Source organism: Myotis myotis, unplaced genomic scaffold (assembly GCF_014108235.1).
Source record: "Myotis myotis isolate mMyoMyo1 unplaced genomic scaffold, mMyoMyo1.p scaffold_m19_p_16, whole genome shotgun sequence".
NCBI lineage: Eukaryota > Metazoa > Chordata > Mammalia > Chiroptera > Vespertilionidae > Myotis > Myotis myotis.
Window position 1 is genome coordinate 29,539,243 of NW_023416320.1, and position 138,332 is coordinate 29,677,574.

At 40.1% G+C, this 138,332-nt stretch overlaps 3 protein-coding genes across 15 annotated transcripts; 1 reads left to right on the forward strand and 2 right to left on the reverse strand.

Moving 5' to 3' along the window:
- Positions 1 to 19,053: 19,053 nt before the first annotated feature.
- Positions 19,054 to 28,540, reverse strand: LOC118670864 (cytochrome P450 7A1). The gene is made up of 6 exons (XM_036338301.1): positions 28,364 to 28,540; positions 26,394 to 26,634; positions 24,264 to 24,841; positions 22,885 to 23,015; positions 21,347 to 21,522; positions 19,054 to 20,482 (listed from the first exon to the last, which is right to left on the reverse strand). The coding sequence occupies exons 1-6, from the start codon at positions 28,441 to 28,443 to the stop codon at positions 20,183 to 20,185; spliced, it is 1,506 nt and encodes a 501-aa protein (XP_036194194.1). The 5' UTR covers positions 28,444 to 28,540; the 3' UTR covers positions 19,054 to 20,182.
- A 20,166-nt stretch (positions 28,541 to 48,706) lies between these two features.
- Positions 48,707 to 77,055, forward strand: LOC118670866 (syndecan binding protein). Of its 7 annotated transcripts, none has more exons than XM_036338310.1 (9): positions 48,707 to 48,823; positions 62,546 to 62,611; positions 66,521 to 66,599; positions 67,851 to 67,960; positions 70,206 to 70,367; positions 72,526 to 72,701; positions 74,154 to 74,325; positions 74,878 to 74,969; positions 76,864 to 77,055. In XM_036338310.1, exons 2-9 carry the CDS (start codon positions 62,561 to 62,563, stop codon positions 76,943 to 76,945), a joined length of 924 nt encoding a protein of 307 aa, XP_036194203.1. In that variant the 5' UTR covers positions 48,707 to 48,823; positions 62,546 to 62,560; the 3' UTR covers positions 76,946 to 77,055. The 7 variants fall into 7 exon arrangements, with proteins under 7 accessions (XP_036194203.1, XP_036194205.1, XP_036194207.1 ...); XM_036338312.1 differs by having other exon boundaries at positions 70,209 to 70,367; XM_036338314.1 differs by having other exon boundaries at positions 75,912 to 77,051.
- A 616-nt stretch (positions 77,056 to 77,671) lies between these two features.
- NSMAF (neutral sphingomyelinase activation associated factor) lies at positions 77,672 to 121,672 on the reverse strand. Of its 7 annotated transcripts, none has more exons than XM_036338304.1 (31): positions 121,315 to 121,671; positions 110,049 to 110,138; positions 107,862 to 107,940; positions 107,703 to 107,770; positions 107,586 to 107,622; positions 103,464 to 103,514; positions 100,808 to 100,879; positions 100,449 to 100,496; positions 100,292 to 100,344; positions 98,138 to 98,267; positions 95,779 to 95,850; positions 93,740 to 93,848; positions 92,665 to 92,841; positions 91,397 to 91,476; positions 90,784 to 90,844; positions 90,597 to 90,660; positions 89,419 to 89,470; positions 89,195 to 89,315; positions 88,667 to 88,798; positions 87,880 to 87,922; positions 87,415 to 87,578; positions 85,879 to 85,978; positions 84,549 to 84,607; positions 84,144 to 84,211; positions 83,314 to 83,381; positions 82,781 to 82,904; positions 81,846 to 81,929; positions 80,481 to 80,631; positions 79,884 to 79,986; positions 79,469 to 79,578; positions 77,672 to 78,359 (listed from the first exon to the last, which is right to left on the reverse strand). In XM_036338304.1, exons 1-31 carry the CDS (start codon positions 121,371 to 121,373, stop codon positions 78,265 to 78,267), a joined length of 2,724 nt encoding a protein of 907 aa, XP_036194197.1. In that variant the 5' UTR covers positions 121,374 to 121,671; the 3' UTR covers positions 77,672 to 78,264. The 7 variants fall into 7 exon arrangements, with proteins under 7 accessions (XP_036194197.1, XP_036194195.1, XP_036194200.1 ...); XM_036338302.1 differs by having other exon boundaries at positions 90,754 to 90,844; positions 121,315 to 121,670; XM_036338307.1 differs by lacking the exon at positions 88,667 to 88,798 and having other exon boundaries at positions 90,754 to 90,844; positions 121,315 to 121,672.
- Between the last annotated feature and the right edge of the window lie 16,660 nt (positions 121,673 to 138,332).

The following is a 138,332-nucleotide window of genomic DNA, read 5'->3' on the forward strand; positions in this document are numbered from 1 at the left end:
TTATAATATATGTCAAAATTTTCTTCCTTTTAAAGGCTGAATAATATTTCATTGCATGTATCTACCACATTTTGTTTAACTCATTGATGTTTTGCGGATGTTTTTATTATTGATACAAACTTACTTGACCATCTGGAGTAAGATCAGGGTATGCAAAAGCCACTATATTATGATTCATTTTTATTTACTAGCCCTCTTAAGTAAATGCATCCATTCATAAGTCAGCCACAATATTTGATTTATCTGCCTTGGCAATGTGTAATGGATGTCATATACTGAAAAGGGGCAAAAATTATTAGAACTCTAGTCCGGACCAAAGCACTTGAGTGCCTGTGAATGAAATACCTCTGATGGTTGGATTCAGTACAGGATTAAATTAGTGAAGGCTCTAAGTTGCCAAGGATTCAATTGGTATCTTATAGCATCTAAAGAGAATCTAAGGAGTAGGAGGGAGGATTTATTAGAACCACATGAATAGCTGGACCTGTGAGCTCAAATGTCATCAGGATTTTCTCTCTCATATCTATCTGTCTCTTCTCTGTCAGCCTCAGCCTTCTCTCTCTGTGTGTAGTACCTGCTCTATGTGATTCCATCTTCACTGTGGAGCAGTGGCTGCTGGGCTTCCTCTTTTCTAAATGGGAGTTTTTATTGCAATCATCCCCAAGCCTTGTTTCACCATGTCCTCAGCAGGAAGTTAGCACAAGCGGAACCTCTGCATGGTCTCAGCTTCTTACGTGTCTTTAATCATGCAGCTCTACACAAGATGCTCCTCGGCTTAAATTGGGACACTTACAATGTGTCCCAATAAACCAGTGGTTCTCAACCTTCCTAATGCCCCAACCCTTTCATACAGTTCCTCATGTTGTGGTGATCCCCAATTTTGTTGTTACAAATTGAACATAATTAAAGCATAGTGATTAATCACAAAAACAATATGTAATTATATATGTGTTTTCCAATGGTCTTAGGTGACCCCTGTGAAGGGTCGTTCGACCCCCAAAGGGGTCGCGACCCACAGGTTGAGAACCGCTGCAATAAACACATCGTAAGTTTAAGATATCGTAAGTTGAATATGCATTTAATTAACCTACCAAACAGCATGGCTTAGCCTAGCCTACCTTAATCATGCTCAGAGCACACATTAGCGTACAGTTGGGCAAAACCATCCAACATAACAGATACACTGTAGCAGGGGTGGGAACCTTTTTTCGGCCAAGGGCCACTTGGATATTTATAACATCATTCATGGGTCATACAAAATTATCAACTTTAAAAATTTGCCTTCTATATTCGGTCAAACAATTAACTCACCCCTAATGCCTTGGCAGAAAATAGGGCCAGACCAAATGATTTTGAGAGCCTTAAAGGGCCCACAGGCCAGAGGCTGTTCCCTACTCCTGCTAGAGTGTGGGTTGGTTACTGTGTAGTCACTTGGCTGACTGGGAGCTGCAGCAACTGCCGATGTCCAACATCAGCAGAGCATACCTTACCGAATATCGACTATCGCTATCTGAGGTGAAAATCAAAATTCAAAATTTAAAGTAAGGTTTACAGACTGCATATTACTTTCCCACCATCCTAAAGTCATACAGTGAACCATTGTAAGTGGGGGACCATCTGCATTGACTCCTTTGTCCCAATCTCCCTCCCCTGTCCTTCTTCCCCAGTTGTTTTCATGGATGGCTTAGGACAGGAACAAAAGACAGCATTCCCCCCTTTCTTCCTGTATGTTTTGTCAAGCCAGCTGGTGTACACCTCAGATCTTTCCTCAGAAAGAATTCCTTCATTTAATCAATGGCTAGTGACTTGAGCTGTAGCCTTTGGCTTTCCAACATCTTTAGCATATTAATGCTGGTCTTTAGGCATCTGGTCCTACTGAGACTCCACACATTCCAAAATTAATAGTATGTCTTCAGCACAGGCCCTGCCTCGGAGAGAAAACTGCTCCCATCCCACAACCAACTGTTACTAAACAGCTTCTGCTCTTCCTTTCAAACCAACAGCAATAGAAGGTGTTTAGGGCTTAGCATTGGGGCCTGCAGGGTTCAGGTCATTACTTGGCCATGAGTTACTTAACTTCTCTAAGTCTCAGTTTCCTCATCTGTAAAAAGAAAGAATAATACAAATGTTATAAGGTGGTTATGAGGATGAAATGAGACAAAACATGAAAACCCTCAACACAGTGTCTAACACACAACAAGCATGCAGTCAGTTTACTACTATTGGTAGTCACAGTTCAAAATATTAAATGGGATTAGACACCTGAGGCTTCCATCTGATTTAATCAATCAAGAGGTCTAATCTATGAAAATCAGCAGAATTCCTGTGTCACTTGCCATCACAAAACTTCATTAATTACAATAACTTCTAGGTGATTTATATATCCACTAGAGGCCTGGTGCATGAAATTCATGCACAGGTGCAGTCCCTATGCCTGGACGGGGATCGAACATGAGCATCTGGCCTGGAAGGACAGGTCCCAGCTGACCTTTGGGCTCTGGCAGCACCTGGGCACCCCTCTCCACCTGAGCCACTGGGACCCGACCCAGCTCCCTCAGTGCCTGAGAGCCAGGCAACGGCCCCATCCCCTGCCACCACTGCTGGTCGCTGTCTGCGGGGCAGTCGGTGGGGTGCTCGTGCCTGCCTTGACCTGGTGCCACCTGCTCACCTGCTCCACCATTCCACTGCAGTCCCACTCTCATAAGGGCCCATTGGGGCCGGGAGCGCCTCCACTGCTGCCCGCTGCCAGTGCCGCGTGGCCAATGCCCACCATGTTCCGCACCGCCCCCTGGTGGTCAGCGCACATCATAGTGAGCTGTCAAACTCCCAGTCAAGGGGACAATTTGCATATTAAGCTTTTATTATATAGGATTCTCCAGAACACATGGATTGATGGATGAAGTGAAGGTCTTAAAGTCTTTAACATTCTCATACTGCAATGATTTGAAGAAGTCGTATTTTGGGAACTGTACCTCTGTGCCTTCTGTGATGATTGTCTTTAAGAAGCTGGAGGTGGGTCTCTGGCTTCTTCTCTTCCTACACTGTCCAGCCTCACAGGTAAATCATGAGGGCGCTCTCCATGTTTTCTTTGCTGGCAATTGCATGGTTTTCTGGCTGGAGGGAGGCATAGCCGTACCCTAAAGTCAATAATGACTTGCAAAGATATATTTACTTTGGCTTCAGTTCTAGCAGAATTCTGTAACCTTGGGCTAAAATGGACAGTTCTCAAATATATTTTTTCTGAAGGGCAAAGTCAAGAGGTTCCCCACCCCCTATTTTCTCCTTAGGAAGAGAGACAGGGAACCATCAGAAACAGGACAAAGCTTCTGCTTCTCAGTTTCTGAGAAGTTAAACCTGAAGGACTTTGCACAGTGAGATTGTTGGTTCATCCAGTCCAGTGTTTCCTTCATCTGAGGCCTCTGCCATAAGAGGAACTCTGACTGCGCTCTGCTTGGGCAGCGATTTAGAGTTCTGCCGATCTTTCCTTATTTTTTTTATTTTTTTTGAGGAAAGCTATTTCAATCATTTTTATTTTTTAATGTTTTTATTGGTTTGAGAGAGAGAGAAAGAGAGAGAGATCAATTGGTTGCCTCCCACATACACCCCAATCAGGGATCAATTTGAAATCTGGGTTTGTGTCCTAACCAGGAATCAAACTGGTGACCTTTTTTTTTTTTTTTTTTTTTTTTTTTTTTTTTTTTTTTAAATATATTTTATTGATTTTATACAGAGAGGAAGGGAGAGAGATAGAGAGTTAGAAACATCGATGGGAGAGAAACATCGATCAGCCGCCTCCTGCACATCTCCTACTGGGGATGTGCCTGCAACCCAGGTACATGCCCTTGACCGGAATCGATCCTGGGACCTTTCAGTCCGCAGGCCGACACTCTATCCACTGAGCCAAACCGGTTTCGGCCAAACTGGTGACCTTTTGGTGTACTGGATGATGCTCATCCAACTGAGTCATACTGGCTAGGGCAGTGTCGGCAAACTGCAGCTCGGCAAACCACGGCTCACGAGCCACATGCAGCTCTTTGGCCCCTTGAATGTGGCTCTTCCACAAAATACCGACTTCTGCGCATGGGCCACGAAGTTTCGATCGCACTGTACGTGCGCGCCCGCATGTGGTATTTTGTGGAAGAGCCACACTCAAGGGGCCAAAGAGCCGCATGTGGCTCGCGAGCCGCAGTTTGCCGACCACGGGGCTAAGGCAGTTCTGTCACTCTTGATGTTGAACCATTTCCTTTTTCCTTCAGCCCTAACTCTCCATGGATAATGTATTTAACAAACATATTGCCAACTATGTAAACTAGAACTGAAAGTTCTCATCTTTATCCCCATAACATTCTGAAATCTAAAGCATAAAGTAAACACTTGTAATCATAACTAAAACTTCTATAAAGATAACTTAATATTATGCAACATTTTAAACACTCATTTACTCCTAACAGCTCCATGAGGTCAGTGCTTTAATATTATGCCGGGAGCCGGTCCATCCTTGCTGTTTCAAAGGACCTGGCATATATGGCATACTGTTCTTAATATGTTTTCTCACCTTCTTGGCACTATGTGTTTTAACCAAGGTCTCTGAGAAAGGTTGTTTCCCCAGGTAGGGATTTTCCCCTGAAGTTAGGGAGGGAATGAAACCTCTTAACTAAGTGCCAGGCGGGTAATTAATCACTTTAACTACGAACAATCATGCTTAAGCTACATAATCTTTACTCCCTGGAATGGAGATAAGAAACGCCCTAACCTTTGGAATAGAGATTGATAGGATTGGAGTCAACTGGTATAAATACAGATGTAACAAGACAACAGGAGACAGAACCTACACACAGAACTTAGAAGACAGAACCTACACAGAACCTACAGACAGAAGAACTTCGCTGGAGAGAACATGGCAAAAGATCCTGGACTGAACCTGACTATAGAAATTGGCAAAAGAACCTGACTAGAACCTGGTGACTGAACCTGGCTGGAGAACCTGGACAGAACCTGGCTGGAGAACCTAGCGAGGGAACATGGCTACAGAACCTGGCTGGAGAACCTGGAGAACCTAGCAAGAGAACATGGACTCAGAACTTGGCTGGAGATCCTGACTAGAGATCCTGGCTAGGCTGCTGATCAACTGAACGCTGTCTCCGTGTCATTCCTTCTTCGCCGACTCCGTCTACACCTTTGGGGACCCCTGGACCTGCTGGGGTTGGACCCCAGCAATATTACCTTTTTAAAGGTAAGGAAATCAAGGCACAGAGAAATCAAGATCATGAGGCTCATATGTGGGCGTGCAGAGAAGTGAGTGCTAGCGTTTCAGTTCCAGAATCCAGACTCCTAGCCAGTGTGTTAGGCAGCCTCAAAGATGACCCCCTATGGTCCCTGCCTTCTGGTGCTCATGGCCTCGTGCAGGAGCTGAAACTGTTGACTTGCTTCTAACAACTCGAATACAGCAGGAGTGATGGGATAGTACTTCTGAGGTTAGATTATAAAAAGACTGCAGGGTCCATTTTGGAAACTCCCTCTTGCTGTGTCCAGGATGACTCACCTGGGGGTAGCTGGTGGCCATGGTGTGAAGCAGCCCGGAGCAGATGCCCACCCAGCTGATCTTGCAGATTTCTAAGGTCTGCCAACAACTGCAGAGTGAGCCTGGAAGCAGAGTCCTCAGCCCCAATCTGGCCTTGAGATGACTGCAGCCCCAGGAGAGACCTGGGGCCACAGGAACCCAGCTCAGTATGTCCGGACGCCTGGCCCACAGAAACCACAAGTTAATGTTTTTCCTTTTAAGCCACTAAGTTTTCGGGTATTTTCTTATAAAGCAACAGTACAACCACTAAACTATACCGCTAGGTTTCTGTTTATTTGTTTTAAAGTATGCATTATATTACAGTGAAAAGTTGCATTTCTTAAGAAGGCCTATAGTTTGTGAGGGTACTTCGCTGTTCGTGGTACGTGTGCTGATTGCTTACTTCAAGCAAGTTCTTTCTTTATGTTCAAGCAGAATTATTTCTGTAACAATTTCCTGATGGTTAATTTTTTTAAACTTATCAAAGACTTTCTGAAATTCTGAATCTCTTTACTGCTCTTGTTATCTGTTTCCTCTCCAAAAGAAATCCATGTGTCATGCATTCCTTACTGGAATTATGTGGACAACTTGTGTTTAATGGGGAGCAATCATGCCCTATAGCATAGGCTCCCACTACACCCCAGCGTGGACAGTATGGAAGTATTAGCCATAGTTACCCTTTCCTACCTTCCCTAATTGGTCCTTTCACTATCTTTATTTCACTCTCTTTTTACTTTAACTTCTTCTTTATCTGTGTGTGAGTGTGTAAGTGCATGAGTATTTCTGTGTGTGTCTTGTATAGGAAATCCTTTTGTAGTCTTCTCATCTGGCACAAATGAACATGTTCTGACCATGATTATTTTTTCCCCTAGATTTCTATAAAAATATAAAATTCTTTTCATCTGGGTTCAGTCATTTTTCTCAAATACTTTTCAGTTTAGCTTAGAAATACTGAACTGCTAGCATATGATCTTGTCCATCTAATTTGTACATTTTATGAATAAATTTGAGCATAAGAACCTCTTTAACATCTTCTTCAATAAAAATAGAGGTCAAGGGTGTATTTATTCTGAGTCATCACCCTTTCTTCCTCAAGTCTTTGCCCCATAATCATGAGAGGACCCGTAGAATCCTTTAAGGATTTGCCAGCACAATTTTGGACATTTAGAAAGGTCTCCCCACCATGCATAACACTTAGTACTCTGTGGATTTGCCAGCTGACATTTGTGTACAGGAGCATGGCATTTACCTAGTGAGTTAACACCAGGCCATCAGCCCAACATCAACATCTTAATTATTTGTGGCAAGTGTATTTTGTAGAGGAATTATATGTTACGGTTGTATTTATCTCTAAGTGCCCAGGGCTACTTAATCTTTTGCTGTTATTGCCCTCTTGTTACTTCTTCTCAGAGTCCTTTGACTTGCATCATTTTTTAGTTTGCCAACTAGTCTGAAGATTTTTCATTATTTGAAAATACTTTTTCCCTCTTATTTTATGCTAGAGGCCCAATGCACGAAATTGGTGCAAGGGGCTCGGCCCCCCGCCACGGCCCCCACCCACCACTGCCACCTTTGCCTTGGCCCCTGCCCGCCTCTGCTGCCTTTGCCTCAGCCCCGACCCGCCTCTGCCTCGGCCCCTGCCGCTGTGACTTCATCCAGAAGTTTGTCCAGAAGTGCATCTGGACTAATTAGCATATTACACTTTTATTATTATAGATGAATGCAAAGTATTGTGTGTGTGTGTGTGTGTGTGTGTGTGTGTGTGTGTGTGTGTGTTAAACATGCCACATTTGGGCAACCACATCAGGGTGTGTGGGTTTTTTTACATTCTTACTGATTAGCCTTACCACTGCCCTTAAGTGACTTTAGATTCAAAGACTACCTGTCTTATAGAGACACACTGATGGGTACACCATTTCACCAGAGGTAACCAAGGTACCAAGGTGAATGCTTTGCAAACAACTATTGACTCTAGTTCTCCTGCCAAAATTTCAAACACCGTGAGACAGCATTGGAAGACATCCAATGAGAGTTTATAGCTTGGAGCACTGAGCACTAGGGTTGTTTTGCAGGATTCATATGGCACACAAGGGTTGAAGAGGGCAAGAGTTTTGAAAATAAGGCAAACAGTTTCAGAAAAACAATCCTTGGTGTTTTGTAGGTGAGCAGTCAGGTAGAAGGGGCAGCCTCTAAAGTGCATTTGTCCTCAGACCTGACTGCAGGGTCTTAGGAAGACATCCTCACCCTCTATCACCACTTGCCACTTGAAATCCTCTAATACAGGATGACGTCTGTTTATTCTGCACTTAGAGTTTACATTTTGAATACCCACCCCACCCCATAAAAAGGTATCATGTTATTTAGATCTGCCCTTCGGTATGTGAGGTATTGGAATTAGATCTTTCCGGGATTTCAAATTGTTGAACTTGAATCTGAACTTTTGTCTATATAAATCACCATGTACCATGGCTAGTGCAGCCTGAGCACTCAGCAGCCCTTAACTCCATTGTGAATGAAAGATGGACACTGTGCCCTAGCCTGTTTCACTCAGTGGGTATTGTTGGCCTGTGGACTGAAGGGTTGCAGGTTAGATTCCAATCAAGGGCACATACCTTGGTTGCAGGCTCAGTCCTGGCCATGGTCGGGGTGTGTGCAGGATGTGTGCAGAAGGCAGCCATTCAATGTGTCTTTCTCGCATTGATGTGTCTCTCTGTGTGCCTCTCCCCCTCCTTTCCACTCTCTAAAAATCAATGGAAAAATATCCTTCTCGGGTAAGAATTAAAAAAAGAAAAAGAAAGAAAGATGGACACTATGAGATGAGGAAGAGGCCACCAAAAATAAGCCTCACTTCATGATTGTGCCTTGCCTTGCTCTGGAGTCAGACTAAAATGATGTTGGGTTAGTCCTACAGTTCAGTGGGGGTCGTACTGGATGCGTGAACGCTTTAGGATCTGGGGAGTTATAGCATTTACCTGTTAGGTTCTAAGGGACCCACTGCTACATGTAAATACAAAGTACTAAAGGAGGCTGAGATTTGCTCTGTGGTCCCTATAGTCCTGCACTCACCTGCTTACTCGGTGGAAAACAGGAGTGGGGTAGATATGTATAGATATTTACGCTATCTTATTCTGGGATTAGAGTGAACAAATGAGTAAGTTGACCACAAAGCAACAAGGGTCAGGATCAGACCAAACCAAGTTGTTGCCTATATTCTCAGAGGAGAGCTGAGCACTGAGTGGGAGAAAGGGCTCTTAGCCTCTCCTTCCTAGTTCTGAGCGGACACCAGCCATTCCCGGAATGTGCCCCTGAGGGTCTCACTCCCACCTCCACCACAAACAATTGACCCAAGAATGCCGGAGATGGATTTTGGTAAATGCACTTGTCCTCACGTTGTTGCATTTCAGTGTTTGGGGTGACTCTCCTGGACTGGCTACCAGTTTGACTTTGATTTTTATTCCAATGGAGCTGGACTACAACACGGAGAAGGAGGCTGAGAACTGGGAAGCAAACCTTAGGTAATCCTCTTGTGAAGTTGCTCCAAAGTTTTGGAGAACGAGCTATGTAGTGGACTATTGGGGTTGAGTTAGCACATGGAACCTGCTAGGATGTAAAAAAAAAAAATCTTTATAAAAGTAAATGTCAAGGACAATCAGAAAAGAAATAGAGAAGGAAAGAATCATTTAAAAAGTGAGGCAGTTTCAATATTAGAAAAAGGCTGGGGTATGCTAACATTTCAGTGACAACATAGTGCAGATTAATGTCTCATTGATGCAACATCTGGTGCGAGTCAGAAGGCCCTTCTGCTTGTCTCCAATATATGATCTGAGGTGATCATGGCAAGGGAAAAGAGAACTGGCGGATCTAGAAGGAGGTTTTTAAAGGCAAGCTGGGAGCCTCGCCGGTGTGGCTAGGCTGATTGAGCATCATCCCCAGCACCAGGAGGTCACCAGTTTGATTGCCAGTTTGGGCACATGACCAGGTTGCAGGCTCTGTCACTGGTAGCGGGTGTGCGGGAGGCAGTCCATCGATGTTTCTATCTCTCTCTCCCTCTCCCTTTCTCTCTCTGAAATCAATAAAAACATATTAAAATAAATAAATAAAGGCCCACTGGGAGTGGCTTCTAGCACTTATGACCTCATCCTGTTAGGCAGAACCCAGTCATTTGGCTGCAACCTAACTGCACAATAAGCCAGGACCGTAGTTTTCCCAGGCTTCTAGAAAGAGGATGTAGAGATGGAATTCAATGAACCCACAGCATTGTCTCTACAACAATCCACTCTCTCATTGCCTCACAATGATTCCTTTCTTCTCAATGACAGAACACAACCCTTTCCAAGGGACACCCCTAGGGGCCATGAGTCCCATATCCTGCAGAAAGTATGGGGGCTCCCTGGCATAGACTCCATCAAGTCAGAGGCACCTGCTCTTGATCTGGAGATAAAGGAACACACTCAGCTGATGAACCAGGGTGGAGTAGGGGTAGGGTAAGGCAAGAAAATACTCCCGTTTAGAACACGAAAGACTGGGAGACACACAGTGATCACTGCCCTGCCGCCATTCTGAAATTCTCTGTGAGACACAGGGAAGACCTTCTGTAGGTTGGGGAAGCTCTTTGACTGGTCCTGGGTCACACTGTCTGGGAGGGAATCCCTTGACCATTGCTCTCTGCTTGCCATGTCTGAAATGGGCACTAGGAAGTGTGCCCTCACTGGGGGCTGCACAGCCATCTCAGCCAGCTTCCTGTTTAATGCTTGTGAAAAAATAGGATAAAAGTGCGCTTCACGGAGCCTGTGTGTGATGGCATTGGGATTTAGGGCCCTCAGCCCTAGAAAAAGTAAAATTCATGGCAATGAAAATTGAGCCTCTTTAGTCACCCCCCACCGACACACACACAGAAGGCCAAGTTCCATACCCCACTCCACCATCTACCCCATGCATAAGCTCCCAGTTCTCTTCTTCCCAACCATCGCTCTGTGCACTCTGCCCTGTTTGCTTGGCTCATTGGCAGGACTGCAGCCTCCTTAACGTTCTTCTTGTTTCCTTTCACTTGTATGGACCAAATTGTGTTAAAACCCCAACTCCTGTGTTGAAACCCTAACCCCCAGCACCTCAGAATGTGGTTATATTTGAGATAGGGACTTTAGAGAGGTAATTAAGCTTAAATGAAGTCATATGGTTGGGCCATGATCCTATTTGACTGATTCATTATAAGAAGAGGGAGAGACATCAGGGACATACATGCACAGGGGAGGACCATGTGAGGACTCATTGTGAAGATGGCTATCAGCAAGCTGAGGGAGGCCTGAGGAAACACCAGGTCTGCCCACACCTTGATCTTGGACAGTAAATTTCTATGGTTGAAGTCACCCAGTCTGTGGTATTTAGCCCTAAAAAACTAATACTCGGATCTGTCCCATTTTCTCAAATTCTTCTCTACATGCCATTAGCCTTCTCCCTGGCAGCATCTCACCTTTAGTGAGTGACACAGCTGTGAGAAAAGTAAATAAAATGAATAAGCTTTAAGGTACAATTAGAAATAACCTGCTGCTTGTTTTTTCTCAGCTGCAAAATAAGTAAGTAAGTATTCATAACTTGGAGACTCTAGGATTCTAAGCCATCTCCTTTGAAAGTACCTAGATAACCCCAGAATCTTTATGTTCCATCTTCCATCTCTTTTGAGACATCTGTTTTCAAGGTGAATTATTTCTTAGTTGATTTAAAATATTCATATTCCACCATGTGATCTTATAGATTAAATTAGCTTTGGTTTGTTTCTCTGGACATTTAAATCCCACTTATAAAATGTAGTTTCTTAAGTAAAATATGTTCTGAGTTCTAAATATTTTATTCACAAGAGAATCTTTGGAACATCTATATATATAAAAGCCTAATATGCTAAGTGTCTGACCATTCGGTTGACGGTTCTACCAGTCACTATGATGCACACTGACCACCAGGAGGCAGACGCTCCAACTGGTATGTTAGCTTGCTGCTGGGGTCTGGCCGATTGGGACTGGGCGAGACAATCCGGACTGGGCAAGATGGTCTGGACACTCCCTGGAGCCAATCTCCTGTGGTCCCTCCCTGGCCTCTAAAGTATTTCTTCTAATTAATTTCTTTTTAATGTGCAGGAATTCGTGCATCGGGCCTCTAGTATTACTTTTAAATTGGGACTTTCTAAACATAGTATAATTGAAAGAAGTCATAAATCTTGATGCTATTTGGCAATCAGCTTTAGTTATTATGAGACAAGTAGCTTGATCGAATTATAATAGGAGCAGAAATCTAAGAGGTGGCTGACATCACAGCTCCATCCTCTAGCCCTAGAAAACTGTACTATGAATCGGTGGCTTCATGCCACAAGCCAAGGCTTGATTATAACCAAAAATAGGCCTAGACCCTCAGCAGGCTGAACATTTCTGGAATTTACTTCATAACCAAATAGAGTGTAAATATAGGGTATTCAGTAAATTAACGACTGAACAAAAGGACAAAGAGTTCTGTCTGAAGCTTGCTTAGCCTCAGCTCCATTTCCTGTGTCTGACACTGCCCACCTCACTGGTCTCTCTGAGATCTGTCAGCAGTTTGCTCAGCTGTGCTCCGAGCTGAGACCCTCTGCACCTCCACTTTATTTTAGCAAATAGTAAACTGCCCTATCACGCAATGTGGGCCTGGGCTCCGGCTAGCTGTGTTCTCAATTCTGAGTGTAACTCTTTCTCAATATTTTAATAGCGTGGGAGATCAATAGAGAGAAGCAAAAAAGGTTTGCTAGCAAAGCAGCCAAATAAAACATGGACAACTTTTTGGAGCTTGGACTAAGAAAAACAGAGACCCCAGAGTACAAAACGCCTCCACACAGATCATTGATTTACTTCATTGTTGTCTTCAGGCGTCTGAGCTCCTACTATGTGTAAGACACCGATTAGGAGCTTTGGTGGGCCATAGCATTTTGGTGGGCCACTAACAATCTGCTTTTGGAGCTGCCATTCCCTGGAATCGCTCCAGGAAAGTGATGAAGTAAAAGCACTTCCAGCCAAATTTCTGAGAAACTGACTGCTGACTCTGCTTGATTGTCATGTTTTCGTGGCCAAAGCACACCCAGGGACACCTGCTCTCACGCCTCAAATTACTCAGGTATCTCCAGGACAGCCAGCTTGGCAGACACACTGTGTTACTTGGAGTGCTGAGTGCCTCGGTGCGTGTTTTCACCAGGTTCCCTGGAACTTCTCTGTAACCACACTCTCACCAGCACTCTCTCTCTCACATGCACCAGGCCCTCCTGGGACTCCTGTTGCAGGGGATGCGCTCTCCAGTGCCCACATGGCTCACGGTCCTGTGGAGCTCCACATATGAACTAATGGAGTTGCATTAGCTTGGATGTTGAACTACTCCTGGCTGCAACATGAGACAGAAACTCTGGACACTGACCTTGCTTTTGACTTTGCTAAACTCCCAGCTGCCCCTCTTTCAGGATTGGCTTGGGGTAAAGGGGACTTGGGAACACAAAAATGTAACTTCATGCAAAGAAAGCCTTTTTCTACATCCCACCCTCCCGTGGGGGCTTCTAAAAATGTCTATTTCTGTGGTAATGCAAGAACCACATTCCTACTTCCTAATGGCAAATCTGGCCCATTAATTCCTCCTGCAACATAACCTTATAGATAAAGATATGGACTTCCTGGAATCTGTGAAACCTAATGCCCTGGCTTGGAAGATGAAGCTCTTAATGTTAAATGTACCCCAGTTCATTCAGTGGTTATAGTATTTGCCATGCAAATAGGAAGTTTCTAGAGCCAGGCCTGTCCTGGAACTTGCTGTGCAACCTTTCTAACACAATCATTTCTCTTTCACCAAATGTCAGTTTGTAATTCAAATGATGGCTTAGACTAGATGACTTTGAGTGACCTATGATCCTCCATGAAGCCTCAGTGCTGTGGGGTAACTTGATGTCACTCTCTACATCCAAGTGTCTGAATTGGTATCAGCCAAGGTGGTGTGGGGAAGGGGCTGGTGAGGATGGTATTGGTGTTCTGTTATCTGTTAATGAGACCAATCCAATGAGCCATAATCCCAACTATCTCAAACACATCCAACACTGCCCTAACTGGTTTGGCTCAGTGGATAGAGCATTCGACTGTGGACTGAAGGGTCCCAGGTTCAATTCCAGTCAAGGGCACATGCCGGGCTTGTAGACTAGATCCCCAGTTGGAGGCATGCAGGAGACAGCTGATCAAGGATTCTCTCTCATCATTCATGTTTCTATCTCTCCCTCTCCCTTCCTCTCTGAAATAAATAAAAATATATTTCAAAACAAAACAAAACAAAACAAAACATCAAACACTGATCCTAGAAGGACAAGACTTATTAATTCCACAGTTACAAGTCCAAATTATTGGTGAGTTAGAGGAGTATCTTCCTGTGTGTGTGTGCAGGGGTGGATTATAGTTTAACATTGCAATATTGTATTTGATTATGCGTTCGTTCCTCACCGCTCACAGTCATTGCAAGGCAGGAGTCCTCAGCTTCGTGGCAACTGGGAGCAGCTGAGTGTGGCAGCTATGGTGTCCTCGCCCTCTGGCCAGATGACGCTCCCAAGCAGTGGAGACTATAGGACAGAAATGACATCATGGATTTTTATCTCATTGACGGGAGTCAAGATAGTGTGTCACTTGGACTTTCTACAGAGTGAAGAATGCTGGCTCTGGAATCAGTACAGCCTGGATCCCAATACTCCCAGCTCTGCCACTTGCCAACACTGTAACCTTAGGTCAGTGACTGACTTAACCTTTCTGGCGTTCCCTCTCTCCCCTCAGTAATACGTGATAATAGTGACAGGCGCCACCAAGGACTCATAAGGAGCAAATGAGATGACACATGCAAAACGTTTACTAGTAAGCCTGGGCCTGGATCACAGTAACCCTGAGTAAATTTATTTATATATATATATGATCTTTGAGGCCTAGTTGATCCTACAACAGGTTATTACGATTTTTTCTTAATTTTAGGACCTGGTTTCAAATGGAGATCTCTTGCATAAATAAAAGGTTCAGCCTTCAGTAAAAGTTCTAAGTTGTTTACAAGAAAATCATGTGTTGTACTTTTTTAATGTCATTTTCTCACATGTGTTTTTAAAAGGTGGAAAAGAGATCTCACGCACTAATGCATTTTTTTAAGTTGATAAAATTATAGCATCAAATAGGCTTTGAGATTGCTATACCATGGGGGTTGGCAAACATTTCCTGTAAAGGACCAGATAGTAAATATTTTAAAAGGCTTTGCAACCTCATGGTCTCCACTGTGATTGCATTGCAAGAACAGCCCTAGACAAGAGCACAAACAAATGGGTGAGCTTGTGAGAACCGAGATGGTGGCATAAGGTACAAACCTGTACGTGCTGCCCCCCACAACAACATTAAAACCACAACTATAAGACAAAACAGCTATCATCCAGAACCACGGGAAAGCTGATCGAGTGGAAGTTCTACAACTAGAAGGAAAGAAAACAGCCCATTGAGACCGAGTAGGAGGGGAGAGGCTCCAAGAACAGAGGTACGGGGAGCGCGCGAGGCTGCCGCACCTGGGTGCGCGGTTTTTTTCAATCAGAAGGGGACAAGCTCTGAACTCATATACGGCGAGACACTGGGGTCCAGGCTCCTACGGGGAGAAATGGGACTGTCTTGCAGCGGGTCGGAAAGCGAAGGTGACTTTCTCACAGAGCTGCTCGCAGGGATCATTGTTGCTGTAGGGGAGCGCAGCACTCGGGGAGTGGCGGAGTCGGAGTTGGGGGGGGTCTCTGACAACACCATTGCTGTTTGCCCCGCCCTGGGAACTCGCTGAGACCCCGCCCCACTACATCCCCTCCCAAGCTGTGCTCAGCGGCACAAAGGAGGCACCTGTGCTTTTGCAGCCTAACAAACTGCAGTGAATCAGAGAGCTCCAAGACTTCCAAACTCCAAACAAAGAGGAGAAATCTGTTGATATTGCTGTAGTCCCTGCTGGGTGGACCCACACAGTGGTTGACTTGGAGATCCAGGAGCCAGGATACTCCGGTTAAGATACTAGATTTTAACTCCTCACACCTATAAGGGACAAACTCAAGAAGCAGACTCAGTGAGCACCAAAGCCCCACTGAAGCAAGTCCTACCGTGTAAGGGTGTCTCCAGCACAGCAGTTCTTCTTATAGACACAGTGGCTCCTCGCAGCCAGCCAAAAATGCGAAGACAAAGAAACATGTCACAAATGAAAGAAATGGAGGAAAGCAAACTAATGGAGGACATAGAGTTCAGAACCACGGTTATAAGGTTACTCAAGAATCTTCTACAAACCTCCATGGAACTTAGTGAGACCTTAAAGGATCTTAATGAGAATGCCAAAAAAATGGAAAAGGATCATCAGAAATTAAACATACACTGACTGAAATAAAGAATAATATACAGAGATCCAACAGCAGACGAGAGGATCCCAAGAATCAAGTCAAAGATCTGAAATACAAAGAAGCAAAAGACACCTATCCGGAAAAGCAAAACAAAAAAAGAATCCAAAAATATGAAGATAGTGTAAGGAGCCTCTGGGACAACTTCAAACATACCAACATCCGAATTATCGGGGTGCCAGAAGAGAGAGAGCAAGATACTGAAAGCCTATTTGAAGAAATAATGACAGTAAACTTCCCCTACCTGGTGAAAGAAATAGACTTACAAGTCCAGGAAGCGCAGAGAACCCCAAACAAAAGGAATCCAAAGAGGACCACACCAAGACCCATCATAATTAAAATGCCAAGGACTAAAGACAAAGAAAGAATCTTAAAAGCAGCAAGAGAAAAACAGTTAGTTACCTACAAGGGAGTACCCATACGACTGTCAGCTGATTTCTCAACAGAAACTATGCAGGCCAGAAGGGAGTGGCAAGAAATATTCAAAGTGATGAATGCCAAGAACCTACAACCAAGATTACTTTATCCAGCAAAGCTATCATTCAGAATTAAAGATCAGATAAAGAGCTTCACAGATAAGGAAAAGCTAAAGGAGTTCATCACCACCAAACCAGGATTATATAAAATGCTGAAGGATATTCTTTAAGGGATAAATACCACATGATCTCACTCATTTGTGGAATATAATGAACAACATAAACTGATGAACAAGGACTCATCCAGAGATGGAGAGGCATTGATTGGACTCTCGGGCCCTGGAGGGAAGGTAGGAGAGGGTGGGGGTAAGGGGGAGAGATCAACCAAAGGACTTATATGCAAGCATTTAGGCCTAACCAGTGGACATGGACAACGGGGGCGGGGTGGGGGGTTGGTGGTGGTGGTGGTAAGGGATAATGTGGGGATAAGGACACAGATGTAATATCTTAATCAATAAAAAATATATTTAAAAAAAATGGGTGAGCTTGTGTCCCCACAAAACTTTACTTCTGGACGTGGAAATCTGAATTTCATAGAATTTGCATACGTCAGGACATATTCTTCTTTTGATTCCCCTCCCCGCCCCCTCCCCCCCCCAATAATTTAAAAATGTGAAAACTATAGTTGGCTTTCCATCTACACAAAAACAGGTGGGAGGGGCACCTTTGGCCCATAGTTCTATCACTGGCCAACCCCTAGTCCACAAGAATAAATATATGCAAAGATGGCCGTGGCCAGTGTGGCTCAGTTAGTTCGGAGTTGTCCTATGCACTGAAAGGTTGCCTGTTTTATTCCCAATTGGGGCACATGCCTGGATTTCAAACTCAATCCCCGGTAGGGCGTGTAGGGGAGGCAGCTGATCCATGCTTTGCTCTCACGGTGATCTCTCTCTCTCTCTCTTCCTCTCACTCTAAAAATCAAAAAATCTTTTTTAAAAAAGATACGTATGGGTGCCTCCAGCAAGTTATGAAATAGACTAGAAAACCACATCAGAAATTTAGTTCCAAACCATCCTATATAATAAAAGCATAATGTGCAAATCGACCGAACTGCAGAATGACCAGTAGGCAGGGGGCGGGACCAGCAAGCAGGCAGGGCCAGGCCAGCCAAGGCACATGCCAGTGGGCAAAGGGAGGGAATGGCGATGGGTGGGTGTGGGGGGCCAATGACCAACAGCGGTGGAGGGGCAATTGGGTGGGCTGGCACCATCCCCTGATTGGTCCGTCTGGTTGCCTCCCAGGGGAAGCGGGCCTAAGCCATCAGTAGAACATCCCCTGAGGACTTCCAGACTGTGAGATGGTGCAGGCCGGGCTGAGAGACCCCCCTCAGTACACGAATTTTTGTGCACCAGGCCTCTATTTTACTATAAAACAGAATTTTGTTACTCTTAAACCACATCTAAATGAGTTTAATTTTCTTGATGTAAAAACCTATGTAAGCGATAATTCCATGGTAATATGAAATAGCAAGGTTACAAACCTTTAATGAATTTTATGAGGTCCGATGGGGATTTTTGAGTGAGTGATTATTTTGCTTTTTCTAAGAGATGAATAATGAACCAAATTGTTGCAGTTTATTGGAGGTGAATGTTTTAAACATTCTGAATATTTAACCACTTAAGAGCAAGGCCAGTCCTTTCCTCAGTGGCAATCAGCTATTGCAGGCCTTTCACGCCTGCAGCTCCTCCTCTACCACAGCCTGTAGCGTCCCAATCCTCCTGTGCTGCAGTGAGGGGGTAGGTGGGGGTAGGGAAGGCTGCTCAAGCCCAGACAGAGCTTTGGGTACTGGACCGAGTGACCAGGACCCACCCTGCTCCACCAACCATCACATGACTTCACCCAACGGTCCTCCACCCCAAGACTCCTTCTGAGGCTTGGAGTCCTGTGCCCTCACTCAAGTACCCTCCCCAAGAAAAGATGGTCAGTGCAGGGCTGAGTGTCATGACTCAGAGAAATATACTGAAATCCAGGGACCTGAGGCAGGCACGTGGGTGTGGGGGTGATGGGACACTAAACAGAGGCAGAGAGACAAGAGCGAGAAGAGCCATGATGTGCTGGCTCCAAGGACTGGAGACTCCAGAGCCATCTTCACCCTTTGCACAGGTGAAGACAGACTGGGCTCTTCTCTGCATGGCCCACAGGCCAGATCTTGTCTCCACAGGGGGAAGAAACGAGGAGGTAGGTCCAGTACAATGAGGATTTTCTGCAAGCCATTATAGGAGAGAAACTTTCTCAAATGCATCATCTCCTTTTTTGCCACTGAGAGTAGGCACTCCAAGAGAAGACACTAAAAGGCCCTACTGCAATGAGAAGACACTAAAGAGCAAAGGAGAGAGATATCAATCAGTTGCCTCCCATATGCGCCCCAACCAGGGATCACACACACAACCTAGGTATGTGCCCTGATGGGGAATCCACCTTCTGGTGTATGGAATGACACTACAACCAACTAACCCACCTGGCCAGCGTCCGACTGGGCCTTTTTTAGTTCTTATACATACTTTTAATAAAGTCCCCCCCCTACCGTCCCTTACTGCTGTAATTCTGACTGGAACAAACTTTGGTTACTCCAAAAAAATGTTTAAGCATGCACATTCACACTTTTATTTCTGAGTGATGAATCATTTCAAAATTACCAAATGTTACAATATTTTCTTAATGTTTGTAGTATAAGAGAAAGGTAAATATAATTGATATATAAATACATACAGGAATATCAATAAAAATATTACAGCTGATAATTCCCATACTTAAACTATTTTACCAAAGCATTGTTGTACACAGTAGTTAAACACTATCATATGGACTTAAATTATTTTTCTTTCAATTAAAAGTCATTTAAAGATTAAAAAAAAGTAATTTATTTAAATAGAATACAGTGTGAAGTCACAAACTCTTCTGATGTTTCATATCCAAAGCTTTTAAATGGTCATTTTCATCCAGTTTTAATTTTAAAAACATCACATGAGAGCTTCACTCTTTTCACTGATGCATGTTTAGTAATACCAGAAAACCTCCCTTCTCTGGAAAATAAAATCTTCTCATTAACATGGAATCAAATGAAAGTATAAATAAAATAATTGAAACCTGACATAGACATTAGATTTTCTAGAAAGAGTAGCTGAAATAAAAAGGGAAAACATTAAAGCCATTTTAATGTTATCAGGACAACAGATCATTATTTTAAAATTCCTGAATACTGGATCTAAGGAAACTTAAAAACATGTTCTTTTCATTAAAAAACATAATCCTTTAAAATATCCTTTATAATACACATCTACACCCGAAGAGTTCCACATCTAGTCAAAAAATGATGCAGTTTCACTAAAACGTGAATTTATAACTTTTTCACAATTGTTGGATGGTTTTTATAAAAGCACTTTCCTTAGGAAAAAAATTCTGCCAATTGGAAAACCTTCATTTGGGAAAACAAAAGACTTTTTCCTCTGAAAATAATGAAGTTTAGTCCTTGGCTACATGAGCTTTCATTAACTTATTCAAATGAAAACATCAGTGTGCTTCTGGAAACTAGATTCTTTCATTAACACAGTCTGAGATAGCTTCTGGAAACCATCACCAAAATGTTAGGATTCACAAGCAAGCACCGATGACCAGCACGACACCACTACATGCATCTGTCCAAGTGGACGGGGAAGTGGTGGCATTGCACACGCTGTCACATCAGCTTATTTCCTCTTGCTCCCAGCCGTGTATTCACAAATGTTTGAATTTATATTTAAACTCTACGTCATTTAATGGTGGTAAAACGCCCAAGCCTGCACGGGATTGGTCCAAAGGAGGACATTTAACATTGCTGTCCACAAACTCTAATTCAAAATAGGAAAGCATCAGAATCAAAAATTGCTTGATTTCCTGGACAGCAAATAATCTTCCAGGACATATCGTCGCTCCTGACCCAAAAGGCATGTAGTAATATTTTAATTTGAGTCCATTGCTGTAGAAGGTGGTCTTTGTTTTCCCATTTTCATCAAGATAGCGATCATACTTAAATGTCTGCAATGAGAATACAAAGAAAACAAACCGATAAGCTAGTTTTAAATAAATGTATCTCTTTCTTGATCTGGAAACTCCAAAGGATAATTTTCTTTTTTAAATCCAATTTATTAGTAATTTAAGAAAAACCCCACCATGAATCAGAAAGCCATAAAGAACCGGAGCTTAACAAGAACTGATGGGAATAAGAAAGCTTTATGATGCCTCCTGCCCTGCCTAGGTGACTAGTTCCTCAGTGAGGCAGAACTAGAAAGGAGAGTTCAGCTCAAAAACTAGAAGAGTCTGTATATTTATTATTAGTCTCTAAGCCTCTAATTTCCTCAATTTGGGAGCAGGCATTTTTCAAGGAAAAGCAGAGTGTGTGTGTGTGTGTGTGTGTGTGTGTGTGTGTGTGTGTGTGTGTATAGATAGATAGATAGATATTCATACATATTCATATATATTTTAATTGATTTCAGAGAGGAAAGAAGAGAGAGAGAGAGAGACAGAAACATCAATGATGAATCATTGATTGGCTGCCTCCTGCACACCCTCTACTGGGGATCATGTGCCCTGACCTGGAATTGAACCATGACCTCCTGTTTCATAGGTCAACGCTCAACCACTGAGCCACACCAGCCTTGTGGCAGCAGCTTTATTATCATGGCTACATATGTAATCTAGCAGAGATTATGTGATGACAAATATCAGAAAAAATGAAGAATTCAGGCCATTGTCTAGGCTTTTCAAAATATATGAATATTTGACATAATAAAGGAGACCTAGGGTTTCCATAATTAAATCAATTCTGTAATGGTAATTTCCTCTTTATTTCCATCTGGGAGATATCACCTGGCTATTGTACTTTGATGAGCAGGCACTTACCAAAGGGTCTGGGTAGATTTCTGGATCTAAATGCATTAACTGAGGATACAGAGCTATGATGTCATCTTTGCGGATATTATAGGAACCGTCCTGGAGGTGCAAAGTGAAATCCTCTTTAGCAGTCCGGATGTTCAGGGAGGCACTGGAAAGCCTCAGCGACTCCTTGATGATACTATCTAAATAGTTTTAAAGGAAGAAAGGAGGCGAGGAAAAGTTGGGGGAGGAAGGAGGGAGAGAGGGAAGAAGAAAGAACAAATTAAGTATTTAAAGGCCACATAATATAGAGTCTGAAATACTTCTAGCAGCTAAACAGACTGTGGGAACCTGGCCAGACACAAATTTCCCACTTTCTTCTGTTACCACTATGCTGTGATCAACGACTCAGTTTTGTCTGCATGTATCTTTTAATCTGATAATCTGCGTTAATAATCTTTTGAGAAGATATCTTGATGAATAGAAACTAGACTTTCATAATTTTATAGAAAAAATATTCTTATTTATACATGTCACTAGACATTTAATACAATTGGGAAAATCGACAAATCACTTTTCTGTGAATTATTCAAAGTTCATCACTTTGGGGATTTAATCTACTGATAATACTTTAATATAGAAATGTTTTTCCATATGGTTAATGCAGCTTCAATTCAATGTTTACAAGAACCCATTTTTAGCTTCACACTAGTTGATGATGTGTGACAATGCCCTGCTCCCTGGTAAAGACGTCAGGGACAAACAGGACCACCCTGACAGCAGCTGAAACATACCAAACCGACTGAGAAGGTCCAACCTGGCCTTCCAGCCTCTGTCCTTTTAATTGACATGTTTTGGGTGCTTCTCACAGGATTGTGTGTAAAATAATAGCTTATTAGCCATTTCTTTTACAAATGAGGAAAGTGAGGGCCCCAGAAGGGAAGTGACGTGTCTGAGGTCTCCCCTGGGGAGCCCACTGTGAACCTGTGCTTCTTGCCCCCCCACCCCTTCCACTAACACACACGGCCCCTAAAAGATAGCTTGGTTTCTTTCCTTAGACAAAAAGAACACAAAGAAAAGTCTTTCTTACTATAAAAGCATATTCTTTGTGTTTCAATAAAATATGGAAGCAAAAATAAGAAAAATAAACTTCAGTCCCATTACTTAACCCATGCATCTATTTGTAGTTTCTTGATGGTGCTTTTTTCCTCTTGATTTCATGAAAATGAGTGATGTGCTCCCAATTAACTGTAAAATTAGTGTAAAAGCAATTACAAAAGAGCGAGTATAGAAGTGCAGAGAAATGGTTGCGAGTGTGGGGTCAAGAGTCCCACCCACAATAATGTTGTAATTGGTCCCACCATTCCATCCTAGACAGCAGCTTAGCCTCTAAGTGTCGGTCTCCTTATTTGTTATATGGAAGTAGTAACAGTCCCTAATCCTAGGATCAAAAGAGACAACACATGGGAACTACTTAGCACAATGCCTTGAACAGGCAAGTGCATAACCTATACTGACTATTGCTGTTAGTAGGAGGCAGTAAGTGAATGTAACAGTAAGCGTACCTAGTACCGGCATGTCATTCAGTTGCATCTGATTCAAACAAATAGGTTGGTCTTCTAAGCTGATTTTTTGACCAGCACTCTCTAGTGTTTTATTCACTTCTTCAGTAGCTGCTTTCATTGCTTCAGGGCTCCTATTAAAAGTTAAGAGAAAAGAAATGTACATAAAATAAATTTTTTCTAGACCAAAAACTCTGCTTTTCCCCTATCTTTTAAATGGGTGAAACTACCAGAGAAGGTGGGAAATGGATATTTCCTTAAAAGGACCTTGCTATGTAGAAGTAAAACTTTGGCCAGATTTTTATGAATAAATGATTTTAGTAAAGATTAAATGATCAAATTAGTCACTGACATAGCAACTGAGTAGACAGATTGCATCTAGCATAGCAATTTAAAGTACTGGCTAAATTGTAAATGCAAATTTAAATTTACTCCTAAAATCTGTACTACAGCTTCAGGCAGAACAACAGCTTTTCCATTTATAACTATTCTAGCACTTTGACTTGTGAAATGAATGCTGCTTCATTTTCATGCACGGAAATTGACCGGCTCCTCAGAGCCCCGGTAAGGAATTTACATGACATGATTGCAGCAAATGACTCTCAGAAATGCTTGACTGATAAGTATTTGTGAGGTTGCCATACAATGGCTGCCATTACCCACATGACATATTGATGTTGTGTCCTTATTTACAGTAAGGACAGAGCCCTCTCAAGTAAAAACTCTGGAAGACATTTAGCACTTGAGACAGATTGGTAATGGGTTTTTAAATCTGAAATTGTTTTGAGAATATTTTTTATATTGCACACATAAAAACATCAGCCATCAATGGAATTTGGCATTTCCGATCCTAGGGAGTAGTAATTTTGTATCTACGTGATACTAAACATCCAATTTAACTGAAATAATTCAATAAACCATTTGAATGCCAAAATTCCAAAACAAAGACTTTGGAGGGAAATCATCTTTGTGTAAAATAAAGTGTTACATACAGTTGTTTTTCTTTTTTTGCTACCTACAGTTTTAAAAGGCAAAAATCTAGCTAAATCCCATCAAGAATAATTGATCCACAGCTATTTTAGTTGGTCAAATAAATAGTAAGACGGAAATGACTGAGTGAAAAAAAACACTGGCCTTTTGTCCGGAAGTCAGTAATCACTTAAATATACTTTTATGATTATGAAGAAGGAACAGCTTAGGGTTAAGAGCAAGGGCTCTGGGCCCAGGTGGCCTCAGTGGACCCTGCACCAGCCCATTCCTTTCCCTGGGAGACTCTGCTTCTAAAAGGCACGTTTACCAGTCACAGCTGCTTATGTCTTTTTAATAGTTGACCTTCTGCCTCCTACGGAAAGAAATAAAGAACAGGAGAAGTTGCTAGTTACCTCATCATTTGAAATAAGCTCCAGAAAGTGGCCGGAATGGTGTTTGCTTGTGATGCCCACAGGACAGCGAGTTGCGTCTTGGCCTTTTCCATGTCGTCTAAGGTGGAGAGCATGTCATTCAGAAACCTGACCAGTTCTGACATGTGGTCTCTCTTTCCCAGGTTCTCGTGCCTTAAGCCCTCAGCCAGTTTTTCCCGGGCGTGGTGTGCGGTCTTGAACACATGAATGGGGAGGCCTGCTACCAGGGCCGGGAAGATTTTGTCAAATTCCTTGAAGTTGTCGAGTTTTTTTAGAATGAGTGCCTTTTGTGCGTCTTGTCCCATAAGATCTCTGCCGAAGAGCGTTAAGTACCCAGCTTCGAACATCACTCGGTAGCAGAAGGCATACATCCCTTCTGTCACCCAGGGAGGCATCTTTGACTCAGGTGCAGCCGGAGTTCTCATGATAAGTTGCAGGTTTTCCATCATGGCTTCCGTGAGGGAATTCAAGGCGTCGCCCTGCAGAGTTCTGATGAAAGCTTTGTTTATGTTATCAGTAGTATTTCCATCACTTGGGTCAATGCTTTTGTGCCCAAATGCCTGGCGATAAACAAAACGTGTGGGGAAAAAAGAAATTAAACCTGACCTAGTGCTAGTAAATGGCTGAAAAGCAAATTAGGTACTTTCATAATTGGGAAAGTTTCATTTTTTAAAAAGGGGGCATGGAAATTGGCCTCTCCACATACCAAGTTTCATAACATTTGACCAGTAAATGGCCAAATCGTACCCTTTCTTTATGGCCAAGTTTAAACCCCAGCTCCTCAGTGAAACTTCCCTCCACCGCTCTATTTCTTGTTTTTATTGTCTAGCCCAGTGGTCGGCAAACTCATCAGTCAACAGAGCCAAATATCAGCAGTACAACGACTGAGATTTCTTTTGAGAGCCAATTTTTTTAAACTTAAACTATATATATAGGTAGGTACATTGTTATTAACCTAATTAGGGTACGCCTAAGCTGGCCTTTGCTAAAAACGTTCTCAATCTGATTGAGGTACGTTCGCCGAGGTCAACCCCTTCCAACTCTCCCGTCCACACTCATCTTGTATACTTGTTTCGTCTATCTCCTTTCGTTCATCCTCTCTATATGTCCACCCCACCACTTCTTCCACCGCCACTTCTTCAAAATAGACTCGCCCAGGCCGAAAACCGACTTCTGTGCATGGGCCACGAAGTTTCAATCAAACTGTACATTTGCGCCCGCACGTGGTATTTTGTGGAAGAGCCACACTCAAGGGGCCAAAGAGCCACATGTGTCTCGCGAGCTGCGGTTTGCCGACCACTGATCTAGGGCAGGGGTCCTCAAACTACGGCCCGAGGGCCACATGCAAATACAAATATTGTATTTGTTCCCGTTTTGTTTTTTTACTTCAAAATAAGATATGTACAGTGTGCATAGGAATTTGTTCATAGTTTTTTTTAAAGTATAGTCCGGCCCTCCAACGGTCTGAGGGACAGTGAACTGACCCCCTGTTTAAAAAGCTTGAGGACCCCTGATAGGGCATTTATTTGCATGTTAATTTGGTACTAATCAATAATGGTTTTTAATCATTAGTTCTCTTTTATAGTCTTTGTAGATGAGTTTTAACCAGACTTCAAGTTACTTAGAGGCAGACACCATGTCTAATATTTCTTTGCAGGGACTCAGTTAATGTTCGTAAATTGTTTTCTCTATAAAAAAAAGCCTCTTACATTACATCTAAGTGATGCCAATATATCTGGTCAATTCCTTAATAAGATTAAACAAAGGTATGGCATGAGTGTGGCAAAACTATTGTTCCATGTTCAGTTCTCACCACATGCATTCTGGGAGTTGTATAGACATGGTTGACATGAGTGAGTTTGTGATGTCTTACTTATACAGTGTCATCTGTCTCAGTAAAATATTTAATGTTTATTTCACTCTCAGTAGCTGGTTAAGAAATTACAAATCTATACCTATTTCAACTTTTAAATTATTAGCACCAAGAGGTCCTATCTAACTTAATTATAAGACTCTCCTTGTTCCTCAAAATGACTAAGTAGAGTGACATATTAAAGAGTAGAAAATAAACAGAATGTTGTATAAATGCGGTATAAATGCAAAAGTGGTTACCTTTGCAGAAGTAGTGAAATGAAATTTTTTCCAATCAAAGTATTTCCCATGGCACAGCACTTTCTGGTATGACAGGGGGTTTGTGATGAAGTGGACATAGTTTCCCATCAGTTTGCAGGTGAAAACAGGACCATGTTTCCTTTGGTTTGCTCTGAGGAACTCAAGAGGGTTGGCACCAAATTGCAGAGCACACCCCAGGTAAGGGATCAGCCCATTCTCCAGAGGAGGTTCACCCATTTTTCTGTAAGGCACAACAGTGTGATGGTTATGGAAAAGTACACAGCTTTATGTTTATACCAGGTTTTTAAAATTTATACTACTGACTTCAAACTTCAAAACTACAGTTTATAGCTATGTTTTAGTGTTGATGGGGGCCCTGCTCTTCCTCTAAAATAATGAGTTTATATTAACCTAGTAAGATGACATGTTGGTGAAAATGGTTACCAAATCCACCCATCCATCCATGCTTACATTCCACAACACTTACTGAATACCCACTCCATGCTAGTCACTTTCCCAGTACTGAGGATCAAAGGCTAAACAAGGCCAACAAGATGATTGCTCTCAGTACAGAGATCAACCTACATTCTAGCATTTATATTTTTTCTAATTGTCATTTGACCAAGTATTGGATTGTTTTCCTTAAAGATATAGAATATTGAATAACAGAAAAGATTACAGAATTAGAGTTTTCACAATCTTCATCATTTAAAGCTATTATACCATGGTGATCATTAAAGATAAGGAGAATCTCATTTGAGAAATTAGCTTATTATAAAATTAAGTAAGATTTGTATTAACAGAATCATCAATTGTAATTCAATAGTCTTTCATGCTACTCTAAGTGTTTTTATTAAGGATATAAACATCCCTGAAACTAATATAATCATGTCAACTGTAATTGAAAATAAAAAATGGCCCTAGCTGGTTTTGCTCAGTGGATAGAGCGTCAGTAAGCAGACTGAAGAGTCCCTGGTTTGATTCCAGACAAGGGCTTATGCTTGCGTTGTGGGCTCGACCCCCAGTGGGGGGCATGCAGGAGGCAGCTGATCAATGATTCACTCTCATCATTGATGTTTCTATCTCTTTACCTCATCCTTCCTCTCTGAAATCAATAAAAATATATTTTAACAAAACAAAAAAGAAAAAAACCTAGAAACTATCAGGCCTGAATTAAAGCATTTTAAGGAACAAAAAAATACTTGCTAAAGGTATACAACACATAACACACTACATAGCTGAAGATATGCTGTGGGCAATTCTATCTTTTGGAGATTGACATAGAGAATATTTACATACTCTCCCCTATATCCCCAAAAATACTCCTTGAGCCCATCAGAAGTTAAACTACGGCTATGCATCTGACTCTATTCGTATTTCTTGCATTCTTGGACCCATTATAAAAATAATCACAAAAATAAAAGCGATGTCACATACATTTAGCAGTTTCTTAATCCATCATGGTCAAATATCTTTACTAAGAAAAATATAGTAGAATGATCAATGCAGACTCTGTGCTCTTGTCTAAACTTAGGCTGAGTCTATACCATGCACAAGAACTAGCTGAAAAGAGAATATTTATTTAGTCAGAGCATCTTATTTGAAGCACGTGATAGAAGTCCTTTTCATGGCAGATCCCACTTACCATTGTATCCTCACTAATCCAGATTTCCTCTTTATATACACATATAAAATACAGAAATCTCATACATTGCTGTCAGTTATGTTTAACAAGTTAGTACATTTTTGCATTGCCATTGGTATGCCAAAACTAAAAGGAAAACTATCATTTTATCTTGTTAGATATAATTAAAAAGATACCACTAAAAATTTAAAGTAAAATGTTTTAATTTGAGAAGAAAATGTTAGTGTATGTAAGTACAGGAAGTCAAATTTATTGTATAACAATGAAAGTAAAAGAACATTAACTGAATGAATTTAGATGCAATTTAAAGATAAAACTTTTTTACCTTCTCCTCATTCCAAGAATAAGCCACAAACAACAGCAGATTGCTACCACAATCCCCCAGATCAAAGATATGCTCATCATTTTGCAAATCTAATGCAAAACCTCCAGGAGGAGAATCTGAATAGAAAAGTAAGGATGTAACTGAGCAGAAGCTGCAGCTAGACTTTTATACATGGTAAAATCTTGCACTTGAGTGACCAAAGCAAACAATTAACCATTTGTTCATCCTATTAGAAAAAAAAACTGGCCTTGAACTAAGTCCACAGGTATCAGAAGACGTTCCAAAACAATCAGAGACCTGCAATACTTGATAAGTTGAAGGTCTCTCAAACACATGTTGACTAAATGTTCAGACCTGGGAATGACAGCTAATATTACAAGGTTTGTATGCTTATAAAAAAAACAAATAAACCTTTTCAGGATGAACATATTAAATAGAGATATAAAACATAATAATTGAATGACAAATGAAGATAAGTTATTATCAAGCCAATGATTTGATCTGTTACCTTTTGAAAAATAAATCAATTTAAATGATTTACAAGAGATACAGTGGTCAAGTTCAAAGAAAGAGAACTGGGTGAAATGTTTCTGGGGCTTCATGTTTCAGTGCTTTTACAAAATTATAGCTATTTTACTAGATATAGTAACATGTTACTTACCTAACATCATGAAGAAAGTATCCCATGTAAATGGTTTCAATTAAACCATTTATGTAAGCATCAAAACTTTATCAAACATTGGCGGGGGGAGCTAGAGGAGGGTATGGGGGGGGTGTAAAATGGTGATAGAAAAAATAAATAGCTATTTTAAAAACATTATCAATCATATATTTCTAATTGAAAATGTGTTTATTAATTTTTATAATTGTTAACACAATTTTATATCAAATAACTTAAAACTATCTGAAACATATCTGGGTAGAAAGTGAAAGTCAATTCATAATTTACGCTCCTTACTATCCCTCACTCAAAGGTAACCACTGTTAACTGTTTGGTGTATATCCTTTCAAACTTTATTTCTATGCACACATATGTATTGACTGAGCACCTATTCTGTGTCAAGAACTCTTCAAAGGTATTCTGGTTACAGGTGTCCATAAGATGGACAAATTCTTGCCGAAACCGGTTTGGCTCAGTGGATAGAGCGTCGGCCTGCGGACTGAAAGGTCCCAGGTTCGATTCCGGTCAAGGGCATGTACCTGGGTTGCGGGCATATCCCCAGTAGGAGATGTGCAGGAGGCAGCTGATCGATGTTTCTCTCTCATCGATGTTTCTAACTCTCTATCTCTCTCCCTTCCTCTCTGTAAAAAATCAATAAAATATATATTTTAAAAAAAAAAGATGGACAAATTCTTGAATAGAGACTCTATTTCAGTAGAAACAGATAATGAAACATAAGTGTTATGAACAAAATAAAACTAGGTGTGGAGAGCTATTGGTAGATCAGATCAACTTTAGATATGGTGATCAGGAGGCTCTGCAAGGAAGTGATGATTAAGATCTGTATGAAGCCTAGCCGGTTTGGCTCAGTGGCTAGAGCGTCGGCCTGGGGACTGAGGGGTCCCAGGTTCGATTCCGGTCAAGGGCATGTACCTTGGTTGCGGGCACGACCCCAGTGGGGCATGTGCAGGAGGCAGCTGATCGATGTTTCTAACTCTCTATCCCTCTCCCTTCCTCTCTGTAAAAAATCAATAAAAATATATATATATATATATTTTAAAATATTGTATTGATTTTTTACAGAGAGGAAGGGAGAGGGATAGAGAGTTAGAAACATCAATGAGAGAGAAACATCGATCAGCTGCCTCCTGCACACCCCCTATTGGGGACGTGCCCACAACCGAGGTACATGCCCTTGACCGGAATCGAACCTGGCACCTTTCAGTCCGCAGGCTGACGCTCTATCCACTGAGCCAAACCGGTTAGGGCCATAAAAATATATTTTTAAAAAAAGATCTGTATGAAAATGAAAATCAGAAGGAAGAGAATTTCAGGAAGAGGGAGCACCAAATGCAAAGGTTCTGATCAAACTTGGTATATCTAAGAACCAGGAAAAGATAGATTAAAGCAGACTGAATAAGAGGAAATGTGGATAAGATATAAAGACAAAAGGTAGTCAAGACCTAGTTCATACACAGGGATGCATTAGAGTAGGGAGAGACAGATTTTGGAAGGCAACCAGTCAAAATACTATTTTGGACCTTTTAAATTTGAGAGACCTATTAGATATCCAAGGATCAATGTCAAATTGACAGTGAGCTCAAGAGTCTGAAGCTAGGGAGGAAAGCCAGGGTTGGAAATAAAAATGTCAAGTCATCAGCATTTGGGTGGTATTTAAAGCCAGAAGACACTATAAGATCACCTAGGGAGACGATAAATCCTGAGAAAAGAATAGAGCCCAACACCAGGCCACAGAGTATTCCATTAATTGAAGTCAGGCAAAGAGCAGAAGGGTAGTTGGATAGGAAAGAACCAGCAGGAAAACAAGAAAATATGGTGTCTCAGAAAGAAAGAGGAGAATGCATTTGAAGAAAGATGAGTGATTATATCATATGCTACTCTGAGGTAGATAGAGTAAGAGGACAAAGAAATGGATTTGACAACATGTAGATAGCTGGTGAGTCACACAGAAACACACACAGATGGGGTATATGAAATACCTTTTTATGTCATGTAGAACAATGAATACATATTGTGGACATTTCCTGTGCAACACATATCTATGTATAATAGATATAAACCTTCATTTTTAATGTGTGTATAATCTGCCATTGACTAAATGTACTATAGTTTACTGATTCCCTACTGATGGGTATTTAGTTTGTGCCCAATTTTTGGCCATAAAACCCATAGATTTATTTCATGCTTTTTTTTTTTTGCCCCCTTAAACAGAGAACACAAATCACTTTTGTGTAATTTATGGTGATAATCATTAATATCAATCACTGTTTTCTTAATTTTATTTACAGATTTCTCATTGTTAGTGTATAGAAATAAACTGATTTTTGGATGTTGACTTTTGCATTCTATAACTTTGCTCAACTTTTTTATTAGCTCTAAGAGGGTTTTTGTGTACATGTGTATTCTTTAAAAATTTCAACATAAGCAAGATTATATCTCCTGAAAATAGAAATAGTTTTCCTTTCAAATATGTATATTTTTTTATTTCCTTTTCTTGCCCAACTGCCCTGGATATAACTTCCAATACAATGTTGAGTAGAAGTGGCAAGAGCAGATGTCCTTGTCTTGTCCCTGATCTTTGGGGTGGCAGGGAGGGAGATTTAGTCTTTCACCAGTAAGTATGATGTTAGCTGTGGTTTTTTTTTTATAGATACCCGTATCATGTTGAGGCAGTGTCCTTTTATTTCTAGGGTTTTTGTTGTTTTTTGTTTGTTGGTATTGTGTGTTGTGTGTGTGTGTGTGTTTATCATGAAAAGGTATTAGGCTTTTGCTAAATAGTTTTTCTGCATCTACGAGGTAATCATGTGGTTTTTGTCCTTATTGTATTATATGGCATATTTCATTGCTTGATTTTTGGATATTGAACCATATTTGGTAATGGTGTAAAGTGCTTTTTTGTGTCTTGCTATATTCAATTTGCTAGTATTTGTTGAGAATTTTTGCATCTGTATTCATAAAAATATTGGTCTGTAGTTTATTTACTTGTAATATCTTTATCTGATTTTGGTAACAGATAACAGTGGGTGCATAGTGAGTTGGAAGTGATCCCTCCTTTTCTAATATTTGGAGAAATGGTGAAGTATTGTTATTTCTTGGTAGTCGAATTAACCAGTGAAGCTATCTGGTTCTGAGCTTTTCTTCGTAGAAATTTTTTAAAATTTCAACTTCAGTATTTTTTCTTGTTATAGGTCTGTTCAGATATATTATTTCTTCCCGAGTAAGTTTTGATAGTTTGTGTCTTTCTGACATGTGTCCATTTCATCTGAGTTATCTGATTTGTTTGCATACAGTTGCTCTTAGCATTCACTTATTTATTTTCCCCTTTTTATTTATTTAATGTAGTAGTAATGTCCCCTCTTTTATTGTTTATTTTAGTAATTGAATTTTCTCTCTCTGTATTTCTCTCTCTCTTCTCTCTTTTGGTCAGTCTATCTAAAGCCTTGTCAATTTTGTTGATCTTTTCAAGGAACCAACTTTTGGTTTTGTTGATTGTATCTTTTTGTTTTGTTTTTTAAATATATTTTTATTAATTTCAAAGAGGGAGAGAGAGAGAGAGAGAGAGAGAGAGAGAGAGAGAGAGAGAGAGAGAGAGAGAGAAACATTGATCGGCTGCCTCCTGCATATCCCACAATGGGGATGGAACGCGCAACCCAGTCATGTGCCCTGACCGGGACTCAAACCCTGACTGACCTCCTGGTTCATAGGTTGATGCTCAAACACTGAGCCATGCTAGCTGGGCTCTGTTTGTTTCTCTATTCTCTATTTCATTTATTTCTCCTCTGGTTTTTATTATTTCCTTCCTATTGCTTGCTTTGGGTTTATCTTGCTCTTATATATTTTTTTCTAACATTTTAAGGTGAAAGATGAGGTTATTAATTTGAGATCTTTCTTTTTTAATATAGGTAGTTATAAGTTTCCTTCTAAGCATTGATTTTACAGCATTAATTTTTGGCATGTTTTTTATTTCATTCATCTCAAAATATTTTCTATTTTACTCTGTGTTTTTTTCTTTGATCCATTGCTTATTTAAAAGTGTATTTAACCTCCTAGCCAGTTTGGCTCAGTGGATAGAGCATCGGCCTGTGGACTGAAGGGTCCCAGGTTGCAGGCTTGATCCCCAGTAGGGAGCGTTCAGGAGGCAGCCAATCAATGATTTTCTCTCATCACTGATGTTTCTATCTCTCCCTCTCTCTCCCTTCCTCTCTGAAATCAATAAAAATATTTAAAAAAAATAAATTTTAAGTGTGTTATTTAATTTCCACATATTTGTAAATTTCCAAAAAATTTTTTGTTCTTGAACTCATTCCATCATGATTAGAGAACATACTTTGTATAATTTCGTTTTTTTAAATGTATTGAGACTTGTTTTATGGCCTAACATATACCTGTCCTAGAGAATACTCCACGTGTACTTGAGACTTTGTATTCTGCTGCTTTGTATGGAGCGTGCTATATATGTCTATTAAGTCTAGGTTGCTTATAATGTTGTTTAAGTCTTCTAGTTTCCTGTTGGCCTTTTATCTAGTTATTCTGTATGTTATTGAAAGTCAGATATTGAATCTCCTAAAATTGTTGTTGAATTGCTTATTTCTCCTTTAAATTCTGTAAGTTTTGCTTCATGTATTTTAGGACTCTTCTGTTAGGTGCCTATATATTTATAATTGTTATAATTTCTTGATGGATTGATTCTTTTATCATTCTAGAATATCTAGCAATAATGCTTATTTTTTTCTATTAATATGCATTTTTAGGAATATGTTCCAACCATAGCACAAACCAAAAGGAAATATAAAAATTAGTTAAATTTTGGTTGTTTGGGAGTTTTTTCATTTTTGTCTCTAATGTACTAATACATTTGTGCGAGAATCTGTTTTGGTCTCATGTTTTAAGAAGTTAGGCTCATATCACCCTCTAGTGGACAACCGTGTGCACTGACACTTCCTCTGTAGTTAAATTGGGGGAAGCAGCCAACTCTGAGGGAGCTGTAAACCAAAATTAATTTTAGACTTTTAAAGAATAAAAGGCATTTGTCTGAGCAAAATGAGCTGCAGCCTTGGAGACACAGATTTAGGTCGCAAACTAAATTATTTTCCACCGAGACTTTCTCTTTTTATAGAGAAAGTTCCCACCAAAACTCCGAATTTTATACAGATGAGGTTTCCAACTTGTGCAATCCAAATTATGCAGTACTGATTGAGGCAAATGAGGATACAATTTGTGAAGTTCTGTTTGGACAGGCAGGTCTCAGTCTATTGGCAGAAGGAGGAAACCAAGGTCTCCGGCAGTGATTCACTCAAATGCTTAAGTGGGTTACGGTGCAGGAACCTTAAACACATTACGCACCGCATAGAAATCTCTAAGACATACTCTAGGGACCGGACGTTTTTGGGCAAACTGCACGTTATTTAAATCGTCATAACTACAGATCATAATGCACTTTAAGTGTTGTTTTTCAAAAATTATAACATTTTTATTTACAAAAACAATTAAACAATTAAAGTTCCTAGTACTCTTTTAATGTATGGTATTGCGTAAAACATTTTCCTCTACGAAGGGGGACCAAACAAAATTTACGTAAGTATCTAGATTCGCTCCTTTTTCCATGGGCGGCACAAACTCTGCAGGCTCTAGTAGGAAATTTTTTCTTTTCAATCGCTGGAATACACGTAGGTTCATGCTGCTTCATATCACCTGACAACCTTTTGGGTGGATCTTTACGAGGTGCTCTCCTTGCACCCCCAGGGGAAGGGCTGGACAGATTTGTCTCTGGTTCTGGAGTTCCTTCATTATTGTCATCCGTTATTCAGTCTCTCGCCATGGATAGCAGAAACTGTTTATATTTCATTTTTGCTTGTGTATTGAGGACGTTGTACACTCTAAATGAATTGAAAAGTCCACAGTTTATAAGGTACAGCACTACTTTTTTTTGTCCATTTCATCGTTTTCCTTAGAATGGAACAACACGAAAGGAATTGATCCGCACGGCCAACGCCTTTCATGTGGGCATTGTATTCCTTGATGCAGGTAGGTTTTACAAGATTCTCTCCCGTTTTTCTATTTTTTTTCCTGTTGTCGAGACAGAAGTGTCATGGATCATTGATATCATTCAGACAACCCGCTTGTCTTTCCATGCTAGGAGAAGAATATCGCCTTTTCTGGAAAATATGATGTCACCTTTCTTCATTCTTGATGTTTTCATTTTCAAATTTGGCGGTAAACCTCTACTCTCCCTAATAGTCCCACAGACTCTAGTTTTGTTCTGTAGCAGCAATTCAGCAGTAGATGTAGCATTGTAATAATTATCCTGGTAAATACGGTGCCATGTGCCAAGAGAAGGTCCAAGGACTTAAAGAATAGTTTCTTGCAATTTCCTTCCTTCAGCAGTGTATATCTCCATAGTGCAGATATAGCCGGTGTCACTCTCACACACCATCCGAACAAGTAAACCGTATTTTGTTATTTTCGCTGGGTTGTACGTGCAAAATTTTAAACGTCCTCTCCATGGAATCATTCCCTCGTCCAAAGACAACTATTGCTTTGGTTTGTATATTGTTCGAAATTTATGCAGGAAATAATCCGGCACAGGTTGGATCTTGAAAAGTCTCCCCGAGCGACTGTCCATTTTGGCGTTATGATTGAAATGCCAGAATGTCCATATTTGCTCAAATCTATGGTGACTCATTGTCTGTGGAAATATAGGGGTACATATCAAAGGATCTGTTGACCAATAGTCTTTCCAGCTATCTTTTCTTGTTTGACCCATCAGAATAATTAGGCCAAGGAATTTCTTGATGTCCTTCTGTGTAACCGGAGACCACGTTAGTGTTCTAGGTGGTGTTTTGCGTTTCATTGCGGTTTGATCGTGATAGTTGGACAGCTCTTTGCACAACATCTCAAACAATTCCTCACCAAAAAAGAGATTGGTCACAGAGGGTACAGAGTCACACTGAGACGGAAATGTAGTGACCCCAGCATGACCTTCAAGCATTTGTAAGCATGGTGGTGTGCCAATTTCAGACCAACAATTATCAGTGGCTTCGTCAGTGTCGGAATCACTTGAAAGCACCGCCACCTTGCGCTTCCTTACAGGTCTAATAATTTCACTGTCAGTAGAATCGTCTCCGGAATTATCAAAACAGTCATCCGCATCTTCGATCTCATTTGGAATATCTGATAAATTACCGTTAAATACTTGCGGAAGTGTATCAGTTTCGTTGGTTTCCTTCCTTTTTCTGAGAGAGGGCATTTCTAAAAGCGCCAGGAACTTGAAGACGAAGACTATTCGAATGACCAAAATACAATGTAACTGCAATGCTTTATGGGTTCGTGCAATTATATAGTTTTTCGTAGATTGACCTGCATGGTTTCCACCGATGAGATCGCTTCATTCGATGTGGACTGTGCCGCGCCAGCACGGCCAAGGGTGTCTCTGAGTGGGGGGGGTGAAAGGATTAAGGAAAGACAGATAAGAGAATAATAGCTGGGTCTCGTTGGGATGCTGCTCCCTGAAGAGGAGACAACGCCAGCGCCCACAAGCTGTGTCTTTATTTTATAGCAGATGCCATGAGGCAAAGTAGGGGCGTGATCACGTTGTTTACAGCATTCTCGTGAGTCTCAACCCTACTCAACTACATGCACCTAAAGTCTATCACAAGGCACATGGGGCTACGTGTTGGGACCATAGGTTCAAGCTTACAACCACAGCCGTTGGCTATGATTGTGCTGGGAGGGCCCTGCCCTCCAGCTGGGACTTGCATGTGGCAGTGCGAGGACCCTGTCCTTTCATTAGTCTGAGCTTGACCCTGGCCAAAACACTGTAACCGCGCCCCACAGTGGACAAGACAGTGTGTTGACATCTAAGGTCCTTAACAGATGGCGCGGAAACACGAGAAAACTCGTGAGTGGTACTTAAAGTGCTACCCTGAGGTTCTTCCTGGTACACAGTGAGGTGCCTCTGTCAGCAAATGCTGCTAGAATCTTTTTATTAATAAAATCTGAGCCCTGGGTTGATCACATGGGAATTCCATCTCAGCAGATAAATACCTCTTCAGAGTTCACAGAACCATGTCCTAGAATTCTAGAAAGCACTATATAAACCCAAATTAAAGAAACCAAACTCAGTTTCTCACATATTTGGGAGCCAGCAAAACCTGGTTCATGGTTCCACACTCAACCACTGAGCCCACACCAGCTGGGCCAACCAAGCCACTTTAAAATGGAATCAGAATGCCATCCCAGACAGCTACTTTGCATGTCTTACACCTCAAACCTTTGGAATGTTAAAACTGGACAAAATAACCTTTTGAGTGGGCTTAAAGCAGCATAGTATTCAAAACTATTTGCAAAGCTAACAGAAAAGCAGATATGACTATGGGACTGAAAATGTAAAACATTCTTTAGAATTGGCATCACTATGTTACTTTATCTAAACTCATAGACATTCCTTTCTTCTATTCACATAATGATTCCCCTTCCCTTTCTCATAAATATACCTCTGCCTTCACCTCCTAACTGGAAAACTGAGTTTCTGCCTGAATCAGTGCTTCCCAAATTTTTGTGAATCTCCAATAAATACGTGTTGCCTCTTCCTTTGGCCTTTTATTTTTAGGTTAACATTATTAACTAAAGTTCATAGCTTTCATTGGGGTTCACCCTTTGTATTGCACCGTTCTATGAGTTTTAATGAATGTTCAATGCCATATATCCACCGTTACAGAATCAGATGGAGTAGTTTCATTGCCCTAACTCCCCCTCCGCTCCTGGTCCATCTGGTCATTACTGCCTCCCCTACAAACCCCTGGCAACCACTGATCCTCCTACTGTCCCTATAGGCTTTCCTTTTCTAGAATGTCAGAGTTGAAACCATATATAGTATGTAGCCTCTTCAGATTGGCTTCCTTCACTCACAATATGCACTTAAGGTTTCTCCATGTCTTTGCATGGTTTAATAGCTCACTTTTAATTGCTGAATGATATTCAGTTGTATGGATATTGTGAAGGTTCATTGTGTGTGTCAAGTCGACGGGACCCCCAGGTATCAGATACTTAGTTAAACATAATTCTGAGTGTGTCTGTGAGGGTTAATGGATGAGATTAAAATTTGTATTAGTAGACTGGGTAAAGCAGGTAACCTTCCCCAATGGGGGCAAGCCTCGTCTGATCCAAACATGTCAGAATAAAACAAAAGGCTGAGCTAGAATTCACTTTTTCCACCTGAGGGTCTCCAAGCTGGGACGTCAGTTTTTTCTGGACTCAGACTGAAACTTACACCATCAACTCTCCCGGGTTTTAATCATATATATATTTACATATATATATATATGTTGTGTTTTTCTGAAGAACCTGACTAATACAGATGTACCACAATTTGTTTATGCATTCACTTATTGACAGACATCTCGGTTGTTTCCAGTTTTGAGGCAATTATGAATAAAACTGCTATAAACATCTGTGTACCATTTTTGTGTGAACACAAGCTTTTAATTCACTTGGGAAAATACATAGGAGCAGGCCTAATGAATAATATTGTGGACTATATTTCGCTTTATAATAAATTGACAAATGCTCTTCCAAAGTGACTGTACCATTTTGTATTCTCATCAACAAAGAATGAGAGTTCCTGTTTTTCACATTTCTGTCAGTCTTTGGTGTTGTCAGTTAGAACCAGTTTTTAATAGTGCCATAATGTACAGCGATGATGTTTTAAAACTAGAATCCACTGGTGGACAATTGGGATTTTGTACTTGTCTTTCTGCATGGTGTTCGGATTAAGTGGTTCCTTTGGGTACTTACATCTTGTTGATGAGAAGAACTTACAATAGGGTCCTGAACATTCTTGGGCTTTTTCTGTCCCCAGGTGTGACTGTGAAGCAAGTGGCAATATTTCTGTAAAAAGAAAAAATAAACAAATGTAATTTTTGGTGGTGCACTCCAGGTAGGGCACCCTTCCATAACTGGGCTTGACTCCGTGTTCTGTGACTTACCATGAATTCTTAATTTAACTTTGCACATTATATTGTCATGTATCTTTTTAAAAAAAAAACACTATTTTTTTATTGGTTTCAGAGAGGAATGGAGAGGGAGAGAGATAGAAACATTAATGATGAGAGTGAATCATTGATTGGCTGCCTGCTGCAAACCCCACACTAGGAATTGAGCCCACAACCCAGGCATGTGCCCCAACTGGGAATTGAACTGTGACCTCCTGGTTCAAACCACTGAGCAACACCAGCCGGGCCTGTCATGTATCTTTTATGGTAGAAATCAAGTTTTACTTATTGACTCAGTTTCTAACATATATGCTCAATATATATTAAATATTTTGAAATAATACTGTGGCAAATAATGCCGAAGGCCTCACAATATCCATTCTTTTTTAATAACAGAACTTTGGGAAATGTGCTTGTCTACAGGACAGTATTTCTTAGATCCATCTGGAACTAGGTATGACCAATGAGATATAATATAAGTGTTCTCTGAGCGTCTAAGAAGGCTTCATAAGAGGAGGGCCTGTGCCTTTTCACCTATCTGCTGCTCCTCCTTCTTGCTGTCGGATGTGGATGTGATGGCTGGAGCAGAGCAGCAATTTTACATCGTGAGGTGGTCTTACTTCTGGATTTCTTTTATGTGAGAAAAATCAATGTCTATTATGTTTAAGCCACTTTAGACTTCTCTGTGCAATGGAGCATAATCTTAACTAAATCAAGCATATTTTCCATGCTTGTACAGAAAAAGAAAGAAACATGGGGAGAAGATTGAGGAAATGAGGGGAAAGAGCAAACCCAAACGGTAGTAGGATTCTAGGGGTGGTGTATTCCCTAAAGTCTTTCAAATAACAAAACTGAAGGTCTGTTCTGTTATCACATGTTTCAGCAATGTGAATGAGCTCAGACACGGGGTAAATGGGAAATAATATCAGGGCAGTAATGCTGAAGTTCTATTGATTCATACACAATTTTCCCCAGCATGTGATTTCCAGGAAATCAGGAGCAAACCTTCTTCGCAATGAAAGAACAAGCCTTAGCAATATGTACACACCTTAAGAAAGAGATCCTGCAGAGCTTACTTCCATTAGAGAAAGCAAAGGCCGGGCTCGTGGTTTCAAGAAGTGCTGTGCATTTTGACATTAAGCTAACTGATGAAGCTGTGGAGACAGATGAGGAAGCTGCAAAAATATATCTCTCTGTATTTGAAGAAAATGATGAAAGTTTCTGATTCAGGTTTTTAATTTTGATAAATCTGGTCGTTTGGATGTAACGCCCCTGGGTCTCAAAGGAGAAAGTGCAAATCCAATGTCAGAGGCCGCTAGGGAGATGAACTGAGCCATTGTGTGTGTGTGTGTGTGTGTGTGTGTGTGTGTGTGTTTCACATAGATGTTTATTGCTTTTGTCGGTCTCTTATTATAATGTTGAGCAGTGTGGTGTGCCCCAGCCCTATTTATCCCATATGTCTTGTTATTTTTAGTGTATGCTTTTGTAGCGTGCAAAGCTTTAAATGAATGCATGTACGATTTCATAAAAAACTGTACTAAGAAAACAATAATTCCATCAGAGCAAACAATGACTAGGAAAATCTCTTTCACATCTTAACACCAGTTCTTCAGTCAAGATTGGCTTTCTGATTTCCTTTCCTCTATAATTTTACTTTCTTTTATCATCTAGAATAAAATTTGAAAGATGCGAAGCTTTAAGCATTTTTACCTTTCATGATCCTTTCCTCAGGAAGCTACTAACTAGAGGAAGTGCTTTTCCAAAATGAGCGAGTGAAGGAGGCGATGCAGGAGTCAGGGATTCAGCCTAGAAAGGTGGGGTGAGGAGGAGGATGAAGACGATGGAAAGTCCTGGAAAACAGCTCTGTGGCTGCTGAAGAGCAAATCGCTCAGATGAAGCTCTGAGAGGGAGGTTCCCGGGGAAATGGAAGTGAGGGGATATGCTTGAGTTACATCCAAAGATATTGTACACATCTTTTGGGGACACCAGGAAGAATTAGCTATAAGACCATAACTAGAGAGCCAGTTCTAACTGGATTTGAGAAACAGTAGCTATGACAGTGCTTGCCCCTCCCTCTACAGAGAGTGGATTACACATCCTACACTGGCTCTTAGAATTTAAGAATTAAAAAATGGATGTTATCCTGTTACTTTTCAAGAGTTCCAGTAATAAATCTGTAGTTTTAATCAGAGATTCACTTATACTAAGCACATGGAGTACTTCCTGCTTTTGTGCTGTGGCATAGCTCTACCTCCCAAAATCCTGGTCAGGAAGCCCCATCTCTGCTCCTCTCACGCGGGTAAATTCTGCTCAGCCATGCTGTTCTTCCTGAGTATCCTTACCCAGACCTTTGGCTTCAGATAACAACAGCACCTATTTCTCCCAGTTTCCTATGTCCGGCCTAGAGCTCGCACCTGAAAGATTCCCCTGCTCATTTTACACAGCTGTTTAACAGATGTTAGGTTTATTGTGATGTAGGTCTTCCTTATAGAGGATGGGCCTGCATAGAGTCAATCATTGGAGAAGAGGCCAGTCCTCAGAGAGGAAACTAGACCTCCTAAAATACCTGCAGGGTGAAATAAGGAAATTCCCGCCTCCTTCTGGCCTTTGTTTTGTTGTCTTTACCAGTGGTCGGCAAACTCATTAGTCAGTAGAGCCAAATATCAACAGTACAATGATTGAAATTTCTTTTGAGAGCCAAATTTTTTAAAGTTAAACTATATAGGTAGGTACATTGTTATGAACTTAATTAGGGTACTCCTAAGGCTTAGGAAGAGCCACACTCAAGGGGCCAAAAAGCCGCATGTGGCTGGCAAGCCGCAGTTTGCCGACCACAGGATAGGCTATGGCTTTGTACCTAGTGAATTTGAATTACTTCATTGCGTAATTCTTTTTGAAGGCATTTTCAAGGATAACAGGAATCCTAACTTAAGGTAAAAATGAAGCCCAGCCAGTGTGGCTCAGTGGTTGAGCATTGACCTATGAACCTGGAGGACACAGTTGGATTCCCAGTCAGGACACATGCAGGGGTTTCTGGCTCAATCCCCAGTAGAAGGAGACAGCCAATTAATGATTCTCATCATTGATGTTCTCTCTCTCTCTCTCTCTCTCTCTCTCTCTCTCTCTCTCTCTCTCTTTCTCTCTCTCTCCTTCCCTCCCTTCCTCCTTCCCTCTCTCCCTCTCTCCCTTCCTCTCTGAAATCAATAAAAATATATTTAAAAGAAAGAAAATTGTGGGGAAAAATGTAACAATTGGAAATGCTATAAATGCAAATAACGCAACTAGGTGACAATCTGTTCAAGGGGTACCTTTGAGCATGGCTAGAGAGGATAGGTGAGCAGGTAAAGAAAACTGTTTCCTCTTACTCTTTGGCCTGGCAGCTGACATAGTCTATTAACATTGATTCTGACAGAAATCTTCAGTTCTGAAGAGTTATAAGGTGAAAAACAATGTGGGCCCTAGAAACAGAAAAATAGGGGAATTCTAGAAAGTTTTTCTGCTCCTCAGGCATTGTGCCAGGCATTAAACACCATTTGAAGTATAGCCCCGGCATTCAGGAAGTTTCTGTAAGATGAAGTAATGTTTAGTACAAAAAAGACCATTTCTGTTTACAAGTAATATTACACGGTAAGGACAAAAACAAGAGCTGAAGGATGAGGGTGGGACCCAAAGGTCAAATTAATGTAATCACCCCATTATCCACACAAAAGAAACTAAATGAGTGAAAGAAACGGCAGTAACTTTCCATACGAATACAGTTCAGACATTATGCATCTTCCTGGCCGTGTAAATACAACTAATATGAACATCTGGAACATGTTTGGCCATGTGTAATTTGGAGCAGAGCCTTTGGCATTCTTTTTAAGGGTGTGTGTATTCACATCTTAGAGAGGAATCCCAACTAGAATTCTACAGTTAAAAGCAAATACAATTTTTAACAGACTGAAAGAGTACTGTCCTGCGTGGTAAGAAATACCAGCCAATGAATTCTGGAACCCAGGGCCACCCAAATGTCAGTGTTGTGCTTCTCCTGTGACATGTGCATGTATTCAGAGATTCAATGATTTTACTTTCTTAACAGGACCCAGATGCTCTTAAGTATTCCAGGTAGTATTAAACGTTAATGTAAGTGGCCATAAAATATTGTACTTAGTGTTCCTATGGTGATCATTTTGAACCCTGATGTAGAAAGAGCTGTACCCTTTTACCAACATGGCTATTTCAACTGTACTGTAGTAAATTCTCGTATATTATCAATCACCTTTGTATATATTCTGTTAGAGGGATCTTGCATGGAGTCAGCTAACATTTAAATTTCTGTCCTTGTAAGTGTCCATGAAAGTGTTGGCATCAACTCAACACCAGTGGGAATCTCCAATTTGGGATATGGTGAAGAAGGAAACTTTATTCAGTGAAAACAGCTCAATTGTGATACATCATAGCTGTGAGGAGACCCTGGGGCCAGGTTGGGACCAGGTGGCCCTTGGGCCAGGCCCTCTCTGGTTAGACAGGTCTGCTCTGCTCCCTGCTGGTCTGTTCGGCCCAGGTCTGGTCTGGTCTGGTCTAGTCTGCTCCGCTCTGCTCCTGTGAAAAATCTTTGGTATTTCAGCAGCAGGGGAAACACAGTCTTCAGTGTTCTCTGGAAAGGAAAATGGCACTCAAAGCCAGAAGAGAGCTGACTTATACAGACAGAAGTCCCTGCCCTGTTCCCTGATTGGTTTTCCTCATGCAAATAAGGACTCCAAATCCAAATCCGTGCATTTGATTGGTCCAAAAGATTATCCTGATTGGTCAAAATGAAACTGCTCTGACTGGATGGTTAAGAAGCTGATGGTGATATCGCTATGGCAGCTCCCATTGGATGGGGAAAGCCTTGGTCCTATTGGTTAAAATAGGATTCCGGGAGCTCCATTATAAGGGCTGGTTCAGATTACCAAAAGACCGTGCAGGTAGGTAAAGTGCAGTTTGCCTGAGAGGCCCCTGTGTAGAAATGGCTGCTAGGCACTGGGTTTTTTTGTTTCGTTTTAATTTCACGCCAAGCCACTAGGAGCTCTCCTTAGAACAGTGGTTCTCAGCCTGTGGGTCACGACCCCTTTGGTGGTCGAACGACCCTTTCACAGGGGTCGCCTAAGACCATCCTGCATATCAAATATTTACATTACGATTCATAACAGTAGCAACATTACTGTTATGAAGTAGCAACGAAAATAATTTTATGGTTGGGTCACAACATGAGGAACTGTATTTAAAGGGCCAGAAGGTTGAGAACCACTGCCTTAGAAGGTCTCTTTTTTATTTCTCAAGCTTCAAATAAATATTACTTATCACTAGAGGCCCAGTGCACTGGGGGTGGGAGTTCCTCAGCCCGCCCTTTAGCATTGTGGGATCCCTTGGGGGATGTCTGACTGATGGCTTAGTCAGACATCCTTAGCGCTGCCTAGGAGCCTCTCCTGCCACTGCCACTGTGCTTGCCAGCTGTCGGTCTGGCTTATGGCTGAGCAGTGCTCCCCCTGTGGAAGTGCACTGACCACCAGGGGGCAGCTCCTGCATTGAGCATCTGCCCTTGGTAGTCAGTGCATGTCATAGTTACTGGTTGTTCCACCATTTGGTCAATTTGCATATTACCCTTTTATTATATAGGATGATGGGGGGCAAAAAAAGGGAAGAAAATAGAGCCTTGAGACAAAATAAGTGACCCAATTGACAATTGAAATCCCCCCTCCCTTTTTTTTTAAGTCACAGTCACTTTACCTTTGCTTGAAGAAATTTTGATAAGCTCACACAATATTTCTATTTTGTGGAAGGAAGGATTTTCTAACGATGGTCAAATTTATTTTAATTTTTTAAGAGAGCAGAATTCAACACACACCTTTGAAAGGGGAGCCAAATGCCATACTATAAATTAATTTAACTTATATCTACAAGCTAAACATTGGTATGTCAACCAACCATATTTTTATCACCTGTCAAAGGTGTGGCTTATGATTGTGATGGAATTTTTAGTATAGATGACTACTTCCTTATGGCAAAGTCATCTATGTTGAAAGAACTTTTAAAAATAGCTTTGTAAACATTGTAAATACCTGGGGGAAATGATCATTTAGAAACAGAAACTATTATTTTACACAGGATTGTTTTATTATAAAATAATCAGCTACACCTATCCAAATTGAAAAATTGATATTTACTAAGGAATAATTATTTACTTTCACAAGTGTTACAAAGTGACTTATTTCAATGTTCTTTTTAAATAGGGAGCACCTATTTAAAAAATGCATTTAAAAAGTGATTGAATTGACAAAATATAATTTGCAGTACATATATTTCTTTTCAAAAACCTGTTCTCTTCTAAGTGAGATTCTCTAGAATTGCAAAAACAAATTGGTTCTAGGAAAGTCAGCGATGGAGAGTTTTAAGTGGTGACTTCATTGTTTAACAAAACATTGCTCATAATCTTGTTGATATGAAACCCTGTGGAGAGAAATGTGTTCCGGAATAAAGGCTAGCATTATAAGTTTAGGGCAGTCTGGTTTATAATGTGACTGAGATTTTTAAAAGGAAGAGGAAGTTACATAATTCAATAGTGTAAGTGACTTGCAAATGACCGACTGTTTTTGTTTTATGGTAAAATTAAATCTTTAGAAATAACAACAATGCTAATTACAATAGTACTATTCACTATTATTATTTTAGGAGCCTTAAATAAGACAAGTTCCCCAGTTCTGAAAATGGAATAAAAATGTAATTATTCTCATCTTTACTCCTACCCATAAACATTATAAACAAGGAATAGATCCTTTTAAATAAGAGTACTGTACTTTTCTCATAGCACGGAATATTAAAGAGAGAATTTAATATTTAATTCTCTAATAAAAGAATCAATATAACTTTGGTTAAGTGTGACCTACCTTGGTAATTTTACAGTGTTTTTATACTTGTGGATCTATTTTTGCATCAGACCACTGAAAACCCCAAAGAAAGTAATGTGTTCTGGAAAATAACTAATTAGCATCTGCATCTCAACTATGATCATAGCTTGGGCCTAAACTAATAACATGTTGATCTTATTATGCCTGCATAAGTATTATTCAAAGATAAGTCATGTAGAGTGATATGATTACATTCTTGTTCTTGGTCAATTTGCCTTTTTTTTTTTTTTTTTACTGCTTTTTACTCTAATTTATTATCATTAATTCATCTCCCACCCCCAGAAGCAAGAATTCTCCTCTATGTTCAAATATATGACTTTTCTTGGAGACATTCCTCTTAAAGCTCTCCAATTTCAAATGGGACTGCTGCTTTCTAGGCCTTTCGTGTAGTTGTCATCCCAGGTTCTTCCTTCAACATGGTCCTTCCACTCTTTTTGCCTCTCTCTCGCGCTGACGCCTGTTGTGGGAACCTTCTCGTCCCCCTATCCTTTTTCTTGTGTTCTTTTTTTATTTTTCGAGCTATAAGAGAAAGCTTATTTAGAAAGACACAGAGGTAGGAGAAGCAGCTGTATACCAAATGGGCTTAGGAAACAAGTTACAGAGGCAACAGGAAGGCCCTTGGAGTTTAGGAGAGAGTGGCAAGGAAAATGCACCTGGGGGAGGGGGTGGGGGAGGCATGGACATGCTCCCTAGAGAGAGTCGCCTGTGTTTTTGTTTTTGTGATGAAAGTACACGTTTACTGGCCATTTACTTCTCCACAAAGGGAGCATGAGAGATAAATCATTTGACTCCTTGTATATATAAAAATATCTTCATTCTATTACAATTGAATGTTACAGTTTGGCTCAGTATAGACTTCTAGGTTAGAAATAATTTTCCCTTATAATTTTGAAGGCACTGCTCCATTGACCTGCAGCTTCAAGCATTTAAAAAAATTTTTTTTATATATTTACTGTCTTTTTGTAATTTTAGTTCTCCTTTCTGGAAGATATCATTGAGCTTATCTTCTCAACCTAGAAATTATTTATGCCTTTGTCATAATACTTTTAAGTATCAAAGGTCTCATTTTACAATGTAATATTTTGAACACTAGTATTGCTTAAAACTATCACCCTGTTCCTCTTTTATGAATGCAATACCTTGTTTCTCTCTCTAAAAAAAAGATTGATACTGGATTTTTAAATATTTTTGTCACTGTTTCCTCCTATTTTCTTTTTTTTTTTTTTTTCTGTTTGTTTCTTCATACTAGAAACCTCTTCGAATTGTTGGGAATCTGTAGTATCTGCTAATTTAGACTTTTGGGGCTTTCCTTAACAATAAGTAGCAGGACTAAAAACAAAGATGGGGCATGTTAAGTGGAGGACTTCATTATAAGGTGATTAGGTCAACTGTCAGAATCCTCAGGTTTTTTTCACTTGAATTTCCTAGGGAGGTATCATTCAATCTGCTGCCTGCGCAGGTGCATGGGATGGCTGCAACCTTTAAGCCAATGAACAGATAGGAAAAAGGGATCAGCAGTGTATAGATTTCCACTCATACTCCTTTTGCTAGGGAGTTAGTCTACAGTTTTCTGCAGATATAGGTGAGGGACACATCAAGGTGATTCTGCAGATCAAGACGTTGACAGGACTGGTTCCTTTTGGAGTTTCCAGAAGAGAATGTTTCTTATCTTTCCAAGTTCTAGAGCAGGGGCTTGGAACATCCGGCCCTCCTGCCGTATAAGGCCGGAGAAATAATTTGGTCTGGCCCTGACAAGGCAACCAACTGCAGGTGGGACTGGAAATTCAATAAATCTAGGAGCTTTCTTCATAGCAACATAAATTTATATTAAGTGAGTTATATCAATTGAATGATGTTACACATATCCAAATGGCCCTTGGCAGAAAAAATATTCCCCACCCCTGCCAGCCCTGTTCTAGAGTCTGCCAGCTTCCTCTGGCTCCTGGCCACATCATCTCAATCTCTGCTTACTTCCTTACATCTTCTACTACGCATCCACCGGCCACTGGGAGGGCAGCTGCTTTACCCATGTATTAAAACTCTTACGAATTTTAATAAAGCTACCCGTCAGTTCTTTGGAATCAGTCCGGAATGCAGACTGTTGGGGCTTTCCCTAACAGTAAGTAACTTAGGTAAACTGTGCCTGTTTCTTTGTATGCTAATGCAGATGTATCTGTCATATAAATTGATGTTAAGGACCAAATTAGACTATATAAATCAAGGCCTTCGAACAGTGCCTGGAACATAGCCCTCAAGAAATAACAGTTTTTTAGTTTTTGCCTAAGGACACAGCTATTAGTTTTGCGCACTACTACACAAACAGCCAAGGACGGACAATGAGTGATAAAAACCAAAGAAAAAAGGTATAGTGCGAAGCGGGCAGGAGTTGAGAACAGTTAGTGGGAGGCATGTTTTTGGGCCCAATGGTGGAAATCCAAGGCCGGCAGAGAAAATCGCCAAAAGGTAGGTTCCCAGGACTCTGTATTGGATGTGATGGGATCCACGTGACCCTGAGCGCAGACCGGCAGTGAACGGTGGCACCTGGCCCCTGGGCACAAACTAACGATTGTCGGGGTGGAGAAGGTGATGAGCTTAAACGGCGGCAGCGGGGAGGCTCTACATTCCCCAACCCCCGGATAGCTCCGCACCGGACCCTGCTCACCCCGCCACCCAGCTGCCCCGTTACCAAGGGAACGGGTCACCTGACCGGGCGCCGCGCGCCTGCGCGGGCGGAAGGCGGGGGCGGCGCCGTGACGCGCCTCGGGGGCGGTCCTCCGGCGCGCGCGGCTTTTCTTCCCTCGGGCTGGGGAAGTCGGTGCTAGTGACCGGGGGCAGCGGCCAGCGGTTCCCTGCGGCCTCGGTAAGCAGCCCTGGCGGGGACGGAGGGGCGCTCACGCCGCGTCCCGGGCGCGGGGACGTGGGCAGAGGCGTGGGGACCCCGGGTCACTTAGCGGAGACCGTCCGGGTCGCCACGGTTTTCGGGAGGCGGCGGCGGCGACGCCCTCGCCGCGCTGGGCTCCGCGCCCTCTGCGCGCTCAGCCGGCCGGATGGAGGGGAAGTTTGCGCGCTCCGCCTGCCCGCGCCCCTGTGGGTTTCGGGGTCCTGACCCGGCCGGGCGGGGAGACGGGGCCGGGGACCGAGCTGCAGCTCGGGGACTGTCTCATTCCGGTCCCTTTCGACTCTGTTCCTGTCGGAGGAGAACGAGGCGCGGGCCTGGGGGCTGAGCTTTCTCACCTCCGCGGGGCTGGTCGCGGCGCCGGACGGGAGGAGGGGTGTTTGCCGAGGGCGCAGCCCCGATGGGGGTTGGCGGGGCGGGGGAGGCGGTGCTGGAAGAAAGGGAGCCGGGCTCCTGCCGGGTGTGTTCCGGGAAGTGTCCCCGAGGTCTGACTCAGAGCTTTCGGGCAGGATTTCCTGGGGCGAAGGGACCTTTCCCTTTCGCTCATGGGATTATTTCATCCCGAGTCTCCCGGTGTGCGCCGGCTTTACTGAAGGGAGCTTCTCGGTTCCTCTCGCCTGGATGCATTATCCGCAGGCACGTTACTGTCATTTTTCCATTATGTAAGCCCATTACTTAGAAAGTCCGTTTGGTTTACCACACTCTCAACATTCACTTGCTTCAAAGAAAACACACACAATTGGTTGAAAAGGAAAATGACGTTGAAAAACAGCTGCAGTCGGTTCGCTTCATCTCATATATGTAGACGTGATTCATTTAAACTCAAATTTGTCGCCTTTAGTTTTTATTTGCGGTTGTGGGTAGACAGTAAAAAAACGTGTTTTGTTTTTTAATTTTATTGTCTCTGCTACCAGCTTAGTTCTGTAAATCACTTTCCTCGTGGTGGATAAAATACATCAAATGACTTGTGCCACAAAATAAAAATAAGGAAGTGAAACGTCTTTTTAAAGGTTCAGGAAATAGTCACTGCATTTACCTAAGTATAACTTAGGCAACATTCATTTTTAGTTGTTTGTGCATTATAAGGATGTAAAAAAATCATGACCCAAGGAGGGAGAATTTCCTAATAGTTGGCTAAGTACACTCAAATGTGTACTGTTCAATTAAAAAGAAAAAAAACCACTTCCTTAACCGGAACATGACTCAACTATTTTTTCCCCCTGTTTTCGCCAGATTAGGTACCTTTTTAAGGTAGTATATGCCAAGAGTTTAAAAAAAGAAAGATTCCCCCAAACAACTTTTAAAAATACTTCCTACACCCAGTAATAGTTATATTAGTACGTTTTAATTTCTTTCTAATTGCTGCAAATATTTTTTGTACAATTCGTTTTTGAGGAGGTAAGCAACAACGTGACTGAAAGTTAAGCAATAAAGTTAAGCAATGGTATATAGTCTCCCATTTAGGTTCCCCAGCCAACCATAATCCCTTTCTGTAGGAGCCAACCATTTTGCATTTCTTAGGTATTTATTCGGGGATATTTTGTACCTATGTACAAATGTATTTCCACCCCTTCCATTTCATTCCATTTTTTGTTATTGTGGGAAAATACATTGTAACATAAAGATAACCATTTTTAAGTGTACAGTTCAGTGGTATTAAATACATTGATACCGGGCAACTATCACCACCACCATCCATCCCCAGAACTTCTTCACCTGTAAAATTGAAGCTCTAGTCTATACCCATGAAACTAATTTCCCATTCCCTCAGCCCCGACATCAGCCATTCTACTTTGTGTCCTTAGGATTTTGACTAATCACCTCATATAAGTGGAGTCATAGAGTATTTGTCTTTTTGTGATGTCTTCTTTCACTTAGATGTCCTCAAGGTTCATCCATGTGGTAGCATATTGCAGAATTTCCTTCCCTTTTAAGGTTGACTAATATTTTATGGTACGTATATGCCACATTATGCTTATCCGTTCATCCTTCCATGGACACTTGGGTTGCTTGTAAGTGTGAGCAATTGTGAATAATGCTGCTATGAACATAGGTGTACAAGTAATCCTTCAGACCTTGCAGGTATATACCCAAAAGTGGAATTGCTGGATTGCATGATAATTCTATTTTTAATTGTTTGAAGAACTGTCATATCGTTTTCTATAGCAGCTGTAGCAATTTATACTCCCACCAACGTTGCATTTCCATAGTGATTGGTGATGTTGAGTATCTTCAGGCCCTTATTCGTCATTTCTGTATCTTCTTGGGACAAATGAGTATTTGACTTTTTTGACAATTTTGTTTTTTTGTTGAGTTTTAGGAGTTCTCCAGATATCCTGGATATTACTCCCTTATCATATATATGATTTGCAAATATTTTCTCCCATTCTGTGGATTGCCATTGTATTCTGTTGTTAGTGCCTTCTGCTGCACAAAATGGAAAAATTTTCATGAAGCCCAATATGTCTCCTTTTTCTTTTATTACCTATGCTTTTGGTGTCATATCCAATAAGTCATTGTGAATCTTTTGTCCTATGTTATCTTCTAAGAGTTTTATTGTTTTAGGTCTTATATTTAGGTTCTTGATGCATTCTGAGTTAGTTTTTTTATATGGTGTTAGGTAAGGATCCACCTTCATTGTTTTGAAAGTGTCCTAGGTGTAACGGTTAATAATGGCGGATTTTGTAATCAAAGAAAACACGATAATTTCAAGAGAAAAATCAAAAGTGCTTTATTCAAAGTAATGTGCATCACTAGCTACACATTTCCCCCATCTTTCAGGTAATTTGTGGATACCGTCCCAATAGAACTTTTGTTTTGAGGCAAACCATTCAGAGACCCAATTTTCCACTTCATACGTTTTGAAGTGCTTCTCTGAAAGTGCGTGTGCCATCGCTCAGAGCAAGTGGTAATCTGAAGGAGCAAGGTCTGGTGGATACAGCGGGTGGGTCAATACTTCCCAGGCAAGACCTTTTAACGTGTCTTTAACTAGTTTTGAAGTGTGTGATGGTGAGTCATCATGAAGCAAAATTACTTTGCCGTGTCTTCTGGCAATGCTGGTCATTTCACGATCAAAGCTGGTTCAAATTGATTATTTGTTGTCAGTAGTGATCAGTATTAACGGTTTCACCTGGTTTTAGAAACTCACAATACACCACACCTTCCTGATCCCACCAAACGCAGAGCATTGTCTTCTTTCCGAAGCGATTTGGCCTTGCAGTCGATGTTGATGGTTGACTGGATCAATTCATGATTTTGTGTATTTGGGATTCTCAAAATAAATCCACTTTTCATCACCAGTCAGAATTTGATGCAAAAAAGACTTTCTTTCGTGCTGTTGAAGCAGCATTTTACTGATGAATTTTTGGTTTTCCTTTTGTCTTTTGTTCACTTGATGTGGCACCCATTTTCCTTCTTTTAAAATCATTCCCATTGCCCTAACCGGTTTGACTCAGTGGATAGAGCGTCGGCCTGTGGACTCAAGGGTCCCAGGTTCGATTCCGGTCAAGGACATGTACCTTGGTTGCGGGCACATACCCAGTAGGGAGTGTGCAGGAGGCAGCTGATCAATGTTTCTCTCTCATTGATGTTTCTAACTCTCTATCCCTCTCCCTTCCTTTCTGTAAAAAGCAATAAAATATATTAAAAAAAAATCTTTCCCATTGCTTGTAAATGATTGGAAATTGTTTGCTGAGCAACCTTTAATCTTCAAGTTTTTTTTGAGTTTGACACCCATCTTCATCCAATAATGCTTGTAATTGTTGGTCTTCAAATTTTTTCGGTTGACCTGGACATCCTTTGTCTTTCACATTGAAATCACCACTTTTAAAGCGTTTAAACCAGCGTTCACAAGTATCTTAAGATGGAGCATGTTCACCGTAAGCTTCCCGAAGTATATGATAACTTTTTCTTCAAAATAATGAATTAAAACTTCCTGCAAATGCTCTTTTTTTGGCACAAAATTTGACATTTTTAAGCGTAAAAATATCTATGGTGTTAACACCTTCAGCAAATTTGACATGAAGTTTTGAAGCTTGCTGTCAACACAGCAAAATAGCATACATATCAAATCGCATATATGTCAACATATGTGTAACTCCATCTATTGAAAAAAATCCTCATTATTAACCGGTACACCTGGTATATCCAGTTTTTCCAGCATCATTTGTTGTAAAGTCTTGTCTTTTTCTCATTGAATGGTCTTGACACCTTTGTCAAAAATCAATTCACCAAATATCTGAGGGCTTATCTCTAGGCTCTCTGGTCTCTTCCATTGGTGTATTTGTCTTTATGCCAATATGTACCATACTGTTTTTATTATTGTAGTTTTATAGTATATTATGAAATCAGGAAGTGTGATCCTCCAGTGTTGTTATTTTTCAACATTGTTTTGGGGACTTGGAATACCCTAAAATTTCATATGATTTTGGCTTTTTTTATTTCTGAAAAAAAAGTCATGGAGATTTTTATAAAGATTGCATTGAATCTGTAGATCATTTGGGCTAGTGTTGATATTTTAACAATACCAAGCCTTAATCGATGAACATGGGATGTGCTTCCATTTATTTATATTTTCTTTAATTTTTTTCAGCATTGCTTTGCGGATTTCATTGTACAATTCTTTCACCTCTTTAAATTAATTCCTAAGTATTTTATTTTTTGATGCTCTTGTAAATGAAATAGTTTTTGTAATTTCCATTTCAGATAGCTCATTGTTTATGTATAGAAATGCAACTGGTGTGTGTGTGTGTGTAGTCCAGGGTTTTTTATACCTTAAATATAGAAGATCGTATTATCTGTAAACAGATAATTTTTACTTCTTTTCCAATGTGGATGCCTTTATTTCTTTTTTCTTTTTCTTTCTTTTCTTGCCTAATTGCTGTGTCTAGAACTCTGTTGAATCTAAGTATTTTATTTTTGATGCTATTGTAAATGGAATTGTTTTTGTAATTTTTAGATTGCTTATTGTTTATGTATAGAAATGCAACTGATTTTTGTGCGTTGACTGTATCCAGCTGAGTTTGTTTATTCTAACAGCTGTGTGTGTGTGTGTGTGTGTGTGTGTGTGTGTATGTGTATGTATGTAATCCAGGGTTTTCTATACCCTAACATAGATGATCATATCATCTGTAAACAGATAATTTACTTCTTTCCCAATGTGCATGCCTTTCTTTTCTCCTTTTCTTTCTTTTCTTGTCTAATTGCTGTGGCTAGAACTCTGTTGAATAGAAGTCGTGAAAGTGTGCCTCCTTGCCTTGTTCCTGATCTTAAAAGTATTCAGCCTCTCACCATTGAGTGTGGTTTGCTTTGGATTTTTCATATATGGCTTTTATTATGTGGAAGTAATTTCCCTCTATTTCCATTTTGTTGAGTGTTTTTATTATAAAAGATTGTTGAGTTTTATCAAATGCTATTTCTGCATCAATTGAAATGATCATGTGGTTTTCCCCCCATCCTTTTGTTGATATGACATACTATTTTGATCATCTCACATGTTGAATGATCCTGCTCTTACAGGAATAAATCCTACTTGCTAAAGATATATAGCTGTGTAATTCTTTTAACGTGCTGTCGAATTCTGTTTGCTAATATTTTGTTAAGGGTTTTTCATCAATGTTCACAAGGAATTTTGTAGTATTCTTACAGTACCTTTGTTCTAGCCTTGATATCAAGGTAATGCTATCTTCGTAGAGTGAGTTAGGACATGTTCCCTCCTCTTCATTTTTTTAGCAAAATTTTGAGAAGGATTGATAATAACTCTTTTTAAATGTTTAGTAGAATTCATCAGTGAAGCCATTGGGTCCAAGGCTTTTCTTTGTTGGGAGATTGTGATACTGACTGCATCTGTTCACTAGTTATAGGTCTATTCAGATTTTATGTTTATTTGTGATTTAGTCTTGGTAGGTTTTGTTTCTAAGAATTTGTCCATTTAGGTTATGTGGTTTTGGGGGCATATAGTTAGTTGTTCATAGTACTCTCTAGTAATCCTTCTGATTTCTATAGAGTCCATATAAATTTACCACTTTCATTTCCAGTTTTAGTATTTGAGTTTTCTCTGTTTATTTCTTAGTCCATCTAGATAAAGTTTATCAATTTTGTTAATTTTTTTAAAGAACCAACTTTGGTTTCATCAATTTTCTCAATTCTCTATTTCATTTATCTTTGTTCTAATCTTATTTCCTTCTGCTAGCTTTGGGTTTAGTTGGTACTCTTTTTCTAGTTTCTTAACACAATTGTTCGCATATTTATAGTACAGTGCTGTAAATCATGCTTTTCTCTCCAGTTAATGATAATATATTGAACCTCTTTCAATATAGTGTATATAGAACTTCCTCTTCTATTTCTTGTGTTCTGCTATTACAGTCAGTGCTTCAGTGAATAAAGTTCAACATATGTCACTTTATGTGCAAATATATTTGTAGACTAAAGACCTGAAGTGATATTGCTGGATTGGAGGGTATTTGCATTTATAATTTTGGTAGATGTTGCAATGTCACTTTCTATGAAAATTATACTAGTTTGCACTTTCATGTGTAATGTGCATGTGTTTCTTTAAGCCTTATTATCAGAGAATGTTGTCAAACTGGATTTTTGCCAGTTCAGTAGGTGTGAAATAGAATCTTTTAGATAAAATGAAATTCTTCTCAGAGTAGACTTTATATGACATATTAAAAGGAAGAGTTCCACTGTTCCTCCATGAAATATGTGTCAGCCTGGGAACTATTTTAACTAGTGCCCAGGTAATTCTGATCTGATGCTTAGACACATTTAATAAACATTGCTCTAGATGACCGTTTAGGACTTTATCGAAGTATACATGTTCTTTGACACTATATATGAGCCATCTGAATGCTTATTAATTCTCAATACATTAGAAAACACAGCCATCACTGTTTACCATTGTGGTCCATTGAACATTTAAAAAAATACTTTAGGCCATTTTATGAATAATTTTGCAGAAGTGAAAATAAAGAGATAGTAAAAAAAAAAATTAGTAACAGTCTGAGCAGAAGAAACCCAGATTTTTATTATAAACTAGAGGCCGGGGCACGAAATTCATGCACTCGGGGAGGGGGTTCCTCAGCCTGCCTGCACCCTCTTGCAGTCCGGGAGCCCTCGGGGGATGTTTGACTGCTGTGGACGCAGGAGAGGCTCCTGCCACTGTGCTCGCCAGCCGTGAGGCCGGTTTCTGGCTGAGTGGCACTCCCTCTGTGAGAGCACACTGACCACCAGGAGGCAGCTCCTACATTGGGCGTCTGCCCCTAGTCGTTCTGCTGTTTGATCAATTTGCATATTAGCCTTTTATTATATAGGATTTTTCTGGTTTTGAAGTTATCTCTAGCTGAAATGGGCGACGTCTTTTGAGTACAGCTAATTGCTCAACTGTCATGAGTGAATTTGGAGCATATACATCTTATAAATACAATTCTACATACATCTCTAATATGTTCTAGCTTATATTACTTTTGGTTCTTTATGTACTCAGTTGTCAAAATAATATACTAATTCTAGATTTCAAATAAATCTCTAATAGGTTCTGACATTACTATCTGGTAATTTTTCTACTTGAATTGTCAAAATGCAGTACTTTTGCAAACTTTAATGGCACATGATTTTATTGAGAGGATGATCATGTTGTGTGTTCTATATTTGCAAGTAATTTTCATTTATACTTTTTATCAACATCAATTAGAATAATAAGTGCAATAGGTTTTTAAGAATATCTCTACTGATTTCTTTTACTCACCTTGTTTGAACATCGCCTTCATTTGGCCACTTACAAGTCATATCAAGTAAATTTTGCTGCACAAATATAAAAGATTGAAGAAGATGGTACCCTACCGCTTCCTTGCTGGCCTTGCCCCGGCAACATCTGACACCTTTCATGTGTCAGGTGACCTCCAGGTTCTTGACTCATGCAGGAAAAAATTTAAGACACAACTCTAGGTGAAAGTGAGAGTAAGTTTATTTAAAGACCTAGCTTAGTGAGGTGAAGGAATGGTCCCTGGAGACATGATTAGGGGGTAACTCCAGCACAAGCTGCCACTGTGTATTTCTTCCCTGGGTGCAAGCTTCATGGGGACTCTTAGCACTTAGCTTAGCATAGAAACAGCAGAGTGGGTGAGGCTGTGCTCAAAGAAGAGAGTGCACTGTGTTTCTTAGATGTGTGGGTTTCTATAGGCAGGAATATTATGGGCGGTCCCAGGAGAGGATCTCAACAGAATGTTCATTAGATTTCCTGATGTGTAGGTTAGTCTGCTGGCGTATAAAAATGAGCATATAGTGGGATCAGGGGTCATTCTCTGGTTAGTTTTACCTCTATCTTGGATTAGACTGACTCTAATTGTGTGTTTTTGTTGTTGTTGTTGTTGTTGTTATCTATCTTTCTGACTAAGGTTATTTAAATCACTGGCGCTTAGATATCTTTGGTTTGGGAGAATAGATTTAGACCACCTGCTCTTAGACATCTTTGGTTAGGGGGGATGTAGTTTTGTGATTTATTAGCCAACTGTTAATTGCTCAGCCTCAGTTTTCTCATTCCACTTGCCTGGGAACATTCCTAGTTTCTTACTAACCTGTCCCACTTTAAGTAAAACAGATCCCAGGGACTTGTTTCAGAATATTGCATGATAAAGTCATTCCTTCTGAATGACTGTCTGAATGAAAAACCATATTTCTTTTATTAAAGCTATATTGTTTATGTAATGATTTTTAAGTTTGAGGAATTTCAATTTTAGGCTTTTGCCACATGGAAACTCATATTTTTATATTTATATGATTATTTTTCTCATCATAAGAGTCTAGAATATATCTCCTTGTCTCTTTGTGTTCATCTTCTGACTTGTCTAATAAATGTCTTCCTCTTTCAGTTTTCTCACTGCCATCCTGGGTGAAAAATTCTAAATTCTCTGCTGTGTTCAATGAATACTTTTTAGAAAAAACAGCTACAAACATGGTATCTCTACACTTTACCTTCTTGGAAGAGGAGGCAGTACTTTGGGCAATACAAACTGAAGGGTGACTGTTTTAGGATCTTAAGATGGTTTATGGTTGTACTTTAGGTTACTACCCCGGTATGCATTTCCATTATTTCCTGTACAAATTAAAAAGATTTTGTACCGTTTTATTTTTGCACTAATTGAAGCTAATAGGTTACTCCTATGTTTAAATAGGGAATAATTTGACATCCTGGATTCCTGTGAAAATGATTTATGGGAATAGAATGTTTAAGCACTTTGCTGTTGAGGAGTTAAAGCAATTAGCTTATAGAAGATTTTTTTTAAAAAAGCAAGTGTGTCCTAACTTTTCTACCTTACAGAAAAGATATGTTGATTTACTAGATCAAACTTTAAGCTGAGACACTGGAAAGCAAATTAAGTTGGTGGCAGAGCTGGAGCTAGAACTTGGGCTGTTAAAAATTTTCCTTTATTTTTGAAATTCAGGAATAATTGACTTATATTAGTTTCAGGTGTACAACATAGTGGTTCAATATTTGCATTACCACAGTAGGTCTTGATAACATCTATCACTGCACTTAATTACAAATTTTTTCTTGTGATGAGAACTTTTAAGATGCACTCTTTTAGCAACTTTAAATATACAGTACAGTATTAACTATAGTTATCATGCCATATATTACATCTCCAGTACTTATTTATCTTATAACTGGAATTTTATACCTTTTGACCCCTTTCACCCATTTTGTCCATTCCTTACTCCTGTCTCTGGCAACCACCAGTGTATTTATAAGTTTAGTTTTGTTGTTGTTTTTTATTTTTCACATATAAGTGAGATTATATAGTATTCGTCTTCATGTGACTTATTTCACTTAACATAATGAATGCCTTTAGGACCACATGAACCATAATATCTGCATCATCAGGGTATGAGAAGAAGAGAGAATGTAAGGAATCATGAACCTATTTGAAGAAATAATGACTGAAAACTTCCCTAACCTTGTGACTTCACACAAGTCCAGGAAGCACAGAGAGTCCCAAATAAAGTGAACCCAAAGAGGGCCACAGCAAGGTATATCATAATTGAAAATGGCAAAGGTTAAAGTCAAAGAGAGAAACTTAACAGCAAGATAAAGACAGTTACTTACCTTCAAGGGAGCTCCCATTACTGTCAGCTGATTTCTCAACAGAAACATTTCAGGCCAGAAGGGATTGCAATGAAATATTTAAAGTGATGAAAAGCAAGTACCTGCAACCAAGACTACTTTAGTCAGCAAGGCTATCATTTAAAATTGATGGAGAAATTAAGAGCTTCCCAGACAAGAGAAAGCTAAAGTAGTTTGTTACTACCAAACTAGTATTGCAGGAAATGTTAAAAGGAGAAGAGGACTAGTTAAAAGATACAAGTACATACCTATCAGTAATCTCCTTAAGTGTAAATGGCTTAAATGCTCCAATCAAAAGACTTGGATGGTTAAGAAAACAAGACCCATATATGCTGTCGAGAAGAGACATACCTCAGAATGAAAGATACACTCAGACTTAAAGGTATGAAGAAAGTTACTTTATGCTAACGGAATGGGGAAAAAAAGCTGGGGTAGCAGTTCTTATATCAGACAAAATAGACTTTAAAACAAAGGCTATGGTAAGAGACAAAGAATGACAGTACCTAATGATAGATATAACCCCTATAAACATTTCTTTACCCAATATAGAAGCACCTAAATATGTAAAGCAAATCTGGATGGACATAAAAGGAAAGATTTACAGTAATCAGTTACACTAAGGCATTTTAACACCCCATTGACATCAATGGGTAGATCTTCCAGACAGACTACCAAGGACAAGGAAATGGTGGTCTTAAGTGACACACTAGATCAGATTGACTTAATTGATATCTTTAGAGCATTTCATTCCAAAGCAGCAAAATACACATTCTTTTCAAGGGCATATGGAACATTTTCTAAGACAGATCATATGATAGGACACAAAGCATCTTCTCTGACCATAATGGTATGAAATTAGAAATTGATCACAAGAGAAATACTGAAAAACACAAAGACATGGAGGCTAAATAATATGTTACTAAATAATGAATGGGTTAACAGTGAGATCAAGGAAGAAGTCAAATGATACCTGGAAACAAATGAAAATGAGAATACAACAACCCCAAATCTGTGGGACATGGTGAAAGCAGTCCTGGGAAGAAATGGATAGCATTACAGGCCTATCTTAAGAAACAAGAAAAACCTCAAACTAACTTGGCATTTCAAGGAACTAGAAAAATAACAGCAACAAAAGCCCAAAGTGAGTAGAAGACAGGAAATAATAAAGATCAGAACAAAAATAAGTGAAATGGGGTCTATAAAACAATACAAAGGATTGGTGAAACCAAGAGCTGGTTCTTTGAAAAGATAATGTTGACAAACATTTTTTTAAAATATATTTTTTATTGATTTCAGAGAGGAAGGGAGAGAGAGAGAAAAAAACATCAGTGTTGAGAGAGAATCATTGATTGCCTCCTGCATGCCCCCTACTGGGGATTGCACCTACAACCTGGGCATGTGCCCTTAACCGGAATTGAACCCGGGGCCCTTCAATCCACAGGCTAATGCTCTGTTCACTGAGCCAAACAGGCTAGGGCAATGTTGACAGACCTTTAATCAGACTCATCAAGAAAGAAAAGAGAGAGGACCAAAATAAAATCAGAAATGAAAGAAGAGAATAAGAGACACCAAAGAAATATAAAGGGTTGCAAGAAAATATTACAAACTATATGCTAATGAATTTGACAATTTGGACTAAATGGATAAATTCCTAGAAACATACAGTCTTCTAAAACTGAATCAGAAAGCAGAAAATATGAGTAGACAGATTTCAATTATTGAAATTGAAGCAGTAATAAAAAAAAACTCCTAACAAATTAAAGTCCTAGACCAGAATGGTTCACACGTGAATTTTACCAAACATTCAAAGAAGAATTAACACCTATCCTCAAACTATTCAAAAAAAATTCAAGAGAAAGGAAGACTCCCAAGTTCATTTTATGAGGCCAATATTATCTTAATTACAAAACCAGATAAAGACGCTACAATGGAAGAAAGTTATAGGCCAATATACCTGATGAACATAGAGGCAAAAGTCTCAACGAAGTATTAACAAACCAGATCCAGCAATACATAAACAACAACAAAAATCTGAAATACCCATTTCTCTTCTTGGCTTGAGTGTGTTGGTATGTGAGTTATCTCAGAGTTTGTCAGATAACTTCAGTTAATATTTGAAAAAAAAAAAACTTGTATGGGAGAAAATTTAGAATAATTACTCAAGTTGTTTTTTTTTTTTTTAAATATTATTGATTTCAGACAGGAAGGGAGAGGGAGAGAAATAGAAACATCAGTGTTGAGAGGGAATCATTGATTGGCTGCCTCCTGCACCTGCCATACTGGGGATCGAGCCTGCAACCCAGGCATGTGTCCTGACCGGGAATTGAACCATGACCTCCTGGTTTATAATTGATGCTCAACCACTGAGCCGCAGCAGCAGCCGGGCTACTCATTGAGTTTTGAAATGAACCACTGATACAGTTCATTTCTTACAAGTAAAATGTAATCTTTTAGGTTACTGGCAGAACTAAAAATAGAAATAGTATTAAATTACCAGCAGGTACTGAAGGAGCCTGGCTGGAAAAAAATATTTCTCCTCCAGTGTACCTTCAGTTCTCTACTGACAGTGCTGCCAGCTGGGAAAAGAGATATGTAAAGGGCCCGTCTCCATTTCCACAGAGCAGCCAGTAATGGGTGGATGTGGATATGAAAGGTAATAAACTGGTAACCGGATCAAGAGCCTATGTTAAACCCTATACAGTTTAGGATATATTGTTATATTGGGTTTAAAGAAAGTGCCAGGTATTCATCTCAAAATAGCTAAACAGAACTTTAAAGTATATATCCTTGTAATACTTTTTAAAAATGTTTTATACTACAACAACAAACAATTCATGGTGACTAAAAAAAAAAATTGAATAATATAGAAATATTTAAAATGTAAAAATTTACCTCTTATTCTTCAGGTCCTTACTCTCCATTTTGTTCATGTCTTCTGAAGAGAAAACTGTTAATAGTTGGTGTGCAGTGTATTTTCTATATGCAGTTAGTTGACCGTTGATCAATAAGGGTGTTAGGCGCACGGACCACTCTTGCAGAAGAAATCTGAATATAACTTAAGTCGGCCCTCCCCATATTCAGTTTTCAAACTGAAAATGGAAATACAAGTTGACCTTGAGAGGTCAACTGTACATATATTTGTATATTGGGGTGGGCAAAAGTCGGTTTACAGTTGTATTAATACAATAATAAATAATAAAAGAATAAACTTTTGTGTATTCACAGCTGTAAACCTTTTGCCCACCCCTGTATATATGTATTTTCCCCTTGTGATAGAGGCTTTATAGATAGGTAAGCTAGATAAATCACATAACCCTTCTTTCTGATTTTCTAAACTTTTTAAATGAAGGACTTTTGAAGGGAAGTTTAAAGTCTCTGGATATAGTTTGATAGTAGTGGTAAGGAGGGAGAGGAGGTTTGGTAGCCATTAATCAGTAAGCAGTTTTTATATAGCCTAGATGTTCATATTTTCCCATATTTTATGTGTATTTTGCTAGTTGCGGGTACTATTTAAGTTTTGGTGAGAATTAAATTATATAACTTTTCCTTTGTTTTTTCCTTAGAAAAATCCTGCAAAAATGTCACTGTACCCATCTCTTGAGGATCTGAAGGTAGACAAAGTAATTCAGGTACGTTTAAGTTGTTTGAGTGCTTTTTCCCATATATTACGTCATGCATTTTAGTTGCAGGTAAAGCAGAGCAAGAAATTTGAATAGATGTATTTGTTCATGTTCATGCATCATATACTTTTTTCAGTTTATTAATTGCAGACTACATAGTTATAAAAACGCTAGCTATTCCTTTTTATTTTGTGAATTAGTGGGCATGACTAAAATTTAAATACAGCATACTTAAGTTGGTAAGATACACTCCAATTTTTTGATGTTGTAGTTTTGGTTAAAATTTGAATGTTGGGATCTTCAGCTTTGATCAATCTTTAAAATAATTCTCTTCTCTCTGAAGTTAAAAATTACAGAAATAGTGAAGTATACATGCTGCTTATAGAAGAATAGTGATGTGAAAGCACAAGGAAAGTGTTGCGATCTATATCCTTTTAGATGTAGGCAGCAGACATTTCACACGTTCGAGCTCTAAATAACTGTTAGAGATTACAGTATTATCTCATTAAGTCAGAACTTTCTGTGATCCTTCATGTAAGTATTAGCTCTGGAGGCATGTTTCTGCTTAAGAAAGTTTGGGGATCAAGTCTTTCTATTTGTAAATTTTTATTATGCTTTTTTGAAACGGGTGAGTCTATCTTGATTCCTGTTTACTTTCAATTTTATATCTTACAAACTTAGAATTTTTTCAGCTATTGTTTATTGCTTTGACAAGATAACTCAAACTCCTGTTGTACTTTATTTCTAAAATCTTTTTAATATGATATTCTTTCTGAATTGTTTGGTACTTCAAAGCTTCTTATTACTCTAAAGATTATTTTACTTGAGACCTTGATCTCAGTTTATGTGAAGTGAGATTTACTTAATAATTAGTTAATGAGCATAAAAATTTTATTTCATACTTGTGGGAAGTCTTAAGCAACTTGAAGAATACAAGTGTTTTTAGACAAACTGTTAGCCTTTTGAGAGTAAAAAACCTTGGCAGTAATAGTAACAAATATGTGCCTGAGTTATTAACCTTGTAGTAATGTAATGTAATTAAATGTGGTGGGGAGGTCAGTGAACATATTTTTCATCATAGATCTACTATGGATATTAAAGTATGGTTTGTAAAATCTCTCAAATCCATTGTTCAGCTGCCAAGGCTTTGATGCCTCAGTTTTAAGTGGCATGTTCAGTCATCTTAAATGCTCTCTCTCATTTCTTCATTTTTTGTTAGTGTTTTTCTCATGTGGTTTTTATTTCCACAAAGTTCATCTGAACACACACATTTTCTTTTTGAAAAGTCCTTATCTGAAATATTTAGCCTTCAAAGAATAACAGTGAAGCCAATAATGACATCAGCATTAAGTGATAAGGATTTGCAGATGGATCGGAAAGAATCTGTTTTCTTCCTTTCCGTTTCATTTTATTGAACTCTAAATTAACCATAGTTGACTTTGAGCAGAGGGTTTTTATTTTGAAAAGAGCAGAAAAAGAAGGAAAGAGTTCATATTGACAAATGTTAGAAGGCTCTAGTCTACATTAGGCTGACCTACATTAAGAAGCAGCAAATTCTGTGGGGATTTCCATTAGAAGACCTTTTATGTTTCCAGCAAAAAACTGCTTAGAGATAAAATAATGAGGAAAGAGGGGGACATATAGTTGGTTTTTTTAATTCTCACTGGATTTAGAAGTATTCTTAACTACTAAAGTCTTGGGCAGTTTTAGTGTGTGTGTGTGTGTGTGTGGTGTGTATAGTTCTTTTTACACAGTAATTCATACTTAGGTTTATTTTTGTTCTTGAGATGCCCCTGCAAAGGTATTTATTTTCTAATCTTCTGGCCTTTTACACCACAGCAAAGCTAAAATGCAGCTGTAAACTGGCCGTTCATATATAGTAAACTATTCTTACAGTAGCCATTAGTCTGTGTCTTTCCACATCATATAATTCCTGAACCTCTCTATCCATTACAAATTCTTAACAGGAGCCTGTGGTTGCTGTACCTATCTAAAATAAGCTGTTAAGAAACAATGACACAGAGATCCAGTACTTAGTTTTCTAATGTGTGAGCAGAGGGGACAATGACAATTGTAGCTTACAAGCATGGTCTGTCCACATGCTTTCTGTAATGACAGAAACAACATGCCCCAGCAGAAACTGTGCTCGTTGGGGGCGCCCCTTTTAAATAGTTTGAGATTTCAAATGAGTGTAAAAACAGTTTGTACATTTAATGACTCATAGTCCTTAGGCTCTTGTACCATCTTTCATTATACCAGATGACATAATTATATTTGGTTGCAGAGAACTTTTTATATACAGGATGGAGCAAAAATAGGTTTACAATTGTGAGTACACAAAAAGTTTATTCTTATATTATTAATTACTGTATTTTCCATATGAACTGTAAACCTACTTTTGCCACACCCTACATATTCTTACATATTCTTATTTCAGTATTCCTTAGGAATAGTAGCAATGAATGAAAGAATAGAAAATAATAACCAATCTAAAAAGGAATAATTTTTAAAAAAAATATTTTTATTGATTTCAGAGAGGAAGGGAGAGGGAGAGTGGGGGGGGGAGAGAGAGAAATGTGAATGATGAGAGAGAATCATTGATCGACTGCCTCCTGCATTCCCCACACTGGGGATTGAGGCTGCAACCCAGGCATGTGCCCTGACCGGGAATGGAACCATGACCTCCTGGTTCATAAGTCAACACTCAGCCACTGAGCCGTGCTGGCCAGGCTATCTTGTCATTTTTTGTGTCAGTGATAAAGTACATGTTTTGCATACTTTGTAATATTTTTGTATTTAGTATAATGTAGCTGCTTGTTATACTTGTTAAAATGAAGATAAAGTTTATTTCAGTAGAAAATGCCACAATAAATATTAGCAACTTAATATTTAAAATAAATATTTAAATATGTAGGTCTTTTTCTGATATGACTTTTATATGAATACTAGAGGCCCAGTGCACGAAATTCGTGCACTGGGTGGTGTGGGGACGCGCGAGGGTGTCCCTCAGCCCTGCCTGCACCCTCTCCAATCTGGGATCCCTTTCACAATCCGGGACTGCTGGCTCCCAACTGCTCGCCTGCCTGATTGCCCCTAACCACTTCTGCCTGCCAGCCTGATCGACATCTAACTGCTCTCTTGCCAGCCCGATTGCCCCCAACTGCCCTCCCCTGCCGGCCATCTTGTGGCTGTGGGTGCTGCCATCTTTGAGGGCAGGGCAGTCATTTAGCATATTCCCTCTTTATTAAATAGGATGATTGAGCTTTTTTTCTTATGCAGATAAAATATTTTGAAATTCTTAAAGGAACAGTGAAAATATAAAATGGGTGGTCATGCATTTTTAAAATATTACTATATTAATTTGCTACAGCAAACTATGTGGAATGATGCTTAGTCAAGTTTTTTATGATAGTGTTACATATTTAGAATATGAAAAATATTTTTATAGATTTTCTTTAAAAAATATATTATGAAATGTTTGAAACTAAACTTTCTTCAGTACAACTTTAATGTTTTAGTTTCTTTTTGGGAATAATGAATTAAACTTATAAATAAGAACTAGAAGCCTGATGCACGAAATTCGTGTACAGGAAGGGGGGGCGTGTATGTCCCTCAGCTTGGCCTGCACCCTCTTGTAATTCTGATCTCTTGCTCCTAACCACTCGCCTGCTGGCTCCTAACTACTGCTGCTGCTCTCACCAGCTGTGAGCCTGGTTTCTGGCTGAGCAGTGCTCCCGCTGTGGGAGCGCATTGGCCACCAGGGGGCAGCTCCTGCATTGAGTGTATGCTCACTGGTGGTCAGTGCACATCATAGCGACCAATTGTTCTGGTTGTTCTGCTATAAGGGTCGCTGGGCTTTTATACATATAGATTTTAAGTACATATATGACATTGTTAGAATTTTCTTTTCTTTTTCAGGCTCAAAGTGCCTTTTCTGCAAACCCTGCCAACCCAGCAATTTTGTCTGAAGCATCTGCTCCCATCTCTCAAGATGGAAGTAGGTTTATACTTTGGATTCATTCTCCTTAAACAGAAATTTTTAAGCCTTCTTTCTTTGAAATAAGAAATCCAAGATTTAAAATTTTTTATTTAGCATAAAATTGGTGGTTAAAGCTCTAGTAGTAAGAAGAAAAAAAATGTTTATTTCAAAGCCTAAACCTTTAATCAAGAAAGTGAACTATGAATATGAAGATGTGTTTTATGGCTTAATGAAATTAAGTTAATTAAATTTTAACCCTCATAAGTTCATAACTTGAGATTGATGCATTTATGTGGACTGTGCCCATATTGCTGCTCTTAAACTGTCTTCTGTCTTGGGGGCGGAGGGGGTGCTGTGAAATGTCCAACTGCCTTGCCTCCCTTTGGGGGTTGAGGGGCTTTCCCAACTCCTAGAATCTCTACTCAGTCTCCATATCCTTCTCTTTGGTCCCCTTTCCTTCTAATTTTGTGGGGATTCAGGAGAGAACCCCTAAATATGACAAGATACAAAAGGAGTGTTAAGTACATATTTGTGGCCTCATAATATTTATAACTTTGTTTCTTTTAGAAAATCCATTTTATTAAGTTACAAATAAATCATGTACAAAGGATCTTTTGGAAATAGTACCTACCTCTACTACCAAGTTAAACACTGTTAATATTTAAATATACTGGTTCCAAGATTTTATTGGAATGTGGTTAATATATTTTTTAATTGATTTTTTTACAGAGTGGGAGAGGGATAGAGAGTTAGAAACATCAATGAGAGAGAAACATCGATCAGCTGCCTCCTGCACACCCCTTACTGGTGATGTGCCCGCAACTAAGGTACATGCCCCTGACTGGAATCGAACCTGGGGCCCTTCAGTCCGCAGGCCGACGCTCTACCCACTGAGCCAAACTGGTTAGGGCGTTGTTAACATTCTTAAAATGCTATGACACTAAATCAATGTAAAATGTTCGATTTTATTTTAATTGAATTATTTCATAGCCATGTTTATTAAATGTTATAAAGTAACTGCCTCAACAAGTAGACATCTTGCTCAGTTATTCTCCACTGGAGAACCAGTGGTTTTTCACAGAATTGCTCATCAAATCAGTTTATTTTAAGAAAAAGGAAAGGTAAGATAATTTATTTGGAAAAATTATTTCTACCCTTGGGAATTTTTAGAAGCCTAAGATTATTAACCTAAGTAGAAGCCCATTCTAACAGTTTTCATTTTGAATATTATAATGTTTTTTTCTTTATTCACTCATTTATTTATATTAGATCTCTATCCTAAATTGTATCCGGAGCTTTCTCACTACATGGGCCTCAGTTTAAATGGAGAAGAAATAGAGGCAAATATGGCCATGGTCCCTGGAGCACCAACTCAGGGGGTATGTATAGTGAACTAATTTTGAATTGTATAAAATCACACTTTACGCATAAATATAAGCTGTCATCTTTGTGGTTAACTCACAGATTTATAACTTTAACAGTGACCTCTCTTCTCAGAAATTTTAGACTCCCTTCTGAATATCACTTCTAAGTAGTCCATTTCCTTTGTGCTCTTCCCACTTTTCTAATTTATTAGGAGTTAAACAAGCAGATGCCTTGACTAGTCCATTCTCCTTTGTCTTCTGCATGTTTCTTATGTTAATTTGATCCATTCCAGTCCTACTATAACCGTATTCAGAGCTTCTATACTATACTTCTACCCTAGATTATTATAGTAGCCTCTTACATCTTCTCTAGCAACTTCTTATAACAAACAGTACTAAGCCGCTGCTTGAGTAATCATTATGAAGTACAGGTCTATCATATTTGCTCACAATTAAATACCTGATATTTATTTATCAAATATTTATTGCAAACTTGCTTATATCAGTTAGGGTGCATTTGTAGAAACAAATCACAGTAGATATTTTATCAGCGATAACTTAAGAAATTAGACAAAGAGGTTGAAGCATGGAAAAAAGCAAAAATGGAATATCATTATAATTGTGGAAAGTCGTTCCACCTCCTAGGATTGGGGTAGCGTAGGGAAGAGGTTGGAGTTAGCAGAACCTAGAAGCGTGTGGGAAGAAGAGCTCCAGGGAGCCGGGCCTCAGACCTTGGAGGAGAGGCAGTGCTGGTACCTCTGAGAGGTTGCAATAGGCCGGTTCTGGGAGTGTCAGTAAGTTCTGGAAAATGGAATTAACTGCTGCCACCAGGGTTAAGCTCTAGGACCAGGCAATGACGACAGTACCCAGAAGCAAACAAGACAGAGCACTTGTCTCTCCTCCAGCCTTCCAGTCTCCCTCCCTCTAGTGCTTCACGTGATGGATGCTAACCTGAAACCCGCTGATAAAGCAAAACGTTATTTGCACAGTTCAACCCCCAGCATCACCAAGTAGAGTCTAGAAGGGTGGGTTTGGAGCTAACAGACATATTTTGTTACCTGGCACTGCCTACGCCCTTGACTACGCAGTCTATCCCTACACATATACAAATATAACTTCATATGAAGCAATAACAACTTTATAGTGTTCCCTTAAAAGATGCAGTTCTTCATAAAATTGTGGTTCAGTAGGGGGAGTGCAGGAAGGAGACAGCTTATCACGTTTCTCTCTCCCTAACCCTTCCTCTCTAAAAACCAGCGTTTCTCAACCTGTGGGTCGCGACCCCTTTGGGGGTCGAACAACCCTTTCACAGGGGTCGCCTAAGACCATCGGAAAACACATATATAATTACATATTGTTTTTGTGATGAATCACTATGCTTTAATTATGTTCAATTTGTAACAATGAAAATACATCCTGCATATCAGATATTTACATTACAAATCATAACAGTAGCAAAATTATAGTTATGAAGTAGCAACGAAAATCATTTTATGGTTGGGGGTCACCACAACATGAGGAACTGTATTAAAGGGTCGCGGCATTAGGAAGGTTGAGAACCCCTGCTAAAAATCAATAAAAAAAAAAATTAAAAAAAATAAGAAACCAATTTTGGTCAAGAAAACTTGAAAACAATGAGAAACTTGAAATATGGTACCTGGCACAAGTCCCTGCTATTCTAAGGCAGTCTGGTTTGTGCCTACCATTGGCTAATCCCCAGATGTTTATTAAAGGGGATGAGAAATAATATTTGTGGTGTGCAGCACTCACGTAACATGCCCTTTTCTTTTAATCCTCACAATGGCACTGTTGAGGTAAGAACGTTGCCCTTTTATAGAAACTTTAAAGGGGTAAGAAGTTTGCCAAAGATCAGAACATATAAAATAGAACCTCTGGAAAACATTGCATAAGTTTCAAAAGTGCAATATGGCCTTTTAAGTTCTAGGATCATACATTTGAGTTGAAGGCAAGCCAAAGTACATATGAAAAATGGCAGTGAATTCAGAAGGCAGTAGGCAGACAGGAAGTCATTTACTCCATTGAGGTGATAAATGTGGGAAGAAGTGACCTGAGGAATTGGTAAATAAAAACCAGGGTCATTTTTGCATGAATCAAACGATCTGAAGGAAATAATTTCCAGATTACTTTTTGGGAAACCACAACTTGAGTATATTCAAGTTACTCGTTTTAGTTTTGTTTTTTTTGTTTTTTTCATGGAGAATGTTTGTAAATACTGATACATTGTGTATCTTTTTGTCAGCAGTTGGTAGCAAGACCTTCCAGTATGAACTACATGGTGGCTCCTGTAACTGGTAATGATGTTGGCATTCGTAGAGCAGAAATTAAGCAAGGGATTCGTGAAGTCATTTTGTGTAAGGATCAAGATGGAAAAATTGGGCTCAGGCTTAAATCTATAGATAATGTAAGTATTTTTGATGTCTATTTGTCTAAGTAGCTTATAGGACATTAAGTGATTTGTGTTGGAATAATTTAAATTGAAATGCTTTAATAAATTATAATGGTGTATTTATAATTGAGACTACTTTAAATCTAACAAACTTTTCCCACTTGGAGATGCCATACTCTGAAGAAGCAGAGTTGGGACGTCCAACATTACCTTGAAGATTTTTTTCTTTCTTTCTTGAGTCCTCTTCTTGGAATAAAGTTCACTGGTCTGTATATATTATAACATAGTTTATACAAATAGAAATCTGGCATTGAAATAGGGCAAGGGATATGGAAGTTAAGAAAAAACTGACCAGTGAAAATCAGTGGTCTTGTGATGAGTATTTTTAAGCCAAAGAATGATTATTTAACTTGGTATGGAATGGTTTTGCAGTTCTGTTATTGCCATCCTTTAATTTGAATTTAATAGGTCATTTTCTGAGCAAAGGTGACTTTCTAATTAAGGAAGCCATTACTTTACCTTTATAATTGCTTCTCATCTCCTCTTAACTGTACTGAAGAAATTAAACAGGGTTACTCTCTAAGGAAGCACTCAGGATTGTTAAGGACTTGCCCTGATGTATGATTTCGGGTATTGCCTTATTGGGTTCCTTTTTAGTATTGAGACCTCAGCTCATTGTGTCCAACCTTTTCACATAGAAAATGAGCATGACACATACTATTGGCTTATGACCGAGGCTGATCTTGGCAGGAGCCCCAACCCTGCCTGCCTACCCAGGGGCTGAGGACATCGATGCCTTTGAACATTCCTAGCTTATTGAAGACACATCAGGGTGCTTCTTTGGGAAGCTCTGACTTCGCTCTCTCCTTTTTCAGTGAATGAAGTATTTTCTGTCCCTTGTGCCAGGGTTTCTTTTCCGCACCTTCCTTTGTTCTAAAGAGACAAGATATTCTTCATAGGCCCCTACCCCCCACTGCAGTTATCCTTCCAGTGGGTTTGTCCATTTGGACAAAACTCCGTTGTCAGACCACTTACAGATGCTGCCTAGTTTTCCTGAACTGCCTAAACTGAAGTCGCAGACACACGACAGAGGTCAAGTCTGACCCAGCTTAAGATGGTAGAAAGGGTCTAGTCTTGTAGATGCTTTCATATTTTGTCAGGTTCATTCTTCTATACTTGTTTATATTTTATTCATCTGAGTTAGAGTTTATAGAAGTAAAAATATCTTAAAACATATTTGAGTTTTCTGTATTTCATAGTGGATTCTTTATAAGAACTGGAGTGGTATTGAATATGCCCACCTTTTTAAGCTGTTAAATAAACCCTACTCTTAATTATGCATAATTTAGCAAGTGGATAAAGGAATCCTTCAGCTCAAAAAGTGAGTTAGGACCTTAAACTATCACTTTTTAAACTGTAAAAGAAATCACAAAACTTCTAACACTTGATTTGCTTTCCCCCTAAATAATGATCATGTGGCCAAAACCTATTCAGTATTGTCAGACTCGGATGTAACAGCTATTATAGTAAACCTTTGTTTTCCGTAGTCTTTTTATTCCAAAATGAAAGGAGTGATTGAGGATGGGTAGATGGGTCATGAATTGAGGTATAAATTATTACTGAGATCTGACCTTTTTGCCTTCTTGGGATTCTTGCCTTGATAAAATTTTCAATTTCTTTTTTGGGGGTAACACACATACTTACGTAATTTTTTTTAACACATTTCGTACCGCTCAGGAGTTTTCTCGTGTTTCGCGCACCATCTGTTAGGGACTGCTCACGAGTGTTCTCGTTTTTCACGCCCATGGAAAAAGGAGCGAATCTAGATACTTTCGTAAATTTTGTTTGGTCCCTCTTCATAGAGGAAAATGTTTTACGCAGTACCATACGTTAAAAAAGTACTAGGAACTTTAATTGTTTAATTGTTTTTGTAAATAAAAATGTTATAATTATTGAAAAAACAACACCTAAAGTGCATTATGGTGATTTAAATAACGTGCAGTTTGCCCAAAAACGTGCGGTCCCTGGCGTATGTCTTAGAGATTTCTATGCGGTACGCAATGTGTTAAAATTACTAAAGTAGACTCCTAACCTAAACGGTCTTAATTTTCCATCATTTTAAAACTATATCATAACAGTGCTAAATGACCAAAGTTATTTTCTTATTCTCTAGGGCATATTTGTTCAGCTTGTCCAGGCAAATTCTCCAGCCTCATTAGTTGGTCTGAGATTCGGGGACCAAGTGCTGCAGATCAACGGGGAAAACTGTGCAGGCTGGAGCTCGGATAAAGCACACAAGGTGCTCAAGCAGGCTTTTGGAGAGAAGATTACTATGACTATTCGTGACAGGTAAGTTGACTGGACAGTTCAAATGGAAATTTAAGACCAGTTTCCCTTTTTCTTGGGCTTTTTGGATTCTGTGAATATAATATTTATTTTGTTGCAGAAAATAATCAAATGTTACTGATGAGCCTTAGAGTCTTAAAATTTGTGTGGTGCAGATTTTTCTTACATAGTTTGGTTTTTTTAAAAATAGTGTTTTGATTTTGCATACACTTTTATTTCAGAGCTTACAGAAATTCATCCTCTAAGAAGTTACTTTCCTATCTTAATCTGTTTCTGTAGAAAATAGAAAATGGACATTGGAAAAGTGAGCAGCATGCATCTTGGGGCTCTTTCTAATTTACTACTTAGACACCCAGTCTCCAGGGTGGAAGTGCCAGGGTCCCTGCATAACTCCAAGTCTCTACAAGTTCCAAAAACAGACCTGGCTTTTTGCCTGGTTATGAAGCTCTAGTTGTCAGGGTGGGAAGATGGGACATTTTATTTAGCAGTTAGTCCGTTTAAAACGTAAACATTTAGCACATGAAATCTGGGCATCCATTTATTTTCTTGCCCCAGCCCTCACAAGTGTTAAGGGTGGGCCTCTGTCATATTGTTAGAGTTAGCTTTAGAGTTTTTCTTCTAAAACTATTATTTCTTGTGTTTCTAGTTTCTCACATGTGGAAGGTACTTAGTAAACATTTTATAGATGAATACCATTTTTGCTTTATATCTAAGGAAAAGAGTAATAGTAATAACGTGGACCAATAGGAAGAGATGACTGTTCTGAATTTTATGAAAGCACAGGTTTATCAGAAAACCCATGTGATGACATGGCAGCAGAATTATAGAAAGGTGAGCAAGTATAACTGGCATGATAGAGCTGGCTGCCTTATTGTAATAGCTACATGTCTTCCTTTCTAAAAGGAACTTTCTAGAAGCCATTTAAGTCTTGGATACTTAAAAGAAGGAAATATTAGTAGTTTAGGCAAACCATAATGGATAAATTAAAAGAAAAATACAGTCGACCCTTGAGCATGAGTTTGAACTGTGCGGGTCCACTATGGATTTATGGGCCTAGCACACTTGCGCTGCACCACTCTGCTCTCTACCACTATGGATTTAAATTAATATGGGGACCTGCGCAGTTCAACCTGTATGGTACAGGGTCAACTTTTTTGAGCCACTGTTGGCAATCTGCAAATGAGGATGGCTGATGATAGTTTATGCAGAGTCAAAAGTTCTCTGCAGATTTTTGACTGCTTGGAGGGTCAGTGCTCCTAACCCCCTGCATTGTTGAAGGATCAGCTGTAATCTTTTATGCTAAGATATTCTCTGAATGTACAGTATCACAGCCAAACTTAGTTGCTCCTATTGGAAACACTGAGTTTATGATAACAAAACAACTAGTATGGCAGAATAGAAGTCCATTAAAATGTTTACTGTGCAATTTTCAATTGAATCCATTATGTTTTACAGGCCCTTTGAACGCACAATTACTATGCATAAGGATAGTACCGGGCATGTTGGTTTTATCTTTAAAAATGGAAAAATAACATCCATAGTAAAAGACAGTTCTGCAGCCAGAAATGGTCTTCTCACAGAACATAACATCTGTGAAATTAATGGACAGAATGTCATTGGGTTGAAGGTAAAGAACTTGTTTTTTGTCTATTCAGATGTTGCTGTTTTCATATTGACCCCCAAAATATAGCGATACAGTGGTAGATATGTGATGCGGGGATCTGGGGTTCTGGCTGTACTCAGGCCACTCAAAGGAGTTATCTGGGCTATTACCAGGAATTATTTATTGTTCCTATAACAAGGGGCTGGAGTAGATGATCTCTGAAGTCCCTTGAACTAGAATTTTATGGAGACATAGGCATTAAAGGTTTGATGGCATTTTTAATGAATGCTTGTACAACTTTTCCAATTTGGGTTATGGGCAACAAGTAATAGTTTCTATTCAAATTCCTGAGTAAGACTCTTTTAAGATCTAAAGGATTTCATTATAATCTGCTTATTTCATAATCTTTGGTTAACTGAGGGGATATTGTAATAATCTTAAGATTGTGATTCTACACTAAACTTGGTAAGGAAAACTAGAAAAAAATTGTAAATACCAAGAGTCAGGATTTTAGATTAGCAAAACATAAGAGGACGTATTTCTTTAAAAAGAATAACAATTTTATGTTTTCAATAGGACTCTCAAGTTGCAGACATATTGTCAACATCTGGGACTGTAGTTACTATTACAATCATGCCTGCTTTTATCTTTGAACATATTATTAAACGGTAAGTAGACACAGTTCTTTAACTTGATGCTTATGCTAATGTGACTTAAAGGCAAGCACAGTACAGATATATTAATTCCCAAACTTTTGGTTCTTTACCTAAGGGGTGACATTGGAGTAAATTATTTAAAATCAGAGGATTTGGTTGGTAAGGATGACCCCTTACAATTTTTCTAAGCTTGGAATAAAATTCATTACACACTGGAAATTTTGACATTTCCTACTAGGAAAAGGATATACGAGCAGATTTGGGCAAACTTTCCCTTCAGCTTCCGAAAATGGACTGGTTGCACGCTGCCTATAGTTCCTCTGCTCAGTAGAATTTACTCGTGGTTCATGATGACAAATTCTTACTGGGTGTTAGGAGTCACAGTTTTTACTCTCTCGAGCATTGCGGGAGGCAGGTAACGGGAAGACTGGAAAGCTGAGAAAGGAGACTAGAAAAGGGGCAGCATGGGTTACCCTTCCCTGGAGCTTTTAAAATCCTGGCTCTAGCAGAACTGTTTTTGCCAACTTAGAATCCTTTTTTTCAGGATCTATTTTGCATATGGAAATAGGCGGATAATGTAGTTTTGTTAGTTTCAGGTGCTAGGTAGAAAGCAGCTAGCTACTTTTGGGGTATAAAAAAAGGAGTTACTGTCGAATAAGTGATAGCTGTCCCCCAGTTTGCCTCCCAGTTCATAACAGCATTTTTTAAAAAAATCATCAGCCTTAATATACAAAAATATACAAAGACTTACTTGTATCTTATCTAACTTTTCTAGCCAAGATACAGATAGTCTTTCACAGTGGACATTTGCAAAACAAATAGATTACATGAGACCCTTAAATCAGAACTCATTAAAAAGACCGCCCCCCCCACCATCCCACTTGATGCTTCATGCTAATAGCTGCTAAGTTTGAATTGGAGTTTTCTTGGATCAACATAATGACTCTCTTGTAGGATGGCACCAAGCATTATCAAAAGCCTGATGGACCACACCATTCCTGAGGTTTAAAAGTCACAACACAATGGAAACTTGGCTGAATTTCTCCAGTTTACTTCTTTGGCAACTTCACTCGATATTATGCACAGGAAGCTTCCTAGGAGCCAGAGAGCATATGCTGCATGAGGTCCTTTCTGTCTTACAGTATGGCTGGGAATCTAACTGTTTGATCTGATAATAATTGTTCAGACTTCAAAATAGTTGTAGCCTTATCCTGGTTTTACAGATGTGAAACTCTCAAAATCAAGAGACTTACTTTCATAGATTAGTTTCTCTACTGGAAACCTGATGCTTTCACAAGCCATTATGATTAGAATGACTGATGCAGGCTTAGCTTTGTATTGGAGCCAGTCACCTTTGTCCTATAAGTCAAGTAGTGCTGTTACTTTAGTTCTATGGTATATTTGCATTTTTACTGTTACCATAGGACATTTAGAATGATTGCTTTCGATAGTTGTTTGTGTTGTTTTTTTTTGTTATCTCTGTGTGTAGTGTGTTTCTGTAAACACCAATTAAATAACACTGGTTTCATTCCATGTAGGAAGCATTAAACAATGTATGCAAGTTGTATTAATTATCATTAAATTTTAACTACCTTCACTTAATATGCTTGAACTGCTGCCTTAAGCATCTAGAAGAAAAGCCAAAATATAACTATTGCTGCCTTTCTAATACCCATAATGCAGTTCCATATTAAACTGACATGTACGTTAGCCCAGAACAAGAGCTATATGTATAGCGTAGCTGCTTAGATGCATTTGAGATTTTCTAGTTAGAGTCATTGTGTAATGAATGCAACTACTTCTCATAGTTCCTGGTATCATTTTCTGATAAATGAATTACTATATATTTAATGTAAAAATTCTTAATACTAAGTAGAATAAACTTTTGACTTTTTTTCATTCATAGGTTATATCACTTAACTGCTTTGGGATGGTCTTACAAACCATGTTGTCCTGGTGATTTGTTCTATTTCCTAACTTTGCCCTGAAAACAAAATGGCATTGACACTTTATCCTGATTTTTCTTTTTCTCTTTGGTTTCTGCCTATTCCAATTAAATATGTATGTATAAATAAAGTCAAAATTTAGCCAGACTGTCTATTGCACCTTTTGGAAACTGTCCATGGCTTTCACTAAACTAGTACATGACCTAGAAAACGGACATGTGAAATTCACCTGGGACTTGTGGTGGGAGTCCTCTCTGCAGCAGCTGACATCCAGGGGTCCCGAAAAGGCCCTCTGCTAGGGGAGAAGCTGATGGACAGGTCTGCAGCCATCAAGGTGAGCACCAGGACTTGGGTGAGGCTGTAGATTCTCCCTAGCGATACTTGAGACCAAGTAATGTTTAATGGCACTTAAAACTGACTGAAAATTCTATCATCCTAGAATGAGTCCTAGTCTGACTCAAGTTTTCCCCTATGCCATACTGCCTGCAAGATAAAACTATTTTTAAAGAGTATAGAAAAATTTTAAATCCTATATTATTGTGGTTTAGAAAAGAAAAGTGTTACTGCTTTGCAGCTTACCTTGTTTGAAATTTAGCAAAGCAAACCAGTGTTGCCCAGTTTGATGATCTACTTTGCTGTCTGGACTTGGATCTGAAGATGGTTCCAAGTGTAAGAACAACATTCACATCACTAAGTATGGTTTTCTAGGAGGATCAATACTTGAAGTTCTTAAAAAGTCCTAGTTATTGTAGTAAGAAAACGAAAACGTTGCATTACAGAAAAATATTTTTAATGTAGAAAAGATGAGCATTTAATAGTTATCATGAAATAAACTGTTCCTGTACACAGTAAACTTACTGCTGTAAGAACGGCCATTCCTTCCCCGGGTCCCTGGAATCTGGGGACAGTAGGTTATAGAAAGTAACCACACCATGAAAACACCCAGAACCCAGGGGGCAGCAATGGTGTAAATCAGGAAGACAAAGTAGTGGCTCAGGAGTAGAGAATACGGCACATTTTCTTGGAAAATTCTAAATTGTTAAGTGCTTTCTGAATGTTCCCCAGCCCAATTTAGCATCTCTGCCACTCAAACCTGTCTTCTGACCATCATCATACTGGGATGATCATCTGCCTTACAAATGTTAATGTTCCTCCCTAACAGTGCTGTACCTTTACCTTCCTTTCAGGATGGCAACTAACAATTTTCAGTGACGTCACCATGACTTAGAAAGTTTAAAACCACAAATTTCTTATGTGGTAAAACTTCTAATACTACCATTGCACTTTCACCAGTTCATTTAAAAGTTTGGCTTAAAAACACATTAAATAGAGTTTTTAACATTCAGGAGAGGAAAAGGCACTTAATACTGCAATTTCCAGAACATAATTTTTCTGTCTTCCCCTCCTGTGATGATACTGCTACACTGTTCATTCATCCATATACAGGTCACAGCACCTACAAGGAAAAGACACTGGTTAGGGATGGAGTTGACAGAAGGTCCCCAAAGATACACTAAGAAGTGCTGTACTCTCTTATCTGATAACTGCTTAGTCCGAGGAATTTGTGAGGAATAGAAACCATGTATATAAGTAAAGCTAAAAGAACTGGGAATTATGGGTACAGGACAGAATGCAGGTATTATGTACTAACAAAAATCAGGAAGCAGATAAGGGAGAGAATTGGTGTTAATCTGATGATTTACATCTATTTCTATCGGAAAGAGTAAAAATGTTAAAGCTAGTAAGTTGGTGGAAAAGGCATAGATACATCATTTTATAAAGTTAAGAAGCACTAACCCTATAAAACTGGGTGACAGGGAAGAGAGGAAGGTGAGAAGTTACTGTTCACAGTGAGAAGGTAGCAGATACTTTTAACCATTGACACTAGAAGAATTCAAAGCCATAAACCTTCCAAATGATCAGGAGAAAACAATGCAAACGTAAGCAAATATAGTGAATCTCCAGAAATCTAAGTGAAAAGACATATGACACTATTATGCAAACATCCTCTCAACAAGACACACCCTGGACTGAAACTGGAAAAGTCCTCTAAGGAAGACAAGTGGGGGGTAGGAGACAGTGGTGGGAATTTGACAGCTTTTCTCGTAGTTCATTATATTGTTTCTAACTGTATTAAAAAATATTATAGCTTTTACAATGGCTTTTAATTCTCCATATGGAAGTTAATGTAAAAACTTCCTTTTTGGAGTCAAATGTCCATCAACATAAATCTAAATTCTGAAGGACTCAAGAGATACAGGCCAGCCAGGATGCTGTAGGGGAATGTTAGAGCCCAGAGGGCACAGGGGCTGAAAGAAAAGCAAGTTTGAATATTAACTGTATCCTGCTACTTGACTGAATTTGTTTATCAGATCTAATAGTTTTTGGTGGAATCTTTAGGATTCTCTCTATATAGTATGTCATCTGCAAATAATAACAGTTTTACTTCTTCCTCCCCAGTATGGGTATCTGTTTCTCTCTGATTGCTGTGGCTAGGACTGCGGGAAAGCAGGTTTGAGTTCGGTATTTGGGGAAGAAAGGTCAGGCTAATTAAAAACCCCTTACCTTTATGTCCCTGTATTCTCTCACAGAGTTTTCCTCCGAGGAGGTCCCAAACAAGAAGTTCACCAGACTGACTTCCGGATAAAACAGTATTTCCATCCCAGATAAAGCACCTGCAAGAATAATCTCTATATAAAAGCCTAATATGCAAAGTGTCCCCTCGGGAGTTCAATCGCTAGCTATGACGTGTGCTGACCACCAGGGGACTGTGCAGAACAAAGGAAGTTCCCCCACCATCAGCCACTAGGGACCCTACCTGTGCATGGTTTTTGTGCACTGGGCCTCTAGTTTAGAAATAATCATTTCATTATTCATCATGAAGGAAGAGCTATATTATTCTGGCCAAAGTAAGCCCAAAGGCACATGCTCACGAACTTGTGTGTAAATGTCTTCACCGTTAGTAACCCCGAAAATGTACCTCTGGGGCTTGTCGGAAGTCATGGAGGAGATAAGCATTCCTGTCTGCACGTCTATTACATTCACACAGCTGTCTTCTCCTGTGCTGAGGACATGGCGACTATCTGTAACACCAAGGGACACAGATAAAAGGTTACAGCTTCAGAGCGTAGATTATGAGATTTTATTTCCGAGTCTGGTGGCCTAATGTTCATTCTCATTTTCCTTGAGCTCCTTGTTTTACTTAACCAATGACTATCCTCTCTTTGAAATGCTTCTGTTTTGGAGCATTTGAGATCTTGCTCACCAGCATGTGCCATCAGTTTGGCTCAAATTCTTAGGGACAAAAACAGAAATGCTGTGTTTCTAAGACACTGGGCAGATGCAATTACAAATCTTACGAACTAATTTCTCTAGTGAGTTGAGGGATAAGTAATAATATCCAATACAGTTTTTCTACTCGGTACAAATGCCACAAGTATACTATATTCTGCCATGAAGAAGCTCTAGCTATAGGCAAAACTTTTATCTGCAAAGTGTTTTTCTTTTTACATTTTTATTTCAAAGTAATAATTCGAGTCCCCCCCAGGATCATCTGCATTAAAAAGGACAGTAATACCTGGGCTGAAAGCAGTGTCACACACAGTCCCTGAATGGCACTGAATCTGGTGCAGTATGGTGGCCGTGGTGAGGTCCCAGATAGTCACCTTGCCTTCTCTGGTGCCTGAAACCAGCAGTGTGCTTGCAGCATTTAAACTGATGGTATCCACCTGAGCAAGAAAACATATAAGTATTCCCTTTAGAATTAGGCTCATAAGCTATGTTTACCTAGGCCCGTTCAAATATGTGGGCGTAAGGATGCAGATTAAACTCTATGGTACCGTGTCCTGGTGTAGTTAATGCAGATGTATTTAAACATCACCTACTGAATGATAACTAATCTCTTCGTATGCTAGTGAATAAAATGAAGTGTTATTTGGGGAAATGTAATGCTGTTTTAAAATAGCCTAAACTTGTCAGTCTAATTCCATGAATGTTAAATTGTAGAGATTTGCCAAACTGCCTGAAACACAGCTGATTGATGATTTGAGGAATTTGGGAGGGCAGGGAGGGGGGGAGTAGTATCTCAAGGTTATACCTAAATACTCATCTTGAGTTACATACTAAATATTTCTTGACTTCAGTTGATCTGTCAACCATGCAAAGTAGGCATCACTTCCCAGCATCAGAGAAAAGGAAGTACGTACTGGGAGTGAGAACCGAGTGGGAACCAGTGGAAATAGCAACGTGAGAAAGGGACCAGGTGCCAGCCTGGTTTTGCCCCTGACTGCACACACTTGGGCCAAATAATAAGGTCAGTGTCCTCTGTGGTGGATGTGCATTCTCCTAGAGCAGTGATGGCGAACCTATGACACGTGTGTCAGAGGTGACACGCGAACTCATTTTTTTGGTTGATTTTTCTTTGTTAAATGGCATTTAAATATATAAAATAAATATCAAAAATATAAGTCTTTGTTTTACTATGGTTGCAAATATCAAAAAATTTCTATATGTGACACGGCACCAGTTGAGTTAGGGTTTTTCAAAATGCTGACAACACTGAGCTCAAAAGGTTTGCCATCACTGTCCTAGAGAGATGGTCCCTTCTACCTTCTGTGTCAGAAAATAGGAAAGACCATGGGGCACATCTTGTTGGCCCAGATACTCTGAGGATACCCAGATATTCAATGTTGTGCTCAGGGAAATAGCAAACGGGAGGAAAAAGGACAAAGTAGACTTGGAAACCCAAAGAGTCAACTCGAAGAACAGAGTCTATGATCAGTAAGCAAAATAACACAAAGCAAAAGATCATAAACACGTAGGTAAAATCAAGAATCTGGCCCCCAGACCTAACCGGTTTGGCTCAGTAAGAATCTGGCCCCCAAGTTCCTGGACTGAGAAGCTCAGCTTTCATGCACTCTTGTTGCTGGTACTCAGTACTCACACTAACATCGTGTTCCAGCTCGGCCAGCAGGTCAAACTGGTGTCTCTTGGTGCCTATCATTTCTGCAGGAACACTAGACCACACCTAGGATGGAACAGAGTGCAGAAGATATTTGCAAACATGTAATAGAAGATCATGTCTAATACATTGAAGAACTCTCGACTAACCAACGTCCACTGAACATACTTGCCCCAACTATGGAAGCTGCCTAATGCTTCTGTTTCCTCTCCCTCAGCGCCCTTATTCCGCCATTCTGTGCTTACCAAGAGGCGGCTGGACCTGTGTCTATTTCCATCCCTTGCACTTGCTGTCAGAAATATGTAATTTAAGCATTGTTTGAACTAAGGAAATACTAGTGCATAAGTGTAGTGTCTATTAATGTCTTGAGAAGACAAAAAGGCAAGGCACTAAATTGCATCAGGTGTAAGCAAGAAACTTATCTACAAGAATGGGAGGAAAATATTGAAAAAATTTGAAGGAATTCTAACGGTTTTAGGTTTTTGCTTTCTTTTAACACAAATGCAGATTGGAAACCAAAGATGATGAGTACTGGTCTGGTATTCATATATGGTCCTACCTCAGCAGGATAGTGAATAAATGTGCATTTGTATGTTTTAAGTTTAATAAAATGCATTATCTCTCAATGATTCCCCACTTTCACTTTACATTTTCTATTTAACTGATCAATTGCTAGTCCCAATTGTGTTAGATAAAAGGCGCTGCATTTCTCCCAACGCCCAGTGGAACACACAGCAGAAAAATCATGAAAAGTTCCTATTGAAAAGTGTACATGTTAAAAAAAAAAAGCAGTAATATTCAATATCCTTATATATCACTTACATGCTTTGTGAAAAATACTGAATTGAACACGTTAACAGTTGAACGGTTTATATTTTTATTATCCAAACATTGTAAGTTAGAAATTATATATAAACCTTCACGGTAGAATCCCACGATGCAGAATACAGCCTGTTGTCATGCCAACAGATCTTGCTAACAGCATCATCATGTCCCATTAATGTGCCTTGGCTCCTTCCAAATGCTATAGAATAAAAATAGCTAACATAAAAGATAACGAGAACTATTAAAACAGCATTCAACTTAATTTTAAGCCTCTTAAACACATATTCAAGAAACATTATGTTGTTTTATACTTACTAAGGCCCACTAGAATTACAAATTACTTGTTCTCATATAAAAATACTGAAAATTTTAATTTAAAACTAGAAATTTCCAGGTCTAGCTCTTAATATGATTTCACCTCAATTTAAAACAGAAATAGAGTCCAATTGGGAGAAATATTAGACTCAAATAATTATGTTCAAATCCAACAGTTTCATCCTCATCCAATATGTGTTCCTTTTTAAAAACAACAGTGTCCTGCCAATGGGGGACTCGTTTGCTGCTTGGTGTCCCAGAGGCAGTTACATGTGAGTGGAATGACAAAGAAGCATGCACAGATACATACACATTATTATCCCATGAGGAACTTATGACAGTGTCATCTCCTGGTAAAAGTAAACAAGACGATAACGCCTGAAATACAAATGATTCGGCATTAATAATTACAGTAATTAGTAAGTCCCCAACATGGCAAAACCACCATACAAGAGTCCCCCAAAATTAATGCTCGGATTCTGTTTGTTAGCCTTTTGAAATAGACAAAGTTTTTTTCAACTGGCTAATTCCAGATGCCATGTTTCCTCCCAAGGCAGGGAAGTCTGTGTGTCAAGCGCGGGAGGACTTGCCTAATGCTCAGGGCTCTGCACGGCCCCGGAGCACTGGAGGGACCCTTCTGCGGTGGGAAATCACGGGGGAGGGTGGCCTGGGGACTGTCAAGAATGCGAACACCCTCTCAGGATTACAGATTCATGTGCGTAAGGAAAACTCCCAAAATTCTTCAGGGAATTTCAAAATCTTTCAGGTGACTGACATTAACAGTAAAACACTTTCAGAATCACTGGGGTTCTAGTATTAGGTATCCCACCAACTCAGAAATGCATTAAGTTATTTTAGTAGCACATACACATTCATCTGACCGTTCCAAAACAGGAATGATTTATTAAGAATTCTGCTGGGTAACAGTTCAAGTTGTTTAGGCTACCAATGAAATCACATTATTATGAGAAAGAGGCAACTTGAAAAAAAATGTAAATTGAGAAGTAATCTAAGGCATTCTGTCAATATCACACAGGAATCAACAATTGTTTGGGGGGGAAACAATGTCACTACACGAGTGTGTATAAAACAAAGTGCTACATGGATTTCTAGCATGACTGGAAATGAAAATGAACTCACCATATCTGAAAATGATATACTTCTTTGTAGCATTTTGGATTCTGTAGAAAACATTTTCAAGGTGTTATCTAATAAGGAAAAGAAACAGGTAAGAAGGACTTCCTGCCTCTTACAGATGACAACAATGCTGCCTTCCTCTTCCGGAGGCTCCTCCCCAGCAAGCAGGTGGGGAACGTGCTCTTTCTGCCCTTCCCCTTAAAGTTTGGGAAACCTCAGCCACAGAAAGGCATTCTTCATGACCTTTTGGCAAACCACAATGACACTGTATGTACTGTGCCACAAATTGCTCCGAGTTTATTTTATGTGGGGGCAGCACATGCAAGTACAATCAGTCCTTGACCTGAAAGTCATGAAGCTTGGACACTACGATCCTCGGAAAGCCATTTTTCAGGTGGGAAAACATACCTTGTGATGTCGTAAAGACTGATGAGCCATTGCAAGAGACCGCTATTCCAGTAACCGCCCTGTTCAAAAACAAAGTTTTAAGAATGGCCTCAATCATGCACAAGGACACTGTTCTCCTTCAAGCCCTTGGTTTAATTTTACCTAGTTTCTGTGATTTTTTTCTTCACAGCTTGCCTGCTGCATCTGTCCCACCTGATACCTGCCCTTACCAAAGCATCACTAGGCAACTTCTAATTTTGTTCTGGCAGGACTTATGGCTGGAAAACATTCCCACTCTTAGCTTCCTGAGCTGCCACATTCAAAATGTAACACATTTCTGACAGCTGAAAAACTGCTTCTTCAATTCCCTTTTATTTGAACATCACCCAAGGACTGAAACTCTTATTTAAAATCAGTTCTTTTGCTTGATCACTGAATTGAATTTACCAGCGTCTGCACAGTGATGAGACCACTGTCCAGACAGAACTAGTCTAGCACATCCTGTTAAAGGTTCACTCGTGTCTTCACTGCCTTGGATTCATGCCATTTAGAGAGGTTGAGAAAAGGCCACTGTTACAATGGATAAGGAACTGTATTCTTTTTAGGAGGCTGCACTCTGATTTTAAACCACTAATCTAAAGTAAGCTGGCATGTTTCACCCATGTGATTTCAAAATGCCAGGATGTCTATGGTGGAGGAGCAGGACACTGAGCCTGGTCTGGGTCTGTGTTGGTTTTTTTCATCTGTAACAGGATGGATCAGGTGACTTCAGTGCCTCTCAAGTCTTTCTACCAAAGTATAAAAATATCCTTAATAGCGGAAGACAGGGAACACTTGTAACCCCTCCAGGTCCAGCAGGAAGCCCAATGTCTTGGAAGTACAGGCATTATTTTTAAAATTCTAGGTGGACCAACTATAGAAATGAGAACATGGGAGGCCAACACAAATCCATTTTGTTCCAAAAGTTCCCTTGCCACATTGACATCAGGTGGCTGATCACTATAAACACTGGAAGGAGATAAAAAAAACAAACAAACACAAGATGACATTGAAAGAGAACTTCCCCCTTGATTCAGCTTAATTTTTTTTAAAAATATATATTTTTTATTGATTTCAGAGAGGAAGATAGAAACATCAATGATGAGAGAGAAACATCAATAAGCTGCCTTCTGCACACCTCCTACTGGGGATTGAGCCTGCAACCCAGGCATGTGCCCTGGCCAGGAATTGAACTATGACCTCCTGGTTTATAGGTCAACGCTCAACCAAGGAGCTACACCGACCTGGTTTAAAACAATTTCACCCCAGGCCAAGACGCCAACTTCTGCGAGGACAACACAGACATTCTTACTCTTTGTGGAGTTTATGTTGCTCGTGCAACTGCAGTTTGGCTATGTTATTCCAGGCCAGTTTTTTGCTTTCTTCAGTCAGGTCCTCAAAAGACTCTTCCCCTGGAGAAGCACATTAGATTATTGCCAAGTGAGTCAACTCCATCACTAACAAGCATCACAGATAACACGTATCCGAGTCACAGTGTCTTCTATTAAAATAAAACAACCAAGAAAACGAAATAGCCCACCAAAATGTAATAGCTTTGAAATGTGTTGGATAGCTCCGTGTTAGTTAAGGAAAAATAATAAAGTATATAGTAGAAATAAAGTAAAAACCATTTGGAGAAAGATTAAAAAGTATATTTAAAAACTAGAGTATTTTGTTACTTTTATCAATGTTTGCCCCTAATTTAAGAATTTCAGGAAATAGAAGCCCGAATAACCATTTTCTTGTCAATAATATTTGCAAACATCAGAGGGTTCACTAAGAATGCTGCAGTTGTTTTCGTTTAGCAGGGGAGAAAGCAGAGATGAAAGCAGTGACTCCAAGTGCTCCTGGACAGGACTAAGTAATCCTTCACTTCTGTTTTTAGTAGGGATGGGACAATTACCCTTTAAAATAATCACAAGACAGTGATGTGAGCCGGGTGAGTAAGCAGAGCACGGGTTTAAGAGGCGTCACAAGATAATCCTATGATCTTTATGACTTAACACTATGGGGTTATCGCCTTGAGACATACTCTCAGCCAGCCCTGGGTCACGTGACTCTAGTGAGCTATTCCTCCACAGCTGAGAGCATGCTCAGCAGTGTGTGCCTATAAAGTCTGAATGTGCCTGGAACAGAGAGCAGAAGTGCAGATAAGTGATTTTGCTCCCAAAGTTCCATGTAGTGTAAAAATCCTGAGAGCCAGGAGGTTGGAGGCTGTTTTAGGTGAAACATAAAACACTAAAACAAGGGTAACTAGATGAAAGTGTGGGAACATTCCACCTTTTCCAAATACGACATGTGAGGACAGTGTCAAGTTCATCTTAGCACCTGGCATATGCCTGGCACAGAACAGATACTTAGCAAGTGTTTGTCAATTGCTTGAATAATACAATCAAATAAAGACAGCGGAGCACCTTGAATTCAAGGTCTGTAAGCTGGGGATGGAGAGGAGAATGAGATGGTGGAAGTAATTTTGGGGAAAGAGTAGGGCGGAGGGTGACAGTTAAAGCAGCCGTGGCCGGGGTGTATCAACAGAAAGGGAAAAGCACAGAGAAGAAACGGAACCATAACAATCGCAATAAAAATCCTGCCCGGTTTCAATGACCAGAAAACAGAAGTACCTTGTCTTTAAAGTGAATAGTTAACAACAAACAAAACACCAACAAAAACAGGTGGCTGGGTTTGTTTTTTGTTTTTGTTTTGTTGTTTTTTTTCAGGAGAACCGCAATAAGATGGTAAAGATATTATCTCTAAACATCACAACATTCGTGTTTCCTCTTCAGAATCATCAGAAACGTCTTAAAGAAAAACGAAAGGTGCTCACATTTATTCTCTTTGCAAAATTTACCTGGAGAATCTGCTATGGAAACGCTATCACAGGAGGTTTGGGGCAAACTTTTGAACTTTTCGGTGATCCTTTGAGGATGTGGTGTCACAAAGAGCTGTTTTGGTGTCTGCCCAAATTCCAAGATTTGGGTCAGCATGGCTACTTTCTCATCCGGATCCTCGATGCTTTAGGACAGAACACAAATACTGCCGTGAGCCCCTAGGATTTCCATCTCCTGAAAGCACACATTTCAGATGGTACAGATCAACCAGAGAGAGTTTCAAACACCTACTGTGTGTCAGGATTGTCTAAACCTTAGCACAGATTTTAAAAAATTTTTCTGAGGCTCAGTAACTCACATAATAGTAAAAGCAAGATACAATTCACTGTAAATTTTCCATATCTTAACATTATCAAATAAGCGCATCAACCATTTAGTTAGAGAGGTATTTTGTTCAAGTCGAAGCTCCTTATAGACATAAGTACCTGTTCAAGTCCACACCTCCTTCATAGGTCAGGGGATGAAATACTGGAAGGAGAGAAATAAAACACCATTGAGAGATGTACTGGTGAGTTACACACTCTGTTCAAAATTTTAAAACCCAGTGACAACTTTAAACTTGTATTCAAAGTAACTGATGGTTCACTCTGCAAAAAAGACAAGTAAGATCCAACTTTTCAGTAAATATCAACTTGAATTATCCTTTGCTGAGCAGAAATCTCACTGGCAGGTCAGAGGAAATACACCTCAGTGTATTTCTCAGTCAGCTTATCTTCCCCTGGGGGGAAGCAGGTCACTCAGCCCTCTGCTCTGGCTGTGAGAAATCAGGCCTGAATTTCCAGCTCCACTTCCTTGTCATCAACCCTGAGAAACCTGGAGGCAGGTGAGAACCGAGACCGATGAGGAGGTATGTTACTGCTGGTTTCTTCCAGCTCAATTCAAAGGAAACTCTGGCCCTTCATAGCAACTGAGGTCGCTGTTCCATCATGTTCTGATTGAGTTTTAATTGAAATTATTGAATGGGATAGCGAGTACTTGCTAAAATTAGAAGACTTTAGAACAAGACCTCTTGGGATCATGCTGAAATAGATGTTCTTTAGGCAAAAGGACTTCCTCCTCCCTCACTTAGTATCTAACCCAGGGTCGCTGAGCCAGGAGGCACTGTTTGCTGATAGAAGTTTCTGCTGAAGGAATAAGCGTGACTCTGCCCTCATTTTGTTGTTTGTTTCATTTTCATCGAACACTAATGAACTTTCAGTGACCGTGACATACCATTATGGGCCCCAACAGCCTCGCTTCCTTTTTGCTTGTAGCCAAACACGAGGTCAATCCACTCGTGAAGGTGCTCGGACACATAATTGCTTTCCAGTGCCTCTCTGCTCTTCTGGAGAAAGTCCGCGGGACCTGGCAGATCAGACTCCATCAAAACACGGCAGCGTCCACTTTACTTTCTCTCATTTCTGTCCTCTACCCACAGGCACATAAAGCTTCTCGGATAGGCAGGAGGCACATATTTCTTAATGACATTTTGTCCCCATCATGTAAAATATAAATTTTGTGGCGAGAAAAAGTGGCGAAATCATTTTCCCAACATTTAGGTTTCTCAAAAATGTGTCAATATTTTTACAGCCTAGATTCATAGAATATTTTTTTATTTGGAATAGGACTGGTATTGCCTCATTTAGGTAGAGAACGACACTGTTATTTTTCTTAAAATCTAGGCAACTAAGTAATTAATCACACTGAAACTGCACTGTCAGGGAAGGGCTTTCTACAATGGCACACTGCTGAGGTACTCACTCCGTGCCCACGGCGGAAGTTCCACGTCATCCACCATCTGCCCTCCTTGTCTCTTCCCCAAATCCAACTTCAGACTATTGACTAAGAAGCTGACATCATCACCATAGAATTCTGGAATCAACTGAAGGTGCCAGGTGAAAAACAAAAAAAGAACAGCAACAACATTTTTTAAAGCAGTTAGAAAACACCGGCCCCATGAATCATTAACTTCTTAAACCGCTTACCTCTTTAAAATCTGTGGCACCATCCAAACAATTTTTCCAAGTTTCTGCAATACTAAATATAAAAAAAAAAAATTAAACTGACTTTAACTCAGGGGTGTAGAAATAGCAACCACAGAGCTTTCTCTGCACCTAGGTGTTGTTCTACACTTTACCTATACTAACTCATTCTCTCGTTAACGCAATCCCCCTTTTACAGAAGAGAACAATTCCCCAGCTCACATGGGAGACATGGGAGTGAGCAGGGAGTCAGAACAAGGCCCAGATGGCATGTCTCAAAGGCCATGCCAGGAGCCTCTGCACCCATATTGCCTCACTGAAGGGCCAATGGAGGCAGGTGCTTAACCACTAGAAAATTAGCACAACTATGTTAACAGCTCATCTCAAAAAGGAATGATAAACAAACGTGTAGAGCTTAAACAAAGATTGGAAAGACACAGACCAAAGACGAATAATGAAAGTTCTCTGTGCGGACGGATGCCAACTGAACTTTATTTTCCTCTTTATATTTTCTGATTTTTTTTTGTAAAGAAGTATTACTTTTATAATTTAAAAAAAGTTATTTACAGACCCACAGGGAACTGTATTCAACTCATAGCAAAATTATCAACCTATGAACCAGGAGGTCATGATTCGATTCCCGGTCAGGGCACATGCCCAGGTTGTGGGCTTGATCGCCAGTGTGGGGTGTACGGGAGGCAGCTGATCAATGATTGTCTCTCTTCATTGATGTTTCTATCTCTCTCTCCCTCTCCCTTCCTTTCTGAAATCAATGAAAATATATTTTAAAAAATTATTTAGAATAATGAAATAATGTTGGAAACACTCCAAATGTCCAATAATAGAGAAACAGTTAAAATATATTCTGGCATACATTAGAATGTGATATAATATTTAAAAAAATGAGACGTTTTAAAAAACTTCTAGTAACATGGGGATAACTTCAGGATCTAATATGGATACAAAAAGTGGGACAAAAACTACTTAAAATATGTTCTCACATTTATATGTGTCACACACACAACTAGAAAAAGCCTGAAAGGAACAGATATAACAATTAGTGATTTTTTGCATATCTTTATATTTTTGGCCCTATATACTAGTTTTTTTAAAACAAACATATTGTGCACATATATAATTAGGAAGATTAAAAAATGGTAGGTGAGGCAATTATGTCAAACCTGTTGAACATTCTATCTGCATTATCAAATCTTCCATTCTGTAGGCACAGCATATACTCTGGTGCTGGAGGGGGGAAATCGGAGGTAATGAGATACAGAATCACTGAAGAGTCCCCGTGAAATAACATTGACTGGGGGTAATGATAAAGAACCTTACCAATCCTGACAAGATAAAACAGCACGTAACCTGGGGAAGAGTAGTGACTGCCATACATGAACTTTGGCTCTAGCATCTCCTGGTAGCGTTCCTATAATATGTGAGAAAAAAAGACTTCTAAGTGGTGGCTATGAAAATAACAAGTGACTCATGTAGTAAAAACCTAAAAGAAGTCATGGCATGAGTACATTATACTCCTTAATTTCTTTCTTAAAATAGGAAAAGGAAAGATAAAAAGAGGGTGGAAATCTGAACAAATACAGCATTCCTGTGACAAGTATTTTGGTTTTCTTGGCGCAGTGGTGACGATATTGGGACTGGATTGAATGGAAGATGGAAGGGATTTTATGTGTCTCTTGTGCAATTTACCAGAGAGAACCCTCCATGAAAGTAAGTTATACACTGGTAATCAGGTCAGCCTCCTACTTCCTGAATTGTAGGCAAAAAAATGCAAATGGTGAGCAGCTATATTCATTGGGGAAGGCAGCAGGCAGAGAGGCAGGAGTAAGACAAAAAAACAAAACATGATCACTCTGGACAATGTTTGCCCTAAGCCTTGATGAAATGAGTTTCAGTTACTATAAAAATATAGGCCATGGTTCAGGAAGTTCCTCATAGACCAAGAATCCTTAAGTCCACGCACCAGTAGTCTCTCCAGTCGCTCCTTATTTAGGGCCCCTACTGGTTTCCCAAGATCCCGGAAGGTTCCTGGGTTTGACAAATCTACATAAGTAAATAAATTTTAAAAAATTAATTAATTAGAATAAAGCAAGCAAACCTATACTTAATAACATTACCTCCATGGACTGATTCACATGCACACATTTCCACAAAATAAACAGTTTTAAAAAACTGAGACAGATCCATTAGAATTACAGTATTTCTGGCAGTTACTTATATAGCTGTAAAGGTGAGAACTTTTGAGTTTTAATTTAGCAACATCCATTCAAGGGTGATTCCCAATTTGAAAACATCATAAATATAGATTTTTTTTTTTTTAAAAAAAGGCCTACTGAAACAAGCTATATTCCAAGTAAAACAAAAAATAAATAAAAAATAAAAACAAAGTTTAAAAGCCCATTATTCTTCTACTAAGATTTACTTTGTAAGTTTGAATTACAAGCATAATTTGAGAACTGGAGACCTGAATATTATCAGAGAAATAAATTACCATATTCCTAGAAAATCTGTTATCTCTTTCAAGTACAGAGTTCAATAAGTGAACTGTCCAAAGGAATTTATTGTTCGCAATATATAATTTTTAAATATTAAAAAATAAAATCACAATACAATCACTATTTTTGTTAAAATAATTTGAGAGAAGTACATATACCACAAAATTAAAATGGCTACCTCTCAGTAATGTAATAATTGATGATTTTTATTTCCTTTAAAAAATATTTTAGTACATTCTAAATGTCATATAATGAATAGTTATTAGTTTGGTAATCACATTTTAATGTAAATTTTAAAATAGGATAATCTGAGACAATTTTCAAAGTGAAAAACTACAGTATTTCAAAACTTGGTATTTGTAGATAGTAATGATAATATGGCTTAAAATTATATGCATATGGGGTGGGGGGTGGCCAGGGAGAGGTCAATGGGGGAAAAGGGAGACCTATGTAATACTATATGTAATACTTTAAACAATAAAGAATTTTAAAAATTATATGCATATTTTCTGGGCATGTCCTTTAAGAATATGTGAATACTATTTTTTGGATTAAGAAAATTAAGAGACAGTGGAGAAAACATAAAAAACACATATAATTTATATTAACATTGAAATGACAACTAGCAATCTTTAGTAATAAAGTTAAAATGGGTTCTAATCTATTCAAAGATCACATCATAAGTCTACAACAGAATATTTTTCTCTCCTTTAAGAAGTAACTTTGAGGCATTTACCCAATTCTGAGCTGCAATAATCACTGATGATCCACGGGAACACCGGGTACTGCGACAGGTCGTTGCAGCTGCGGTCGGCCAGGTTGTTGAGGTGCAGCAGGTACTGGTAGTTGGAGAGGTGCCCGCGCTGCCACTGCAGCGTGTAGCTCTCGGCCGTGCGCTCTGCCACGTGGTGCTCTGAGGAGGACAGGCCGCAAGGTCACCACTGAACTTGGCAGATGTTGGCTAAGCATGTAAACACTAGCTACTTTAAGTGTAGTCTTTTCAATGCATTTATAAAAAAATGCATTTTAAGAAAAATAAAAGTAGGGTACAGTTTGTTTTCGCTATAGATCTCAGAAATGGCTTCACTGTACACCAGAAGAGCAAACGAAATTAAGATGGTATTAATAAAATCCCAACATCTATTTTTAGAAATCATTCTATTCTAGTCATCTAGCAACTTTGTAAACAAGAATAATTACAGTCAGCCATGCAAATTAATATATTTACGCATGAAAAGAAAAATACAGGTGTTCCCTCTAACAAGGGTGGGAAAATGTACAATTCCCATGCAAGACTGAGAAAATATTAATTAAAAGCAAATTCAATCCCACAGGTACTATATTGAGCCTCGAGGTTCACGTGTTTCTTTTGTGTTGTTTTCTAGGTTCGGGATTAAGGCCACAATTAATGAACACAAACATATGACTGGAGAGTTCACTGCCTCACATTAAGGAACTGAATCGTGGTTTTCATAAACTAATATAAGACATGACTGGACATAGAAATAATTAAGTGGAGTCTTTATAATCCATTCAATTTGTGTGTTGTTAAAATCCAAAAAAATTTAAATATTTTTATTAAGTTTTTAAAACACACAATGAACTATTACCAAAATTCAGTTATGTTTCCCTTAGTTTTTTAAAATGCCATCTTGCCAACTGTAGTTACTATGGAGAAGCAATGGGTAGAACTACAGAGAGGCGATTCTAGATCCAGCATTTTTCTTTTTCCTTCTCTTATTTCCTATCCTGGTTACTTAGGAGTTGAACTACCTTCATACAAATAGAACAAGGAGGGGTGAACACCAGACCTAGATACGTGGCAATATAAAAATAGAGTTCATCTCTATCTTGAGGGTCATAGAACTTTAGGTAGATGTCAGAACACAGGTCATCTTCTGTGCAAAACACTTCCAATCCCTATAAATTCAGAAAGAAAAGAATAAAACAAGTAGCATTTCATTAATCTTACAATTGCAATATAAGCTATACAATCACAAAAGCCTTCCAATTAAACATCTACCTTTTTAACTTGTAGCTCTTGTATTCATTCTCCAGCTTTAAATTTGATTCAGCGATGCATATACATATAAATTTCCTGAGAACAAGACTTGTATCTTTAAATTTTGTAAAATCCCTTTTAGTGTTGATTATTTTTATTGATAATACCTTTTGTGAAGTTAGTATTTTGAAATTCAAAATTGGCTTATCCATGTCTTCACACATCTTCAAATATAAATGTTTAGCTTTCTATTATAATTAAATTATTATGCCAATCTAACAAACTGATAATTGAATAGCTATTCAACTAATAACTTGCAGTTATTTTCTTAAATATGTTTTTATTGATTTTGGAGACAGAAGAAAGAAGAGGGAGAGGAAGAGAGAAACACTGATGAGAGACTGCATCCTGCACGTGCCCTACTGGGAATTGAGTCAGCAACCAGGCATGTGCCCTTACTGGGAACAGAACAGGCAGGACGATGCCCACCCAACTGAGCCACACCGGGCAGGGCCACTTGCAGTTATTCTTAAGAAAACTATGAGCTTTGTGAATGTTGTATTGATAAGCCTGAGATAGGACAGGAATAGACAAAGAAATGACAAAAGCAGACTTGTTCATGGTTTAAATACAGGCTTTTATCATTTACTAGTTAAGGAACAGAGGAAATTAACTCTTAGAATCTCAATTTCTTTATAAAATAGAATATCATCTACCTCACATGGACTGTCATGATAATAAAATATTGTACCTAAATTGCCCAGTACACAGAAGACACTTAATGTCAACTTCTACTCTTTTTCTGACTGTGTCTTTATACCCACAGGAGGAGATTTTCAATAGTATGCGTCCATAATTCTCTATTAGCACTAGAAATGAAGAGTATCCTTTTAAGTTAAATAGGTAGAAAAGGCAAATTTCACAAATATGAAACAAAAATGAGGTGCCTAACATTCAACAGTGCTTTGGTAATGCTACCTACCAGGTGACTGGTTAATCTTCAAAGGAGAACAAATGAATTTATACTGATGTCAAATTAAAACACCCTGGAATCACGCCTTATGTGGAGATTGGTTTCCAAGGTCAGCATGTAAGACTAACATAAGTATGGACATACGCCTCCCTAGGGGAATGGTAGGAAGAACTGCCCAAATGATTTAATCGGTTATTTTGTTCATTTCTCTCCCTTCCAAACTGAAGGCTGAATTACTCTAAGCTAACCGAAGACACTACAGATCACTGAAGAGTTAATTTTATACTAGCTTCCAAATTTTACTCTGAGATCTAGCTGCTATGAGCAGATGGTGCAAGTCACACTGGATTGCTCTGCATAGATTATCCCTGCATAACCCCAGGAACTCTGAGTATACAGAAGTGAGGAACTCAAGGCAGCACACCCTATCTCTCTTGCTCTTAGAGCCAAAAACATTCCTCATGGCAGCCTTCTTGTGCAGAGAAAGGGGTTATTCCTTTATAAATTTCTAGCTCATCCAAAAGAAAGAGCAGCATGACCAAGAGTCCACTTGCTTACAATACAGCATACTTACACTTCTCAGACAGGCCACAGGTGTTTATACATTAACTAGAGGTCCGGTGCACAAATTCATGCACAGGTGGCATCACTCGGCCTGGCCAGTGATTGGGGCCTATCGGGGCTGGCCAGCCAGGGGGAGGGACTGTGGGAGGTTGGCTGGCCGCAGGAGGTTGGCCATCGGAGTTCACTGACCACCAGGGGGCAGCTCCGGCATTGAGCATCTGCCCAATGTATTATTATACATTAATAATTCACTGGTTAAACTGAAACTAGGACAATCATTCACCTAAAACTGACATTCCACTTGAACTCACCAAAGGCATGAGGCCATGCCTCCTTTTGTAAATGCGGCAGACGTCCTGGAGTGTGATCTGGACCACAGGTTTCTGTAAAAGTAAAAAGACTATCTCAAAGGTCAACATTCTGACACAATTAGAAGTTGACCAAATGACCAAGTCTTGCCTTCCTGATGTGTTACAAGATGAACAACTGGAAAGGGAGATCTTAAATGAGGTGTATCTGGTTTAACACTCTAGCCTGCCCTTTTTTGCTTTGTGACCTTGGACAAGTCTCCCTACCTCCATTCGGCACCACAAATATGGTAATGCGTCCATCTTTCAGGTTATCGCAAGGTAGTTAAGTGTTATAAAATGTTAAAGGATTGGTCTAGAGCAGGGATGGGCAAAGTTTTTGACTCGAGGGCCACAATGGGTTCTTAAACTGGACCGGAGGGCCAGAACAAAAGCATGGATGGAGTGTTTGTGTGAACTAATATAAATTCAAAGTAAACATCATTACATAAAAGGGTACGGTCTTTTTTTTTTTTAGTTTTATTCATTTCAAACAGGCTGGATCTGGCCCACGGGCCATAGTTTGCCCACGGCTGGTCTAGAGCCTGGCCGGTGTGGCTCAGTGGTTGAGCATCCACCCATGAACCAAGAGGTCACTAGTTCGATTCCCAGTCAGAACACATGCCTGGGTTGTGGGCTCGATCCCCAGGAGGGGGTGTGCAGGAGGCAGCCAACTGATGATGTTTTTCTCTCATCAATATTTCTCTCTATCCTTCTCCCTTCCTCTCTCTCTAAAAATCAATGAAAACATTTTTTAAAAGAAGGATTGGTTATAGATAACCTCTCAGGAATTTTGCTATTCTTTTATAGAGCAATGGTTTCCTTAGTCCTCACTCATTTTAGAATCTTGTTTTTTGTCTCCTTAAAAACTATAGTGTATTAAGGCTCACAAACAATTATAGTATAAAGCAGGGCTTCAAAACTTTTTCTTTCATAAGGAGGGTAATTTTCTCACTTCTTTAAAACCTTAAAATGCTAGTAAGAGATGAATGAGGTAAGAAAAGGCAATGAGGTTGGCTAAAAGCTGACAAGTTTATTTTCCTATTTCTGAGTGGAAGGGATCAATGCTCATACTATGAATCCTGAAGCTATGGCACATACTCATATTTTTCCAAAAGTTTTTGACCTTGAGCTATGGTAACAGTAGTGGGTAAGCCAATTTTATTACATGGCTAGAGAATGCCCATCAGCAATGAGTACTGCTTCTATTGGAGGGTTTGGCAAGCGTGCCCCACCACCTGGTGGACAGAATTATTACAGCATTATCTTTCACTTAGAAAAGTATTAGAAGTTTTAGTGCCATATAATGACTGACCAGCAGGAGTATTTCCACGGTATAGCCCAGGGGTGGGCAAACTTTTTGACTCGAGGGCCACAATGGGTTCTTAAACTGGACCGGAGGGCCGGAACAAAAGCATGGATGGAGTGTTTGTGTGAACTAATATAAATTCAAAGTAAACATCATTACATAAAAGGGTACATTTTTTTTTTTTTTTTTAGTTTTATTCATTTCAAACGGGCCGGATCTGGCCCGCGGGCCATAGTTTGCCCACGGCTGGTATAGCCTGTGGCAGGAGACACTCCTGTTCTTTAAACTTCCCTGCTAAATGGTCCAATGGCACCATTAGAGCATATTAGGATTTCTGTTCCTTCAGTGAGCCACTCCCAAAAGGGGCTAGATCTAGATAAAGCAGCCCGTCTCTATAACATATAGCGTGGAGATCTGAATTATTTTCGCTTATCGGCCTAGGATGTCTAACGTCACTGTGAAAGGGAGACTAGTTCCACCGCCACAGAGGCGCCCTGCAGCTGCCCCCTGAGCATCGCTGCGTGCACCTGCTCTGGCGGGGCCAGGACCACTCCCCACTGCCTTTTTGGGAAAGATTCAGATTTCCTGACTTGGTAATAAAGGAAAAATAAGAAGTACCAACACAGGCATATACGTAAGCAGATATACAGAAAACATTCATTCCTTCTTAATCTTAATGTATTGCATTTGTCTCTTGCAGAAGTGCCTCCGAGTAGAAAGGTAGAATGCTCTCATGACCCTCTATTAGAGTCGGGAGGAGCAGGGTTTCTTTTCACAGCACTGAGAGCAAGTGACCCCGAAAGGAAAACAGATCAGAAGAGCTCACACTCAGATTCCTCAGGATTCCACAGGGAGCCTGTGACAGAGACAGGCGATGGAGGGGCCGGGAGGTCATTCTGATCCTCACCAAAATGCGAGAACACTGAGATGGTGAAGTCAAGTTCACAGGAAAGAGCGGAAGGTGAAGGGCCCCGTGCTAACGGGGTCTCCACCTGCACTGCAGTCGTCACGTACCGGGTACCCATTGAGGGGCTGAAAATACAGGGTGGTGTCAGTGATGCACACATGTCCGGGGTTTGTCACCAGAGGGGTCACCATTTCTGCTTTGCATTCCATGTGCAGCTTTTCAGAAACACTTTGGAACCTGATAATTTCAGCAAAAGCAAAAAAAAAAAAAAAAAAGGGAATCAGAAATCGATCTACTTTCTAGATTTAACTTTACCTAAGAGAGTTACAGTGTGACTTTGCATAAGATTTGTCTAAATACTGACTTTCTACAACATAAATGGTAATATAAATCAGTACTGCTTCTACTGGAGGGTTTGGTGAGCATCACAAAAATCGGTCACAAATAAAACTGACATTCTTTTAAATGGTATAATGAAAATTCAATTTTTAAAAAACAGGTGAGGTTATGTACTGCAGAAGGAAAGACAGACAAGTAAATGAAGCCAAATAACCCACTAGCTTAAAATAAACTGATGTAGAAACTACTCTTAAATTAACAACATTTTCTATTTTTTCTGTCATTAAGGCCTACTTTCATAGTCATATAGGCCATTTTTGCATAGGTAGCATTTATTTCACACTACACTTCATAAGACTATGAATACACAATTACAATAACGTGAATGTCAGTTCCAAAGTCCAGCTGACCCATGATCAACACAGTTTGAACTACAAGGATCCACTTACCTAATGATTTTTTTCAATAAATACTGTAAATGTATTTTCTCTTCCTTATGATTTTCTTCATAACACTTTCTTTTCTCTAGCTTACTTTATTGTGTAGTATATAATACATATAACGTACAAAATATGCATTGATCGACTTTATGTGATCAGTAAGGCTTTGGGTCAACAGTAGCTATGAGTAGTTAAGTTTTGACTATGCGGGGGTTGTCACCTCTAACTCCCACGTTGTTAAGGGTCAACTGTACATTCTTTTGTGGATTTACTACAGTAAAACTGATCAAATAAAGATGATTTCTCGACTAGCCCACTGTAAATTATTTAGACAAACAGAGAATAGGTTAGTATTAAAGTATAACTGTTTTCAGAAAATACACTGTACACTTAGAAAAGCTAAGAAAATCAATAATAATTTAAAAAACCCACATTAGACCAATAAAAATGTAGTCTCTTGGGCCCCATAGGATACCTCCGGAAGGTACCTATCACAATTTGAAGGGCCAAGAAAGACTTTCTGGAAGCACTGACAGATAAGCTGAAATGAGAAGAATCAGAAAGAGTTAGCCAGGTGCAAAAGAGTTGAGTACTCTTAGCGGAGGGAAGACGCACTAAGTCCCGGAGGTGAGAGGCCATGTGGCTCATCAGGGACTGCATGCAACGCAGAGCTGGAGCATGGAATCCAAGAGCAAGCAGTGACGAAGTTGTGAACAAGGACTAGAACATAAGTGGACTGTGCGCCAACTAAGATTTTACCCTGAAGGCAATGGGCAGTCTTGAAGAGTTTAAACAAACCAGTGATACAATTAAGTACATTCTTTAGAAATAACATATATTCTATTTATTTATTTAACTTATTATTTTTTCTTAATTGTCACCCAAGGACATTTTTCCATGGATATTTAGAGACTGGAGGGAAGGAAGAGAGACAGAAAGAAACATCGATGGAAGAGAGGTGCATCATCAATTGGTTGCTGCCCCAAGTGGCCTGCAACCGAGGCACATGCCCTTGACCAGAATCAAACCTGAGACACTTCAGTCCTGGGCTGATGCTCTAGCCACTGAGCAAAACCGGCTGGGGCAGAAGAACATATTTTAAAAGTACAATAGTTACGGTGGAAAAAAGGGGATTGGAGAAGGGAAGACTGGTGTCAGGTAGACAGGCTAGAAGCTGTCACAGTGTTCGGAGTGGGAAGTGATGGTGGCCTGGCCTGAGGCAATAACAGTGGGAAAAGACAAGCTGACAGACAGGAAGGATGTTAGAGAGCCTCACCTACTGTCCTGACTGACAGGTGCCAGGATGGAGAGAGTGGAGGAAGCCCCTGCCCCGGCTCCTGCACTGAGGTGGGGCCATTCCCTCAGAGAAGCAGGTAAGGGGTGAGGAGGATGACAGCATCAGTGTGGCCATGCTGAGCGAGGCAAACAGATGAAGATGTCCACTGCTTTTATAACCAGTAAGCAAAATCATTAAACACTTACCTGTTCTTGTCAAATGATGTTCTCGCCAAGCGTGACTGCAAAATAGCTGTTATCTATGAAAACAGAACCATTTGTAAAGTATGGATATAAGTATTTATAAGTAAAAATCAATACAAGTTAATTCATAATAAAGATAGAGATCTTCAGAAACTCTTACCATAGCAGTTTGGTCCCCTAGTTTGTCAAGGCAGGATGCTCTGTGAAGCTACAATATTATAAATATTACATGAATTTATTTTTTCTCTCAGATGATATAAAGATATTTTCTTAGAAGCAATGAAATAACAGCAAGCATACTGTTACTTAGTAACAGTTAAGATCGCTTCTGATGTATGTATGTATGGCTTCTTCCTAATATATAGTTTTCAAATTCAACATCATCAAGTAAATCTGATTCATGTTAATAAAAGAGATTAGGGTTTCGGTAAGATGTATACATATAACATTTTTAAGTTTCTGCCTGAGTTTGTTTTGAATTATCAGCCCAGTAAATGCCTGAGTTAGGCACTGGCTTACCTGAAGCAACGTCTCCACAACATCTTCCACTTTCCCTGAAACATCCAATTCAAAGACATATTCCATTCTGCCCTACCAAGAAGAGAAAGGGATAAAAACAGAGTAAGAGATGAAGCATGTCCAAACCTCGCGTGAAGAGCATTTGCAAATCCCTGGCTGAAGGCCACACGCATCCGCCTGGTGTGTCCTCCCTCACGCCACCCAGAATGAGAGCTCTGGGGAGCAGAGCCCATCGGATTTACTGCTATATTTATTCTGCACTTGCTTCTGCTAACTTTGGGCTTAGTTTGCTGTTCTTTTTTTTAGTTCCTGGAGGTATACAGTTAGATTTGAACATTTGAGATCCTTTTTTAATGTAGGTGCTTATCACTATAAACTTCCCTCTTAGTACTGCTTTTGCTGCATCCTGTAAGTTTTGATATGTTGTCTTTTTGTTTGTCTTGTGATATTTTTAAATTTCCCTTTACATTTCTCCTTTGATTCACTGGTTGCTCAAGAGCGCCAATTTCCACATACTTGTGAATTTGCCTTCTGCTATGGATTTCTAGTTTTGCTTCATTGTGGTTGCAAAAGATACTTGGTATGAGTTCAATCTTCTTAAATTCATTAAAACTTGTTTCGGCCCTGGCCAGGGCGGCTAGTTGGTTAGGCATCGTTCCATGCACTGAAACGTTGCCAGTTTGAGACCAGGTCAGGGCACATGTCCAGGTTGAGGGATCAGTCCCCAGTGGGGGATGTGCAGGAGGCAGCAGATCGATGTTATGCTCTTGCATCAATGTTTCTCTCTCTCTTCCTCTCTCTCTAAAAATCAATATAAAACAGAAAACTTGTTTTGTGACCTAACATGTGATCAACCCGAAGCATGTTCCATATGTACTTAAGCATGTGTATTCTGCTGCTGGTGGGAAGAATGTTCTCTGTGTCTGTTAGGCTCATTGGCCGATAGCGTTGAGTCGTCCGTTTCCTCATTCACCTTCTACCGGGATGTTCTATCCATTATTGAAGTGGGGCATGAAGTCTACCATGACTGTGTTGCTGTCAATGCCTCCCTCCAATTCTGTCAGTGTTGGCTTCGTACGTGTGGGTGCACACACTGAGGTTGGATGCCTGTATGCTGTGATGGTTAATTCTGTGTGTCCCATGCTCTCCTTTTCCCTTGCGCCCGGGGGAGAGTCTGCTTCGCGGCACAGGCCTCTGTGTGCGTCCTCAGGGCCTCTGGGGCAGCGGTGCGATGCCCCACGCACTCTTGCTTTCAGTGGTTCCAGGCCGGGTACTGTCAATGCTCCAAGGCAGGCAAGACAGAAGCCAGTCCCTCAGGCAGCTGCCCCCGAAGTCAGAACAGTGGACATATGGTCCAGGGTTGTCGTTCCTTCCCGAGGGAGAAGGTGGGAGCTGGGCGTTCCTCTCAGTCATGGCACTGTGCTGGGGGCGCTACCTATTTTCCCGCCGGCTTCAGTGAGGCTGCCTGCGGTGCAGCAGGCTCTTCGTTGGTTTTGAGTTGCTCACGAAGGGAACTGGTCCGTGGATGGTTGTTGAAGTATCTCCATGACAGGAATGAGGGTCTGGGGCTTCCTACCCGACATCACCGTCGATGTCACTACCTCCCCCCTTTTTCAAATCTGAGGATCCTTGGCTTTCTAATTCACATTGGAATAAAAGACCTCTTCTTTGCTTCAACCTCACTCATTTCCTTTGACCTAATTTTTCCACAGCCGGAGTGCAGCTTTGCACTTCAAGGTGGCTATCAGGAGAGCCTTCAGAGGGGGAGCACCCCAGGCAGTGGCTCTCAACTTGGGGGGGAGAGGGGGCATGTGGTGCCACACACAATGGGGGAAACAGTGTATTAGGGCTTTCCGTGGGTGGGAATAGGCTGTATGAGGGACAGCCCCACCCAATAAAGCACTATCCTGCCCAAAATGCCAACAGCACCACCTCATTACATCTCAGCATTTGTAGTTTTGGACTAACTGGTGCATGAACTACTCCTTGTCTATAAAACCCAAAGGCCACTACATGTAGCTCATGCATCCCACAGGCTGCTGGCTGAGAAACTGTGGGCTGGCCTGAACTGGCCTGAGATCAGCCTGTGTTTTCCCAGAGAGGGCGACTTTTCCTAATTCACAGAGGTGTCAGCATAAGGAGCACTGGCCCTGACGCCAGGTCCTGGTAGAATTATCCCTTTACTATACATTAAGCTGAAGCATAAGGAATGAAATAAAACACAGAATGGTTAAATGTAATTTCTAAGCTTACTTAACAGATACTGTATTCAAGTCTACTCATAGCTTCCACCCAATTAAGAGAATTTATAAATTATTACCGAGCTCTCAAATAAGGGTATTAAAACCCATATTTCTCAAAAAATAAATTCTCAATAATATGTAGTAATCTTAAAAATGATGTATGTTTGATTTCAATTTCTATTCTAATAACCTAAGCTCTTTTTTGTCTATTAAACACTTTTTTAAGTCAAAAAGTTCACTGAAATCTCTTGGACTAAAATCTGTGATTCTCGGGTAATTTTGTCATTACTGTTAGGTGACAAGCTTTGAAATACCCATTATTATTATATTTTAATAAAGACGTTAACAGAGTTACAAAACCTTATTGTTCAAAAGCACTACATTAATTCCTGGGAATAAAAAGCTTTACTTACTCTTTCTATTTTATATGGTGCAACAATGTTGTGTTCTTTAATGAAATATACCTGAGAAAAACAAATCAATATTTGTAAAATAAAAATTTTCATAGTCATACATTACTATAAATTCAATTATGAACTGAATTTAAATCATTGTTACACAATCTCCACTTTCCAAAACCACTTACATTAATATTAGTGCAGTTTTAAGATTCTGATGTTAAAATAACAAATATTAAATTAAAAAGCAATGCATCAAGGCAACAAGGCATCACTGGTACCAAGTAACCAAGCAGACAGGTGAAAGAAGCTAATGTAAGTGCCGGTTTTCTAAAAATACGGGTAAAACAAATCACTGGGCATGAAATACATTCATTAACACCAAGAAACTTCTCTTCCCTGGAGGTGACCTGGTCACACCGTGTTCTTACCGGCCACCTGTCCTTACCCTGTGTGTTAGTAACTGTGTCAAACAAGCAACGCCATCTGCCAGAGCCAGCAATGTCCTCTCTGCCTGCCTTCTCTCCTGCTGGGGTGGAGGGTCTGCCGGCTCCCAGACCAGGCACCTCCTAGGGCACAGATATGAACCCCCCCGCCCCCAACCCAGCAGCCATTCCCTTTGCTCCCGTGATGATACACTGCACTCTCTCCCATTGGAAACAAACCACAGTAAAAAACCTCTCCAGGGGGTCACATCCCCTTGCCATGTCTCCATTCCTTTCTGTGGTAAAACTCTGTGCAAGAGCCACTTCACTTTCTCTTGGGCCCAGGACAGGTTTCCACCCAACCACATGACTGAGAACATTCCTGGAAGGTCACAGAAGATGCACAAGATCTCCACGTCACCAAATCCAGCGAGCATCCCTCCGCAGGGTGCCCTGGACCAGCTTCCCAGAGCATGTGACAGAGCTGATGGCTCTTCCCTGGCGCAGCTTGCACTTGGCTCCCCAGGCACCTGCTCCTGGTTCTCCCGACCTCACCCTGCTGCTCCTCCGGCCTTCCTCCCAACCCTGCGCTCTCTCCCGCTCTCTCCTGCCTCTGAGGTTACAGAGAATGGCAGGGCCTCCCAGGCCTCTCTGCCCACACCCATCCTGGGAAACCTCATCAGTCCCAGGGCTTAGAAAGGAATCTGGAACCTGCTGACCTCCAGCTTCTCTGAAGCCCAGACCGGTGCTTCCACTAGTAAATGCTGCCAGACTTCTCCTCTGAGAGATCACATTCCAAGCAAAGCTGCTCCTTCATCACAACCAAGGGCACGACCACCCACCTCGCCAGTCATTCCTGAGGGTTCTCCTCTCCTTACAACTAGCCCAGCGCACACCTGTTAGGTTTTTCTTCAGAACTGACCACCCTCGCCCTTCTACTGCTACCATCCTGCTCTAAGACGCCGGGTTTCTGACACCAACAGGTCTCCTTGCTTCACACACACTCACCCCAACAGCATATCCTCCAGCTGGCCTCCAGAGAGATCTACAAACACACACAAGTCAGATCGCGTCCCTCCTCTGTCTAGGGACTTTTCTTTGGTGTTTCAGTCTAACTCCAGACTGGCCCCAAGGCCCTCCGTGACTTGGTCTCTGCCACTGCTTTCACCTCCCTTCCCAGCACTCTGACTCCCACGGTCCAGGCTGCACCCACACCCTCACTGCGCCTCCCAGCGGCCGCCTCCCAGCTGCCGGAGATACTCACATCTCAGGGACTCCCCCAGGCTACTCTCTGCCCCCAAACACCATTTCTTATGATGGTCGCAGGGCTCGCTCCCCCACGCCTTCTGAGAGGAGGGACCTTCTCATCGAGGCATCCCTGACCATTCTATCCAGAGGAGCACGTGTCCCTTGTCGTATTCTATCCCTTTGTCCCGTCTTCATTTTCTTCATGACATTTATCGCTGCCTGACATTATAGAAGATAATTGATTCTTGTCTGTTTTCCCTAATGAAAAGTAAAATCCAAGGGGAGAGGAGCTCCAGATACTTTGTTCTTCCCTATATCTCTAAAACCTTGAGTATAACAGTTATAGAGTGCATGAATTACAACTATTACACACACACACACACACACACACACACACACACCCTCTTTATCTGCCAGTAAGAGGACATTTGGAAGCCAAACTCTCTAAATCCAAGGGACCTAACATACAGTCATCCCCCCTTTCCAAGGTTTCACTTTCAGCGGTTTCAATGACCTGCAGTCAACCTTGGCCTGAAAATATTAAATGGAAAATAAACAATTCATCAGTTTAGAATGTGTGCTGTTTTAAGGAGCATTATGAAATCTCACACCCTCCTGCTCCACCATTCAGACGTGAATGGCCCCTTGGTCCAGTATAGCCACACGGTACACGCTGCCCGCCCTTAGGCACGGGTAGCTTCCTGGGTTATCAGGAGACTGTTGTGGTGTCCAAGCACTTGTGCTCAAGTCACCCTTATTTCACTTACTAATGGCCCCAAAGCACAAGAGCAGCGATGCTGACGATTCAGAGATGCCAAAGAGAAGCTGTAAAGTTTCTTTAAGGGCAAGCATATGATGCATACAAAAAAAATATGGCATATGTAGGGTTCAGCACTATCTGCTGTTTCAGGCATCCACTGGGGGTCTTGGAATGTATCCCTCACAGATAAGGGGAGACTACTGTGTCTCTGAAACATTGTGACCTAATAAATAATAAAAAACATAAAAGTTGTATTTCTAGGTTGTGTACTTAACCAGGAAGCTTAAAATGATACTTGAGAGAGTAGCTTGTGTCTAGTCACCCCCTAGTGTTAAGCTGATTCTGAGTTTGCTTAATATAAGACCTCTTCTACAAACTATTAAAAATAAGTGGAAGGATTTGGGGGCTTTATTTCTAAGCCCAGTTATTAAAATTTTACCAAAATGTGTATTTTTTTCTAGTGGAAACCAAGAAAGTACTTCCTTTCAAGATACAAACCTTCTAGAATAAGGCAAAGATGCTGAATGATACTGTAGAAGTAAGGAGAGCACAGGGGCAGCCCAGAATTAATAATAATGGTGTTCCTTCCCCAAAGTAATAGATGGCTGTAACTGTTTTTCATATATGCCAGTCACAACAGCATAAAGTCCAAAGTAGCCTGTGAAATGTTTTCTTCCTTGAAATCAATGGAATCATGGATACAGATCAAGAAAATCACGTAATCTGATATCTCTCAGCTTTTATAACAGACTCGTCAGTAGACATGAAAAAGTGTTCCATGATCAAAGGTTCTGGCGATCTGAAAACCGCGGGGAGCACCCTCTGCCCCTAACCATTCGCCTCCTGGACTCTCAATGCACTTCTGTATGTTAAGGCTTTGAGTCAAGTCCCGAGTCTGTGTGTCTTTGTTCCCACAGCATTTCCTACACTTACTTGATCACAGGAAGATTTTTCTTTGAACACTTTAAGGAACGAGGGCTCTCACTAATAGCTGAGGCAACACTGATCTCCTCTAACCCTTGCATTTTAAAGATGAAGGTGAAGTCAGAGGCAAAGGAAAGTGGTAGATGATCTCTCCTCCATTCTTATTTCCAATTTTTCAAATATCTACAGACAAATTAAGTATATAACAGGAGAAAAGCCCTGTTTCACTTTATTTCTCTATTGCCAGTATTAGGCACAGCGCTGGGCGCATAAATGCGTATCAAGTGACTTTGGAATGAATAGCAAGTCATGACCCCAAGCGTCATAATTATACAAGGTTACACATCCCGAGTCGCTGCCTTGGCTGTCAGCATGCCTCAGGCTGAGATCATGTAAGTGGTGTGCTGGCCTCCACCTTCTCAATGACAAGGAGGTCATAGGAGGAACCACAGTCCTTTCATTTCAACCCTCAAACATGGCCAGGACTCCTAAATATGAAACCACAGGCCTGCAGGTTATCACAGCCTTAGTAAACATTAAGGATCTCATTAGGGATCACATCTTTTAAAATATGTATTTCTCAATAATTATTTAAAAGCATTCAAACATTTATTCCAACTATCTCCATTTGAGATTCCTACAAATAATTTAATTATGCTTAAGCCCACATGTGCATGTGCGCGCTTGCACGCACAAGCGTGCACACACACACACACACACAAACACGCACGCAAAGTGTTCGTTCAGGTTAGAACAAAACATTTACTATGTTACTCTTACCTGACTGAAAATGAGTGAAATTCCCCCAGATTTTGCCCTAAAATGCAGATAAAAGTTATTAAACATATATAACGTTTTGGTAGACATGAAATCAAACAGTTAGTGATGATGACATACTTTGCAAAATGTCTATTGGTTCCATTTTCTCCATGTTTTCCTATTTTTATACAATCTCTCAAAGGAATCTGGATAAAATCAAGAGAGAAATGTAAAAATAAGCAAAGATAACATATACACAAAGAATAGGAATGTCTCTATGTTTTACAATGCATTTACCTTAATGATGGGCTGGGATATTGCATCTGGTTCAAAAATAACAGATTTTGAACATATTTTTAAGGAGCCTCTGACTCTCCTAGAGATCAAAGTACAAAAGATTATTATTAGTGAACATTAACAAAAGTCACAAAAGAATCATAATACATTTTAAGGAGAGAGTAGCTGGCTAAAGCATCAACTAATAAAAGATCAACAACAGAATTAAAGAGAAGGGTGTGAAAGGTTGGAAAATATAGCAAAATAATTGTCCTCATCTCCTAGAGGTTAACAAAACCTGCATGTATTCTAATTTTGGTGAGCTCTGTCCCATGCACTTCATTTGTATGACGTCATTTGGAATTCACAACTACACTGAAAGGAAATGAGGATCAGAAAACTGATCCTTAAGACACACTGATTCTACCCTGTCTCTAGAAAATCCTTTTGACTTGTAATTCCCTATATCTAAAAGAACTATTCAGAAGGCAACACTAAATATATAAAATTGACCGTGTAAGAGATTTTTTTCTTACTAATCATAATGAAAAAATAAACAGAGTTTGAAATTATCTCATAAAATGCTTTTAATGGTGATTCTGGGGTATGTAGGAATTCAGGAAAAAATTTGTTCATAATAATAAGCAATTTTAAGATCAATTCAAATGTTAGATTTAGGGCTTTTAATTCCACTTCTTGGATTTATTTCTGCATGTCTGTATAGTTTAAATAATCTAGTGGTTGGAAATTTACAGTATTTAAAAAAATAAATCACAGTGAGAAATATAGTCTTATAGTCTGAGTCCCGCCTCCCTTCCTCCTACCATCACCAGATTAACACTCCCTGTTCTTTTGTCGGCAGCAATATTTCTTTAGCTTTCTATCTTTGGTGCTTAATACATATGATTTAATTTGCAATTCTTCGTCCTCAGAGGATATTTTACATCACTGATTTTACATAATTTTTTCCTGCTGTTAAATGCATGTACTTTTCTAACACCCTAAATTATATAATAATAACTTAAGAAGTACTTTTATGGAAATTTTTAACATATACTAATAGACAATAGAAAACTTGCAAGTATCAATTATCTAGCTTCTGCAACTGTTAACATAAATAAATTTCTTAGACTCATTAAATAAATAACCTATCATTATCAAACCTAAAAAAATTAATAATTCCTTAATGTCATCAGTATTTAGTCAGTGTTGAAATTTTTCTATTTCCTAAATAGGTTTTAATAGTTGGTTTGTTCAAATCCTAATCCAAAGTCCATATTACATTTAATTGATAATGCCTCTTCTATCTCTTTACTCTAAAACAATTTTCATTTTCCCACATTATGAATTTTGCAAAATTAAAAGACGACCAGATTCTGGTTTGATTTTCTGACAAGAATGCTTCAGAGGCAGGGCACATGTACTCCCTTATCATCAGGAGACTCGGTGGGTTCAGGTGATGTCAGCCTTGGCGTATCCATTATAACATTTCTCAGCAGCTTTTCACCTGCTGGTTTAGCAGCCATTGAAGATTCTGTCTAGATCAGCGGTTAGCAAACGTTTTCTATGAAGAGCCAGATAGTAAATATTTTTTTCCTTTGCAGGCCATATGCATTCAACTCTGTCACAGCATTCAACTCTGCTATTGTAGCAGGAAACCAACCACACACAATACATAAACAAATGAGTGTGTGTGTCCCAATAAAACTTTATTTTCAAAATAAATGTTTTTACCTAAGAGCTGTCATTTGCATCTACCTAATGAATGTATCTCCATTACTCATTGGAGATTGAAATTTTTATCACTCCTCTGTGTTTATTATCCAGAATTTCTCAAAGAACATTTTTAAAATTGAAGGTACTGATTTTTATATCATTCTGTGTTTTATGATCATTACTTTATAACACCATAACCCAAATAATTGAGTGTATAAGTACAAAAGGGATCAAGAAAAAAGTGATGGAATGAATCAGAGCCCTAGCCAGCTGATCTGAGGTACTCACAACCTTGGAGGAATTAGTACACACTGATTCTTAGCTTTGGTAAATATTCGAAGTATGACAACAACTTATAAACGCCCCTCTTCTCATTACATTCCCAATACGAACGAAGGGATGAAAAAAACCTCCATGATCATACATTTAATTTTAAAAACATCAGACAACAGAAAGGTTTGCTAGGCCATAGAGATACCAAAACTTCCTTACCTTTCCTTCTGACTGCCCTTATGCTGAATATGATGAGCTGTATGCTGCTCGAAGAAGTATTCCTCCAAGTTAAGAAGGAGCAAGGAAAACCTAGATTGAGGGGCAGGAAGATACCTCATGTTTATTTTTTTTAAGTATAAGAAAGCAGAATATTTAAAGCATCCATTGCCAAAGCACTTTTCATTTATTAAATCAACAGGTGCTTATTAAGGGTAGATTATAAGTCAGACATTCCTCGCTATCCAGTAGTGAGGAGACAACACACAGACCAGCTGGCTATGCCAAAAATAAATAAATAAATGAATGAATGAATGAATGAATAAATAAATAAATAAATTTTTTACCAGGCAGATTTACTTTTTCTTTAGAAAAACCCAAAATTTCATGATATAAAATTTATTCTTGCCTGAAAAAACTTGGAGTTTTCCCACCTGAGGAGTTCTGATCCTGTTTCCCCATCTCTTCCCCACCACCCAGAAACCCTCAAACATTAAGACTTGTGATTAGATGAATTTATCCTGCTACTCCTACAATAGCCCCTGTAATAACCAATCTAATGCTTTGTACACAATGAGTGTTTAATAAATAAGTAAACTGAACTGAATGGAATTTTTTAAAGTTTTGAGTGCTTTAAACTTTTAAAAACTAATTAAGGTGATAAGGAAAAGTACAAATTTAGTTGTATGGCCACAGAAACAAATATATGACAAAGAACTGCAAACAAATGTTTTGTTTGTCTTATGATAAGAAGCAGGAAATATCAACAACATCTAGAGTTACAGGGAAAAGCTTTTATGACAAGTGTGGAACTTAAGATGGGTCTTGAAGGTCTGGTGTGTGATGGAGGAAGATGTTTAGATTAAACATTTATTTCTGTTTCCTCTGGAAACTCCACTTTAAAAAGGGGAACAAAAACACTTTTTCAATGGTAAAACCCACAGACTAAAGAAAATTACAGACACATAAAAGCAGATGAGAGATCTCAACAAATTAGTAAGAAATGGAAAGCAGATAGGAGGAATCAGGAGTGATCTGAAACCAGAACAGCAGATGCCTCCAGAGAAGGTCCGAATTAGGAGAAAACCAAGACCAGTCTCAGGTCTTCCGGAAAGTCCAAAGCTGCAGGTTTCAGTCCGAAGGAGGCAGGATGAAGCATGAGGTGGAGGACGCAGAGCCTGAATGAGGAGGAGTGGTCTAGGTTCCTCCCTTGATGGCTATCCCTATCGCACTCTGGCACATGGTTTTTCTATAGAAAAACTGAACAAGAGGCTTCAAACTACACATCAGCACAGGGAAAGCAGGGCTATGGAGCAAAAAGAGGGTGATTACACAAAACCAACCAACAAACAAAAAAACAGGAAGACAACACACAGACCAGCTGGCTATGCCAAAAGTAAGTAAGTAAATAAACAGCCAGTCAGATTTAGTATTTATAATCATTACTTTACAGCTTCCAGCAGCAGTCTGTTGGGTTGTTTTGGGGAAAAACTAAATAGCAGGAGAAAAAGACCTATGGACTTTTGAAAGAGCCGGGTTCTCTACAACAGCATCCCCATAGAGAAGAGCAACAGATAAGGCCTGCCCGGAGTGACACGGGATTACACACTTCACACTTCAATATGAATGGGCAATTCACGACCACCAGCCTCTAACATGAAAGAACGAAACCAAAACAAGCAGAAGAACACAATTTGAAGGACTGGAGACAATGCAGAGAACAGAAGAAAAGGCTAAAGGACTATAATTAATATCCTTACAAAGAAGAAATTACACCCATGAAATAAGATGTTGCTCATTAAAAAAATCTGAACCAAAAGAAATTTAACTCACAATTAAAAATAACAAGAACAGGAACCAGTTTAATATCATAACCAGCAACTCTTAATCGCCTGTTCTCATTTTAAAATCCATGAACAAGAGTTAATCATAGGCTAACCTGCTTGAGCTCACTGTAAAATGCTCACTATTAACACTTTTATCAGGATGATCATCAAGTAAGTTATGTAATGTCTAATCATTGTGGTGTACACCTAAAACTAATGTAATATTGTATGTCAACTGTAATTGAAAAATAAAAAATGATACAAAAAATGACCAGGCAGTTATAAATGACCCAAATAAAACTAGAAATGTGTAAAAATACAATAATTGAAGTTAAACTAATGGAATAGACAGAAAATTAGGCAACTAGATAGAAAATTAGTAAATTAGAAGATGGATTTAAATAATTCACAACACAACACAGAAAAATAAATATTAAAGAGTGGTTATAAGGCATAAAAGAACTAGCAAAAGCAGTATTCCAAGAGCCAAAGGCTTGGCTCCAGATAGTTCCAAAACTGTTTCAGCTTCAGGACCCCAATCAGGATGAATAGAAAGACATCCCTATATAGACAAACACCAAAACACTGCAAAGAGATCGTAAAAGCAGACAGAGAAAAGACATTACTTACAGTGAACAATTAAACTTAAATGATATGGGTTTACTGCAGGCTGGTCTCCCAGAATAGAGACACAAGCTACATAGAAACCTGTGATGGTCTTGTCCTGGCCAACCACAAGGCTAGGACCCCAGTGTCTTAATCTACCATAAAAAGGGCTGGTGGTTTTTAACCATGAACATGGATACAACAGATACTGCCCCATCCTGCCACATGCTACAGACCCAAGTGCAAGGCCAAGAGAGCCCCCAGTCAAGCCAGGAAAGGGGCAAGGCCAACCCACAGCCACAAAAACTGAGCTGGACATGCCAAGCCAAGGTTCCATCGCAGGTTAGCTCTCCTGTATCCTAGCCCAGGCTAGTCCTTGGGATCCCAGTGTCTCCTGGAGTCTGAAGCCCGTCCCTGTGGGACAGCTAAGTGCTGCAGCAGGGGGCCATGGCACATGTGTTACTAACCCTTTCTCTGTTGAACTTCCTCCCTGGAATGCTGCTCCAGCAAGCATATTCCCTAGCCATTTGCCTTCGTTTGCACAATTTCCAAAATGCGGAATGAATTATACATCTAGCAAAACTGATTTTTCAAAACAAGGACAGCATAAAGACAGGTTCAGACAGACCAAATTAAACTTAGTTTAGGATCACCAGACCCTTATCAGGGGAACGTCTAAGGGCTATTCTTCAGGAAAGAGAAAGTAATTCCAAGGGGAAGATGTGATATGTGAGGAAGAATGCTGAACTAAATATGCATGTAAAACAGAGAAGTATTAACTAGACAATTATAAAGCAGACCCCACCCCCCATGTTGGCAATTTCACTTTCTGTGGTTTCAGTTACCTGTGGTCAACCATGGTCTAAAAATATGAAATGAAAAATTCCAGAAATAAATAACTCATAAGTTGTAAACGGTGGCACTGTTCTGAGTAGCGTGCTAGCATCTAGTGCCTTCCCCCTGGGGCCAGCTCAGAACGCGAATCATCCTTTGGTCAATCTTCTCCCACCCTGTTAGTCACTTAGGGTCTCAGTTGTCACATCGGCTGTTGTGGTATTGCGGTGCTTGTGTTCAAGTAACCCTTGTTTTGCTTAATAATGGCCCTCAAATGCAAGAGTAGTGATGCTGGCAATTCAAATATGCCAAATAGAAACTGTAAAGTATTTGTATGTATAAGAAAAAACACAGTACTAGTATACTGTATACAGTATTCAGTACTATCTGCAGTGGCAGGCATTCACTGGGGTTCTTACATTGTGTTTCCCCGCCCCCCCGCCCCCATAAGGAGGGAAAACTAAAATGTTTAATTTATAGTTTTCAAATACAGATGGAAAATTCTGGACAATGCCAGGTTATAATTTAGGATGGGACAACAGGAGTTAACTATTCCAAGATCCTTATATTATTACGGAGGACGGTAAGAAGAATGATTAGCTTCAGTATAAACATTAAAATTCAAGAGTAAGCACTAGAAAAACAAAATATGTAACTTCCATATGCTTCAGGAAAAATGAAAGGGAAAAAGCAGGGTCTTAATTCAAACTAAGGATAAATATAAGACAAAATTAAAGAACAAAATAAAAAAGTAAAAATGGATCCAAATATATCTGTAACAATAATAAATGTAAATGAACCAATCTGACAAGACAAATCTTATCACTACCCTAAGCTTAAAGGGTGTGAGTGAGGGATACACCCAAGACCTGAGTCCCCAACTCCTGCCTAAATTTGTGCTTAGTCTAGTTATAACAACAACAACAAAATCCCAAATACCTTGGACCTAGAAGAATTTTCTTCAGTTCACCAAATGTGACTGCGGCCTACCCACAATGCCTTGACTTGCTCACTTGCTCCCCTCCCTGGACTAGTTCCTACAGCATGCTCCCTGAGCCCCTTCCGAGCTCCCATTAGTCTTCATCATTATCCTCTGGATGCAAATTCATACATGTGAAGACATACAAACGAAAGGAAGCCCTAACTTCCTTTCCTCCTGCTCGCACATGGCCTTCTGGGAGGTCTTTCCTGGCCGCTCTACCTGACACGGTGTAGCCCTGTCTTCTGCTCACACTGGCAGCCCCTTCCTGGCCTTGTGTTCCCTCCCCAGCAGAGATCCTTCTTTCACACACCGTACCCTTTACTTGCTTGTCTATTTTCTGCCACTAATAGAGTATAATATCTCAATTTTTAAAAATTAAATGAATAAATCATAAAATCCCACCCCAAACGAAAAAGTTATCAGAATAAATTATTTCAAAGTCCAACTATAAGCTTTAGAAAAAATATGTCTAAAACCTTTGGACACACAAAAGTTAAAAGTGAAAGAATGAAAAATTCTAAATAATGCAAATAATCAAAAGAAAATTGATATAGTTATATTAATATCAGACAAATAGAAAAATATCATTGCTAGAAGAGTTCATTATATATTGATGAAAGACTCAACTAAGAAGATATAAATTCTAAACTTATATAGACTTAATAACATACCCTGAAAATATATGTAGCAAAGATTGATAGAAATACAAGGTCAAGTTTACATCATGAAGCATTTCCCAGTAATTGATTAGTCAATCAGAAAAAAAGTAATTAAGGAAATAGAAGATCTAAATACAATTAATAAACTTAATATAATGTCTTTCAACCCATCAGCAGTCCTGATTAAGTAAGTACTGATTCTGCAATTTATCTCTATTTTCAACACTTGGTATATCCCATAAAGACATTTAAAAAATAGGATGATCAGTTTTAGAAATAAAACAAATGAGTATAACAAACCACTTTGCTCTCTAACAAGTATAATGAATAGTCAATTGATAAAATAAACACATGAAGCAAAAGACACTAATGTCAGCCAAGAAATTTAATATCAGCATCACCAAGAGAATTACACACACAGAATGTTTGAAGTAAAGCTGAAGTCTAAAAAATGCCTGTAAAACTATTAATATAATATGTATGCCCAATATAGAATTCACGATCACTAATGTTTTATCCTGGAATGGCAGCTTACAAGCCGTAGCTAAGAAATTTGTTCTATGACACTATAGAGAGAAAACTCTGACTCTTCCCCAGTAGGAACATGCCTTCACTATCTAAATCTCTACGTCACCCAAGAAGAAAATAGCTTTAGTCCACCCACACCACTTTTAGACATGAAGATAAAAAGCACTGAACAATTATCCTATCTTAAATCTTAAAACAGAAATATTTTAAATAGCAGCAGTTTGTAGAATATCCTCATCTGCTAACCCACTGTACACATGGGTGTACAACAATTCCAAATGAAGATATATAATTGTCCTTTAAAAATGTTTTCCCTTTATCTTCTTTAACAACCGCAAGGGACATTAAAAAAAATAAAAACAACACACACAGTAAAATCAATATGGTTCCTGCCATCTAAATCTTAACCAGACCCTGGCCAGTTTTACTTAGTGGATAGAGCAAAGGCCTGCAGACTGAAGCATCCCAGGTTCAATTCCAGTTACAGGCTCAATCCCCAAAAGGGGGAGTGCAGGAGGCAGCCAATCAATGATTCTCTCTCATCATTGATGTTTCTATTTCTCTCTCTCTTCCTCTCTGAAATAAAAATACATTTAAAAAATAATAATAAAAATAAAATAAATAAATCTTAGCCAGGATACTAGTGTACTTAATTTGAATGGCCAAGTATCTCTTTGTTTTCGAATACTGAAAATGATCAAAGCATCTCTTTATAAACATCACCAATAAATGGCACTACTTAGAGTTGTTCAAACCAGAAACCTGAGAGTATGACTGCCATGTTTAGTAAATAAAAATGAACCACACCTAGTTAAATTTGAATTTCAGATAAATTACAAAAATTTTTCAGTATAAATATGTATCAAATATTGCACAGGATATACTTATTCTAAAAGATTATTCACTGTTCATCTTACAACTCTAGCTGGGATCCTTCCTGTATTACCTCCTACACAATCTACCACACCAAGAATATAAAAAATACATCCACTTCTCCATTTCTTCTACCACCACCTTGATCTAAGCCACCAATCCAAGAATCTGCCAGTCTCTGCTTCTACTTTGCAGAAACATCACTTACTCTAAATGCACTAGCATCAACTTAACAGTAAAAGAAATAAATGCTAATTTCAAGTTTTTTCTTTGCTGGGGTCACTATTTGATAGCAGTAGAAATCTAAAATCTCTAAAGCAGCATGAGAAGGGCCAATGAACTCATAACTCTGAAGAGGTGAGGCCTTTCATGAAACAGTCTCAAGGAAAGTAACAGTTCTCTTGGATATATGCCTGAGCCAATGACCCATACCAATCATTCGGCAAATTGGTGTTTATTGACACCAAAGGATTGAGCCATGAAAAATCTGTGCAAAAATAGTAAACTTGGGGCTGAACAAAGTTCGTTGAAATATTCTTGTCTTTAGGCATGAATTCTATGATTTATAAAGAGACTGCTTGATTCTAGCCCACATCTGATTGTGAGACAGATTCCTGTCATTCAAACTGATATTCTAAGGACATCATCCTGGTTCAAGTCCACCCATCCCAAAGTTGCAAAGCCATGGGGCAGAGAGCATTAAAGAATTAGGGTAAATTAATTTGGCAATGTAGCAGGATACAAAATTAACACCCAGAAATCTATGGCCTTTTTATACACTAATAATGAACTCACAGAAAGAGAAGCGGAAAAAAAAAAATCCCATTTACCATCGCGCCAAAAAAAATAAGATACCTAGGAATAAACTTAACTAAGGACGGAAAAGACCTGTACTCGGAAAACTACAGGACATTGAAAAAAGAGATAGAGGAAGACATAAACAAATGGAAGAACATACCATGTTCATGGGTTGGCAGAATCAACATCATTAAAATGTACATACTACCTAAAGCAATCTACAGATTCAATGCAATCCCCATTAAAATACCAATGGCATATTTTAAAAATTTAGAACAAAATCTCCAAAAATTCATCTGGAATAAAAAAAGACCCCGAATAGCCATAGCAATCTTGAGAAAGAAGAACAAAGTTGGAGGGATCACAATACCAGATATCAAGCTATATTACCAAGCCATGGTTCTCAAAACTGCCTGGTACTGGCACAAGAACAGACATATAGACCAATGGAACAGAACAGAGAATCCAGAAATCAACCCAAGCCATTATGCTCAATTTTTGACAAAGGAGGCAAGAGCATACAATGGAGTCAAGACAGTCTCTTCAATAAATGGTGCTGGGAAATTTGGTCAGATACATGCAAAAAAATGAAACTAGATCACCAACTTACACCATACACAAAACAAACTCAAAATGGCTAAAGGACTTAAATGTAAGACGGGAAACCATAAAAATCCTACAAGACTCCATAGGCAGCAAAATAGCAGACATATGTCGTAGCAATATCTTTACAGACAAAGCTCCTAAGGCAATGGAGACTAAGGAGAAAATAAACAAATGGGACTACATCAAAATAAAAAGCTTCTGCACAGCAAAAGAAACCATCAACAAAACAACAAGAAAGCCCACTGTATGGGAGAACATATTTGCCAATGATATTTCTGATAAGGGTTTAATCTCCAACATTTACAGGGAACTCATACAACTTAACAAAAGGAAGATAAACGATCCAATCAAAAAATGGGCAAAGAATCTAAATAGACACTTTTCAAAAGAGGACATTTAAAGGCCAAGAGACACATGAAAACATGCTCAAAGTCACTAATAATCCGAGAGATGCAAATCAAAACAACAATGAGATACCATCTCACACCTGTCAGAATGGCTATCATCAACAAATCAACAAATGACAAGTGCTGGAGAAGATGTGGAGAAAAAGGAACACTCCTGCACTGCTGGTGGGAATGCAGACTGGTGCAGCCACTGTGGAAGGCAGTATGGAGTTTCCTCAAAAAGTTAAAAATGGAACTCCCATTTGACCCAGTGATCCCACTTCTAGGAACATATCCCAAGAAACCAGAAACACCAATCAGAAAGAATATATGCACCCCTATGTTCATAGCAGCATAATTTACAATAGCTAAGATTAGGAAACAGCCTAAGTGCCCATCAGCACATGAGTGGATTAAAAAACTGTGGTATAGCCCTAACCAGTTTGGCTCAGTGGATAGAGCATCAGCCTGCGAACTGAAGGGTCCCAGGTTCGATTCTGGTCAAGGGCATATACCTTGGTTGCAGGCACATCCCCAGTAGGGGGTGTGCAGGAAACAGCTGATTGATGTTTCTCTCTCACTGATGTTTCTAACTCTCTATCCCTCTCCCTTCCTCTCTGTAAAAAATCAATAAAATATATTTAAAAAAAAAAAAACAAAAACAATACTGTAGTACGTCTACATAATGGAATACTATGCCGCTGCAAAAAAAGAAGGACCTTTTACCATTTGCAACAGCATGGATGAAACTGGGGAGCATTATGCTAAGTGAAATAAGCCAGTAGGAGAAAGATAAAAATCACATGATCTCACTCATATGTGGGATATAAGGATCAACATAATTTGATGAACAAGAATAGATCCAGAGACAAATGGTAGGGGAAGGGGGATGGGGTGGGTAGAGAGCAACCAAAGGACTTGTATGCATGGATATTAGCATATCCAATGGACAAAGGTACTGAGGCGGTGGGGGCTTGCCTGGGGTGGGAATGGCTGGGGGGGGGGGGGGGTTGTCAATTGGGGAAAAAGAAGACATATGTAAAACTTTAGACACAAAAAAAATAGATTACCTTAAAAAAAAAAGAATTAGGGGAGCCCTAGCCGGTTTGGCCCAGTGGATAGAACGTCGTCCTGCGGACTGAAGGGTCTTGGGTTTGATTCCAGCAAGGGCACATGCCCAGGTTGCAGGCTCAATCCCCAGTAGGGGGCGTGCAGGAGGCAGCTAATCAATGATTCTCTCTTATCATGTTTCTGTCCCCCTCTCCCTCTCCCTTCCTCTCTGAAATCAATAAAAATATATTTTTTAAAAAAGAACTAGGGCAGTCAGCAAGTAGGCTTCAAATAAATATAAAATACCTGGCACCAACTTTTTCAGACTACTGGGGCTCAGAAACAGTTGCTGCCTCCTGCCTGATGAATAAATGTTTTGGTTGTGAGAGCTAGTTCTACCGGGTGCTGCTAGCCTGTCACATCTGATCAATGAATCCCGACGAAGCCGACTATACACAGAAACTAAGTGCAGACTTGTGTGACATTGCAGAGCTGTACAAGTTAACCAAATACAACTCAAATTACTGCCATGGAAATACCTGGCAGATCTAAAGCAAACAGGTTTTCCTGTATATCCGCGAGGCAATGGAATTGTTACAAATGACTCTTAGATCATAGAGCATGACGGGCAATTCAAAGTGCTTCAAAGTTCTTACAACGTAAATGTGAACATTCACGTATTTAACACAGAACACCAGAATGTCCTACTGTTGCTACAGAACAAACTCTATTCGAGCTCTTTCCACGTGAAACAAGCATTACAACCGAAGGCAGAAGAACCTCTGCAGGTGTGAGTACTTTATGGCCGCTATGATGGGATAAGCAAGACTTTCTGCGGATAAAACCCAATCGCACTGCCAAAATGTTATTGGGAGCCATATCCAAGATGATTTTTGGTGTATCTTTATCTCCTTTCTCTACACTTAGGGGGACAAAATTTCAGACTACGGATATGCTGGCCAGGCCAACAGTAGAGACTGGAAAGGAAAGTGAACGTTTGGACCAAACAGGCCCAGGCCACACCTGTAAAACAAGCGTGGATGCTGCAAGCTCACACAGACCTTGGAGCCTACGCTTGCATGTATCAGCTGCTTTGCTGGTGTCCAACTGAGGACACAACGTGACAGGTGAGCAGCACTGCGACATAACTAGCTCCCACTGCTCAAATAACGTGGCAAATAATTCAGCCCCACTTCCTACTGCCCCGGGGACTCCAGGCCCCAGGATGAGCCTGTTGTTTCGGTCGCCACCAATGCACTGGGGGGCATACTTTGGGGCAGAAGTGAGCTTTCTTATGAGACACTTCCCCCAGAGACTGAGGATCAGGAACTCCGAGAGGGCACTGCCCTGCGGCTCCTTGAGCTCCTCCTGGGACCCCAAGTCCCTCCCGGGTGCGGAGGGGACTGCAGTGCCCCCCCACTAAGCTGTGTAAGGTTCACCGGTTAGGAGAGAACATGTGGGGGTGGAACCCTGGCTTTTCTCAGAATGAGGCCTGGTTTGGGGCCCTCCTCCCGCCCGGCCCAGCAGGGCATCTGCCTCACAAAGTCTGAGCCAAGTGCAAGTCGGCAGCAAAACGCCCGTGCTGTTAGGCGGGTAGGTCTACAGCCCACCCCGGTGCAGCCTCGGGGTCACCGATCCGCGAGCGGCCCGGCTGGAACCCCGCGGCGCCCGGGCGGGGGCTGCGACCTCCCCCGGCTCCCTGGGGGCGGGGGGAGGGGGGGTGCAGTGAGAACGCGGGGTGTCCGCCGAGCTCGCTCCCACTCCCCCGCTTCCCCGGGACGCAGGGCGCGCGCCGCGGAAGCCCAGGCGCTCAGGTGCAGGGCGCCCCGAGGAGCCCGCCCCGCTCCCGCACCCGCACCGCGCGGCCTCTTCCGGGAGAGCCGGGCCGCGGCCGCCGGGTCCGCAGGGGCCGGTCGGGCTCCCCGTGGGTTCCGGTCCGGCCTGGCGCCTGCCCGGGCGGCCTCAGCCCCGATCAGGCCCGGCCTCCGCCCCGACGCCGGGCTTGGCCGCGGCCCCCTCCCGGGCGCCGAAGGTGCTCGCGGCCGCTACGCCGGGCCCCTCGCTCTCCGCCCGCAGCCCCCCCGGCCCCCGGCCCCCCGGCCGCCGCGGCCCCGGGCTCACCGCTCCTTAGAGTAGAGCTGCAGCTGCTGCTCCTGCTGCTTCTTCCGGATGAACGCCATGGAGGGCGGCGGGCGCCCGCCGCGCAGGAGCCGGTCTGGAGGCCGCCGGGAGGGAGCGCGCCGCCCGCCGGCTTCCGTGTGGGGCCCTGGGCGGCCCCGAGGCCCACGCTGCGCCCCGGCCCGCGGCGTCCGGCCGCGCTCACCGCATCTCCGCGTGGGGACTCGGGCGCCGTGACTCAGGCGGAGGGGGGCGCGCGGCCCGGGTGCTGCCGGCGCCCGGAGATCAGCTGGGACCTGCCTCCACGCCGGCCGCTCGCGCTTCCCGGCCGGCGCTCGGCTCCGCGTTTAACCTTTCCCCGCCGGGCGGAGGCCGGCCCTTAACCGATACCACTTGGCTGGCCACGGGCCCGCAGCCTTTGGGAATTGAAACGCTAATTGGGCGCAAGACTTCTCTTTCTCTTAACAACTTTACTGAGATATCCCTCACACACCAAGCCACTCACCCATTCGAAGTGTGCCATTCAAGGGTTGTTAGTTATTCACAGATGTGTGCAACCATCACTGTCATTTTGGGACGTTTTTATTACCCCTCCCAACTAATACCCTTCAGGCATCACCAAGTCCCTCTCCCCCACGCTAGCAAATACTCATCAGCTTTCTGCCCATGAAGTTGCCTAGTCTGGACGTGGCACGTACATGCAATCGTACAATATGCAGCCTTTCTCTGCCTGGCGTCTGTCAGTGAGCATAATCTTCCTAAGCTTAGCTGTGCATCAGTACTTCATTCTTTTTTTATTGCTGAAGAGTATTCCACTGTATGGATAGGACACATTTTGTTGATCCATTCACTAGAAATTCTGGGTGTTTCTACTTTTCGGCTATAATGAATAATGCTGCAATGAACCAGTTTTTTATGTGGACATATGTGTTCATTTCTATTGACTACACACCTAGGAGTGGAATTGCTGGGTCATATGGTCACTCTCTGTCTAAACCAGGGGTGGGCAAACTTTTTGACTCGAGGGCCACAATGGGTTCTTAAACTGGACCGGAGGGCCGGAACAAAAGCATGGATGGAGTGTTTGTGTGAACTGATATAAATTCAAAGTAAACATCGTTACATAAAAGGGTACGGTCTTTTTTTTTTAGTTTTATTCATTTCAAAGGGCCGGATCTGGCCTGAGGGCCGTAGTTCGCCCACGGCTGGAACATTTGGAAAACAATTCTTCTCCAAAGTGGCCACACCATTTTACATCTCCATCAGCTGTGCATAAGGGTTCCAGGTTCTTCACATCCTCGCAAAGACTTGTTAATTATAGGTATCCTAGTGGGTGTGAGTGATGTTTCACTGTGGTTATAACTCCTTAATATATCCTGAGTGTGATCCCATGATTGTTTACCTTTGAGGCATCCTTTAATAATGAACGTTTAAATTGTGTAGTAGCCGACACATCTCTAATATTGCCTTACAGATCGGGTTCTACAGGGTTAGGTTTTTTTAAAAAGCTTTAAGGCAACTGTGTATTTTGAGCTCTCTAGTATGTTGTTGGACTCTAATGGGGAAATGGGGGAGCCAAGAATAAAAGTTGGGGCTGGGTCTTATTGAACTTGGAAAAGTGATGTGCATAATAGTGAGACCCATTAAAATTTTCTGGAATGAATGAAGGCACATGGGTCCCCTGTGACTTGGATTGAGTCTCTTCCATGTGACCAAGTGCTGCACAGAACCTTTAACTGTAAAAATATTATCGGTGGTATGCCCTCTGTGTCCCTACCTGTAACTGGTGGAAGTGAGATGCTTGGGGTGCCATGGGAACAAGAATTTCCTGAGGCCCCCATGAGAGGATGTGGTATCATGGAAAGCTTTATTGATGTTGTGAAATTAAGGGAGTTTCCCTTCAAGGTCCAATCTCCCTCCATCCCACCATGGAAAAAGTCCAACCGTATCTTGAGCAAGCTAAGATCAAAGCCACCGCCCAGAGCAGTGATGGCGAACCTTTTGAGCTCGGCGTGTCAGCATTTTGAAAAACCCTAACTTAACTCTGGTGCCGTGTCACATATAGAAATTTTTTGATATTTGCAACCATAGTAAAACAAAGACTTATATTTTTGATATTTATTTTATATATTTAAATGCCATTTAACAAAGAAAAATCAACCAAAAAAATGAGTTTGCGTGTCACCTCTGACACGCGTGTCATAGGTTCACCATCACTGGCCCGGAGCCTTCGCTCCATATTAAAGCACAGTCCAGCCCAGCATCTGGCTAGCTTAGCTTGTGTTCCCAGCTGCAGTCCATTGTGTGTGGGGTCCACATGGCCCACAGCTTCTTGGGCCACCTTACTACGGAGGAAGTATGTGCTAGTGTGGGTCACAGAGCCAGCGAGAAACAGGAGCACAAGAGAGTACTCCTTTGTCTTGGGGTTATAACCAGGAGCTTAACCAATGAACATTTTAGGATTTCGTGCTTGCAGTGGCTCTGCCCCTCTAGCCAGGTTATACTGACAGACAAGCATCTTTCCTACATCACCCCAACTTCACTGCATATACACTCATTCCCTCATCTCCCCCCCCCCCCCCCCCCCCCCCCCCCCCCCCGCAACAATCCAGGAGCAGGGAAGGGAGGTGTCTGAAGCTGCAGCTTCTTGGCGAAGCTGCCCAGATGATCATGCTTACAATGTCTGGCCCTCCCTTTGCTCTCTTCCTGTTATCAATATCAACTAATTACTTGCAACGGTAATAAAAAGATGTTAGAGCAGTGGTTCTCAACCTTGGCTGCACAGTAGAATCACCTGGGAATCTTTTTAAAATCCTGATTTCTGGGCCTCGTCCTCCGGAAATTCTGTTTCTTTGTTACTAATGTTGTGGCCTCACCCCATACCAAAGAAACAGAATTTCCGGAGGACGAGGCCCAGAAATCAGGATTTTAAAAAGATTCCCAGGTGATTCTAATGTGCAGCCAAGGTTGAGAACCACTGCATTCGCCCAATGTTCCTATAGGCAACTGTGACCTAATCAGGTAGCTGAGACAAATGCATGAGCAGGTACACGAGAAAATAAGAGAGTAAGATTTGCTAAGAGGTACAACAGTAACTTTCTACATGAGCAGTACTAGAACAGGTGCTATTAGTTCAGAAGAGAGAAATCACTTTGGCTGGAACAGGGAAGGTGGGAAAACAGCATGCAACTTTTTTCTTTGAGTTAAACATTAAAGGATGATGTGATCCTGGTAGGTGGCAAGTGACAAAGATTCCTTCCCGGAACAAATTCTAGCCAGTACTCTGAGCTGTCTCCTCAAGTAGGTCTCAACCTTGGCCTATAAAAACTACAGATTCTCTCGGCACAAATGATTTCGTCCACTACCCTCCCCTCACATTGAAAGACTTAGCTAACAGAGTTCCTAAGAGCTGCAAGGCCCCATCCCTAGGATGACCCTAGCCCACCTTAAAGTTCCTGCCTGAGGAAGCTCAAGGCTGCCCCCAAAATGTATTGTTTGTTCTACCCAACACCAGACATAGGCCCCTGACTTCCGTTTCTTAGAGCATTGACTAAAAAGGGCTTACGAATGTGAGGTCTTTCTATCTGTGAGATGTATCTCCTGCAACTCAGGAGTTACATATACAAGCCTTTCCCAGAGACTGGAAAGCCATTCCTTTGGAATATAATCATGAGGCTTCTGTCTTCCAGTCGCTGTGGGAACATAACTGCCAACTAGGAGATACAGATACAGCTCTTGCTGTGGTCAAGCCTTTGTCATTTTTCACTTCCCAGCTTTGTCTTTGGCAGAAGAGGAGGACAAACTGGTCCAAAAAGGATTTTCTTGAAGAGCTCAGAAGATAGATGCTTCTGCTGTCACAGAGTTTGTGTTTATGGAGGATTAAGAGAAAACTGAGGTGGTAAGAATTCAGGTAAGGCCGAAACCGGTTTGGTTCAGTGGATAGAGCGTCGGCCTGCGGACTGAAAGGTCCCGGGTTCGATTCCGGTCAAGGGCATGTACCTGGGTTGTGGGCACTTCCCCAGTGGGGAGTGTGCTGGAGGCAACTGATCGATGTTTCTCTCTCATCGATGTTTCTAACTCTCTATCTCTCTCCCTTCCTCTCTGTAAAAAATCAATAAAATATATTTAAAAAAAATGAAATCAGGTAAGAACTCATCCTCCCACCACCAAATCATCTAGCCTACCAGCATCTGTTCCCTTGTCTTCATTTCTGCAATTTTGAGGTGTATTCGCTCCTATCTGAGGCCAATTTCTTACTCAGAAACTTAGCCTCTGTAATTATCCGTTCTCTCTTCTCTTTCTTGCTTTGTCTATTTCTCCCTTACTATCAAATCATTTCCTTCTGAATATAAATATAGTTTCAAAAAAATGGTCCCTTTATCCCCCATCTTCCTCCAGCTCCCCATTCTTAGCAAAACTTCTTGAACATCTGCCTACACATGCTATCTCCATTTTCTCACCTTGCATTCTTTTCAGTCCATTCCAATGGTACTTCTGTTTCCACCATGTCACTGTAAAGGTTCTTATCAAATCACAATGTCTATTGGTTCATTGCTCACTGTTCTAGCTTTAATTTTCCTGAACTCTCAGCAGAATTCAGTATAGTTGACCACAGCAATCAACAGAGCTCCTTGCTGGGAAACTTTCTCTCTCCCCCAATTACTTCCAAAGTCCCACAGTTCCTTTGCTTTTAAATCACCTTCCATTTTACTCTTTCTCTGTCTCCTTGGTTGGTTTCTCTCCTGCTTAACTTTTTCATGTTGCTTCTCTGGGCTTGCTGTACAGGTCATTCCACCCAGTGTCATTGTTATCAGTGGGGTATCCTCTGTGTCCCATCTGTTACCCATGGAAATGGAGTTCTTGTGATGTTGCAAGGAAAAGAATTTCCTGAGACTCAAACGGGAGGACAAGTGATCTCTATTTCCATGGAATTGAACCCCCAGGTTTCCAATGTTGTGTTTCTCTCCGTCACGCCGTGGGCAAAGTCCAAACTTGTCTTCAGCAGGACAAGAATGAAGGCCACTGCCCAGAATCTCTGCTCCGTTATGAAAGCACAGTCCAGTCCAGCATCCTGTGCATGGAGTCTGCACGGCCCTGGGCCATGCGGCTGCTTAAGGCCACACGACTGTGACAAGAAGACAAGTGAGTTCGGGTCACGGAGCAAGAGTGAAGCAAGAGAGAGGGAACTCTTTGTCTGGGGATTATTACCAGGAGCTCAACCAATTAATTCGTCAAGATTTCACATGCTTGCAGTGTCTCTACCCCGCTAGCCAATCCATTGTTCCCCAGGCTAGACTGACAGGCAAGCACCTTCCTGACATCATCCCAACTTCACTGCACATTTGTCCATCTTCCTCTTTGTTCCATCCCTTCTCCCCGTGATCTGCAGCGAATGGGCTGGGGGTTCCCCTGGGAGTGTGAAGCTACCCAGGTGACCCTGCTTATGATGTCTGGCCTTCACTTTGCTTTTTTCCCTTTATTAATATTAATAACTAATCAGGATAACACCGTGATTGAGATGGGGTGGGGGAGAAAAAGTGGGCTAAAATCTGTGTAAGTGTGTATGCGTTAAATTGAGTAGCAATCGTCCAAGACTTAACATGTAGAGGCCTACCACAGAAGACAAAAGGACAAAAAAATCTCAGGATACAAGGCAAAGGAAAAGATTTCCGAAGAGGCTGCGTGAAAGATTACTTTGAATTGTATGTCCCTCAGGAAACCGAAGTTTTGGACAGAGCATTGAACTTCCAGCAGGCTTTTCTCAGCCGGAAGCCAATCTTACCTTGATCTTTAGTTGCTGAAAATTGTAGTTTGAGGTAATATTACCTACCTCAAATGAAGGTGATTGCACATCCCCGGAGCTACAGTAAGCTCTGGGAAAGACCTCATCTCCTCACACCCCCACCCCAATTCTTGTCCTCATAAAAGGCAGAGCTTTGTTCTCTTGAAACAATTTTAATTCAGAGCTCTCTCGCAATCATAAAACACATCCTCGAGCTCTCAGTGATGTTTTTATTTTCACTTTACAGACTGAGTCTTAAAGACTTCAAAGAGCTTTGTACTCATTTCTTTTTAAATTGCATTTGATTGCAGATGAGGATATTTATGTACCTCCCATTTGCTAGGTGTCAATCACTAGGTATCAATGTCTTCATTCTGTTTTAAGATAAATATCTTTCACTATTGCATATTCCTGAGGTATGCTTAATTTAATTTTAAAAATCTTATGAAGGCAGAAACATTTAATTGTTGTCCCTTATGTTTGAAGTGGTAGCATACATGTGTTTTACCTAGAAAAAAGGGACAACCACCTTTTTCTTATATGTTACACTTTCCTTCCATTATGCCTGTAAGCTTCCTGTTTTCTCCCTAAAATGTGTATTTACCTTTCGCCCACCATTTCACCCTGATGAAATTCTACCCTAATTTTGTTAAATTGATGAGAGAGAGAGAGAGAGAGAGAGAGAGAGAGAGAGAGAGAGAGAGAAAGAGAGAAACATTGATCATTGACTCTTGCCCAAAATGGGGATTGAAACTACAACCTGGGTATGTGCCTTGACCAGTAATTGAACCAGCCTCCTTCTGGTGTATGGGACAACATTTCCAACCAATTGAGCCATACCACCAGACAGGGCCTACCTATACTTTATAGTTGCCACTCAAGACTTTGAAGTCTTCCCGGATGCACTCAGGTGGAATTCATCTCACATACATTTACTCAGTACATGTTTACTTGACACCAGTATGTCAGGCATCATGGTGGGTAGTGCCTTCACAAAGCTCACGGTCAGGTGGGAATTTTCACAGTGATCTCATTCTACCTTAAATTATTAGGGTTTGTCTCCACATTTATGTTGGAAACTCCTTGGGAACAGGAACAGTGACTTGCTGGTCTTAATACCAACACTACTTCTCGCCACAGTGTCTTGCATTTAGTGGTTGCTCAACAAGCATTTGTTTAATTTTGCACTTTCTTTTGTCACCACTGTGCCTATTAGGATCTGTTGCACTGTAAGTAACAGAAAACTCAGTCAACAGTTGAGTTCCTCTTCTCACTGGCATTGTTTGAACGGCTCCGTAGTATGCTATGACTTTCCTCTTAGGCTTGTAGCCAATGGTCACAAGAACACTGTTTCATCACTGTGATCGTGCCTGGCCTCTGTGCAGAAATAAGGAAAAAAGAGTCAGCCTTGTTTGTCCCTTTTACCAGGCAACCAAAAGCACTCAAAGAAACAGATTCCAGACTCCCACTTACATCTGATTGCCAGAACTGTTAATATAGGCAAGTCCGTAGCAGCAGTGGAAGCTAAGAAAACAAGTATTTAAATCTTGCAGGCAATATAGTGGAAAGCAGCCATGCAGAAGGAGGTAGGGAATGCTGTGTACCCATTACTAAAATAAAAATTAGCCAAGGATTCTACATTGATAGTTCTTAAGGAAGGTCACTTTTTAAAAAAAAAATAATAATAATTCTTTATTTTTGAAAGTATTACATACGTCCCCCTTTTTCGCCATTGACTCCCTCCAGCCCCCCTCCCTCCAGGCCTTCAGCACCCTATTGTCCGTGTCCATGGGTTATGCATATAAGTGTACAAGGTCTTTAGTTGATTACCTCCTACCCACCCACCCTCCCCCGCCGTCCCTCTGAGATGCCACACTCAGTTCCATGCTTCCATGTCTCTGGATCTACTCCATTCATCTGTTTATTTTGTTACTTAGATTCCACATGAGTGTGATCACATGATACTTGTCTTTCTCTGACTGACTTGTTTCATTTAGCATCATACTCTCCAGGTCCCTCCATGCCGTCTCAAAGGCTAAGAGAGTCTTCTTTTTTACTGCTGCATAGTATTCCATGGCATAGATGTACCACAGCTTTTTTATCCAGCCATCTACTGATGGGCACTTGGGCTGTGTCCAGATCTAATCTATTGGACATTGTGGTGCTATGGAATAGGGGTGCATACATTCTTTCTGATTGGCACTTAGGGTTTCTTAGGACATATTCCTAGAAGTGGGGTCACTGGATAGGAAGGTCACTTTTTGAGATTATTACTTTCTTCTTTATTTTTCTTCAATAAATATTTTGGCTGTTTATTCTGTGCCAGGAAATGTTCTAGATGCTAAAGACACAATTGTGAAGAAAAGAACAACTAGCCCTATGGAACTTACGTTCTGGTGAGCTTGACAGATTTAAAAAGCAAATAATAAGTACCGGGCAGAGGTAAGTACCATGAAGAAAAATAGAGTAGAGTAAGGGATAGAGCATGAAAGGGATAGGTATGTTTTAGAGAATGGGTGTTGCCTGTCAGAAAGTAGTATAGATTAGATTGGAAGGTAATTCATCTTTGAGCTGGTAAATGAATGAATCTGGAGACCTGAATGCTAAGATCTTAGGAAAAGGCATTCCAAATGGAAGCGTTAAAATATCACAGTTCTAAGGACAGTTCCAGTTATCTACATGATTGCTAAAATTTGTGGTTGTTGTGATAAACTGACTGATTTATAAATGAATCACTTTAATACAAATGAGATTTCCTTACCCTATAAGTAATAAAAAAAAATACAAAAGTATGAAAGACACTTTTGTCCTTTGCTACATGAGGAAAATGGTACTTTATTAAAAGAAAGTTAGAAGGAAAATGAATGGAAATTGATACAAGGAGGTAAAAATTTTGGAGCCATTCTAGAGAAACTAGCCACTAAAAAACTTGGTGATAAATAGGACTACAGACTACAGAAAGACTAACATTTCCTACTTGGCCAGCAGGATATTTGAAACAAGAAGAGTAATATGTTGGCTAAAATAAAACCTCAAGTTTAAAAACATTCTTTAATTCTGTAGTTTTTATAAAGTATACAATCAGTGTAAATAACCAGAGAAAACATATTTTTTACCCATGTAATTTCTCAGCTGCATGTCGCAAACCAGCTGGGTCATGGCCATGGCCATGGCAATGGTGACAAACAGCAGCTCTTGCACTGACAATTTGTAATGTGGATAGTTCACATATGGAGAACGAAGAATTTGTTTTATGTAATTTAATTTTCCCTTTCTACCCAGCAGGGAAATAGTCTGCGATATTTTCGAGAGAAAATGTTCCACGGATTATGATTCTAGAGGTACAGTATTTTAATGCTAGTTAATTGAGCCAATGATTCCCTCAACACTCAGGCTCCACTAGCTGCACACAGAATGCTAAATGGGCCATAACAGCACTGGCCCGAAAGGGCTGTTGAAGTACTCCATTGCTACACACCGTTCTGCACAATGATAATGACTCGATGGTGATCCAGATGGATGATGATGGCTAGAACTTACTGATGTTGCTGTACCACTGGCCATTTGTTTTACTACTCATTCACTTAAGTCCTGTCACAGCTTGTCTAGTGTCTCATAAATTACTAGTTTAAAAAATATATATATAAAAGCTTTTTTTTAAAAAAAAAAATTGGGTTAAAGGGTCTATTCTCTCAGAGTGAGAGGCTATAGATGAAAAAATTGATTTATAAAGATTGCATTGTGACACTGTTATAATGTCGCGTTCAAGTTAATTTTAGGACACAGGTATAGACGATTGTGGTTTTGGGTAACCAGTATCCCTTGCCTCTTTTTCATACTAATTTTCTTTTGAGAACTATCTTATTACACATTGACTTGAATCTGGTAGAACATGCTGTTAGTTGAATGTTCTTACCTCACCAAGCTAATGACTTGGCACATAACCCAAGCTTGATGGGCCTTCCATGAAATTTAAATCTTGAGTAGTGTCAGAGACTGAGGATGGCTGAATTGATTTATTCTAGCGTCACTAACCAGAGAAAAGCTGTTCTTGCTGCCACTTCATTCCTGCTGTTCTTGTTCACTAGTCCCTGGAGTTACCTGAATTACAGCCCATAAAAACCCTGCTTCTCCAGCCTGCCCATTGACTCTCTGTACTCTTCATATCTTTCTAGAAAACGTCCTTTTTTGCTTAAGGAAACCAGAACGTAAACATCTAGTTTTTGGCTTGAAACCAAAGAACCCCAATATAAACAAGTGTCCATACATGCGTTAGTACTATTTAAACCTGCTAAAAGGATTTGTAATTCCATGCTACCTAAAGAGTATTAACCTTAGCCTTTTGCAAGAGAGCTGGTATAAATACCGCAAACCATCATCACTTTAAACAACTCAAGTATCCATGAGAACAAAGGACTTAATTCAAGAATCACTGTAGAATACTTCCTCTGTGCCATGCATTCTGCTAAACCCTAGACCAGACATTAGACATGTGGGGATAAGAATAAAATGTCTGCTTGTCTTCAAAGAATGTATACTCTAGCCGATAAGTAAACATACACCATTACATAAAACCAACATGGCCAGTGCTACAATAGAGGTGTGAACAAAGGGCTCCGGGGGTCCAGAGGAAGCAGCAATTTCCTTCTGCTTCAAGGAAGAGTTAGGCCTGAAAAGAAATTGGATTTCTTCAGCTAGAGAGGGAAAGGAATGTACCTCAGACAGAGGGGACACAGAGAAAGATTAAAAAGACAGATCATAAAAGATCATGGCCTGTTTGGGGAACAGCGAGAAGTTTGTGGTGGTTAGAGTAAAGAATACAGGAGGTATGAAGGTGAGAGCAGGGTGTGTGAGCATTGATGCAGGCTTGAGGATGAGTTTAGGTTGCATGCATTTGGTTGTGGAGAGATTGGACACAGTTTTGGATTGGAAAACAGAACCAAGTGAATGATCCATCCTATATTTTAAGAAGATAATAACTCATGGAAAATGTAGGCTGGAAAGAAAGGAGACAAAATCACTACAGAAGTACTGGAGTAGATGATGATACTACTAAATAAGATAAAACACATAGGATGATGTGTAAATCTGTGGGAAGGATATAATGATTCAGTTTAGGACAGGATCATATGACTAACCACAGCAAACTTCCGAGCTACTAGTACGTAGAATGCATGCAGAGGAAAGGAGCACGTTAGGGGGACCCAACTCTCCTGGGAGGCAGCTAGGAGGCAGAGAGAAGGGTCTAAAGACACTCTCACCCATCTCCAATGTGATGCGTGGTTTGTGGCAGTAGGGCCTTATTTTCACTGCCACTCCTAGGACAGGGCCCCGTGTGCAGTAGGCATGGAGTTGACATTTGTTCAGTGAATTGGTTGCCCAGACCTTGAATCCTCTCTTTTTCCCCTCTCTTTCTTTAGGCTGGCTACAGATAACTCTAATGCACATCGGCCACAAGAGCTAGACACACACTCTCTCTCTTTTTAATGTTGGTAATAGCTCAGCTTACTGATTTTAAATTTTAGTAGAGTTAAATTTGAGCAGTTGAGAATTACGTAATTACTTTCATTTTCCTTCCATTATTGTTATTAATTGATACTAATTAGTAGGGGTGGTCAGTCATTGGGCCCTACTAGGCTCAGTTCATTGGTGTGAGTTATCTGGGTAAAAAATAAATGTGAAGGCCACATTCCACCTACAGACTGGTGGCGGGTTCTGGGAACCAGAGTAAAACACTGTCTTGTGTAGTTATATGTCCAGCAGCTTGGTCTTTGTTTCTTTATTTATAAACTAGAGGCCTGGTGCACAAAATTTGTGCACTCGGTGGGGGGATGGTCCCCAGCCTAGCCTGTGCTCTCTCACAGTGCGAGAGCCCTGTGATCTATCTCCCCAAAGAGGTAGGCCCCACCCACTCATCCGAGGCTCCTTGATGGATTGCCTCCTGGTAATGGATTATTACTGCATGAGGGCATCATAGTGTGAGAGCGTGACAATCACATAGGCTTTTATTAGTATAGATCAGTGATGGCGAACCTATGACACACATGCCAGAGGTGACATGCGAACTCATATTTTTGGTTGATTTTTCTTTGTTAAATGGCATTTAAATATATAAAGTAAATATAAAAAATATAAGTCTTTGTTTTACTATGGTTTCAAATATCAAAATATTTCTATATGTGACACAGCACCAGAGTTAAGTTAGGGTTTTTCAAAATGCTGACATGCCGAGCTCAAAAGGTTCGCCATCACTGGTATATATAGAGTGTTTTCATGGAAAATGGATATATATATATATATATATATATATATATATATATATATATATATTCATTCCTGCTCCTTAAAATTAAGCCATCAAAAGAGTCCAGTATCAGGAAAATGGTTTTTGTTTTCACCAACATTTTATCATCCAACAGATGCTAGAAGACAACATTCTTTGAATGATATAATTTCCAAAAGTTTTCATCATTAGTTACTAAAAAATCACACCATCTATATTGTTGGTGATACCCCTCACTCTATTCATCTTAACTACCTGCTCTTACAGTACACAATGTGAGTAAATATATATAATGAGGATATTTCAAACTTTGGAGTTTTGCAGGAATTATTTTTGAGTAAATATATCTTGACATTTGTAGATGAGAGCATCAAAAGTCTATATTCAGAGGACCAAGTTCTGAACAGCCACAGTCACCTTAAATTCACTTATCAATCGATTCAAACGTAATAGTGACCGTGTTAGGGGCAGAAATAGAATATGGGGGACTAGCTTTTAGTTATAAGAAATATTAATCATGTTCTGTTAACTGATTTGTTCTTATTAAAGAAAGCACATTCTAACCCGGCTGGGAGTTAAACACCCCCAGGACCTGGCAGTCAACCTTGGACTTGGGGGTCAGCCTTGGAATGTGGTCCATCTCCATTCAAGAACTGCCTGTTATCATAGAAAAATTAACAACCTTGTTGCCCAAACAATGGAGTCTCCCCCTAGCCCCACCCCCCCTCCCAATCCACCTTGCCTACTTTCCCATGTCTGTGATTCCTGCTTCTCCATGTAATCTTTGTCCTACCCAATATAAGCAGCTGGCTTATGGCGGGGAGAGGGGGGCCTGTAGAGCAGATTTTTGTGGATGACCTTCTGCTCTCCCATACTGCTGGCAGTATTGGAATAAATGCTCACAAATGCTTAATTGACTCAAGGATCTTGTTGGCTGTGCAAAGGGTCTTCTGGATTCATCTCTCCTGGGCAGTGGAAGCCTTAGATGGGCTTCAGTTAATGCTTGAGAAATGCTGTGACTGTATTTTTCATTTACCATTTCTTTTCCACGGTCACTATTGCCTGGTGAGGACGGCATTTCTAGCCTTATTTTACAAATGAGGAAACCAAAGCTAAGAGGCTAAATAATTTCCCCAAGTCACACTGCTGGGAAATGGCTAAGCTGGCATTTTAATATGGGCTTAACTACAAAACTCAGGCTCTCTCCACTGCCTCATAGGCATCCATTGCTCTGCAGAATTTTCAGAAGCATGGGCAACACTGGGAAGAAAGGCAGTTACGGGCTGAATGGTGTCCCCCTCAAATTCACATGTTGAAAGTCTAACCCTGGATATTTCAGAATGTGACCATATTTGGAGACGGTAATTAAGTTAAAATCAGGTCATTAGGGTGGGCTTTAAAAATATATATATATTTTTATTGATTTCAGAGAGGAAGGGAGAGGGGGAGAGAGAGAGATGGAAACCTCAGTGATGAGAGAGAATCATTAATCGGCCGCCTCCTGCAACCCGCGTAAGTGCCCTGACTGGTAATTGAACCATGACCTGGTTCATAGGTCGGTGCTCAGCCACTGAGCACTGCCAGCTGGGCAGGGTGAGCTTTATGAGAAGAGGTGTCCTTAGAAGCAGAGGCCATTAGGACACAGACATGTAAATGTGAAATCAGGGAGAAGGCAGCCACCTAGAAGCGTAAGCGAGAGGCCTCAGAAGACACCACCCCTGCGGATACTTTGATTTTGAATTCTTAGCCTCCGGAAGTGTGGCAAAAGAACTTCTGTTGGTTAAGCTACCGGTTTGTGGTGCTTGGTGACAGCAGCCCTAGTAAATGAATTCAGGGAGTTTGTTGTCACTGTGTTTGTGCTTCTTTGCTGTTACTTTAGAATTGTTCTCTTTTCATAGATGCCCATGGATCTGGCAGATTTCCAATAAAATATTACATTGGCTACAGACAGTGCTTTGTACACTTGGCCTTCTCCCCATGATTAAAAATCACCTACTTAATCCTCAAAACCGTGCTTTCCTATCATATGATGATGTATAGCAGTAATTCTCAACCTGTGGGTCGCGACCCCTTTGGCAGTCGAACGACCCTTTCACAGGGGTTGCCTAAGACCATCCTGCCTATCAGATATTTACATTATGATTCATAACAGTAACAACATTACAGTTATGAAGTAGCAACGAAAATAATTTTATGGTTGGGTCACAACATGTGGAACTGTATTTAAAGCACCAAAAGGTTGAGAACCACCGATATAGTAAAGGATTATGCCCTTTAAGCTAAAATTCTGCCAATAATCAATGCTAGCCAACCAAACTGAGGTCAAGCCTTAACTCAGTTAAAGATGCTAAGAATATTAAGACATAATTAAGGCTCTTAAGTTGGGATGTATGTCTTAAGAATTTCGGGTAAAGAGGTTAATCAGAAGAGAGATTTCTGATGAAGGGAAACTTTGGACATCTTTTGAATCATCCTCTGGAGTTCATGCCTAGGGCTGACTGAAAGGAACAGTTTGGCAGATGGAGGGGGATTAATTCACTCTCCGTAAATTTACTCTCATTTACAATCTCCTGGCTTGTTTGACTTCACTAATTGAATCAATATTTCTTGTGTGTTCTTTCCTCTTAAAAAACAAAACAAGACAAAACACAAAAATATAGTACTAACCTAATGCCTTTAGGCACTTGTATTTTGTCTTCTGAAGGCTTTTTAGTGTTATAATTCCCTCAGCCACTCTGTAATTCTTTATTAAGTTTTAATGTGGTTTAAACTCTCCATCTGTAGACAATATTATATTTCCCCCTCTTTGCCAGCAGCTCTAGTATTTCCCTGTAGTCTGTTTTAGAGCTCCTTCTGGTGGTTTAAAGCTATTATGACACATCCATCTGTAGCATCTGCATCCATTTCATCTCGCGGTGATTGCTAAAACCTGATCATCAAAACAAAATAATAGAAGCTATGTTTGCAATAGAATGCAACAACACGATGCCCAACTTTACAAATTAAGAATAATTACTCAAATTGTGATGGTCAGGAAAAGGACAGGAGAGTTTTGGGAGGCAGGTTACCACCATTCTAGTAAATGGTCATTCTTCCTCCTGTCACTATAAAACATATTCTAAAAGATGCAGTTTATATTCCTATTGTTTGCTAATTCTGGCTAAATTTTTGGAATGGTGGGGAGGTGGAGAGAGGGCTTTCATTTTGTGTTATGTTTTAGCTCATTTAATGCCTCTTTTTAGAACAAGCATATTAGAATGGGGCAATATGACTAACTACTAGCTCCTTTCAGGACTTTTTATTATTTGGTGATGAAACATTAGTAGAAAGAGCTCATTTGTGGTCACAATTGCTCATTCACAATTGTCTTTTTTGGGGTGAAAACACATGATGTGAAATTTACAACCTTAACCACGTGCAGGTGTGCAGTTTCTGTGCATTTCTGACTGCATCTTTTCCTCCCTGTCCTCTCATGCCCTTCTCTTTGGCATTTCATACAAACTATAAAGTAAAACTCAAGTACTGATAGTAAAATGAAATAAAACATGTAAGGATTACAACTGGGCTACATCATGATGTGACCGAAAACCATGTGAAAAACTAAAAACAAAACAAAACAAAAAAACACACCTAGATATATATCAAAATGAGTGTTTTTCTTTTCAAAGTTAGAACATTGGGAAGTTAAAAACTTTTGATTTTTATCTAAAACTAGAGGCCCGATGCCTGAAATTCATGCAAGAGTAGGCCTTCCCAGCCCCGGCTGCCTCGGCCCTCGCAGCCCCGATTTTGAAAAATACTTAAAAAGTTAAGAATAAATAAAATTGTGTTTTTTACTTCAGAGAATATAGAATTTTAGTTATATTTTCACTGTTGCTAAATAGTCCATCTTCAGAAGCAGACTTGATTTTTGGAGACTGGCAGAGGAGAGATGGTTAATAACATAGATCAGCGGTTCTCAACCTGTGGGTCGCGACCCCTTTGGGGGTCGAATGACCCTTTCACAGGGGTCACCTAAGACCATTGGAAAACACATATATAATTACATATTGTTTTTGTGACTAATCACTATGCTTTAATTATGTTCAATTTGTAACAATGAAAATACATCCTGCATATCAGATATTTACATTATGATTCATAACAGTAGCAAAATTACAGTTATGAAGTAGCAATGAAAATAATTTTATGGTTGGGGGTCACCACAACATGAGGAACTGTATTAAAGGATTGCGGCATTAGGAAGGTTGAGATCCATTGACATAGATAATCAAGCTGAGTCATACATAGGTCAAAAATAAAACTGAACGATTAATTCATGAGATGTCTCTTTCTATATAACTTGTAAATGGATTTTTCTGGGCAATTCCAGAAGATGAAGTTAAAAAAAGTATCTTGGGAAATAGCGGCATTTTTGAAATAGGAAAATGTGTGTGAACTATATAGAAATTACAAAGTATTTCAACTTATATTTTATCATCTGATCATGTCAAACTAGAAAAGTAGATGAAATAGATATTATTATTAATGATTATTGTCCTCAACATGCAGATGAGAAGATGGAGACTTGGGGAAGTAACATGATTTCCTCAAGGTACTGTAGTGGTTTAATGTGGTAGTGATACATTCAGGTGTAGAGCAGCAAGTCCTATGGTTTCTCAACTCCACCACGACCCTCTAGTGACTACCTACTCAGGGAGGCATTCTTTGAGCAATAGCGTGTGGTATTTTTGTTCTTTAATGAAAATTAAATACCTTCTCATCACAAACCTATCAGTTTTGTAAGATTCAGAAACTATGTGCTGGAGGAGACAAAAAGACTGGAAGAATTTTCCTCCAAAATTGTTAAGTTAGTCAGTAATACAATTTTATTTTCTTCATGGAACAATGAACATGTATGTATTAATAATCAGAAAAAAGTATTATTTGTAAAATCGATTCTACAAACTAATTGCT

What these genes read in the sequence shown, in the direction of transcription:
- NSMAF (XM_036338302.1), bottom strand. Translation starts at nt 121,373, where the DNA reads ATGGCGTTCATCCGGAAGAAGCAGCAGGAGCAGCAGCTGCAGCTCTAC. An exon ending in CAGCTCTACTCTAAGGAGCG is followed by an intron (nt 110,139 to 121,314) that starts GTGAGCCCGGGG and finishes CCCTCAATCTAG; the next exon opens with GTTTTCCTTGCTCCTTCTTA. An exon ending in AGCGACTGGAGAGACTACTG is followed by an intron (nt 90,845 to 91,396) that starts GTGCGTGGACTT and finishes CACATATTATAG; the next exon opens with GAACGCTACCAGGAGATGCT.
- LOC118670864 (XM_036338301.1), bottom strand. Translation starts at nt 28,443, where the DNA reads ATGATGAGCATATCTTTGATCTGGGGGATTGTGGTAGCAATCTGCTGT. An exon ending in ATTCTTGGAATGAGGAGAAG is followed by an intron (nt 26,635 to 28,363) that starts GTAAAAAAGTTT and finishes TGTGCCTTACAG; the next exon opens with AAAAATGGGTGAACCTCCTC. An exon ending in ATTTCACTACTTCTGCAAAG is followed by an intron (nt 24,842 to 26,393) that starts GTAACCACTTTT and finishes GTTTATCGCCAG; the next exon opens with GCATTTGGGCACAAAAGCAT.
- LOC118670866 (XM_036338310.1), top strand. Translation starts at nt 62,561, where the DNA reads ATGTCACTGTACCCATCTCTTGAGGATCTGAAGGTAGACAAAGTAATT. An exon ending in CTGGAGCACCAACTCAGGGG is followed by an intron (nt 67,961 to 70,205) that starts GTATGTATAGTG and finishes TCTTTTTGTCAG; the next exon opens with CAGTTGGTAGCAAGACCTTC. An exon ending in GGCTTAAATCTATAGATAAT is followed by an intron (nt 70,368 to 72,525) that starts GTAAGTATTTTT and finishes CTTATTCTCTAG; the next exon opens with GGCATATTTGTTCAGCTTGT.